At 37.2% G+C, this 105,711-nt stretch overlaps 1 protein-coding gene across 2 annotated transcripts; it reads right to left on the reverse strand.

Annotated features, from left to right (window-relative positions):
* Positions 1-1,897: 1,897 nt before the first annotated feature.
* PXDN (peroxidasin) lies at positions 1,898-92,180 on the reverse strand. Of its 2 annotated transcripts, XM_055714279.1 has the most exons (23): positions 91,683-92,180; positions 61,091-61,162; positions 59,978-60,049; positions 53,498-53,569; positions 46,259-46,330; positions 45,615-45,686; positions 43,426-43,595; positions 41,980-42,097; positions 39,697-39,866; positions 38,497-38,769; positions 36,879-36,995; positions 35,544-35,702; positions 33,717-33,829; positions 32,580-32,736; positions 27,909-28,017; positions 27,313-27,470; positions 21,392-22,895; positions 20,427-20,561; positions 17,853-18,061; positions 9,596-9,716; positions 6,831-6,963; positions 5,456-5,569; positions 1,898-4,813 (listed from the first exon to the last, which is right to left on the reverse strand). In XM_055714279.1, exons 1-23 carry the CDS (start codon positions 92,141-92,143, stop codon positions 4,691-4,693), a joined length of 4,704 nt encoding a protein of 1,567 aa, XP_055570254.1. In that variant the 5' UTR covers positions 92,144-92,180; the 3' UTR covers positions 1,898-4,690. The 2 variants fall into 2 exon arrangements, with proteins under 2 accessions (XP_055570254.1, XP_055570255.1); XM_055714280.1 differs by lacking the exon at positions 53,498-53,569.
* Between the last annotated feature and the right edge of the window lie 13,531 nt (positions 92,181-105,711).

Below are 105,711 nucleotides of genomic sequence, written 5' to 3' on the forward strand. Positions count from 1 at the left end.
GATAAAAAAGACTATGAGAGGAGAGTAAACAGTTTTTCTTTCTACTGGTAATTTTATAATTGTATTGCCCTGTATATGCAAAACTTTTTATCTATTTCAACAATATGACAACAGAATAATGCAGAAGTTTTGAGAAAATTAGTCAAATACACCAGCTTTTGATACCTCATTCTATTTTCCAAACTTAAAGCTGTGGAACATCCCCAACATGTCCAAAAATCTCACTGCAAACATTACTGATTTGGTAAATACTATAGGAAAAAAAACCACCATGGAACTAGTAGGAGATTAAACCGAAAAAAATAAAGAAAAATATTTTAGATCATATAATGACATACATTATGGCAGCAAAATACTATTTTACAAAACAAAGTTACTGAGTATGGGAGGCCATTTGTTACAAAGAGACAACTTCAATCATCCTGTGGCCCAATGATTCTTAGCTGTAATCAGCCAAAAGGAACAAAATAAAATTAGTTGGTTTGTTTCAAATATAACTGAACCTCTCTCAAAATATATCAGTATCAGTCCAAGAGTTTTATTCTTAGTGTCTAGACTTCGTAGGTTTTTGGGGGTTTTTTAATAACTATCAGCAAACTTCTTGGCAGTTAACTGTGTTGAACCCTGGCTGTTGTCTTGTCTGGACTAACACACTTATTTACTGAAACAAAACCTTCTCTTCAAGTTTCTGCTGGTTTAGTCCCCTGGTAACAACAACAAAAAAAAAAAAAACACCAACAAAAAAAAAGTTGTTGAAATGTAAATATTTGAGCACTACTAGATTAGGCTTAAGAATTTAGGAACTGTCTATATCTGTTAAAAAGCATGCATTATCCATCCAAGTTACTAGAAAAATGTATACCAGTACTTTGCCAAATTATTTTTATCTGACTTTGGAGAAAAAAAAAAATCTGATTGCCCTAAAATTTTCATAGGATAGTGACTGAATAGTACTCATCAACATTTTGGAAAAGCAACAGGGTATTTTACCAGCCTGATGGAAAACACATAAATGAACCTATTGCAGTTCTGCTTTTCTAGATTTGCCCTACGCAATACTCAAAATCAAAGCATAGTGAAGCACAGGTAACTGCAACCTGAAGACGATTCTTAAGTCTGTTTCTTTGAGTCAGTCTTTAACTTCTCCCATTTCACTGTAAGGGAACTTAGAATTATATTAATTGCAATGATACTGTACCACAGAATGCTTTATTTTATGAAGTCATGAAGAAACAGATGAATCTCGGGTAGATCTAACAAAAGAACTGACCCAGGGCCCCAGAGAACCTAACACCTCACCAAGAAATGAGAGTAACTCATTATGTGTTCAGCAGTAATTCATATTCTGTGGTTGAGAAACAAGATAAGGTAAACAAGAAGATCTCTTGCACAGAAGACTCATTTTGAGCTGAGATTGTGTGAACCTGGATATTCATTTGTGACATGATGTAAAGAATGAATGTAGAATCAAGTGCATTGGAAGGCAAGTCACAACTGGATCTATTTGAGGACACTGTGTAAGAACAGGCTGTATGTAACTATTATGACATTCCCATTAAAAGTGGGGAAAAAAATGTTCAGCACTAAGAGTTTTCAAATACACATTTGTGCTAGGAAAAAAAGTGTATGTTTAAATATCCTTTCTGAGTCTGCGTGTATTTTTTTCATATCACCCAGAACAGTGAATAGATGCTTTAATTTATGTGCCATAATATTAAAGAACCTACTGAATCTGTATGTTTCATTATCAGCTCACAGCTTAGTTCTCAGCAATGGAGTCTCGATCATGAAAATCCTGCATAAAATAAGCAATATGGATCTTTGATAAAAGCCTACACACTGAAATCTTCTGCAAACAATCTAAACAATACATGTACTGAGAATAATACACTTGGAATTTACTTGGAAATGTGGCCCACTTTATTTTAACTGAAAAGCATTCATTATACAGTGCAAACAGTTCTTTGGCAAATTTACTGATTAAAATAAAAACAACAAAGACTTTGGTTTAGGTAACATTAAAAAGGAAAATAAATATGTAAAATTTGCAACATTATACAGTAATATTCTTACAGTGGATGCCGAGGAAATAGTCACCTAGCCATTGGCCACTGTTTCAGAAATGTTAAAATCAACGTTGATTCTGCAGACACTGCAAGAAAGCGAATTAGTACAACCCATGACTGACTACATTTTAAACTGTGGATAAAGACCTGTTTTTCCTGCATGGTTTATGATCAGATGGATGGTGGAAAATAACTCAGTATTACACTTACTTAAGCATATCCAGACTCATAAGCCCATTTTATATACCATATGAATAAACAGTGAACAGCACAGAAAACCTCCCACTTTACTCTGGAGGCTGCAGAAAAGGAACAATCAGATATAAGGTACTATTTTATAATGTATAAATGGAAACTCTCTTCTCGTATAAGTGGAAATCTTGAGAAAGTTTATTTAATATACAATTGGAATAAAAGAATGCAAGTAATAACCAGCTGGATGTGTTACTGCCTTATTTAACTGTTTAGACAGTTAAATTATATTTGAGTTAGCTATGCAATCCTCCCTCTTTGAGGAATTCCTGCTATAGGTCAATGGGAGTTCCATCTGAGTTGGAATTACAGGACGAGACATGTGGTTTGGACTCTCAGCAAAAGTCAACAAAATACCAGCGTATCAAAGAAATACAGGAATGACAACCTCTAGGAACTGTATGATAAACATGCTCGCCACACACAATTTCTAAAAGTATTAACATAGAAAATTACATAATTCAAAACATTGTATATAAAATCAATTAAAATATTCTTTAAAATATAAATTGTAGTTCCATGTGTACCTCTACCACACACCTTTAACACACCATTCACATGTACATATTGCTCCTACCATAGATGAAAAGAGTTTCTGTAGTAAGCTTTAAAGATACACCAAAGATTGAATGTTTCATGGTATCAGTTTATCAAATTAGAAATTATTAATGTTAGTAATCAGAGAAGTTATGTGCCAAAATAATATAGCGGAACTCATATTGCTGTCCTAGGTTAGTTATTAGACAGGTATCTGATCTACCATGCAATAATTAAGTATTCCGTCTGTTTTCATAATGCAAAATTTTTAAGATGACAATGTTTAATTTTGTGCAGATTTATTTGATACTGAAACCTCCGTTCCCTAAATTTAAACAATAAACTCAGAACTCTGTGAACTACACCACTAAAGAGCTCTGGTTCTAGTTAGTCCTGACTTAGGACTTAAGGACAGAGCCATAAATTTTAACATATTAAGTATTCAAGGAGAGAATCAATTCTGAATAAACACAAAAAAGCTGTAAAATGAGGTATAATAGTTGTCCTTCACTGAATATAATATATATTTCCTGGTCAAAAATATGCACTTTGTATTCTAAAAAGTACAAAACTTTGAAATGCTAGTGTAGACATATACTCTATAACGTTAAACATTTATTAAATGGGAAATAAAGTCCATTGGCAGACAATTTTTAACTTGAATGATAAAAATATTGAGGTAAAAATATATATGCATTAGATGAAACTGAAAAAAAAAAATTCAAATACCTTGTCAGAAAAAGTAGTCAATCCACAATTACTCATGATGCTTGATTTTGATTGTTCTTTTTGTCAACAAACAGTGCCACAAAATAACCAGGAACCTATTTCTATTGACAACATGCACAATGAATCAGTAGGAATCTTTGTATACAAAATGGCATGTGACATCTTTTCACATTTTCAAAACAGGGCCACACAAACTCGTGAGCTGATCTGAGATCAAGAGAAGCATGCTTTAAAACTGAACTGGATGATCATGTTACAATGATTTAAAATAAATGAGGAAAAAAAAGTTGCCAAGCAATTACATATGTTTTGACAAAAGGGATTACGCTCACTTTAAGATCAAATGCTACTTTGTCATCTATGATTTTCTAGAATGAGGAACACTGTCAATTATATCTGTAATTTACACAAAGCAACTGAATGTACCTTCCAATTACCTTTCTCTTTATTTACTTACTAATTCTAGGGTTTTTGCTTTGAAAATCTTAATAAATTTTGCTCCTTGAATGGGTGTTGAAAGGTGTCGTGTAGTTTTCTTTATTTCCTTGCTAGTTCAGATGCAGAAATGATAGTGTGATTCATCAGAATTTCCATGCATAGGTGTTCGCAGAAACTGGCCCTCCACAGCATTGCTCTGGGCACAGTGACCTTGTGTTTTCATTTTCCCTGCATTTACTATGTAATAACAAAGAGCTATATATCAAGTCAGACTGGTACTGAAAAGGGATAGTAAACTTTCAGTGTCGCTAATTAAAGACAGGAAATGAAGTGTCCATTTTAAAGTAAGTCTTAAACCCAGTCATTTTGGGTACCTAAAACTACCTGACAGTGTTCTTTTAAAAGTAGCACCAGTTTGAGTTTGTCTAACCTGAGAAGTTTAATACACAATTAACATTGACCTGTTTGCTAATTTCCCTTTCATTAATTTTTGCATTGTGATTACCTTCACGGGCAGAAAATACATTACGTTATACTGTTACAGCACCATTAGAATATTGTAAATCTTGGTTTCTTGCTGTTGTTAAGACTGTAGTTACCTGTTTTTGCCATCAGCAGGCATTGAAATTATTTGAGGAGTATGCACCCTAAATTCTTAAAAAGCAGACTTATGGCTTCTTTTTAATAATATTTTGTTTTAAGCAGACTGGACAGCAATCTCCTTTAACCTTCACAGGCGCTTCGCAGTCAGCTGGTGGGCATGATTCTACAAAACAAGTTATCTGACCAACCTGTGTCAGGAAAAAAAAGTAACAAAACCGTAACAGACTTAACTACATGTTCCAAACAAGAAACACATTTTTCATATCAGCGAAGAAAACGTTGTTATTTGTCCTCTCTAAGATCTTGGCTATTATGATTAACTCCACATAGTTTATTTCATCATAAACTTATACTGAGAAAGCTCTTTGTATTATACCATCTTTTATGGAGCAGTATACCATTTCATCTAATGTTCAGGCATGGAACTCTAGGATACCAATTACTGACATTTTTCTTTTATCTTTTTTTAATTTCACCATGATAAAAGAAAATTAAAATCTAGCACTAAGATGAGCTTGTATTGATTTTTTTATGTATTTTAGTAGACCTTTTCAAGAAGTCTCTCACTTTGCAGTTAAGTTTGCCAGTACAACTATAGATCAATGAAAATGGAAAGTTAAAAAAAGTATATAAAGGCTGGACTGAAAACCAGTGTCAGGGACAGGGATAGCTGAACATTATGATTTTTTTTGCACCAAATAACTGAACATCCATAAAAAGAACAATTAGTAATGATTACCCAGAAATTAGCATGCACAAAACTGGAACTGCTGTTTTAGAAGCAGAATCTAATATAATTTCTATCTCAAAATGGATTTCCACATACTTACTTTGCATTCACATACAGTACAAGGGTCCCTTTTCCAGGTTTCATTGCTGGAATATGATTTACCCTTTTCATCAGTGCAATCAGTTTTACTGAGGCGAGATTCAAGGTTTTTTATCTGAAAACATTAAAAAAGTTAATAACTCAATCAAAGAAAGGGTTTTATTTGTGCAAGGTATTCAGTCTTTTATGCTGCATAATCCATGACAAATACTTGTCTGGGTTTTTCTTCTCACTCCACAGTTTTCATAATGCTAAAATATTGTAAACAGGTAATATGTATGGAAACAGCCTTTCAAAAGAAAACTAACAGAAAATATATCTTTCTTAACTTTGGAATATACAATTAGAGCATACAAAGAGAAATAAACTACGCGTGACACATGGAAAGGCAAATCTAAACTTTCAAAAATGAAATGGAAAAAACAATAAAAATTTAAAATGTTTGCTTGGATTTTTGACTATTTTTTCATTAATGATGAAAAAAGGGGTTATATGACTAGTTATTTTGCTGATTATATGCTTCTTGGAAACAGTAATTAGAAAGGCATCATTTTTAACAATCCCTCTGTCTTTTTTACATCCAGAAAAAACAGAAGAACTTACTGAAACGTAATAAGTCTTAACAAAGCATTTCCACTGTCAAGATGGGAGCATTGATGAGTACAAGCATTAAATAATACCATCAAAGATGGAATTGGGTTACTATGCAAATAAATACATGACTTGTATCTATAAATTACATGGAAAAGCTGCTCTGAAGGAACTTAATTATTCTAGGCAAACATTTTAGCCCACTTTGGATTTGTCTGTCCTCTAAGGTATACATCTTTAAAACTGAATTCCACTATGGCAGTTATTCTGAACAAAGAGTTTGTGTATGCCATGTTGTAAAAGTCTTCTTAAAGTGATCTAGATCTGAACTATGATTACAACGGTAGTCTGGCCTATTTTATGAAGACTACATTTGAATCAGTTTTACAGAGATTCTATACATTTCAGATAGGAAAAAAAGATTTTATTAACTCTACAAACAAATTTTTAAAGAAAGACTCATTCCATGTTTAGTAGAGAATCATAGAATGGTTTGGGTTGGAAGGGACCTTAGAGATCATCCTGTTCCAATCCCCTGGGTTGGAACAATGGTTACACAAGGCTTCAGGTTCAAAAGTCAAGTGGAACTAATTGTAGAATATTTCAGTATGATTTCAAAAGAACATAGAAATAAAAACACACCGTGTTGTGGTTTTTTTTGAGATAGTATGTGGTGGATTTTGGCTGAAGTAGATGTCCAAATACTAAAAACTTAAGAGGAATGGTGATAGGAAAACATTATTGATTAAATATAAAATTAGAAACTACCCATTATAGCACTTTACCTGGTTTCTGAGGCTTGAAATAGTTTTTTGCATTTCCAAAACAAACTCTTTGAAGTCATTCACTGCAGGCATGTTAGTATTTTCATTAGACGCTGATGTGGCATTACGAAAATATTTACTCTGTTTCACAGAACTGCAACAAACGAACACCAAGTCAGGATATTCATCTAACTTTTATTATTTTGCTAGATATTTTAAAACAGCAAAAATGTAAAAGAAGCGTAACCAACAAAGGTAGGAACCACAACAGCACACAAGACCCACTGGTGCTGAAGACAGTCTCAGGTCAAGTGAGCTGTGGATTATTGTTAATATCACTAGCAACAGGGAATTTCTTCTACTTAGAAAAATAACATATGTATTTCATGCAGGGGGAAACAAAGTTGTCATCAGTGGCACTGTAAAGCAACACCTTAAATCCACTAGTAAATCTCTTAAGCCTTCGATATGAAAGCAAAAAAAAAAACCCAACAAAAAAACAAAACAAAACAACCAAAACCAAGTGTTACTCCCAAATACAAAATTCAGGTTTCGCTTTCAGATCCAGTTTCTCCCTCTAGATACTCATTAGCCAAACACATATCTAAAGAAATATGACTTTGAAAAGGAAAAAGTTGGTTTTCATGAATAAATGAGAAGTACTTTTAGATAATAACATATTCCTGTGTCCCATTTTAACTACCATTTGAAATCAATACTGATTATTGAACACAATATCTAGTCTTCTGTTTATAGCACTTTTCAGTTGATACCTGATAAGAGAAGTACAACACTACATTATGTTAATTAATTTAATCTGTTCATGGGAAACAGTTATCAAAGGAACTGTCTATAAATCATAATATATTATTTGACACCACTTTAGAAAACATGTATTCAAAACCAAGGATAACACTAATTATTAAGGCACATCACATTAAGATTCTTGAATCTATAACAAGCATTCCTATTGCGTTACCATGTCTTCTCCAGAGCTAAGGGATACCCAAAGAATGAACTGGCAAAGAAATCCTCTCTCATGTAATAGGGCTCATGATTTGTAATCCTTCTGAATAAATTAAAAGAGCACTTATTGGCAGGTGTTCAAGCTACTTGGTTTCCCATAGTTTCATCTAAATTAAAGAAAAAGAACTCTAAGCAACATAACGTGCCAAAATTTAAATAAACCAGCTGCTATTGTATAACAAAAAGTTTAATCTTCCCCACCTGCTCAAGTTATTGAAAATGAGAAGGAAAAAAAAGGAGGAAAAAACCTTCTCACCACAAATGCAATATAATACAACAACGAGCATGAGAACTGATGCGAATGTTGAAGGACTGAGGGTGTTTAGCTTTACTTATGCTATAAATAAAGTATTGTAAATTTACTATTTTGTAGTCATAATTAGTAACTGGACTGTTGTAGATCTTTGAGTTTCATTTCTGAAACAGTCAAACAGCAAGTTAAAGAAAACAGGAAGTTTCTCAGATATGGGGGGGGGGGGTTGCTTCTATTTTTATTTCATTTAATCCTCATTATGGGACTAGCATTATGGGACTATTCATTATGGGACTAGCATCTTTAAGAAGTGAATTGCTGTTTTGTAAATTTACAAACTTCTAACAGTTCACTTGCAAAGACAGACTAAACATCCTTCTTCAAGGATTACTTCAAAGGAACCTGTCTTTTTTTATCATCTATAAGTAAGTTTATACTTAGCTTCTGTCTGCTTTTGTCTAAAATCTTAAACATCTAAAGGCTCTATTACTTCTTGACAGCTTCCTATCAATTAAGTGAAATATAATGGTGGTGTTTTTTCCCCTGCTATAACATCCACGTGAGTATTTGAAACTGCTGAAATAAATTTACCTATGTATCTGTCTAGCCGCTTTCCTTGACAGCATGGGTAGACCCTGTCTGGTCATCTCAGTCAAGGAGATAATTTTGGAAAGAACTATCATTCAAAAGCATCTCAAATTTGCTCATCATGAAGGAACTTCGCAAGAAATGTTTGGTCTGAGCAAAATTCATTTCATTTCACTAATTCACAGATAAATTTTGATTCCCTAGAAATTACAGGGATCCTGAGCAGTTGATCATTTCTAACTGACATTGTGATTTACTTCCTTGCTAGAGCATTTTGAGGATTATGGAGTTACCAACAACACTGTATCACTACTGTTCTCCACTCCAGCTCTAAGTATTTTGGTACTAGAAGCAATCCATACAAATTACTACAAATTTTTATGCTAGTGTTATCAACACTTGGTTTCCTCCTATTTCTACAGGAGGACCTAGCAGCTCCAAGGAAGAAACAGAAATAATTCAGTTTGGTTACAGTAGGAATGTGAGACTCCAAATCCCCCAAATTATGCTTCATTACAGAGTCTTTTCATGAAAACCAATGAAAAAACAAAAGCACTACACTGTGTCACTTACAAAGGGTCTTAAATTTAAGCTTGGAGGAAAAAAAAAGGTGTTTTACTGTTAGCAGATAAGCATCAGAATTTCACAAAATGCATCTTAAAAGAAAATAGCAAACTCATACAGGACTCTACCACAGACTGTGCTATACCACAAAAAAAAAAATGCAAACTCTGCAGTTTTCAATTTGTAGTTGTAGTGTACAGTTCAAGTGTCAGAATGAAATACATCAATCAAACTTGAGAAAGCAGACAGTAGAAAAAAAGTGGTATGCACTTACAAAGAAATCATTGAGTTTCTTTCCATTTTGAAAAGAAATGCTTCTTCATACTTTGGGGAAAACAAAATAAAAAAATCTCACCTTATTGTCTTGGACATTTTCATTTTCTTCAAGGGCTTGTCCTCCTGAAAGCTGTAATCAAGAGAACGTCTTCCCCGAAAGTGATATGAAAATGCATTAAACTGTCCTCTAGTTCTACAGTCTGAAATGAGACAAGAAATTACACATTACTACAGCTTAATTCAGCAGTTACAATATTAATATGATTTTACACTGTCTTCTGAATTGGCAAAGGCCAATTGAATCACACATTGTCTGATCCCTCTGGAATCTGTTTGATAGCCATTAAATATATCTCAGTGATACAGCATTTAAACCAGATGGGTGCAGAAAATTATTCACAGACCAGCTTTTTAGTATGAAACAAAGGAATAAACGTTATTTTCAAAAACCTATCAATGCTACTTTAACTATTGTTTTCACTCCTGAAATTCAGGCTCTCTTGGGTTTTCATTATTTCTTGCTTTTGGAATGGGGTAGTTACATATGGAGGAAAACAATGACAGAAAAAACAGCCTGTTGCTTCCTTATCTATTCCTGTTATTTTTGGCATCCGAAAGAGAATCTTTAATTAAATCCTGGAGAACTTTGCAGACACATTTTACTGGTTGACCAGCCCTATTACCAAATTTGAGGGATCTGAAGGTATCACGAGTTACTCAGATACTTTCTACCACAGAGTGAAAATCTCAAGCCTGAGAATAATCATGAGAGAAATCTTCTAAGATCCTAAGAGGACGTGTTCACAGAATGAAGTATGTCTTTCCTTCGGTTCACTTTATTTTGCCTTCCAAACACAGTGAGTATTTGGAAGGAGTCCCACTTGAAAAAGGAAAACAAAACTGGAACGGGACTTTGGAGAGGAGACAATGAGAAAATAGAAGTTTTCTCATTTCTCTTCACAGAAGCTTTAAAACAAAAAGTTATAATGGGCCAAGCTGCAGCAGGAACCAACAGCTTGTTCAACTATTAGAAGGAAAGAGTCTGCTAAGAAAATAGAAGAGAAAGCTGAAATACAGAATCCCATGGACATATCCCAGCTAAGTCTGGTATTAGCACAGTAAGCCATGGAAGCAACTTAACAGGGAAAGAAGTTATTTTCTCTAATGTTTCAAATTTATTCACAAAGTCAGTAACATTTTATATTTTTCTGAAATTTAGCAGTAGCTAGATCAAATACCTAAAGTATGAACACAAAATATTGCACAAGTTACAAGTCAAAAAAAGAGGCTTGAACAGAGCAACTCTAAAAACAAATGTAAAGTAGTTCTGTGATTATACAAAAATAGGTGTCTTGGACTACTTTTACTTGTACTGGACTTTTACTAAAACTAGACTATTACAATTTCCCTGTTAGGAAAAACTTTGTTTGTCTATGGCTTAATATCATTTACGATAGAAAAAAAAAAGAGTGATCAAAAAATACTAATTGATTTTTCAGTTCAAAAATAATACCTATAGATCATTCTTTTTATCATTAATTTATCCACAATTATTCTTCCCTTTTCTCTCTTTGCAGCCTGTCCCATTCCTGAGGAAATTTATTACCTTCCTCCTATAATAACAGCACCACCAAAGAACTAGATTATATTTACTGCCAATATATTGTTCATTCTTCTTGTGTGTTCTGCTTTTTCTCACACAATTTTCTTGCTGCCTGCTCAGAAACTAAGCTCTTTCAGATGGGAACAGACTGCTGTGTCTGTAAGATGCTTGGCACGAAGGCATTTTTGATTACTCTTAGACACTTCTATATTTATAGTATGGTGAGAAAAGAGGTCACACTGAAGGGCCATTGGAGAAAGAGCCAGTTTTTAGAGGAATTTTTTTCTTAAATCAATCTGTTGCTTAAAGTTCTCTTGACTATCGTAGAAATTTTAGTTTCTCTTGGAAGCAAATTGTGGAAGGTTTCTGCTATACTCCTTTGTTTAATAACTGCTAACGTCACCTCACATAATAAATTTTTTGGGGGGTACAATAACACAATGGCCTATTGTTTTTTTTTATTCTTAGGTTGGTTTTTAGAAACAAAGGTCTGAAATCCTGGGAAGGTTTTATCACCTTAGACTGGTAAATATGAGAACCATATGTTCAGTGGCAGCTCCAAGTACACAGACCTGACATTCCTGGAGTTTTTAAAGACTCAAATATGTCAACTTGCCAAATGAACAACTCTTGTTCTTGTTTTCTGTTTCAGGTACAAGCACGAGGACGACTGTCGTTGCTGAAAGGTGCAGGACAGAATGCTCTAGCTTTCAGAAAGCCTAAACCAAGAAAACTATTGGTCTTATTTTTTTTAAACAAAGAATACCTTAGCAGTAGTAGTAAATGAGAATAATGAGCCTAAAATTCTGTTATTTTCAGCCTACCTACCAAATTAGCTATACCCAGTCCAATTAATTTTCTGCACAGAAGCTGAATGTTTAAAAGCAACCTAAGAATTCTTTTCCTCTATGGACAACGGTTCTTCCAGAAGCTAGATATTACACTGCAAGAGTCAAGACAGTATGTTTGCATATGTAAGCCATGTGTACATCTTCAGAAAATACCATTTCCCATAAGGTTTTAAAAATGCACCTATAATATACATCTGATAGAAAAAAACCCTGACATTTTGAAGTATTGAGCACTCTTAATTCCCAGTGAATCACCTCTCGAAACTGGGGTCAAGGAGAATTAATCTAAGATCAAGGAGATTAAACCAAAACTTAGGAGACTAACAGAACATGAAGAAAAGCACATATAATGTAATTATTGCTCCTATTTGATACTACTTCCATTTTCTGAGATTTATTGTAGTGAATTAAGTTGCTGTTACTGTAAGCATTTGTATGTATCTAAGAACTCCTATTCATGCCAGAGGGATCAGTAAGTGGGAGGAGAAACACTAAAGCTGTCTGAAATGTCATAAGATTTTTTTTTCAGTAGATGTTTTCACAAAGCAGCTACTTAATTACACAACATAGGAAAAAAGAGTTTTCACTCTAAAAGAAACCTTAACTCAAAGTAACTGTTTTTTGCTAAATAGGCAACATCCCTTCACATTACACTGCACCTCTTCTTTTCTTCTGTTGAGTAAGAATGTCTAAGAAATGATAAACCAAATAGCAGCAAAAAAGGGTAATATGTAATAAAATCCAACAGCAGTCTGCTCGAATTGGAACAGAGGCATTTTGCATAAATATTATTGAAATATCTGGACAAAAATAATGGTATAGAAGGTAGAAGATAAAATGACAACCCAGACTGTCATATCCCAGCTGATACACTGGGGAATTCTAATGATAAAGATGTTCTCTGCAGTTGACCTCAAAGTTCAGAAACCGATGCTGCCAAAACTAGAAGGCTCAGACATCATTGGGAAAGAAAATATCCAGAAAATTTACAAAACATGACTATATAAATTGTTAATATACAGCTACTGCTAGCCTAAAGACATTTAAAAACATATCATGTCTTTACGATTGGATGTTGGATGGCCTGCAGGAAGATAAAAACCTGTTAGGTTCTTAACACCAAACCAAAGCAAACCCAGCCTCCCCAGCAGAAAAAATTAAACAGAACTAGTTAGAAAGTTTCACAGATTATAACCATGCATCTTTTGGAATATAAATATCAATGATCAGTGGGGAAAAAATAATTTCAGACAGACTGAAAAGCCATAAAATTTTGGAAATTTCAAAAGTAAGGACACTGAGAACTGACCTGCCCATTAGATTGTGAAGGTACTGATGTCCTAGAATAGTAACAGTCCAGAGGGAAGAAGGAAATCCTCCAACTGCCTAGTTTTGCAGGCATCACAGACACCTCCATTAGGATGCCCTCCTACCCATGTTTCCTCTAGAGACAATGGACATTGCCACAGGAAGAGATTGCAGTCTGAATTGTCCTCTGGAGGAATCTCTCTACTACCTGTGGTGGGATTTGACAGGCTGAGATCTTAGGTCTGGGGTCTCATCCTGGAGTTTGGGTTTAAACACAATGAAGGACAGCCTGTTGCTTCCCTGTTGCTTTTCATTTGGGATGGCAACTATTGACATGAGACCCTGGTAGCAAAGACAAGGCAATATCATACATTAAGTCTCCTTATTTTCATTTTATGAATTAAAATTGTATTTTACTGATCATAGATATCTAAAAAAGAAAAAATATTCTTGGTTTTGATTAACTATAAATAAAAATACTGATTCAACAGAATTTGTAACCATACAGAAATACTGGACTATATTAAATGTACTTTTATTCAAAGAAAAAAAAAAAAGGATTTAATCCTTAAAAGTACAGACCATGGAACTGTATTTTAGTAGCCTGGCATAGTCTGAATTGTTAGTAAACTAACAGATACTGTCTTTAAATGTAAAAAGATAACCTTGAAAGTAGAAACCAAAAATAAGTATGACATGACAGAAGCAAATGAAAAGATCTGTGTAAAGGGAAAACATTTGCAGGCATAAATTGCATTATTTTAGTATTTCGAAGAGTTCTTGATAAAGAATTTCCATTGTCACAAAAGATCTTGCAGTCTCGCACTGAGACTCCTGTTAAGATTTTTAAAACAGTCTTTCACAGCATTTAGTGCTTAGCCCAGTGTTGCTTAGTACTTTCATTAAAGATGAAAGGGCATAATGAGAAGCATATAATAAGATATAATATTAGAAGTCAATTTTTAACTAGGAATAAAGCACAGTTGTTAAAAAGTTGATGACTTTCTAGAAGCAATGATAAAAATCAAATAGATTAATGCGGTCAGTACAGAAACAACAGATGGCATAATTGTTGGTCTGGTCTTAAAATTCAGAAGTTCATAAATATAGGTCTATCCTACTGGAAGATCATCTATAAATGCACCCATTAAGAATGTGTCTTAACAGTTCTAAAGAAATTCAGTGGAATTTAACCATGCTTAATTATAACTTATATAAGGCTGTTTTCCTGAATTGAATAAAAAAGAACAATATCTGACACAGGAGATATGTTGGTTGCTAACTGAGAACCAGTTAAGAAAAGACACCTTCCTCAATCAGTTTATGCTTATGAAGGTGATTTGCATCTTGTCTGAATCACTAGGTCATTACTTGACTTAAAAGAAAAGGCTAAATATATTTTTCATTTCAATGTGAAAAAAAAAAAAGGTGGGAAACGGTCTCACAGTGGATAACATTTCGAATTTATATATTTGGAGTCAAACCACGTTTCCATTTGAGCCAATATGTCTTTGCACCTCATTTCTAGCCTTCTTTTTGCATAGTTTCTCTCACAAAAATATTAGGCATAACCATAACAGCATGCTTATATTTGAGGGAAGAGAGCTTTATCATATCTGTTTTGGGTTCAGAACTGAGATATAAAGTCAGTAAAAGTAATCATAGAAGCATACTTGGAAAAAAAAAAGTTTTTTCTTTTGCACTAGAGAGGTTGAAAAAGGCACCAAAAGGTTCTTGTTCAGAAAACCTGAAGCTTGGATGCTCTTTGCTAAAATGAGCTGCAGTAAACCTGCAGTAATTCCTCACCTTCTCTGACCAGAAAAAGAAAGGTAGAAAGTGAAGGAAACGAGAAGAAAAACTTGTGTACCTCAGTGGAATTCCCTTTTTTTTCACCCCATAAACTAGTAATTCTGTTGTACGATTCATTAACTGAAATCTAAAGGTAACCTGGTACTGCTGTTATAAAAAGGAATACTACTCTGTTTTATAAGAAATAAATACTAGCTTTAATCAAGGAATCTAAGAAGTAGCTTTTTGTATCTAAGAAGTTTTTCTTTTCTTCATATGGAAAAGTATTTTGACTTGAACAAAACAGGAAGGATAACAAAAACAGATGTGGCTTTTTAATGAAGCTGAAAGAGCTGAATATATGGGTCACATTAAACATAAGTACATGAAGTGCAATGAACAGCACACCATATTCTAAATTTTAATTTAGTATAATTTTAATTATAAAATAATCAGAAATATTTTAAATATGGAGAATGGTTTATATTTTTTCTTTTAAATAACAATAATAAATTCAAAGAAACAAAACCCCAGAATGCATTTAAAGTAAATGCTGTTCCTGAATGTATGCTGTGTATTCCCCCCACCTCAGAGTAATCCGATTCCTTAGTGCCACAAAATGAAAGAATTTTTAAAAATTAATTGCTTAAACCTGGATTCCCACAGAAAATGTCACACCCATTCATCCATGCAAGAAAGCAGTTCAAGCCATGCACACTTTATTTTTTCTTCATTAAACCTCTGCACAGACTTCAAAAGAGTTCAGAAGAAGGAGATACAGATAGGCACTTTTTAAAAGAACATTAGTTATTTACCCTTTCTTTTGCTTGGCAGTTGTCTAACTGTACTGCATCCAGTAGTACTCTCTGGTAGTAACATAACTGAATGAAAACACAAGCTAGGCTGTTGAATGGCTGAATACTCTAAAGACTTTCCAAAGATAACATCTGCTCTAGAAGGCTTAGTGATAACATAACATTTAGAGAATCAACACAATTTCTCAGAACAGCTTTACAATTTTTCCAAATCAATATTATTAATGTATTTGTGAAACTGTCAAGCTTTATGAACCATGGCAAAGTGAACTTATCCTGAACCAGCAGAATATGATTTATTTGCTTATGGTAAAGCATTTGAAGAGTGATAATTGATTTTCTCACAATGCTTCTGGTGAATGTCAGGGTTCTTTTGAAGAGATTCTGGAAGAGTTTGCATTAAAATGACAACATATCAACCATATCTAGAGTTTTATAAGCTATTATTAATTTAGGAATGGCGAACCTGGTAAATATTGTTTTAAAAAAATCTGAATAAACTAAAAACAAAAAAAACCCTGGTAAAAATTAGAGTAAGACCCGAATGAAATTATATCTCGAGTAAATTGTACAAGTTTTCATCGAAACTTGAAGTATTTATTTCTCCTAGTCTCACAAAGATAACTGACACTTTAAACCAAATCTTCCAACGAAGAATTTTCTTAGACAGTGATTTATTATTTAAGGCATTGTTTACTGGACAAGACAACTCAGCAGTCAGCGTAAAACCTAAGTTATGCAGTATCTTTGAATAGTAAAACTATCTACTTTTTTCATTTTTAATGATACCTGAGCTTGTTCTCATGGTAAAGTCGCCCTAGTTGTAATCCTTCCTCAATATTTACTGTATCTGTTCAGGTTGAAGGGACATGCTCTATCCATTTAGCCTATATCTACTGCCTTATATTCTGAGCTATATCACCAAAGGACTCTGTCATTGGGGACAATTATATTTGACCAAAAGTGTTAAATGGATGCCACTGGAAGAGTGTGACCTCTCTCAAAAATACAATCCACTGGTTCCTTACTCACGCATATCTTTTGCCAGAACATTGGACAGCCTACTCAGCAGTAGTAAATTCAAGAGAATGAGCAGTAGAAAAGATTAAGAACTCAGATCTGGATTCCTTCCATCAGCAAATCTACAAGATACTGATATTGAAAGCTAAGTTATTACTAGGGAAATTATAAGATTCTAATAATCTTCAACTGATTACTCTCTCTAATGAAAGCAAGTTTTTTTTTCCAGTTAGTTTGACAGCAACTTCTAGATAATCAGAGTTCCACAGAGAAGTTCCCAAAATTCCTGAACATACTTTTTCAGCCAGGGCATGTCATCTGAGTTTTGTCAAAAGAACAAGATAATAACACTGTCAAGACCTCAGTAAAGAGAAGTCATTGCTCCCTGAAGTATTTTATTGATGATGCTACTGTAAATGATTCTGCAAACCTGCATGATCCGGAAGATTCTTTTGGGAAGGGATATTCTAACTGTGTTACAGAGGCAGTGAAGTCTGGTGTGATGAAGACTAAAGAGAGGTCATGTAGAAAATCCGTATGTGAGAGAAGCCAACAGACAGGCTACCAAGCAACATGGGATTCTCAGTGTCCTGTTCTTCATGCAGCTAAGTAAACTTTGCTTCTGGAGAAAAAAAAGTTTATTTCTGAAGAAAAACAAATCACCCCACTGTCCTAACTTATGAAGGAGGTGGTAATGAACAAGAATATTTAACCACAAAAGGAAGAAAACAGGCACTTATCTACACTGTGCAATGCTCAAATCTATGTCACGTTTAGAATGTGTGTATTTAATAAAAAATATAGAATGATCGCTCATTTAACAAGGATTGTGCTCCAGATTTGAGTTTGTAACATCTTAAAAACTGAACACTCAAATGTCTTCTTAAAATACAATAAACAGACACTAAACAAAGCACACATTAATACACCCAAATCCACCTATATACAGACCTTCACAGCAATCTTGCCACATCCTGAGGTCCAGTTTAGGAATATCTTCACAGCTACTATATCCATGTGGGAATTCAGCCACCTTAAAGACATCATGTTGTACCCTGGTTATGTTGTCACCATTGTCACACAAAACTCTGGCAAGAGATGTCTGCTTGATCTGAGTGAGCTGAGCAGGTGTGAACACACCTGGGTTCTCATACCATAACCTGTAATCTCACAGAAAAGACAAGTTTGCTAGTGAAAAAAACCAAAACACAGTTTTCCAGAAATATTGCAATACTGTATTCAGAATGAAATTAATTGTTCCATAAATCCTGTTCTGAACTTTACATTGTATCTGAGGGACTGATCCAGATACCAAAATTTAAGCACTTGGCATCATACTGACAGTCTGAAAGGGTCAAAGTCTTGAACAAATCCTTTAATTTCTCTTCTACTCCCATTTTGATGTTTTGGGTATCTTTGGACATTTAGAAAGGCATGAGACTACAAAGTTTACAGTTCTTTTAGAGGCTTCAATTACCACAGATTTCATTCTCCAGGCAACTTCCCTATAGGTTTAGAAAAACTGATAGAGTTGCTGAGATTAGAAGAATGGTTAATCTATACCTAGTTTATTATCAAGATAAGCGAGATTGTTTAATTTACTAAAAAAATTCTATTTTGTAAAACTGTTTTTATACTAATTCAGGGACTTCTTAATATATACTCAGTTAATGTGTTATATTCAAGCAAGAAATGCTGTGGTTTCGAATAATACATTTTTCATACATAAAGAGCTAAAAGCCTGTTATCAATAGAAAATATAAATAATATAATATTATGAAAGCCAAGCCAGTGCTTGGAAAAGAAAACGTTTTAAATTACTGGCCGGATTTGAAAACATTTCACACTATTCTGTGATATCGTTCACATGTCTCAAAACTATAAAGTTATAATTCTATATTGATACTTTTTTCCACTTATTTAAAAAAAAAAAATAGTAGAAGGCTCTTTTAAACTTTATGAAAAATCAATAACAATTTTATACTAAACTTAGAGGATTGGTCAAAAAAATTTTCATTTTACCTACTTATTGTACCATTTTCATAAGCCACTGGACAGTGGCCGATGAAATTCGAAGTACTGGGATCAGAAAACCAGATTCTGAAATCTCCCTATTGACATGAAGCTAGGTTCCCTTCAAACATCACTCCTTTACTCTGCGGGCACATTTGTTTTGCATGCTGCTGGCAGTTTTGATCCTTCGCCTGTTGTAAAGGCCTTTCAAAGAAGCGAGAGTTGCTTTCATAATGTCTAATAATATTTTACTATTTGCTGGCATGTGGCTTCAAAGCATTTGTATTCTTTGGACAGCAGAATCTCATCTTCTAAGTATTGAATGTTTTCCTATAGTTTCTAAACATTGTTTCAGGAAAAAAAAAAGGGAATAAAACCAAAAAACAAACAACGCCCCCCCCCCCCCCCCCCAACCAACCAAAAACCAACAACAAAACAAATAAAAAAACCAAAAGCTTTTGCTGGAAAAATGCAGATGCACACACACAAAAAAGCAGTACCATTATTCTCTTGTGACACAAATAGGTACTTCTCACCAGTAATCTGGAGCTCATACTGCATATATTTCTCAGTTTACTCCCTCTGCCTCCAGGCATGAGTTTTATGTTTCACAGCTTAATTTTTAAACAGATTTTATGTAAGAAAGTTATTGTTAAAAAAAGTATACAAAAAGGCTTGTGCTATTGACTACAGAAATAAAAGAAAAGCATTTGTACTATCTTGAGTAGCTAATGCAAATAACATTATCTAAAGTGAATCAAATCTAATTTCCTAATCCTTCCTGTTTCCCCTTCACTAGGATGGGACTAGTCAGCATAAGTCTTTTTACCCTCATGCCATGCTAGGTCACAAATCATGTTAAAATGAGGGAAATTTTGGTTTTCAGATTCTAAGTGAATGACCTTAAAGTATGAAAGGAGATCTAGCTTCTGTGACAACAGCAATGACTATTTTCTTACTTCAGGTACCATAGAAACTGAAACTGAGAAATTGCTCATGATGTGCATGTAAAGCAATTTAAGAACAATTATCAAATTGTCTTCTTTGTGATAACCTGTCTACTTAGTGCACAACCTGCTTGTACTGAAATACGTATACAGATTATATACACAGTGATACTTTTCCAACATATGCTTAAAGTAATGGAGATGGTGAAAGCGTCTTAAATACTACAATTCCTTTGCCAATAAAATAATTAAATAACAACGAAAGGAGATTAATAACATCCATTTTTCAGAAAGGTGAATGACTTAACTGGTAAAAGGAAGCATGTGTTGGCTGTGGTGCTTTTAGGAGGTCAGTGTGACATATTCACCATAAAAAGTAACAAACTTAAAAAATAAATTAATCATCACTTTTAACAATGTTTTCAACCTGCATTCTATTTTTCTATTTTATATTAATATCATAATGAAAATAAAATGTATTTTGATTTGGAAACAAGACATCGCAATTGTTATTAAGCATCTTCAGTTCAAAATTAATTTTGGTTTCCATGGTATTTCAATTTACCTGTCTCCATCCCGAATACGTCTAAATTGTGTGCTTAATAGACACATCAAAGTTGGCCCCAGTCGGCTCCCTGGAACTAAGTCTTCCACCATTAGAGCAGGAAATAAGTCTATGTTCAGTGGGGAACCATACAACCTATGAATAAAAAATCACAAATATTTAATATCAAATATTTTACATTTACAAAATAACCAGTATGTGGTAAAACTTAAGGGCCGGGTATATGAACTACTTGTAGTAAAAATGACAGTGATAGTGCTACAACATTTGTGAACAGGCTGTGGGTGTATATGCAAGAAAGCCTGCAATGTAGGTTGTATATGTGATGTAACATCACAAGGGTCTGCAAGTTTACCCCACAATTTCCTTTCTCCTAGTAGCTTCCTTCTGGTTTTTTGAAACTTTCTTTTTCAATAGCTTCTCTTTCCTGCCCCTCTGTACTCTTTTTCTTTTACCATAGCTGAGACTAATCCTGTCTTTGATTTTTTGTAGATAAGCTAGCAGTGGTAGGTAGCTGAAGACTTATTTTCAAACACTGAAGATCTAAAGAAGAACAGGTTACTGGCAGTGAAGGATGTCCACATTCAAATACAGTGAATAATATTCCCATTTGTTTTAGTGTACAGAATGGATAGAACTGAACACAAATACTTGCATGAGATTGGTATTAAAGGTGACTTTACATTGAAATAATATTCATATTTAACAGCATTTATAAAACCAGACATTTCAAATTAATAATCTCATGAACACATACAGTATATATTAACTCTGTATTGTTCTCATTGTTCTCAGAGATGTAGAGGTGGAGATTGTCATCTATTCCCTGGTATGGATGGAAGTGTCTTAAAAAAAAATCCCTTTACCCCTTTCTTAACAAACATTGTCTTCCAGATGAGACATTTAGCTACTAATTTTGCATGCACATTTAGATAATTGAATATTTTTCTTCACCTCTGGCTCACCTGCTAAGTTTCTCCCTGATTTCAGGATTCTTAATTTCATTTTTCAGATCTTCAAAAGTCTGAGCTGAAGAAAGATTACAGTAAACTCTAAAATCATGGTAGGGAGGAATTCCATGATCTCTGCCTCTCTGAATATTCATAGCTGCCAGATCTAAAGCCACAGTACGTGCCATGGAGAAGAGTCTTTCTGTTAATTCTGTATTGAGTAATTGTGATGGGACACGCATCTTACCAGCAACACCAAACAATCCCCTTAGAAGTGGATCAATGCCTCCTTCATTTACAATCCGAAATGGAGAGAAGAATGCCTTATGAAGAGGTAGATGGCCTTGTGGAATAGGTTCAAAGTTTTCATCCAGTCGATACAGAAAAGGATTAATGAGTGTGTGACCAAACCTAAAAGCGGCAGTTGCAAACTCATTAGTTATGCCAGAATTAATACTGGGATCATAACCCTTATATTCGCCAAGCATCTTCATGCCTACCTCTCCAAAGATCTTAGGCAGCCAGTGGCTAAATGTTATGTGTTGCATTTCTGCACCAACAATTTTGCGTGTTTCGTGGTATATTGTGTCACCATCCCAGTGTGGATTGAGTTTCAGTAGCTCTGTGGCAATTCGGTTGTGCTCTCTAAACCACAATGTGTGGATGCTGGTAAGACCCAGCTGTTCGTTAGAACGCTGATCACCAGCTAAAAAGCAGGGAATTGGGCTCTCATTTTCATCTCTCATACATTCTGTTGGTGGGCCAGTAGCAAATGGAAGAAGCGGCTTGCCGGATCTCTGTACGATGCCCTGTCTCAGAAGACCCCTTTGACTTGCCAAGTCTCGGATTTCTAGTGCTTCGTGGTCTGAACTGCCATACACATTGGACGCGTCAATGTATGAAGTCAGCTGGTTGATCTGTTCTCGTGGGTACACAGAATTCATAAGAAGAGATGTCATGCCGCTTCCACAAACTGGACTGGAGCGTACAAAAAACATGCAGCGTGCACCATTTCGAACTCTGGGATCATTTGGTGGTATCATGATCGAAAAGCATGGAGGATCATTTGTACAAACCGAACTGCAATGCTGACCATCTGAAAACCTGGCCTCACTTAGGGCAGCTACGGTGAGGTCAAGGTCATGGTCAAGAAACTGACCCCACTGCATGAGCATGTGAGTGTACTGGTCATCAGGAGTTATTGTTTCTGTTCCGATCAGAGTAGTTGAAACCAAGCGAGGCATTGGGAGTGCATAGCCGTTAGAGAGCCTCTTGGGTTCAATTCCCCGAGGCAAATTAAATCCATTTTCGTAAACTGACTTTAACAGACGTTCAAAGGCTGTCAGAGAAGCGCCCCACATGGGATGCTGAAGGTTGTTACATGTTCCATCATGTGTCCTGTACTTCTGGTGGAAGCACATATCTGAGCAGTTGTTCACTCGTCGATGGGCTGTACAGCCCGAGAGGTTAGCTATCAGATTCAAGTACTGTGGGGATACAAGGTCATTATAGTGATAACCTGAAACCGGAAGAGAGACAGAGAGAAAAATCAAAGACTTCATAGAATCATAGACGCCACAGATCACGAATTTATTTGAAATGTTATTTCATCACATTTCTCACCAGATTAAATATCCCTATTGTTTAAAAATAACAATACAATAATAATCACATATGTATATTAGAGCATTAGGTCATTTGAACAACAACTATTAGGTCAGGAGGGAACCTTGTAAAACACCAAATCAAGTAAAACTTCTGCAAAATGTTCACAAAAGGTCACTTAAGAAAGCAGAGATATTTTCAGAAATAACAGCCTCATATTGAGACAAATGGGAAATTGTCCCCATGTTAGGAAAAGTATTTTAAGAACTGTCAGTAGCATTTACATGGATTTCAAGACTTTATCTTTTGAGACTTGATAATTTACTGAACATTACTATTTTGTTTTGCTTTGTTACAGCACAAGTTGCAGAATTTCAAGAAAAAAAAAAAAGAAAAAGAACAAAAACCACAAAGGAAAATAACCACAAGCAATATAGCTAAACAGAGGAGTGATCTCTAGGACAAGTGGTGTGGAGTAACTCACATTACCCAGGACTAGTGTCTAAAGAAAACTGGTGGTTTGTGTAACACTTGGCACAGGTTTCCTATGCAATCCACTCCATTCACCTCTGGGACTACAACATACTTCCTGCATTTTTTTCTCAGTTCATAGAAAAATAGTATACACAAAATATATACTGTAATTCATTAGAATTATGCTTTTATAACTTCAAACTAAAGGCTATGTGTTGCATGATCTCTGCTGTGGTATGACAACATGTGGAAGGATTGAAGACCGTAAGGCCTCCTAGTACAGTGCTGAGTGACTGCAAATCACAGGTCAGGCTGTGCCTTGTCCATTCTGCCTACTAGGAGTCATTCTGAAAATTATTTTTTCTTAAGACACATTTGGGCTTCATTGCAGGGGAAAAGTCATTAGTTCAGGCTGTATCTACATTATCAACTTGTGTAGACCAACAGAAGAATGTAGAGTGAAATTTTTGATGCTGAGAAAGACATTCCTACTTTATCCATTATGCAATAGGAACGGGTTTCCTTTAGAAGAGCTTTACTTTTTTGTCCTGGACTGCATGTGGCCTTGGGTTGGAAAAGAACTCACAATGTTCAAGAACATACACAACCTAAACCAAAGCACAGTAAGTGAGGACAACTGGGAGATTAATTTCGCCCTGCTGATAGAAAGCACACCTTGGGTGATTAATGGATATACAACGTGGATGAGCAAGGTTCCATGATCCAGGAGGCAGCCCAAGAGTCAACCAAGAGGTTGAGTACTTGGCAGTGCAGATATACTGTTAGCTAACTAGGAACCATCATACACCACCATGATTCCTGATCTGGAAAGCTTGCAGTTATGAATAAAACCAAAAAAGCAGAATAAAGGCAGAAGAAAAAAACAAAATGAGTGAGTGTACAGTGGTACCGTGTTCCCACAGGCTCGCAGGGTTCCCACCATGATGATAATCACTCAGGAATATGAACTGAATGCAGTTTTGCAAGAAGTCAGTGCAGGCTAACTGCATACAGTCAGGACTAAAAGGAACATTTCCTGAACTCAGTTCCAGCGTGCCTTCAAAGACACTAACCTTCATCTACATTCAACACATAAATGTGGGCTAGACACGTTGGTGCTTTGCCAATTTCTACAACGCAGAGCAATTCCAAACCAACCACCTAAAACCCCTCTTTATCTTTGCCTTTAAAGGGACTGGATTGCTCATAGCTGCTCAGCTGGGACAGGACCTGTGCTAAAGGATCTATGTTTTCTCAGCCTCAGGCTACATGTACCCCGCATGGTTTACAAGTCAAAGCAAAGATATTAGAGATCTGCTACTTGCATTAGGCAAAACTAACCTGTTTCTGTGGACATATATAAATTATTTTACAAAATACTCCAGATAGGAAAAAGAAAAACCACAGAGCTAAACCAGTGCCACTGGGTAATGCAGCAAAAAACACTCTTTTAATACGTGGGCTAGTTTAGGGCAGTTTAATTCTAAGACTACACTCAAAAAACTTATCTTCTTTATAACAACACTCCTCCTTAATTTATCTTCATTCATCACTGCGTTCTTTCCTTATGATTATTCTTCATGCAGTCTTTACATAAACATTTGTCTCTTGTGGTTATCCTGGTTGCCATCCACATTTCTGCAATCAAGTTGTGAGCAAAGCTCGACTATGAATGTTTTGGGTGGAATGACTTTCATTACTAATTTAAAATAAATGTTCAGCTTCTCTGTTTAGAAGTTCACGTGGGATGCAATTTCTTATCTATGGATTAAATCTGATGGTATTCTGAGGAGACTGGAGGCTGCCATAAATGTCAATCTCAGACCCTTAATTACCTCTCCCATTGTAGGCACCAACTCTGTCTCTGCTTTATAAAAATGTGAGGTGCTGAGCATTTCCAGTACTTAGAAGCTGGCTAGCTCAGTTCACAGTAATATTAACTGTATTATTTTTTTCAAGCTGCAAGATGTTTCAGAGTCATAGAAATATTGATTAGAAAGGACCTCTTACCCAGACCAAGCTCCTGCTTAAAGCAAAGCTGCCTCCAGCACTGGATCAGGTTCAGGTGTATCCCCTGTCTAGCAGGCTTGAAAACCTCCAAAGACTGAGACTCTTCAGCCTTTCTGGGTAAGCTGTAGTGCTGCACTGGCCTCCTAGTGAGAAACTGTTACCCAACATCCAGTCTGAACCTCCCAAGCAGCAACTTGTGGCCATTCCCCTTATTATACAGTATGGTACTACAAAGGAGAATTTGTCTTCATAGTCCTTCCTTGGGATATTCCAAGATTTTACATTTTAATAAGTCTCTGAATGGGAAATTGTCAAGTTTCTCAAGTGTTCCCAATGCAAAAGTGCTAAATAACACCTTTCATTGGGCTCTGCATTTTGCAATAAAACCAAATAAGGACAAATATGAGTATTAAAATATGAGCATTAGGCTATTTAAATGAAAGCAGATTTCTTTTACTATTCAAGTTTCTCTAAAAGCCAGGTTTCTGTGGATTTTGTAGGGCTGAGAAGCAAGCTATTGTTGTGAACAGAAATTCCAGCATCACGGGAAGTTGCCTGATTTTGTGTTCTTTAATTTGTATGCTTTAATGCCAATTTTTTGTAAACTTTAGGGGATTGAATTCCACATTACAAATCCTAGAGAAATGCAGCCGAGTAATTCTCACACATCAGATTTCATATATTCCTAGTATTATATTTAATGCGCTTGCATATGCATCTAATCAGAAAACCAAAATAAATGAGGTTCCTCTTACAAAACACAAGCCTTCAAAGAATTTTGAAGAAGTTTCTGTGGTAAACTAGTAATCACAAATTATTTACTCAGCTCTAATACTGAGTAGCAAGCTCCTTTCACTAAAAAATACTGCTGTACTCCACAAAGCTTGCAGAACAAACACTTACCTAGTTCACAGTCAAAGTTAAAGTTTCTGGAAGTTATAATAAATACTCAATTATAAACATCAAAAAGAACATAATAAGTACAAATATTTCCTCTAGATTTTCAGAGTAGCTTTTGGCTACGTCTCAAGTCTCAAGAGCTCTCCTAAAACTATCATTATTTCCAAATGCTTCAGTCCTATGTCTCAAGCCTATCCACATACATATCTATACACATTAGCGGCATATGCTCCAGCTGGACCTCATGAATTTGTACTTGGACTTCAATAACTAAAGGTAGAAATATTAAACCTCAGATTTTTCTGCTATTTATAAAAAGCAGCAAAAACTGTATTTCTCATTACATCAGATCAGTGTTAAAGTAAACAATTAGCTTAGTTTGACAAACACTTCAAGAATGAGTAGCAAATAATTCTTTGAATAATATTGTGGTATGTGAAGAAGCTTTGGTTCATAAAGTACACAAATGCTTCTTGTTATATCATCATTTCTTTTTGCCAAGGCACGCCAACACTAAATAGCTTTACTTAAAGAAACACGAATAAAATACTGATCATTTTTAATACACAACAGTCTGTTCTGCTATGAAACAATGGTCCTAATGAATTAACAAGCAGGATGCATTATGCATTTCCATTATACTAAATTTGACCAGCAGAAGAATCTGAACACGATTTTTTCCCCTAATATGTCAACATGAGGAAAAATAAAACCACTCTACTTGGACAGCTCAGAGTTACACTGCAATGTAGCAATGTGCAAACCAAGGACTGAATTGGGCAAACACATATATTTGGTAAAGTTTTGCAAAGTCATATACTCCACTGATTTCAATGTAATGATTCTGCAGTTGAGACCCAGACTTGGAAAATAAATGTCTCTTGATGTATAATGACTTAAGAAGGCAAATACACTTCAACACAGAAAAACAAAGAAAGATTACTGACTTGTTCCATTCAGGTCAACCATTAGACCATCTTGTACATGATCTTGAATAAGCTGTAATGTCCTTTCAAATATTTCCCCAGCTCTTGCTTGTTCAACAGTGTATGGATCCCTTGGATATCGAAATAAGGCTAGCAAATCATTTGGAGAACGAGGACGACTGACAGATAATTTGAAAAAAATAGTGAGTGTACACAGGAATTACAAAATAACAATACTACATAAATCATGTAAGTGTTCAGCAAGGAGATTAGTACGTACCTTGGTTACTCATCTCAAAATGGAAGGCAAACAAACAAAAAAGTTTAATAATAAAATATTAAACATTTAGTAGCAATTAAACATTTAGTAGCCTTTTAATACACATTATCTCAGTAGAAAAACTGTTGCAGTGAATAGACATCTCAACAGGAGTGTTTAAACAATAGGAATCCTTACATGTTAAACTGTTAGTATTCCCAGAACTAACCAGATGTTAACAATGTTATTTAAATAATAAAATAGCTTCCTGATTAAAAAAATCTTCCATTATTTTTAGTATATACAAAATTAATTTTGACTTCTCACTATATAAAAAAAAAAAAAAAGTAGTGGATACCTGTCAAACAGATGTGTACGTGTTGAATTTATTGCTCTGTCAACAGTTGCAATTGCTTCCACAATCGATGTCTGTACAAAAGGATCTCCATTTCGGCTGACATTAGGCACTATAGAAAAAGGAATTCACATGTTATTGCAAAAATGGCCACACACAAAAAGATACTACAATAAAACAGAGTCTAGACACGACATCATTTTAGTTGTGCAAAGTAAACTCCTGTTCTTTAAGCATTAGTTAGTCCAAATATAGACATCTTAACCATTCTGGAACTGTATCAAAGCGTACACAGTAGAGTAAAATTCATTTAAAACAGAAGTTAACATAAGTTTAAAAGTCAGCTTGCTTATAAATCTAAAACAAAAAAAAGGACAAATGCATACAGCACTTAAGTGTCCATTAATTAGTCCTACAATTTCAAGTAAAAAAGACCAAAGAAAAAAACCAATTATTCTTCAGGGTTTTTTTTCCGGTGTGGTGTAATATCATCTTTTAGGTGTTGTTATCAAGAACCTGACCCATAGCCACTGAAATCAATGCAAGTATTCCCTCTGATTTCAATTAGTACAGAATTAAATGCAAGAATTTTAACGGTTTACAGGAATGTGCTACAAGTGGAAAATAGTGACAGACTTAGTTTGCCTTTTAGAACACATGCACCACATAAGTTCCAGAAGGCTTCAGGGGAAAAGAAAAAAAGAAAAAAACCACACCAAAAATACTAAAAAGAAGAAAAAACCCACAGAAACTTATATATTCCCAAATGACTACAGTAAACTAACAATGTTCCTCTCCTGAGCTCAGCCTAGTAAGCAACACACATTAATTTTAAAGGGCTATAAATATTTTATATATTTTGATCACTGCTTTGTTTTCTACTTTAAAATTATTCAGCATTTTATTAGTACATTAAAAATCACATGCTTAAAAGCTCTTTAACGACTCTGCATAATACTGGAAACTCAGTAAAGCATAGTTCCATTCATCTGCCTTTTTATACGGTACTCAGTTGCAGCTGGATGTTTGTACAAAGTATCTAGGGCTAATAACCTTCCTTTCGGTCTAAACCAAGAACTACCAGATCCAGGGGCAACAGCTAACAATTTCCAGAGTGTGTTTAGATTGGAGAAGTCACACAGGAAGAAGGGTAAAGCAGGGAAAAAGTCCAAAGCAAATACACTGGAATAAAATCAGCAGATGTACAAAATCAGCTGACATAAAACCCGTTGTTTGCAAGCTTTTCATGACTTTTTTTTCTTTCCTAAGCAATATTTCATTATTCCTTCATAACTGGCAGCTTAAGCTGTGTCTATATGAGTTTCAGGGTCTAGACCTGGGTAATCAAACTTAACCATCTACACAATCAAACAAAACAGTCCTTGGCACTCCATAGCTGTGGCTGAAGCCCCTTTCTCTTCCCTGTGGCCACCTGCCTTGGGCCGCTGACAGCATATTTCCAGCATCCAAAACAAGCTGACCCTTTCCCACAGTGCCTAATGGCAATAGTACTTGATCTGTCCTAATTGCCTACTGTCCTTGCTTGACAGCTTCACTTTCATAACCATACAAAAACATTCAGATAAGCTAATTAAAGAGAAACATTTACAGGTTTGCTACCCTCATCTCAGTTGTTTCAGGGAGTGCCTGTGTGCCATGAACCATCTTAATACTGCAACATTGCAGACTAAAAATCCAGTGGCTGCTTACCTTCCCTAGTGCTGTCTACAATAGATGCAATATCGGTGTTCACTTTAGGTAAGTGTTTTGCAGAGCTATCCTGATACACATGGCCTGAATCATAAAACTTGGTCAGATATTAATCATACTGTACTTCATTTTTGTATAGACTATTTGCTGCCAGCAGTTCTCTTTTTAGGCTGATAAATATGAAAAGTTAAAGTCCCTGCAAGCCTTTCACACAACACCTTTTTCCCAGGGCTGGGGAGTGGCAGAAAAAAATGGCAATATTGTTAAGCAACAACTTAATCCACACACATCCCACTTTACATTTGAGCCAGAGACTTTCACAAAACAACAGAAAAGGACAGAAGAAAATGGCAAAAGAAAACATCTTTAAAATAATATCAAACATGACCAGCAAAACCTGCCTTCTATACACTTACCTTTCTTCTGTCTCAATGTTAAGAAGATTTTTATGCATTCATAAAACATTAACAGAAAAGCAGACATGCAAGTTTTTAGGCATTTCTAGCTATACCATCATTAATACTATCCAGATAGCAAGTATCCAGTACTTATAATCTGTCCGCTTGTCCTCCTTGCTTTTCTGACAGCTTCATTTTTATAGCAACCATAGATAAAATGTATCTGACATCACACTAGTTTTAAGGAGAAACATCATGTAGATGAATGCAGAATAATCAAGGATAATTTCACTAATTTTAGGTTTAATGATGCCACAATTTATGGGAAAAAAAAAAAAACAACCCAAACACATTACAATTAAATACTGCAGATCAGCTAGCACCAAGTTTTGCAGTTTGCTAATTCCAGCAGATGAGAATGAGCAGTTGACATCTGCACTAAGTGAATGCAACTGGTTTCCACTGGAGTTGTAGTTCAATTCATGGTTTCACTTCACAGAGCTCTTACTGATTTGAGATCTGGCTAATATTTTTTATTAAAATAAAATACAAACAAACAAATAAAAAACCCCAACAACAACAAAAAAAACCAAACAAAAAACCCAAAACCACACACAGACACTATTTTTCCTCTCAGAAATCATCCTTATAGACTGAAGAAATACTATTTTTGATAGAGAAGGGGTTACACTGATACTCCACTAAAAGCAACTTAGGCCAGGGAACATCACAGTTTTATTGATACCCCAGGGGTCCAGTCCTGTCCAGCTGATTCATCAGTGCCCTGGATGAAGGGACAGAGTGTCCCCTCAGCACGTTTGCTGGTGACACAGCACTGGGAGGAGTGGCTGAGACCCCAGCAGGCTGCGCTGCCATTCAGCGAGACCTGGGCAGGCTGGGGAGCTGGGCGCAGAGGGACCTCATGGAGTTCAGCAAAGGCAAGTGGAGGGTCCTGCCCCTGGGCAGGAATAACCCCCCGCACCAGTACAGGCTGGGGCTGGCCTGCTGGGAGGCAGCTCTGCGGGGAAGGGCCTGGGAGCTCTGGTGGGCAGCAAGATGCCCATGGGCCAGCAGTGTGCCCTGGTGGCCAAGGCCAGTGGGACCCTGGGGTGCATCAGGAGGATCATGGCCAGCAGGTGGAGGGAGGTGATCCTGCCCCTCTGCTCTGCCCTGGTGAGGCCGCATCTGGGGTGCTGTGTCCAGTGCTGGGCTCCCCAGTTCTAGAGAGACTGGGAACTGCTGAAGAGGGCCCAGCGGAGGGCTACGAGGATGATGAGAGGACTGGAGCATCTCCCTCGTGAGGGAAGGCTGAGAGAGCTGGGCCTGTTTAGCCTGGGGAAGACAAAACTCAGGGGGAATCTTTCCAATGCCTACAGATACTTTAAGGGCAGGTGCCAAGAGGATGGGGCTGGGCTCTTTTCAGTGGTGCCCAGTGACAAGACAAGGGGAAATGGGCACAAACTGCAACACAGGCAGTTCCACCTGAATATGAGAAAGAACTTCTTTCCTTTGAGGGTGCCAGAGCCCTGGCACAGGCTGCCCAGAGAGGCTGTGGAGTCTCCTTCTCTGGGGACATTCAAAACCTGCCTGGACACGATTCTGTGCAACCTGGTCTGGAACAACCTGCTTTAGCAGGAGGTTGGACTAGATGATCTCCAGAGGTGCCTTCCAACTCCAGCCATCCTGTGATTGATATCATGGTAATCAATACTTTAGAAAAATCACTGATACATATTTATAAATTTAGTAAACAAAATAGCAAACAGATGACATAACACTGGGAAGTAATATCCAATATGTTAAAGAAATCACTGCTCAGTACTCATTTTCCAATGATACAAAAATACTATGTCATATTTTCTACTGAACACCCCCCACTCCCCCAGTCTTCCTTCAAATTTTCCATCAAAATTAGTCTGAAAAATCAACATTTTTATTCAATAAGTCTGAAAAGCATTAGGGTCAGTCTGTATAATATAGTTATTTCCTTATCCTCTTTGGCTGCTTTATTACCAATTATTAAGTATTAATAATTGATTACTATTTGCCATAATTACTTTTAAATAATTAGAATAATCTCAAATATACTCCTTTTCTTTCTATTTTCTCCTTTAGCTTCTTAAGATCATTATGACTTTCCTGAATTCTTTCACAACAGCTGCAGCTTAATTTTCAACCAAGTGCTGTAAATGCTCCTTTAAAGACACCACAAGACTTTTTGTCAATTTATCCCTAAAGATTAGCGTGTGTATTGAACTAGCAAATTCTAATAGGTCCAAATAATGTCTCAAGAGGCAAGTAGTATGACTAACTGGAGCCCAAATCATTGTTTGTTTTGAAGCTTAAATCCTAGAGACATTTCAGCTGACATATTCCCATCTTACTCACGTCTATGCAGATAATTGCCTGAATTAATATTAAAAAAAAGAAAAAATATGATTATGGGAGAATAGAATATGAATAAAAGAAAAAATTTCACATTTGATTAACTTCTTTGTTTACTTACAAATTAAGCAATTGGAATAAAACTATAATCTAATTCATACCTCTGATTCATACACCTTACCATTAACACTAAGCACCATACTAACAGAGGAGTATCCTATGGTATTCCGGGCAACACATTCATATCGGCCTTCATCAGCTGTTCCAACATCGCGAATGGTAAGAAATCCCTCTGGACTAACATGAAACTTTCCACTCTCAGTTACCTGTACTCCATCCTGCAGCAAAGCACAACGTTTCGTTATTCTAAACACCCTTTGTTTTCAAAGCTGAATTTTTGCCATCTTTTTTCTCTTCTATTTTTACATTTTATTTTTTATTTGTATGTTGTAGGCCAAGTACTAGTCAAATTGATTTAGATAAACTTACATTAAAAACTCACACACTTATGTTGACCGGAAGACTTGCATGTGCTTCTAAATTGTACAGTCTATTTAGTTTTCAAAATACTCATTATTATAAATCAAAGTATTTTAATAGTCATAGGTCCTCATCAAAAAAATTTAAGACCCTAAAATAAGACAGCACCTCTTGAGAACATGTATATTTGGTTTTACTCAAAGTTAACCAACCAAAAAAAATCTCAAAGAGCTTTTATGTATCAATTCTTCATGCACTATGCATTTAGAAGCTGTTCAAGGTACGTTAAAGTACATTTTCTAATGCTCGCCAACTGAAGATGATCATAAGGAAAATTGAAGATCAATATTAGCGACTCATTAATTAACTGGGAGCTCTGCTAATAAATCTGACTAATAGTTTGACATAACTATTGCACCAATGGAAATCAAAGTGAGAGAGGCTACCAAAGAGTTACCAAAACATGTCCTGGTTGAAGTGTCAACAGTGCCAAAGGGCTCAGCAACACAGTATTTTTCATTGTTTTATATCTATAGTATCATTGAAAGTGTGAAAATTAAAACCAGATTCACACAGAACTGTTACTAAAATACATAGGCCTTTTAAAGGCATACCTTATGAGTTTTAGCTGGTCCATATAATAATTTGTATAACCATATAATTTTATATATATATATAAAATTAAGGTTTCATACCCATATACATCTGATTGACCTTCAGGTAATGATTTCAGACACCACAGCAAGCAATAATTTAACAATGTGCACTTTAAATAGCTAGTTCTGAAGAGATGGAAAGGATGTTGCCTTTCCGCAACAACTGCACATATAACTAGTACCTTATTCCATGTAATTACTGGCTCTGGCTCTCCTTGAGCACTGCATGGGATCTGCACATTTGTGCCCACCTCCACTGTCATGTCACTGGGAACACTGGCAAATACAGGAGTCACTAAAAAAAAAACAAATGATACATTGACAAGATATGAAATACCACTTGTGCAAAAGACTGTCTAAAGAAAGGTCAACACTGCTTAATTTTTTAAGTTACCCAACATTTCTTAATCTACAATCCTATTCTGTCTGCAAGTTTTTAGTTGCTTACAAGTTTGTGTTAGAGATAAAAGCCCTTATTCTTGAAGTCTGCTTCAGGGTGATAATTTTAAGTACTTTTAACTTCCAACAAAACAGGCTAGTAGGTACCAAAAACTCTTCAGTTCAATAAATTAAAAAGAATTTCTGTAAATACCTAAATGTGAACAAAATCACCAGAATTAATATCTCATCAATTTCTGACAATTTTTTAAGTTTTAGTTTTTTAATTAGCAACAATTAGATGATAAAAGCAAAACTTCCATAAGTCATTCAACTGTGATGCCCTCAGCCTGACTTGCAGAGGTGCTGCCTTCACAGAGCTCTTATCCCATTGACACCAAGGAGCCCTTAATCCTTAAAACATGAAAACATCACCTTCAATTTTAAGGACACAGGGTACAGTTACCTAAGTCCAGTGTGAAGAAATTAAAGCATTTTTTAATCTTAATTTCTTTCAAATCCAGATTGATATCCAACACAACCATCATGAGAAGCACATACAAGATCACGAAGACATTAAGGATTGTATTTCTGCTGTAACATACCAGTATTTTGCGGAGAGTGGGAGGAGGCTGTGCTTTTACAGAGCAGTGTAATAAATGCCACAAGAAATGCTTTGTAATTAAACATTTAATCTCCTTGAATTTAATTAAACACTAAAGCACTTAACTAAATTATAAATCATAATATTCTAATTAGGTCTAGAAGTAGCTTGCTTAGAATTTACTTGAAGAAAAGCGTAAGAAAAATGGAGTAGGTTTTTTTTTTTCTGTGTCAGCTTATTTTAAGTATAGGGAATGACTTTTCATCATGAAGGTCATTCACCTGTTGTAAAATAAAGCATTCTCTTTCTGGACATCAAAATATTATGTTAATAACACTATTTAGTTAACAACACAGAGACTTTTAAAGAACTGGTCTTTTCACAGAACAGGGTATTTTTCCAAGCATAAGAATACTGTCATCTTCAAAGCAAACCTCCATTCTTTCAAAGAGAAGTAAACCTCTTTCACAGAAAAATACTCTGTACAAATACTAATAAGTATTCATACATGTTATTTATTAAAAAACACCTGGAATCTATACATATACTCAAAAACAATGATCAGAAATGTGAAATGTTAGCAATATGCTGAACAGCAGGATTTTTAAACAACAAAAGGCATAGCCTCATTCTAACAAGCTTTTATCAAAAAAGGCCATGCGTAGTTGTAAGCTTACGTAGTCTCCACATGACTTTGAACAAAGTCTATCAGGGCACACCGTCCCACATGCTCAATTTATAAAAACTAATAAACCAACTTATAATTCAAAACCACCATTTAGAATCATTGTAAAATGCAGGGAAAGTCCTGAAGAAAAACCCAAGCACTATTCAAGCTCTGTTTCAAAGGTTTTTTTGACTCTGAACAAAGGTAAACTACTTCATATTAATATTTTGTGCTATCAAAGATAATTGACCTTACATTTTAGGGGGAGGAAACATTGAACACAGTACTGTGTGTTTTAGTGTAAGCTTAAATCTTCTTCTCCCCCCTCCCCCTGCCAGTAGCCATACATTGAGAACATACCTCTAGGCTGTACAGTAAGGTATACGACAATTCGTTGCGATCCAATAATGTTGACTGCTTGGCATTCGTACTGTCCCTGGTCATGCAGAGCAACCCTAGAAATCCTTAGAGTTCCAGAGGATAGAACTAAGTGTCTTCTGTCAACAGACAACTGGCCTCCTGAAACAGAGCAACAGCATTTGCTATTTACAGCAGTGCAGAATGAAGTTCTTCTGTGTCAGAAAACGGGAAATCCAGAAGATTTTAAATTTGATAAAATGTTGGGAAAAATTGAAGTATTTTAATAAAAGTTTTAAACCTTTACTTCTCAGAAGACAAACACGAAAAGCAAACAAAACATACATATGCACCCAATCATAATCCTGATCACTTCTCCATTTGTGGTAGAAATAAGTATTTTCATTTAAGAATCATAATTAAGCATCCAAATGAGAAAGCATCATAAGAACACCAATAGGTATTACTGTTCACTTCATCTTACTGCCATGTAAGACATAATTCATCTTATGTGCCTGGGCTGTCTACAGAATACATAGAAAAATACATACAGCCCTGAAAAAGGTTGAATATAATAAAAATTAAGTAAAAGGCACATCAATGTCTGTATCCTATTCTTCCTTTATGGACATTTAATCTGATTGGGACAATCTTGGTAGACTGAGAAATGGGGACATTATCAGCACCAAAACGATCAAGAGTTTAACAATCTGCTTTAGCCACCATAATTTAGAATTTCCTGAGCTGTTTTTCCTATTAGAGTTATTTAATTCGATTCAACTGGAATATTTACTCATTGATAAAACATCCACTACAGAATTTCTTCCTGCAGGACTTGGCTCTTAATTCCTTTACAGCCACAATCTGATAAAAGTCAGCAGAGTGCACCCCAACAATCCTGTCAATGTGCATTAAGTGACAGAAATGCAGTTATACTGATGCCAGTTACAGGTTGGACTGTTCTGAAGAGAGCACATCCCACCTAATTTCAGATCCAGTTAATGACAGTCATCTCCATTTCTGCTGCAGTAAACCATCAGTGATAGGTATGGACACATGTGATTTGCCTCATATTTTCTTAAACATTTATTATTAGAAATCTAATTTGGAGACATATTTGAGCAACATTATTTTTAATGAATAATGAAAAAATGCTTGGGCAACTAGATTCTGCGGGGCACCTTGCCTTTTCTAGCTAAAGCAGAAAGAGATGAGCCCTGTTTCCTTTGAAGACTGAAGCATCTACACAAATACATGCAATTTCTTTCAATGCATGAGTGATTCCAAAATGACAGCTAAAGTATTCTAGTAGGTTAAAAGTAAAACCAGAACACTTACCTCCTTTAGTCCAGGCAATAACAGGCTGGGGATAGCCTTGTGCTTCACAAGGGAAATCAACGGTTTGTCCCTCAATCACTGTTTTGTCTTGAGGAGTGACAGTAAACTGAGGTAGAGCTGCAGAAGAGAAAATTAACTGGTTAAAAAAACCCAACTGAAAGATGCACAACTGTCTGAAATGAATTACCATTTCCTGTGTGACATGAATAGCTCATATTGGTGGCAAAAGAGATGTTAATGTGACTCTTATATCATGACCACTATAGGGCAGAGAGTTAGGGCAGCCACTTGCGCAACAGGCATATCTCCCTCACAACCTGACCCTGGCGTCGGTGAAGGCCTCTGGGTTCTACTGCCATAGATCCAAAATAAGGGCGTATGGTAAAACTTGTAGAATCAAATACAGTATTCCCTGGATTAAAAATTCCTCCTTCTCGTTCTCTCAAAAAATTATCATCTAAATTGTGAAGAAAATGCAATGTAGCAAAACTATCCTGAGCTGCTTGTTTTCTTCTTTACGCAAAAGGAAAGCAGTGGAGTGTGGGCCAATTTCTGCAGTAACATCATGGCATTATCAGTGAGAGAAATAGTTTGTTCAGCTCTCAAAACAGTCATCCATTGGTGAATAATAAATGAACAAACCATATTGACAAGTTGCTTTGTATAGCTTTTAAAAATTGAACTCATTAACAAAGCATTTGCAACCTGAACTGTTTGCCTGTCAACGGTTTAAGAGATCTTAACATGAGAACAGAAACAAACTTCAATTTAAAGGTTACTCAAAATGTTTTAGAAATAAAAGTTCCAGCACAAAAATGTTTGCAAAAAATATTCTCCATATATAGGAGGCTTCTGATACATTGTTGTCGAATACTTCATATTCATACTATTGACATACAATATCAAAATTATTGTGATCACAGTAAGTTAGAGTACTCTGACTTCTGTTTTGCAGAAAAGGTGTGCTAATGCCTCAGGTGGCAGAGTGATAGTGTCCATGAAACGCAGGAGGAAATGTTCCCATATTCACTGAAGTGTCTACAAAAGAAAGGCAGCACAGATCTATCTGTGTGTGAAACTCCATTTCTGTTACTTCAATTTCTAATCTCTAGAACTGATGCCTGCTACAGAAGAAATCTAATTCCCACAAATTTGATACAACATGTTTACTCCTACGGGCAAAAAAAACGTAATAAGAAATAAACATTTCTTATTCCCATCCCTGGAAGTGTTCAAGGCCAGGCTGGATGGGGCTTTGAGCAACCTGGTCTAGTGGAAGGTGTCCCTGCCCATGGCAGGGGGGTTGGAACTAGATGATTGTTAAGGTTCCTTTCAACCCAAACCAAATCTATGATTCTATGAAAACACCAATGATTAAATTCTAAGAATACTCAATTAAAATTAACTTTCAAAGAATTAGTATATATTATCTTACTCTGAGTGAAATGTACAGCAAGAGTCCTAAGGGCTACACTAGAATAGTATTATTGAAAGAAAAATCTCTTATGGCTTTAGTTCAGCTCTAACAATTCAGAAAAGATGAAACCACACAATTTAAAGTAATATACTCTTCCTAATATGTTTTACAGCATGTCATTCCTAGTTTAACATCACTCACCTTGGACTATGATGTATGCAGTTGCATGGATATTATCTATGCTGTTAGTTGCAAAACAGGTATACTCGCCACTGTCTTCTTGCTTCACATTTTGTATGTAAAGTCCTCCTGATGGAGTTATTGTGATGCGAGGGTCACTCGGTAAAGGGGTTCTGTCCCCTTTGGTCCACGTAATGCGTGGCTGGGGGTGCCCAGTTGCACTGCACTCCAAGGTAACACTCTCTCCAACTAGCACTTCCGTATTTTGTGGATGAATCACAAAACTTGGCCGGGCTGTGAGAAAAGAACGATGCCTAAATATGACTTTTAGCTCACAAAGCACTAATTTAGCTGAATATTGCAACAGTTTGGGGAATATAGGGAGTTAATGTCTCTGTTCCAACATACTTAAAATCTTGGTGCAAAATCTGCCTTGCTTTAGGCCTAATCTAGCTGCAGACATTTATAAATATCAACAGATAAAAAATAAAAGCTCATAATTGCACTGATGTTTTTTTCTTAACTCCCATTAAAACAATTTTTAAACACTTCCTTCTCATTTGGTGCTGCTTATAAAGGTCTCTTTAAAGGCATACACGCTGAGACCCAGAAAACAAACTGGCTAAAAATTGCCATAAGTGCACAAAAAAGAAAAAAACTGATTAAGCTACATTTTAGTAAGTTTTCCCAACTACATGTGTGCTTTGCAGTGACATTTGAAGTTTGCCTGATGCTGAGTGTCAAAATTTTCTCACAGCAAAGTTTGGAATTTAGAAACACTACAGTCCTGGACAGGAATTTAGTGCTTGCAAAGACAAAGCCCTGGCCAGACAGAGATTCAGGTTAAAAAGCTCCTGTGCAAGGACAGCTGCACAGGGTGTGCCAAAGCTTTCACGAGTGGCCTGTTTGGAAGCTTGTGATTTTCAGGTATCCAGAGAGAACATTATTGCACTGAGCAATGTCATAATGCAAGAGCCTCTTCTCCTAACCCTTCTACAAGCCGCCTACAAGACTACAATTGCATACTACAATAACCATATTAAGTGGCTGATGTATATTTTCGTTCTAAGGATATTATACCTTCATGTTCTAGTTCTTAAGATGCCCAAACACAAGGTATCTACATGTCAAGAACATAAAACATCCAAAGTATCTTTTTAGCAATTGTATATTAAAAAAATTCTCTATCTGAATGCAAAATTCAGACTTTATGTTCTTTACCTGGTGACTCAAAGTATCTAAGAGTAACTTCCTGAGTTTTCACTTCGCCAGCCACATTTTTTGCCATGCACTGGTAAATGCCTTGGTCTGTTTCTTGAGTATTCTGAATCATTAACGTGCCATCATCTAGCAAGTTTAGACGGGAATCTTCTTTCATACTGAGCTCATTACTGTGAAGAAAAAAAATCTGCTGGAGTTAAACCTTTAAATCACAAGCACAGAAAACTGCCAAATAATAAGTTCCAAAATTATATTACCCAAAATAACTTGGGGTCGTGGTGTGTGGTTTTTCCTGTGTTAAGTATAATAAGAGAAAACTAAAAGTTCTAAAGAGAAGAAGAGGAAAAACCAAAAATGAACCAATTTTGCTTATGCAAGTATTACATCTTCAAAATGAAAAGACAAAATACTTCTATGAGTAAAAGCTTATGGGGAAAATAAGTGAACAAAATACACATACCTGGTCTCATTTTCCTTTAAGGCTGTTCTAACTGGCAAATCAATTCAAAATGTTTCCACTGGAGGTGTATCATGTCAGTTCAACACTTAAGATAACCTCTCTCCTAGTAGAAAGTATTTGCTATAAAACGAACCTTTGTGCCAATCTTTGTCTGGATTGCTCAAAGAGCACTAATGAACCTGATTATAATTTGTTCTGGCATGAAAGATAAGGTAGGATCAGTTCTTCAGGCTATGTCATGGGTGCATGGTCTGTGACATTAACTAAGAACAGTTACAGGTTTTTATTAAAGGAACTCTTTCTCACTGCATCCCACACTACATGATGAAGAAAGCACAGAGGAGGGATGAGATCTCACCCCCTAGGTACAAAACCCAGCCTGCTGATCTATTCAACATACTGCTCAACAGGTCAATGGCTTTTGACTAAAATCTTGCCATATTCAACTACCTTGCAAAGAGCTTTGCTCTCATTCATGCAGCCAGGAAACATGCCAGAGTCAATAATCTTACACCCCAAGCTCAAATTTCTTCTTAAAACTTTTTCATATGTGTATTCTGAATACATGTTTTCTTTGTTTATTACAAAAAGGACACGAGCCAAAGAAAATTTTAATGAAATAATTATACCATCCAAGTTCAAGGCTCTGTTCTTTACATACTTCATAAAACGCTGTACTCTTTCTGCATGTGGGGTTCTCACTGATATCAGTGGAAATAACCAGGACTCCATGCTGTGCCATTTTATCAGCAACTAACAAACTAAAATGTCTCACTTGCTGATAGAAAATGTAGAGAATTTATTTTCCAGGTCAGGTTCTCCATTTGTATAAAAGCATTATTAAGTCAAAGCCTCATTAAGCTAGTGGTAAACTCACAATTCATGTGTCTGTCATAAATTCACATCGCCTTAAGGGGGGTGATGTACTGCTACATGGCTGGCTTAGCTGTGCTGTGCCCAGCACTGCTGGAGGGACCCAGGCTCTGGGCACAGCTTAAGCAGTCACTCTGCAGCAGGCTGCCCCTTGGGCTGCTGAAAGACACACATCCTTTGTAGGCCCTTCCCTCCACATACCCTAAGCAGTGAGGAGAAGCAATGGAGCAGGCTGACTAGAGCGCCTGTGCTACCTCTATCCTTCAAGGCTTTTAAGACCCAACTGGATAAAGCAACCTGGTATGATCCTGCTTTGAGCAGAAAGCTGCACTGGAGATCTCCTGAGACCTCCTCCAACCTGATTTCATCTGCAATCCTATGATATAAGCATTTGCCTGCCCTCCATGTACCAGTATAAGGAGCCTGGAAATTGATATATCCCTCCTCTCCTGGAAGGAGCCACACCTCAAAAGAAAGCTGCCTCTGAGGAGCTGAGGCTCAAGAAGACTTTCTAAGAAATCTAACTCTTACCCAGTCAGTCCTTTAAAAATGTAGTTTTTGCTCTACCTCAAAAAGTAAACAAACACTACCTAACCCACAAACTGCACGTCCAACACATCCATATTGGATTGCTTGGTACTCACACATAAATGATTTAGTTTTACAGCTGCGAGCATCTCTGTAGGTATAACTATAGCTGAAAATCTTTCCAATAGTGTTATAGTTACAATTTAATATTTTCTAAAGGCATCAGCTTTTAAGTGTTTAAAATAACTAATGAAAAATGATCTGGGACGTTATTACTTCATATACTACTTCTATAATTAATGTTTCTGCTGTAACTATTCTACATATTAGCATGTAATACATGTGGACATGCATCCAGAAATGTACACACACCCAGACAAACATGCTTACACCAAGTTTCTCTCTTCCTTTTTTAAACTTACTTGTTTCGAAGCCAGATAATTTCTGGTTTAGGATTGCCTTCAGCTCTGCAAGTGAAGTACACTGTATTCCCTGAGGTAACATCCACATCCTGAGGCTCTGATGTAATTCTTGGCCTCTCTGTATCAACAATAAAATGTATAAGGAACTCTTACTTGTTTTAAAACTACTAAAGAATGGTAAATAAAAGATTTTCCATACACCTTGTAGAAAAACACTTCTCACAAATGTTTTAACTTAAAGTACTTATACACTTAATCAGGATTAAATGCAGTTTTCCCTATGCAGACGTGGCTGTGGGCTTTCTGACTGCCTCCATTGTTCCGCAATACCTTTTAGTAGACTGGAAATGGATTATCCAAATTTGTATCAGGTTCTAAAGTAGCTCTTTTATTTATTTGAACAGAGGCTCAATTTGCTTATGAAGGAAAAACTTTAAAGCAGCAAGCACAAGTGCCATTCAAAGTAACTTCCTCTAGATAAGCATCAGTCCTAACCTGCCTCCTACAGAATAATTTGTCCAGTTCGCTTCCTGCAGTTTCCATATTCAGGCTCCTCAGATGTGCTGAGAGCTGGTAGGATACCATGTGAATTATTCCTGCACCAAATCCCCTTTTTGCTATCTTTTTCAAGAACCTGATAGACACATGGTCCATGGTCATAATTCTACTAATCAGAACTATATCCAACACAACCAAAAGGACAATTTCCTTATTTTATATCTTGGCCTCATCATGTGGCTAGGCAAGCAAATGCCCATAGCTTGATGAGAAATCTGCATTTTGATTTTGGAGCAGAGAGGTGCAGGGCTAAGCCTTCACACCCCTAGGCTGAAGGAATACAGACAAACAAGAGGATTATAATAGACGTGCTTATCCAGTAATCGTTCAGTGACAGAGGATTTCAGCACCTGTACAGGGCACTCCTCGTAAGTATAGCCGAGTAAAAAAAAAAAAAAGAACCAGTGGCCCGACCTTGATTCCAGTAATATCAACAAGAATTTTAACACGAAGATCTGTGAAGTCTGAGGTAATTCTGTACAGCTTCCTTCTTATCTTTCCCTTGTATAGAAGGGAATAAAGGATACCAAACAATATTAACATAACACCAGTGACCCTAGCTTAAAATCCTTTTATGACCAAAACTGAAATATAAAAAGAAAAATAAACTTTTTTTTCTGGATAATCACATTGAGTTCCTCAAGGAGAAATTTCAAACATGGCTGTATTTGTTTCATTAAAGATAGGCTGAGGGGTAAAATCAATCAGTTCTGCCAGGAGACAAAAATGGAGAAGGAACACAAGGAGATTTCTGGAAATAACAGATATTGACCAGAGGTGGTCAGTGGTATTGAAGAGAACAGAACAACAAATCCTAACAAACAAACAAAAATACAGTTCAGGCACATCTAACAAGCCAAAAAAGCCATCAGGAAGTGGCAAACCCACCACAGTTAAGTTCTTCTGGTGTTATCGTGGCCACTGATCTTCCTTGGATCCTTCGTGGATACTCACAGGTAGCTGCTGCTTGAGCATTACCTGACTCTGCATATGTCTTCAACAGCTCTGCCAGCCACAGAATCTCACAGTCACAGTGAAGGGCGTTTGAATCCAAGCGCCTGCACAAAACAAGCAGCCACAACACCTGTTAGCAAGCTTTGACTGTTTTGCCAGGATCAAAATGGTTCTGCAGTACCAGCAATACCTCTACCTGTGAATACAGACAATGGACAGTACAGAACACAGGTGATTATTTCTTGCTTATATGCACTCTGGTAGTCTTTATGACAATGCATAACATTTTTATTGCATGGGCAGGACTGTGTTCAATATAGCTAGCAAGCATCTAAATAACATTCCTTTTTTAACGCCAGTATTCATTGACTAAATCAGGTTTTATTTAGATGTTATACAAACTTTTTTTAAATAAAGAACTTATACCATTCTCCCACATCTTTTTTTTTTTTTTTTTTTCCTGTTTAATATTTATTACTGTAGTAACTTCACAGCTAACTTGACATTTTTACAAGTTCCCATTTTGCAGATCAGGCAACTGAGACAAAGACCCACAGTTTTATTTAAACATTAAGCTCCCATTGAGTTCAGCGGGTCAGTAACTTTGTAAAAAACCTGCCTATTGCAGATAACGAGAACCCATAAATTCTGTTACTTTCTTTCCAGTAGTGAAGGGCCCTGTTACTACATGGAGGACTGCACTTTCTGGTGGAAGGCCCTGTAGGGAAAAAAAACCCATTAAGTACAGAAATCTGTACCATTAAATATATCAGTATACATAGATTGAAAATAAAACTGTATGGCAAAGCAACCTCAGAGTGGTGTATCTTTAGGGGTAGTAAACTTTTTGATCATTTTGTCCTTTAGTATTCTTTTAACTTCTTCTACAAATGCCCAGGTATTATTTCTTCCCTGTTGTCTTATGAAAACCAGGCAAGAACAAGCAAAACTATTTTTAAAGTTTCTGTACAAATGTCTCCTGATATATCAGATGTTACCGGCAGAATTTAAATCTGGAACAAGAAAGTCATGATGTGACCTTTAGGGATAAGCTGTTCCAGGTCAGAGGACACCAGGTCAGTCTAGCTCGGTGTTCTCTTCCACTAACAGCCACTATTTAAATTCCCCTTTACCTATGAATTACGTGAAGAAGCATCCCTTTCCATTCGCTTGAACTCCACAAAAATTTAAGGGAGGTATGAGTGAAGCAGCTACCACTGGAAGGCGCGTGCATCATCAAAATTTACTTTATCCTGCCTTCTGCCCATAGTTAAAGGCATGGTATGTCTTAAACCAGCAGGACCACCTTCCCTTATGTCCCTTGTGATCTCTTTTCCCAGTAGACCTAGCGCTATGGCTCACTGCACAGCACACCCTCATCAGCCCACCCAGAAAGGAGGGTATGAAAGCATCACTGCCTTTCTCAAAATGGCAGTCTTGGGTAATTTAGAGAATGTTTATCCTAGATCAGTGAAGATACAAAGTGAGGGACAGAAAACCATCTGAAAGTCACCTTATTATGGTACTCATATTGAGTTTAAGTTTTTAAGTGGGGGACTTAGAAGCCTCTAATTTTCCAAGTTAATGGCATTTCAAGAAGAACTGGCTCCTGGAGTCGCTTTTAAAGTTATATTCTTAAAAACATGATTATAAAAAGGTGCTTGATGGTTTATCAGATAAGGACAAATAAAAAGAAAATACTGAAATAATCAAATATTGAAAGACATCATAGAAGGATCACCCAGTAAGACATAGACAAGAGGGGGGAAAATATCCCAAAAATAAAATAACAAATAAAATAAAGTGAAAACACTAAAAAAACCCCACAAAGCAGGATCTGTATGTATTATTTAGTCTACAAAAAAAGACCATATGATTACAAATAACTCCAAGACAGGAAACAAACAAAAGGATTTAGTTACTAAAGACAGTAAGATATGAAGCAATGGTCTCAACCTATGTACATAAACAACTGGAACACATCTCTAGGAAAAATTATTTAATATTTAAAACAATTACACAATGAAAGGCATTTGCAAGGAAGATAAACATTGCAAGATGAGACACAGTCTAATTAGATTATTTAAACTTTCTTTAGTTCAATAATAATTCAATTTACTTACAGTCTCTTCATAGATTCTAAGTGACTAAATGTTCCAGGAATCAAATGAGCTATTCTGTTGTTATGCAAAAATCTGTTAAAAAGCACAGAAATACTCATGTAATTCAGATTTTGAAATAGTCATTAATTTACATTCTTCTAGAAACCATTTAAAAGAAAATAATTTTACAAAATAATAATAAATGTAACCATTTTCAGCAATTCTTTGGCTGCTATTTTTAAGTGGCCTCCAAGGTGTATTTAGCGTCCATATGGAGCGAAAGAAGCCATAAAAAGAAGTGACCAAAAAGCAAGGCAGTTCATAAGTATTCAAATGAGAAACTAAAAAAAAAAAAAAAAAAAAAAAAAGTCATAATCTAAATCTACTTCTTCATTCATAACATTTATTTTATGTCAAACATTGATCACAGCTTTCTGGGAAATAGTTTGCAATAGAAAAATACACCACAGGCAATGCTCACTTCTGCATGCCTCTATGGTCAGCCTGACCAACGTGTTCTTGGCAAAGACTATGTAGTAGTTACAATAAAAGATTTAGATAAAAAAATTTATGGGCATGATAAAAATATTATTTTACAGTTTCAAACATTTAATTCAAACAAGCAAGCTGACTTCTGAATCTTACCCCAAGAAAAACAAACTTACAGCCTTTCAAGTTTTGGAAGATGGGTAAAGGATTCAGGTTCCAATGTTTCTATTTGATTAAAGTGCAGATACCTGAAAATATGTTAAACAAAAAAAGAAAATACTGAAACGTTTTTTCTTAATGAAGCTGCAATATTATAAAGCAATTATTGTTTACACACTGTTTACACATCTAAAGGGTGACGATGATGTAGTGGCTTAAATTTCTTCTGTTATTATCTGAATCCTGTACTTGAATCTGAGAAATGTAAGACATGACAAAAAAAAAAAAAAAAAAAAGAAAAAAAGAGGGGTTTGCAGACCACTATATATCATCTCTGTGACTGTACATATGCGCAAAAAAAAAAGTTTGAAAACCATTACTTTGGAGATACTACTTGGAACACTCTCTTGCCAAGTCTAGTTTTCATTAGTATGCACACTTGAATAAATATATATGGAAAAAAGAAAATTATGATTTTTTTTTACAGGAAAATGTTGCCAGTTGCTTAGAAAACTTTTGTAGTTTCTAAATGGACAACATTTTTAGCAGGGAACTGTTCTCATTGCTATCACACTGTGTGAACATTTAAAACTATGCTGAGAAGTAACCTGTTCTAGTCCATGAATACTGGCATTTAAAGCCATGATGAATGGTCTCAAAAAGTTCAAAACCCAAACAAATTCATAATATAAAACCAAGTTTGATTGAACTGCTTTTAGAGAAAGGGCTTTCCAGCAGCTGGTGTACAATTAACCACCACAGCTGTGCTGTTTGATGCTCTGTTGATGCTTATGTAAGCTTTTAATATTACACAGCAACAAATATTACAGAGATGTTAATCCTGTAAAACTGAAAAAGTCTAATGTAACAAGATAAATAACCAGATTGTTAATCTGTAACTACTGTGAAAATGGACTGCAAAGGCAGGACCATTCTAGTCTTGACTATGTTGTGGAGGTACTCTATAGCCTTGCAGATGACAAAACAAGAAGTAATTGGTAAGACTTGCACAAGGAAATGTGAAAATTATTTATAGACTTTGGATCCTTCTAATTTCTAAATGTATCCAGACCTCCTAAAATTTCCTATTTGACCTCTGGCAAACTCAAGGACATTCGAAGAATGTGCATATATAGAAATCACCATTGGCTGAAGAATGAAAAGGAGCATCATTTAAAAGCAAAGAGACCATCTTGGACCCCACAAACTCCTGAAAAAGTAATCATTCAGCATGAAAAGTAATAGGACTGAAATACCGCACATGCTCCAATCCCTGACCCGAGCCGAATGGTCGTCACAGAGTGAGGAAAGCGGGAGCAAGCGGTGATTATGGCAGAGTGATTGCAGCGAGCCCTGGAAGGTGCGTGCAGCGGGGAAGCCAGGCACGTGCCTGGCAGTCTCCCAGATCCCCCGCCAGCAGCAGCACAGCCCGAGCATGAGCCAGCAAGCGATGCCAGGGAGCAATGAACAGGGACCACAGAAAAAGCCAATAAATCAGCACAGATGTGATCAGGCACATCAGAGTATCAAGTCTGCTTTATGCCAGTACAATGCATGGCCACAAATTGTAGCAAGCATAGACTATGATTGTATGCATGAGGAAACAAGAAGCACATGATCATGCTACGCCTGCCAGTCTTCATCTCCCTTTTGAAAATACAAGCCAATTTCAGCTAAATTAAAAAGGCAGACATCTCAAAGGCAGATACTTCCTGCAAGGTTCATCAGAATCACTAGTAGAGAGAAGAGAGACCTCCATCAGGCCCAGCCCTGAGGAAGGACCAGCAGGATAGGGCTGGTATCTGCCCCGTGGACCACCCATGAGGTGGGCAGGCACAGCTCACCCGGAGCCAGGGCTCTGCTCATCCACCTGTCCAGCATCAGCAGCATTTGGGAGGAAGCAAGGCAAGATGGGGATCATGGCAGTGAAAGAGGATACAGGGAAAAACCAGGCCCAACTGTAGGGTTTTTTTACTTCTTCTGAAGCAGCTTTGGTTTTGGAAAAAAAAAAAATACATACACTACTTCTCGTGCAGGCAACAGGGATCTTTTCCTTTTCAACATTGTTAATTGTACTTGCATTTTTATGATTCATGAGCACCTTACAAACACACCTCCTTACCTTCCCAATAAATTAATTTCTTCTAACTCTTTGGCACTGACAAGGTAAGATGTGTAGGTACAAATAATACCTCTTACTAGAGCAAGAAATAGCACTGGTAAAAAGTAGGCACACAGAGGCACAGAACCCCTTCTTCAGGTCCACGGATCAGAGGTGAGATTAGCAAAGACAGGAAAAGAAAGGACACCTCTCTCAGATGGTTTAAGTGATGTATATGTACATCATTAAACTCAAAGCAACAGTTCATAACTGCTGTTCAGTATTCAAGACTACTATAGTTACAGATGTAAACAATACTTTATGTGCCAGAAAACTCATCCTGTTTTGCCAACCAAAGTAATCAGATAATTAAAACAATATTTCTGTTATAAACCTTGCCTTGTTTACAACCTCAAATCATCACAGGTACAACTACAATAATTCAGGCACTGAAGCATATTTTAACAGTTAACTTTACCTCATCAGAAATCACGCTGTCTGAAGTAGTTCAAAAAATCAAATAATGAAGTCCAACTGGAAAATACGCTTAACTGCTTCATATGACAGGTTAGTTGGGTTTTGCAGGTCTTTAAATTATGACCTCAAAAAAGTCCCGAGCAACTTGTCAAGCAATTTATCAACAGAACAAAGTGTTAAATATGTAGGCAAAGTAATCAGCAACAAGTGTAATTCCAAACAAATAGATGCAGAAACCAGATTGCACTGTAAGTCTACAATAAAAAGAATGAAAAAATCCTTGGCTTTACAACCTACAGTTTAATCACATTTTATCACTTATCACATTCTTTTTATCCATGTAGCACATTCATTCTTTTTTAAAGGATTTTTAATATTTTAATTACTATGAAAATTTCTTGGACTGGAAATTCACTTTAAAGGTAATCATTTTCAGGAAATAATCTCACACTAACATGTCTTTACAGAACTCTTATGTTCAGAGTATAAAACGTTCTTAAGAACAGTAGTGTGATATAATGAAATGGGTATTAACAAGACTTTCATAATGCAAATTTAAAAAAAAAGCATGCAAGAGTGATTTTTAAATACTGTGTCTTCCTTTTTTAATTCTGAATTCATTATCAAGGATGAAACAGAAGGGAAGGAAATACTTAAAGGGGAAAAAAAATGTCCAAATGAAATGCACCTAGAGGAAGACAAAGACTTGATCAAATAAGCACGGTACACTTTTCCCTTTGCTATTATTAATCTTGGATATGAATATTTACAGTAAAATTCAGTCCCGGGGCATTTTTCACAGCACTAAATTTAGCATTGTGTGTTCTGTAGCATAGTATTTTTGTAGAGGATTACTTTTAACATATATGCCAATTGCTTATTTCTAATAGTACCTCCACATCTTTGAGGAAGTACTTACAATCCATTAGCCGAGTATAACTTATGTTCTGAATATTTAAATAGCATGTTTGTAATTTTGATTGTTAGAAAGAATTTTTCCTGCATTTATCAAAGAGCTTTCTCTGCCCAGGGGTATGATAAGAATTAACAGGCTTAAATCACAAGGAAAGAGATTTAAATAAGGTATTACAATAATGATATAAAATATTGGAACAGGATACTTAAGGATATTATGGAATCCTCTCTTTAAGGACTTTTAAAATAAAGCTAGATAAATATCTGTTTCCAGTCACATAGGTTTGCTGTCCCTAGCCGATCTTATGTTAGAATAATAAAGACGTACTTCTCAAGGCCCCTTTCATACCTTTTGGGTTTCTTTGTTTATTAATTACTTTTCTTTCGTTATTCCTTCCCATAGGTATTTTTAGCAGCAATGAGACTTTAATCAGGCTCCACTGTGTTAAATGTGCTTAACTGCTCACATACAGTTATGCAAAACCCAGGAACTTTTTGTAATAAAAAAACTGTTTAAAATTCACAGCAACATTTCAAAGCTACTAAAAATTGAATTGAGGGAAATAAAATGAATATATAACAAGCTGCATCACTATATGTAAAATAACATTTTTATCTATTAATTTCCCCCAAATACGTACATGTGGACACAAACTACAGCATAACTCTATTAACAGCTTATAAAGAGCAAAATTAGTATGTTAATATGAAAGTCAGAAGAAAATGCATAATTAGTTTTCCACTAGATCAGGTAAACAGATTTAAATTATTCTATTAGTATTGGGGATCCCTCTAGTTAAGGACTACAGAGAACACTTTTTGTCCCTGATACATACAGCTTTAAAGCCAAGCTCTCAAAAATTATAGTAGATGTTTGGAAGAAAAGTAATGTACACATATCTGGAAATAGGACTGCAGTTAGAGCTCTATCTTGGGATCCAGACACAGCAGACTTGTGACCTCACAAGCCAGGTATCTGTGACATTTCAGGTGGGATTCACTTCTCCAAGCACAGACGTATAGAGGCATATAGCAGTTGTCTAAGCGCAAGCATACAGAGGCAGCTTTCGTTGCCTTTCAGGTGCTCTGGCTGCCTTCCAGCTGCTGCTCTGAAAAATCACAAGTTGCCTGCAGCTTTGTGTCACATTTGCCAGATCCAAACACATCTTGCAGATTTAACAGGGTCTAAATTGGTACTAAGCGGCTACTTTTCACTAAGCGGCCATGAGTGAAGAGTTAGGTGATGAAATATGTATGGCTCAATATGTTCAAGTGCCTAGGACTGCAAAGTTTTTTCAGAATTTACTCTAGCACAAGTGAATTTCAAGATCTGATTCAAAGATCTTATTCCCTTGGCAGAAATTTACGAAGAAAAAGGTCTACTACTACATCAGCAGATAAGAATTCTGCCACAGAGGTTTAAGAAGGATTCTGCCAGCTGCAGTAAATACCAAGTTTATTCTTCCCTTATACATGTAACAGTTCTAAATCAAACTATGTTTACAGTTTCTCTCAAAGAACAATAACAAAACAAAAACCAACACAACAAAAAAAAACAGAAAAATGCTTGCTGTCCTGTGTTGTTTTTTTTTTAAAAAAAAAAAAGTAATTATCAGTTTCATTCAGCTTCACTGGAGTAGAATTACTATGAATCAAAACTTTCCCCGAGATGTGGGCTACAGCATCTACTTCTGCGAACTCTGCTGAGCACTGAGCAGAGAATTGGCTGAGTCAACACATAAGTAGCAAAATGTTTGATAACTTTAGGCCATAGAAACCTCAAATGCAGAAATAATGACCAAGTAGTTGGTACTGTTCCAAACTGAAGTTAGAGGACTTGGGAACTTGTTCACAAAGACTAACTTTAGCCTTGAGAACACAATCTTTCTCCAAGGATAATGTGATAAAACAGAACCTGTAGAGACAGAACCTATTTTTATGCTAAAGATGCTTAAATGACAAATCTCTCAAACTACAAATCTCAGTGAATACCCTCCAGCCCTGCCACTGGCTTCCTGTGCTCCCATTTTCCCAGCTGGCAAGCCTTCCCTTTAAGATCTGCACAGGAGAAGGGTCTAGAAGAAGTGTGCTTTCTGATGTGCACCCAGCAGGGCATTAACTCCCCCGGCAGCTCACCAGACCAGCCATGTGCACTGCTTGTGACAACTGATGCTGTGACATAAGGGCAGTCCCTGAGCAGTGACCATGTCAGGCTCCATTTCCATACTTCCCAGCTAGCGATGAGACTCAAATCCTGTTTAAAACTTAATTTCATATAGAATAATGTTGATGTCTCAAGTCTGAGCTTAAGTTGACAGCATGATATCACTGCAGGCTGAGAGGCTTAACTGCAACCTAGCAGGAATGTACATTCAGAAGGTGTTAATATTCCAAAGTGATTTATGATTTTTAGTCATGAGTCAACAGGAAATAGAGCAAAAGAAAAAAGGATAAAAAGGATAAATATTGCCACTTACAGCATATCAGGCTTGTGGCATGGGGAAGATTATTATTTTGGAAGTATTAGTAATTCAATAAATAGGCCTCAATATTTAGAATTCTACACAGAAAATAAGAATTGCTATTAGCATGCAAGTAAGCCCTACCAGTTGCTGTCAATATGCTGCAGTAATCATTTCTAGAGTAGGAGGAAGAGAAAGGCATTAAGGAAAAAAATGACATTTTTATATGTTTTATAATTACCACTTTTGTTTTATATAGAAGCTCTTCCTTCAAAAGGCATCTATTGCCCTGTAAAATGAGCTTGTATGATTTTGTCCACATCTGAAATGTCATTTTATTTCAGATACACACTGTGTCCACTACAGGTTTATAGTAACAAGGAAACTGGTATGTATAGAAAATTTGTTTTACACTGATAACACCGTCATGAGTTTCAAAATTTATGTTGGTCCTAGAAGAAAGATGTTCAGCTCCCAAAATTCATATGCTACAAAACTCATTGGTCTAGTACTGTTATTTGGCAGTCAGACTATGAAATAGCTATGCATTTATAGCTCTTTCTGTTTTCCTAAACATTACCACAATGAATGTATAGCAATGCTTTCTGATTATGAAAAAAAAAAGTATAGTTAAACTTAACGGAATCAATACAATCAGTTTTTGTTATGTTAAGGACTGCATTTTTCATTCTTTTTCAACAGAAATTATTCTTCAGTCATTACACAGGAAACTGACTATGATTTTAATCAATCTTTCCAGAAAACACTACTGAAACACCTACATTACAAATTATTAACTTTCTTACTTCTTAATATGGCAATCATTAACACATATGAACAATAGTAAGGTTTTAATTTTGAAATCTCATTTTAAAATATAATAAAACTGGGTTAAACTTCCAAGAGACTAACTGTGCTTTAGTTATGCTGCATAAAACAAACTGCTGCAGTCAAAGGAATTGCAATGTTATAAAACCTACAGAAATTAAATCAAAATATCTAAGCCATACACATTAGTTTTCAACATTTTCCACAATAATGTGTCTTCTTCATCAAAGCTATGTAACAATGTACAGGGACACCAGAAATGCAAATCACAAATAAAAGACAAACATAGAAATGAGGAATTTGACACAGAGATCAATTGTGTTTCTTGACATGCAAATGATTATGGGGCTTTCTGCCTAACAACCCAGGGAGTGCAGACATGCAGAGCATGCAGGCAGTATGGATCAAGGCGTGCACTTTTCCTCTGCAGGGGAACCATGGAGATGACAGCACAGAAGAGAAAAGGCACTTACAGTTGTTCTAGAGAGGCAAGTCCTTTAAATGCTTGCCTGTCAATTGACTGGATTTCATTCTTGTACAAATAGCTGAAACAAGAAACAATCAGTAATATTAGTACACGAACAAGAGCTACATGAAAGTGGAAAAGAAGAATTAAGTTGACACATGAAGATAGTTTTTCAAGTACATATTAGGAAAAAAAAATTACAAAACAAAAACTAAACACATACACATAAAAATACTTTGTCCTTGAAATTTTGTCCCAAATATTTGTCAGGAAAGACAAAAGCGTGGAGCCTTGTAGGCCCTGAGGCTGTCACCTGGATGGTCTTGGGCTTCCCAGTGCTCACTGTTACATTACTTACTGTTTCTTTGCCCCTCAGTTTCTTGATGGGCTTGCCAAAAGTCAAAATAAATTCAACTCAACAGGACAGAATTGCATCAGAAATGCCTTTGCCAGAACACACTGGGGATGCCATTGGCCTCTGATTTTCTTTAAAATCTCATCCAAATACTGGTACAAATACTCAAATTATGATGGAATAAGTCTTTTCACTGGACTTGGAGAACAAACAGTGAGAATTTCTGTAACTCCACCTGCACCACCTTTTGAATATTTACAAAAAAATACACATTAGAATATTGGTATCACATCCATAAGACAGCATTATATATTTCTTTTAGCGCTTTGTAGAATACGGACATTAGGTCCCCATTGATACTCTATAATATAAACAGAATAAACATATGCAGAGTACCAGTATGTTCGCATGTGTTTATACCTTTTCTACAGAATTAAAATAAATCAGGATGTATCAGTGTATGTGCTCACATTCATCGTGCTTTTAACAGCAAGAATGGTTTAGCGAGAGGGTGCTGGAGAAAAATCACGCAGCTTAGCTAATGACTGCAGTTTCTCCATGGAGGCAGCAAATGAAAATACTTATGGGGTTCAGTGTCAGTCACTGTCTGTGTTAGGTTAGGAACAGGTTTGCGGTTTAGAACTTTCTCACAATTATTTGACAAATGATTTGAAACTCAGTTAATCAGGCATGGATTTCTACAAAAAAAAGGGGTGAAGAGACTTTGGACCACAAATGGCTTTATTAGCAGGCATTTTATTAGTAGTGGTTTTGGCTTTTCTATTATTACTTTTTTCAATATGGAGTAGCACATTTCCGTTGTGTCTAAATATAGTTTTCCAATGCATTGCTTGCCGAGGTTCCAACACATAAATATACAGACTCAGGAGTACTTAATGAACATAGATACACATCCGAACAAAAAGCAGAGTTCCTCCAATAACAGAATAACAAGGAAGCAAAAATTTGAGGTGTTTAAGATGCTCAAAATTATGAACAAATTAAACTGGGGAAAAAAAATAGTCACGTGCAATTACTGTAAAAACTTTTACCATAATTTGAAAAGAGAGAGGACAGATGTATTAAACATTTTGGATGTGGAATTGGTTTTTATTCTATTTGAAAAAATATTTCATGAATATTCAAATACTTGTTTTGACTCAGAAATATCAATTCATTTGAGGATCATAAACATTACAATTTTGTATCTCCTTGATTTTCTTTTCTGTATGATGTTAAATTCCTACCTTATTTCCAGCGAGAATTTTAACTGCACCATTTCTTCCCAATCCTTAGAAAATTTCAAGGACTGAACAGCTGAAGTGTTATTTGCCATTCTTAATGCATTCCACTTGGCAATGTGGAAATTCCTCTTATTCCTCCAACTAAACTCCTGATCAGACCACCCAACCAGAGTGGGCTAAAATGGTTTTAATAACCAACCTCAGTTAAGCGTCTCTTGTGGGCATTTGAAGAATTCTATTCAAGAAATCTGAATTAATCCAATTTGGAAAAAACCAAAACATTTTACCATAATCACTCATGTAACTTTTATCTACTTTTGGCAGACAAAATAAGGCAGAATGAAAAACAAAGGTGAGTGAGAGGAAGAGTAGGATAGCGACTGTAGTTTTGCAGACTTTTACCACCATATCGCAGGGAAGGGAGCAGTCTTTCGTGTCCCCTGTTGGAGCTCTTACCAAGCCACTGTAGAGAGACTTTATTTGGGATTCAGTTTTAAACTACAACTTTTTCCATTCTGATCAGAAAACCCTTAGCTGCAGGACATTCAACTGACCTCAGTCCATCATGTCTGCCCACTGCTGAGAAACTCCAAATCTACAAAAACATGTTTCCCATGACAGATGTGCTAACCAGACTTACATTTAATTGTGTAGCTGTTTCCCTCAGGATATTAACAGAAAGAAAGATACATAAATATTTACCTAATGAAGAGAGAGATGACAGAATACAAAATACAAATAAGTAGCACTTGCAAAAAATATTTATGTCTTTCTAAAATGCTACTGTGCCTAACAAGTAAAACAAACACCGCACTGATTAACAAAAACATTCTCAAAATTTATCCCAGCTACATTAGCAGAAAACAGATTTAGGGTATAATTAGGGAAAAAGTAACATAATTTATTTACCTAAAAGCTTTCTTACAGAACTGAGCCAGTAAATTTTACAAAGAATGAACAAACATTGGCTTAAGATGACAAAGGGATATATTCTATTAAGACATTTAATTATCTTTTGCCAATTACTACTAACTGTTTTCAGAAGACTTTAAAGAAATAGCATTTTTCGGAAAAGCAGGCAAGGCTGATAAAGGCCAGAGGTACTGGTCATATACTTGGGAAATGAACAAACAAATACTTAACCAGTTATCAGGAAATTAGAAAAAAAGTAGTTCTAATTAAGACATTTGTCAGATCCCCTTATGACGATAATTTTTGTGGGGGTTTTTTGCCTTTTTTTTTTTATGGACTGTATTAAAAGTCATATGATTTAAGGAAAGTAAGATCCAGGCATATTTATTTGGAACTAGAGGGGGGAAAAAGGTAAAAAGTAATAGCAATATCAGGCATTGTAGAGTTAAACCTGAGAAGTAAATAAGTATAGGAAAAGATCTATATAGAAACATAAAGGAGATGGTGGAATTAGCAACATGAATTGCAAAGAAATGAGATTCAGAATCACTGGAGGTGTTCAAAGGACAAAGCAACATGACCATGACAGCAACAGTGGCAAAAGGCACAGGAAGAAACATGACCTAATCCCATTTCTGGAAGGGTGAGGTCAGAAACTCAGCACTTTGGCAAGCCTGTAACATATCATCTACCACTATTACTTCATTCACCAAAGGCAAAACAAACCTTACATGTTCTCCTTTAGTATTTCCAGAACTGATATACTTCATACAGTGTTATTTTCCATTTATCAAGTTTATTGCAATGTTGTTATGTCTGGTTCCTCACCTCTCTGTTTCTAAGTGAACATGCATTAATGCGGTTGCCAAAGTTCTTCTCATTCTCCATTTTTATTTCCTTCACTTACTTCACACTAGCTTTCAGTTTACTGTTCTGTAAATACCAAGCACCTTCCCTGGAATGTTGTTCGTTTTTTTTAAATTGCTAATCTAAATTTAGGGAGGAGATAAGGAAAAATATAAAATACTTTCTTTTTAACTTAACCTCATTTTTCCCATTGCTGATTCCAAATACTCTAGTATCCTACATGTTAAAACAGTAGTACATGTCTACCTTCAATTCCCAATTATCTTCTCTCTTGGAGACTAAACTGTTGGCTTTCAGGATCAGGAAGGATTATCCTACCAAGCGTCCACAAATCTGCCTGCATCTATATTATAAGGGTGGGAAGCTTTTCTTTCTGTACTACCACCTGTAGTCAGTAAACTGAATAACTCACAGGAAGTCAATTAAATATATTCAGTGTACCATGTACGTCACGTACACATATACATATAAATCTTGCATCAGGAGCACAGATTACAAATGTTACCAATTGTCTTGCTCATATCAACTTCTAAAGCTTATTTTAGACAGGAGTGTTTACAGTATCCTTTGTAGAAGGGGGAACAGAAGATGATCTAAAAAATTATACAGAATGACTGAAACGCAGAGAAAAAAATATATATATTACGGATGGGGTCCAAGCTACTAATGCCTTTTTGACCCTTAATAAGGGACCATATTGCCAACACCAAGGTATATGAAACAAAGACAGACAGACAGAAAAGGAGAAAGGTTGGGGGGTGGGGGGGAGGTATCCTCTTGGTTTCATAGCAGAACAATAATTACATTTCTTTCTTTCCAACTTTTAGTATATGAATTCAAAGACAAATCATTACCAGAAACAACATAGCAAGAGCACACAAAACTGTTTACAGAACTGTCAAAATTTCAATTGCATATGGAACAAGATTACAAAGATTCCTAAAAAATAAGCTACAAAAATCATACGTGCATAATTTTCTTGTTATAATGTAAAGATCAACTTTTACAATGATGAGTAATTTCAATGCACAGAAATTTAGAAGCTATCATTCTGTCAAAATCTATTCTTCAGACAGACAACTCTGAAAACATGTGTGCCTCATAAAACTCTATGCTCAACTTTACAAATAAATACTACAAAGAAGCATTTGAAAATTCTAGGGTTTAATACTTGCTGGAAAAATATTTTGTCCAAAAACACAAAAACTGATCAGCAGAGGTACAGGAATGGGCCTTAACATACATCTCTCAGACACTGGTTTTTATTTTTTTAAAACTATAATGTATTATGTTTTATACTTACATATTTGATATATAACTATATAGTTACAAGTATTTTTGTAATTTATACATACATATTTACTAATGGTTACACACTTTATATACACTTATGTTTTGCTAAATCAAAGCCACTGAGAAATGACAGGTTTTCTAAAATTACTCAGCGAGTTATACATTTTCAGACAGTACTTGAGTTCTCATATGAACAGAAGTAACACCATGGACCAATGATCTCATTTAATGAAAAACAACAATACAAGTTAGGTTTGCAAATATCCATAGGATCAGGCCATACGAAACCTCAAATATTCCAGATTGTTTGGTTTTATAATATTAAATTCTGAACAATATTTCTAAGTTCTGTACAATCTCTCCCCCCTAATTTATACTTCATTTGATCCTACTGGGAAAAAAATTGTCTGTTTTCTACCACATTGAATTTTATATTCCAATTTTCTTACCAATACAGATCTAAACATTATTACATGTATATGAAAACAAATCATAGTTCAGTTACCTCTTTTCACTCTTTTATTGAGCTGAGCAGAGTGCATAGTTGGGTTTTATCTCAGGTTTACAATAGCTAAGCAAAGGCAAACATGGAAATAAAGAACTAAGAACAAAGTAATATTTCTGCACAGCTGTTGACCATGGAAAGAAGCTTAGCCACCCTGAATTAGTAGACCTTACATACTCCACTACCAGATCCACCATACAAACCCCTATTGTACAAATACAATCATCGTGGACACTAATAACTATTTGGGGACAGTCTGTTCAATATTCTTTTTCCTCCTATTGTATCTAAACAATTTTATTACTGAAAAACAATACACATAAAAATGAGACCAGGAAATGTAATCAAACACAGCCTGGAAAACCAGGGAACATGTCTGCACAAATTTACGTGATTTTTATTTTCCTCCCTTCTCCCACCTCCTTACAGCTATTCAGGCTGTATTCTTGAAAACCAGATGAAGCTAAGCTTCTGAATTGTGCGCAAACAATGGAATCTCAAAGTGACCATTATTTGCTATACAGCATTCAGGCAACGATCAATACTCCAAGACAACAGAGTGAAACTTTTCTACATGACAGTAGATAAGGTGGACTCCAGAGACTACAAATGTGAATCCATGACAACCTACTTTTCAGCTTCAGTCTTTTATACAGATAAAAATAACATTTTTTATGCCTTTTGCTTATTCAGGTAATTAATCACTTGTTAAGTTTGCTAAAATTGGGAGGAGTTAGTCTTAAAAAATAGAGGGTGCCTGAAGACATAGAACTTATGGCAAATCATATAGGTACTTTTCTATTTTATGTTTGATTTAAGCTGTTTAACTATTCCTAAATTGTTCACTGAATGTAGTATAAATTTGTAAGAGAAAAGTTATATAAGTTACAAGCTTCTGCAGACACAAATCCTGGACTAGCTGCTTTTTAAGCCACTTTTCAAAACATAAACTTTAAAAGTACCTGTATGATTGTTTCAGTGAACCGTTAAAGAGGTGACTTCCTAAACCTTTCAACACATCCCTTTATAAATTATGTTTTAAGATGCATGTAATAAACAGCAACTAGTAAGTTCTTTAAAAACTACTGCCTACAGATATCAGGCTAATATTAGCAAATCTCAGTGCACCTTCATATAGAATAAGAGATTCACAGTTGTCCCCACCCCATAAATGAATTTCACAGATTTTTCAAAGCAGTTTATCTCCTGATATAGTGGATCAGATTAAAACACAACCTCAGACTAAGACACTTTCCCACTGAAGTAGTTCAGTTAGACATTGATGCAAAAAGTGAGATTCATTTAACTTACAGATATTTCAGATTTTCAAGGTCTTCAAATGCCCCACTAGGTATTCTTTTGATTTGATTGTTGTTTAGAAGCCTATATAAAGAAATAAATAGCCATTTATTTTAACATACAGGAATAGTAGGGGGGGAAACGTGTAACAGCAGGTGTAATGTAGCATTAAAAGGAAAACTTAAAAAAATATATATATTTTTCCCCTAACAGTAACTGTTAGAAGAAAAGTTATGTGCTTACAGATGCTCAAAGTCACTACCTTGCAGAAGATTCTGAAAAAAATAGAAAGAAATTTAAAAAGTAAAAAAATATCTACAAACTGAAAAAATGTAGGGGTTTTGTAGGTATCTGAAATGAGGATGAAGGGAAAAAATTTTGGTCTCAAATCTACACATCAGTTTGAAATTGATAAAATCAATAGTAACAAATATTTGTCATTAGCAGGTACATTAAAGTGACTTTTCCTAGATGGATCTTAGCAATATTCTGGTGTACTGGGCCCTTTACACCATACTGCAACACAACTGTATTCTGGTGTGAACACACAGTACAATATTTCTCAATACACGTGTTATGTGTTTCCAGGATAAATAGGTAAGTGATTGAAAGCTCACTGATATCACTAGCAAAGACCTCCATAAAAAGCAGCTCATTAGGAACAAAAACTTCCAACTTCTCACAGTCTTAGTGAGCACATTAGAATAGGAAATTTCAAAACACTAGAGTTTGTCAAATATTTTGTAACTGCACCACATTTGCAACTCTGAGCCTTTGAATAGCTTTGGTTTAACTCCATGACTTATCATGTAATATTCCACTAAAGTCACTTAGCACAATTTGGAAAAAATTATACAGTGAATATCTGTATTTTTCATACCTCAAATTAAAGTATGTTAATAAAACATTAGGATGGAAATAAATTTCCCTTTTTTTAATATACATATATCTGATTTTGTTTTAAAACACTTTGAGCCTAAAATCCACTTCCCTCACCTGTGTAAATACTACAGATGAAATTTTTGAGATTACTTACCTGTGATAAGTGAGCAAATTTGGCACATTATCAAATTAAACACATTAAATCAAAAGGGGAAAGGGCCTTAGGGCTGAAAAATAACTTACAGTGTGTTCAGGTTTTTAAGCCGTCTAAACTCTCCAGGCTGGATTTCTTTAATCCTATTAAATCTTAGGTCTCTGTAGAATAAAGGAAGAAGAATCACATTATAAAAAACCTATGTATTTTTTCACATGGCAAACTGAACTAAGCACAAGTCTTTTGTGACCACTGTGACCAGCCTCCATCCATAAACCATAGCTTTTGACAGCAGCAGAAGGCAAAACAAATCCAAACACTGTTTGACAAGTCTAAGCAGAGGACTGACCAAACCCAGCCTCAGCAGTCAGTGCTGAAGGCTCTATCCAAGTCAAACCTGTGGTCATGAAGGATGTTCTCTTCCACAGTGAAGCAACTTGCAATGGGATGTTTCACTGAATTGAATCGTCTATGTTTTTTAAAAGCTACTTGTAAATAATACAGTAAGTAAACAGATATTGAAAAATTTGGATCAGAAAAAAACACTCAGGAAAAGAGAAATAGCTTTCAAAACTTTTAAGACTTTTTTTTTTGTTGTTGTTTTGGGTAAGGAGGTTTAAGTGCCTTCTATTGTCCTGCTTTTAAAATCTGTAAATCCAGCTGCATAAAGCTGTCTATTTTCTTATTTAATTTTACTTTCTCTTAGTTTTTACTATGTTTTTACCATCTTCAGTTTCCTGTTAAATCTATACCTTAATGAGAACTTCTTAAATCAGAAGGAAACCAGTTTCTCGGGCGAGGTGCTGTAGAGTGAGCAGGGATAGAAAGCAAGATGGCAGCCATGCAGGGGTGTGGGGAAATGCCAGGGCTGTGCCAGTCTCACACCTCTCTCCTGCAGAGAGGCGGCAGCAGCTCTTTCACCCCTGCCCACCTCCTGTCCTCCACTGGGTACGAGTCTCATAGTCTTGCTGCTTGTTTGCACTGGCTGTTGTATTCCCAGCGGCTCAAACTGATTAAACCAAGTCGTCGGGACCAGCAATAAACACATAAAATAAAACAACAACAACCACCCAAAACGAAAACAACCCCACAACACAAAACCCCCCAGAAAACACTTTTCTGCCTGATTAGCAATCTGAACAGATTTCCTGGGCGATCATACAGGTGGGACAGGGACTGTGAGGAAAGATCAAGACCAGGAGAAAGGAAGGAGGACAGCACACCTGCCCTGTTCCCTCCCTAGCAGCACACCAAGGCACCAAGGACACCAGGACTGTATAATCCCCGACAAGCTAGAAGGGAAACAAACAGAAAGCGAGTAAAATCTGAAAGACCACAGTTATTGCATTGTCTTTCCTAGAACACACAGTTATTGGTTGCTTTCAAAAGGTAGGGCATAAACTTGTCATAATGTCAATCTTTATACCAAAACCTGTCCTCATTAAAACACAAATATGCACTGTATTTTAACAGGTAGTATGTTATCAAGAAGTGTCTCTAGAATTTATTTAGTCAAATGAAATCTAGAAAAGCCAAGAAAAAGCCAGCTGCATACTAATCCCATGTAACTCCACTGGCTGAGGCTGTAAGTCTTGGGGGGTAGAGTTGCCTTAAGTCTTTTGCACAGAGCATGCTTAAGCATCATTCCTCATCAATCAGCCCATCAGGGCTTATTCAGCCCTGGAATAATGGCCTCAGAAGGACTTTTTCTACATAAGTGGTTTAGGATACGGACGGACGGTTCATTGTAAGGAAAGGATTAGACATGTGGTTCTGTTTGCATTACACGCCACCAAAATATTTGATCAGTGACTGGAATAAATGAGGGATGCAAACTGCTATCCCTTATTTAGATGCATAGTTAAACTGCCTGTAGACATGCAGGACAGCCCCCTTACTCAACTGCCCGCTGAACTGAGGATTTCCAGAGCAAGAAGCAGAAATTGTCACGGCTTGAATTTGTTCATTACAAAAGCATCTTCTTCATTACAGCAAAACTTTTTTAATCACTCACACAAAACACACACATCCCTGACGAGAAAGACGTGCTGCCTATGAGTCACTGAATCTCAAGTGCTGAGATTTTCTAAAAAAACATTGCATCTCATAGCCTTCACTGAGAGAATATAGAGATGATCCCATCATTGGGCATGATTATTGAGACCTTTTTCTAAATTATCTGAAATTTTATTGTGTTTCAAAGCAGCATTTTAATTTTGATTAAAATAATCAAAAGTGCAAAAAGCCAATATTCATGAATGGAATATTGAAAAGTGGGTATTTTTCAAATTCCTCAAAATACTATTACAACTAGAAATAGTTAGCTCCTGAACAACAAGAGACTTTTCAAATTGATTTTTTTTTTAAAGTTCCACAATTAAAAATAAATATTTACGCAAAGTAGGAATAGACCAAACCTGGAATGTCTTTTTATATGTAAACTATATATATTTGTCTATATGAAAAGCAAGCCTATTCCCTGCAGTGAAGCAAACAAGTATGTAACTTTCATGAATGCAATGGAGCCAGTCCTCTGAGTCAGCATCAAAATGAGCACCTTTCTGATGTGTCAAATCCATTCTGCAGTAACTCACAAGGATAACTAGGGATCAGCAACGCCAATCAAAATAATTCATATTATTTTACCATCACTGCATAAAGTGATATTTTACCCCAACTCTTGACACTATTGCCCTTCTCATATGAAGCTGTTAAAACTAAATAACACATCATATTTGAAACCCTACCCATTCACTGTCATTCTCCATATAGGTACTAAAAAAGCTGTAACAAAACACAGCACCCAAATTTTCCCTAGAGCCCAGTACATTTGGTATCTGTAAGTAAAATGTTTCCTAGAAAGCCAAGAGGAAAACAAGCCATTTCTATAAAAACTAATCACATATTTTGTTTAAAACTAGTACTCCGGCTATATTAAAATTGGAGAAAAAACAATGTTAATCTTACTAAAATGTAGAATTATGATTTTGGCACATTCCTTCCAAGGGGAGCTCTTTCTCCAAAGGAAGTAACACTTCTAAGTGTCAACTCAAAGCTTTTTCATTAATTTTCCCACACAAAATTCCCCAAAACGAAGTGAGGCAGATCACAAATGCTGTTCAAAATAAAGAACACATAACCTCTTTCATTCTCTAAATTAAGATAATTACACTTCACAAGGTATTTCTTGTACACAGAAGATAGAAGTTAAGTCATAGCCACTATAAAATTTTCAAGAAGAAATTCAAACTGTCTTAATTTCCTTATATAACAGGATCATAAGCCAAGCAGCCAAAGGAAATAAACTATATATTGCATACATTAGTTTAAGGGTTTTGATACAGGCCATTCACATAAACAAACCAGAGAAATATGGTTTACATGAAATATCTATAAACCAGGTGTTCAACTGGTTGGGAAAACAAGAGCCTAAGCAAAGACTTGTTATTGAACTGAAACACTCTATCAAGTAGAACCCAGCAGAGGTCTGCCATAAGGTATTAAATATTTTGAGACAACCTGGTAGGAGGAAAATAAGCTTACAAAGTTTGCAGATGTTAGCAAATTTGGAGTGACTGCAACTATTCTAGAACATGTTTAGTATTAAAAACAAGCGTGAAGTTATAAACCCCTGAGATGTGGAAATAATTAACTCCACAGCAATGGCACAGGGGAGAATCAGCCAGCCACCAGTTCTTTCAAAGCCAATTGAAATCTGTTTCAGTAGGTGATGAAAAAAAATTGAAAAAAACTCAGTTACCACTACCATACCACTGTAGAAAAACATATTCCACACTAGACAGGAGCACTATTTCAGGCTTGAAATGTCATCCTCCCATGGTACAGATCCCATGTCCATCTTATGAGAACCAACCACATTTCAGCAGACAGGAGAAGAGCTTAGAGCAAAAGCATAACAGCAACCAGAGCACAGGGAAGCATCCCCTTGGAGAGTGAATGGCAGGAATGAGGACTGTGTTAGACCGAAAAATGAGTAAGGGGAGCTCAAGCAGGCCATTATGGTTCAGCTCTTCAAAGACATTTTGTGTTGCTGAAATAATGTGTGGTTAATCAGCATGATGAGTTTTGTGGGTTTTTTTTTTCCAGACTAGTTCCTGCCCAACCATTCTGCCCCATGACTTTTTAGTCACAAAAGCCTGTTCCCTGCCCATTCATTTCCCTTCCACCTTTTGCATTGTCCCTCCTTTTGCTCCTACAAACTGACTGCACCCTGGCTGTATGCTGTGCTTCAGGGCTTAGTAAGCCTGACTTCAGTGACCAGCCAGTGCACCAAAGCGTTAAAACAGCAGACAGGGAGTCCACGCCAGATGCTGACTGTCATTTTTCCCCTTCCTAATCTCTAAATAACAAATGAAACAACTAAAAAAAATTATGCAAACACCTATGATGATGACGTGATTTTAAGGTACTATAATAACTTTTGCATAATAATCCAAACCTAAATGTCACACATTTAGCTTTTCAAACAAAAACTGCATACCCAACTCCTAATTGGGATTGCCTCCTTCACTGTGTGTTTCACAGTGAAAATATTTACTCCTTTAAAATTATACTTAGACAACATAACAATACTTTTAGGGAAGTGTATGCTACTGCTGCTTTCTTTTACTGAATTCTCTTAGCTTGTGGTCCTGTACCTAAGCATCTTTCTTCAAAGTCTGCCTTATCTCCTAAAACACTTTGCTAACAGCATTAACTCTTAGCTCTGCTCCTCAAACATAGCCACATGTATATACACACATAAAAAAAAGTCATTACAACAAAAATGCACTTTCCTTCCTGTGTAAAACCTGAAAACTTGTCCTTCTGTCAACTCACAAAAATATCCTAAATACCAATAGTTACCATTTTTGTCCTTCTTGCAACCCTCCACAACTAACGATTTAAATTGTAAAAACACACTTCAGCCACATAGACGTCCCTAGAAGCTTCCCTAGAATGCTTCCCTTTGAAGCATTACATCTTCCCTGAATGCCACAAACAAAACAACATGTCAACGGTGCCTAGTAAACTGAATACTCTCAGGATTGTTTTCCTGGTCCCGCATCATCTGCTCTATGCTAATTCATGGAGGGTAAGGCTGCGTAGGCCAAGAATGTGCCAGGGAGCACGCTGACAATTCAGCAACTGGACACCTCTGAGAGTTGCATTCCAGTGCCTGGGAATGGTCTGGGTCCCACAGCACCACGAACAGCCCAACAGCCGTGGGTCAGGAAGCATGCAGCAAATGGGGTGCACACACACAGTTGCTTACCAGGCTTCTTATGTGTTGTTAGGTGAATGAGGTTTTATGAAAACCTGTACAACCTAGATGTATTGCATATAAATAAATGCAGTATCTGTATGTTTTCTTTTCTGTGACAAAGTGATCAAGACCTGTGCTGCAGACACTTTGTCTGAAAATAAATTCTTCCTAATAAATTCTTTATTTGAGCTGTCTCCATTTGTCTCCCCAGCTTAGACTGCCCATTCCTAACAACAGTAAACTATTTCTAATTTAGGATTTAAAATTAACTTTTAAGAATACTTTCATCTAATTAATCACAGTGAAAACTTCTAATCATATAATTAAAAAACATTACACAGCTGCTACTGAACCATACAATCCAATGCTCCTGTGGCCCTGGCACTCCAGAATGCCCTATTTAAAGTTTGCACTAACAGTGCACAGTAACGAAAGTTTTCTGTTAACACATCCTGATGGGGCAAGGCAACGTTTGGGCATATAAATTCATTGCAAGTTAACAAAATAATAGTTTAGAAAATAAGTAATAAATACTAAAAGGCATTAATAAATATTTGGAATACGAAAATCACAAAGGACACAGCAAGCAATAAAGCTTTCAAATGTACTGACCTTATACATCAAGCATCTTACAAGAAAAGCTGTTTCATATCACTGTTTGAAATACAGGAATCCCTTTTAGAGAAGAGGCTGGTTTTACTCAGAGCAAACCATGCACTGAAATTAAAACTGTAATTTTTTTTGAAAAAAAAATACATTAAGTGCATTTTTCCTTTATTTTTTTGCTTTTCTAAGTATTGCAAAACAACACACGGGACAGTTAAAGCTTTACATTTCATTACTTTTATAAAAGATTAAACTTGGTGTTTAATAATCTTAATTCAGATTCCTTTTTGCATATGTTTGACTTTCAAAGATTCTGTTGCTTCATCAAACTAAGAAAAATCATGAACTGATTTAAAATAGGGCTGCCAAGACAATGGCATGTACCCCCTGTCCTGCACCACAATGGGCAGCAGCCTGCAGATCAAGTTGCAGATACTCAACATCAAAACAAAGTCATCCCCAGTCATCACCTCACTGATAACAATCTATCTGATGCCAAGTAATAAGCACCAGCTGATCAGCACCTAATACAAAAGGCCTATGGGCAGATTCTTTATGAGGAATTGCTGGAGCAGCAGCAGGAAGGAGGACACCCGGGCTTCTCAGCTTGCTCCACACCAGCCATGTCCTTCCCATCTCTGCCTGCAGACTGGGTACCCTACCAGCTATTAGGGCTTGGAGGATTTCCCTGAGATCCCTTCATTGCTACAGGCTGGGTATATAGGAAATGGCTTTCCATTTTTTCAATTGTGATTTGTGTCAGAAGAAACTATGATGACACAAAAACTTAATATTAAGATCTTTAATTTTAAAAAGGGGAAAATAAAAAATAACATGGTAACTACTGCTTCATTCATAGCCACGTCTCTCTCATACAATTACCCAGTTCTAACATGGATATTGAAACACTGTATAATGTGATGATTTAATTAAAAACATTTATCTTGTGAAATAACGTATATATGCAAAGCATCAGGGCATTAGCAAAATACTCTACATGTCACACACATCTGACAGAAATGCTGCAATTACAGAGATTTCAAATCTTGTACCGCAACAAATATTCTTGCCATTTCTAAAGGTTGTGCAAGTTTATTATACACAGTCCTCTATGAATTAGTTCCAGTACACTTAAATCCAAATGCAAAATCTTTCAGGACATTTAACTTTAAATAAAATATTTTGTAAGAACAAAGACAGCTGAAAATATTCAGAATTCTGGTTATACATCTTCCTAGCTGCAAGATGGAAATGAAAGCAAAATAAATCTGAAAGCTCTTTTGCTAGGGTATAAGATTTACGAAATGTAACATGAGGAAATGGTTTCCAAGTTTAACAGCTAGAATCACCAACATATCTCCCAAATAATATGTGCAAAATCTTAAAGTAAGGGAGATGACTTAGTTTGCTTTAGACACTTTTGCTCTATTATTTAAAAATGCTTGAGAGAAAAACTCTACATACAAATGGAAAATCTTTGGCACAATGTGCAATTTCATTTTCTGTTTATATCCCTCCTGATTTTGATAAAGATCAATGCAAAAATAGGCTATCAATCCTATTTCCCTCTCAGATTAAGGAATAAAGTTTAAATAATACATCTATTTGTTACTGGTTTCACTGTTGAGGTTAAGGAGGATAATAGGTGGTCTAATCAAGTATTCATTGCTTGTACTAACCCCAAATAATTCTGTGACATGAGATTATGTCTTCCTTAGTAATTTTCGGGTAGAACTACTGTTCCACAGCACCTATATTTCTGAACTTCAGAAGATCCCTTGATAATTTCCATTTGTCATAACTTTTTCTTGTCCAAAATGAAAATATTGTGTTACTTTGCTTAATAATGTTAGATGCCATCAACAGAACAAACTAAACACCATGTTACACTTTGATTTACTAAACTTGCTCTGGCAGACTATTTTTAAGCGTACAGCTCTCCAATATAATAGATTATAAATCACATTCATATGTTGATGCTAAGAAACCCTACATGCAAATCAGAATAAATGAAACCAACAAACAATAAGAATGCCAAAAAAGTAGGGCTTCCAGTTTTCTCAAAAACCAGTATCCATCAAAATAAAATAAAGCCAAAGCATCAGATCTACCATTGGCGAACTAGAACAATGCATTTAAACTCAAATTTAGAAGATCTGCATTTGTATTAGCCTATCATATTGAAAGTATCCAATTTCATACTTTAAATTGAAAATATTTACTTATCTTTTAGCTTTGGACAAGAAAGAGGCAATATGAATGAAATCAACATAGTTGTATAATAAATACACTGACATTTGAAACATGACGTTGACACATTAATGACTTTTATTATTAATTTTCACTAAAAAAGAAAAGTACTGAAGCATTTACCAATTAAATCAAATCTTGATTTTTATTAGCAGTGAAGATAAGTATCTCATGACCTTGTTTCAAGGGCTAACCAGTACTTCAGCACTGATTTAGGACATAAATGAACTTTTTAATACAGAGATATTTCCTCACATAAGAAAAATCATCACAGCACCAAAATGGAAATATCTGAAAGGATACTACTGTCTTACGTATCTTAAAAATTGAAAGGTACTCAAATGCTAAGTGTGGATCATGAAAGAACAAACCCCATGCCCAACTCCCTGCCTCAAAGGTAGACACTTTCAAAAGGTCCAGTGAAAACTATTTAAAGCTAAACCTCTTCCTCTGTATGTGACTCTGATCTGTATGGTCATATAATCTTTATTACCTTAATCTGACAAATTAAAAGGAGGCAGTTGCTTTGGTTTGGCAAGAACTAGCAGGAATAATGCAAACTACTTTAAAAGGATATATTTCTCATTGTTACAACTTTCTGATAGAGATAAGAAGTCTGAAGAAGATGTGTGTGTGAAAGAATGCACTCTTACTCATCTTACTCATCTGTAAGGCTAGTTATGAAGTGTTGATTGGCAGCAACTGACAAAACAGAAAAATGACAGTTTCTCCAGCTGCATTATATATACTGAGTCTGGAAAAAAATGCAAACTAGTTCATCTCCTTTTGCTGTAGAAAGAAGGAGGGAATAACTTAATAGATAAACGTTAGATTTTTAGATCTATTAGATTTAATAGGTTAAATTAATAAATTAAGTTAAAGAATGACCATTGCATTTATCATTTGTTTAGCTCTCTTCAGATGTTTTAATAAGGTAGGAAATGTCTTAACTGGATCACGTTGTCATTGGCAAATTGAAAAGAACAAAATAAGAGAAAAATATTTTTTTCTAACAGTTGAAGATTAATTTCTACCCAGCAGAAATAACCTATACCATAAATGCCAAACTACTATGTTTCTCAACACAGAACAAAAGATCTGCAAATGCCAGCAAGACTACATTGCTTATGTCTACTTTAGTCTTACTCTTTTTTTTTTTTTTTTTTTTTTTTTATTCAAGGTCATCCCAGCAGGAAATGAAAAACAGCCATCAGCATAGTAAAAACATTCAAACAGAGCAGAGCATGAAAATTGCACAAAAGAGGTTATATAATCAAGTCAGTGCAGTAACTGGATGATGTCAATGGCACTTTAATGCTGCTTTAACTACTGCCCTGTAAAAAAATGTGTCACTTTGTTGAACAAACAAAGAGAAGGCCACCACTTTAAAAAAATAAAACCAAACCTCACTTTCAGCTATAGCACTACTTGTAGTAAACCTCACTGCTAACACTGTAACATTTTCTAGAATACCAGAGGAACCAAGATTATTTTTTTTGACTGGTTTTAAGATTTAGCTCTAGCAATTCTTTTACGAACAAAATTACATCATTCTCCTTTTTCTTGGCAATTCATTTTCTGGATTAATTCTTCCCCAGTCTAATTACTGATAGAATATGTGATTTTCTTCAGTTTACACAGAGATTTTTATTATCAGCAGCACTCAGCATATAAAATAAATCAGCTGCATTTTTAGATGGGAAACGAAAACATAATTCTTACATGGTGTGTGGGTGTCATAGTCAATAATATTTAGTTTTCCATAATTTTAGTGACAAAAACAGTAGGATCACTAAAAATACTGAAATTTGTAGAACAGGAGTCAGAATATTTGGCAATACTCACCTTCATCATAAAACCATGCTTAAAAAAACATAAAGAATGAATTCTGATTGATGTATCAATTATCTAATTAAAATAATACCCAATTTGCACAAATATTTAAGATTTGTTGGCAGAGAATGCAGTTTTATAAGTCTTTAAAAATACATTTATCAGACACAGCTTTGGTGAATGGAGAGCTTATGATATATCCTTCTCCAAAAGCTAAGGATTTGTTTTAAATAACAATTATTTTCTCATTAGAGTTGAAAGGAAAACATTTAAATGTGAACTCAATGAAAAGCAATACAGTATTGTCTTACTAAGTCTGTAGATCCCCCTGCTGCCCTTGTTGCCAATTTTTCCAACCAGCTATGCAGTACCATTAACAGGACTCGAGTGGGATTTACTGGTTCAAAGTTTTAGGCATGCAGGTTTAATTGTCAAGAATTACACATGGAAATTTTACCATGGCATGATCATGGCTCTGTCTCATCCACCTTCAGAGTCCTCCAAAATACATCCACTGCAGAAATAATGTATTTTGAAATTTAAAATTTTACTTTAGAATGAGAATTAGAAACAATTATATCTTACCAAACCAAAACACACAAACAAAAACCCCTCCTTTTAACAGTATGGGTATGGTTCTAAGAGGCATAACGCTATTTCTGCAGTCTGAAGAAACAAGAAGAAAACGCAAAAATCTGTCTATTTCTCCAAGAGAGATTTTTTTCTAAACCTGAACAATGAAAAGGTTGTTGACAGTACAGTCATGTACCGATAATCATTACTGATTATTTTTGGCAGAAATACACTTGGGAAAGGGCTGCTTTCTTGTCCTGCATTTATACCATGCCCAATAAAATAGGGCATGATAGCTGTGCCTAAGTGCTGTGTTCAGACAAATACATGATGTTTAAGGTCTTGGGTCAAGGAAAGAGTGAACTAATGGTTGGCACAGTCTGTCTTGTAAAAAGCTACTGATAAATCAAAATATTTTTAGAGGAGTAGTGAGATGTTGGAGACACAATCTCTTCTCAGTTTTCTTCTCAATATTTATTTTTTCAACTGTATTTTTCAATCAAAATATAAGTTTCTCCTCTATAGTAGGCTAAAGAAGACACCAAAAATGGAAGCTGACTAGTTTATGGCATACCATGAACCACTGAAACAAATGCAGTAACAATTTCATTTGGTTTTGTAGTTAACAGTTGTGTGAATTACTGTGGAAAAACTCCACAGAAATACTGCTTTATTCTATAGTTATAAATTAATCTCCCTGCCACCCCATTCTGCAACACCAATAATGTTTCTGCACTTTTCTGTCTCACAGGAATGTTTAAGTCTAAACTCTATATCCATGAAATACTGATATTCTTAGAGGAAAGGACTGAAAGCCAGAAGGAAACTTGATCATCCCCTGACCTCCCACACAGGACAAGTCACACAACAGTACAAAAGTTCCTGTCTTAAGGCAATTAGTGCTGTCAGAGCTGAGCCACTCCTTTGACAAAAATATAAAACTGTTCAAAAACACCATGGATCAAGAAAAACCTAATGACTTGCTAGTCATTCTAGTAGTTAAAAATACTCACTGTTAAAAATTGGATAATCTCATCCTACTTCCAGCTTGAGCATGTTTATCTTCAGTTTTTAATCACTAGAAGTAAACAGCTGTAGCTGAGGAGTGGCACTGACCATTTTTTCTTAAAACGGATCCAGAGGAGTTAAGCACTGAAGTTCATACACATTTTTTTCTTTGCAGCAACAGTTCTTAAAGGTTTAAAAATAAATCCTAAAACTCCAAATATGGGTGGGAAGGACAATATATTCACAATTCTTTGTAATTTTTCCTGATTTTGTTCTATGGCAGATAAGTCTTTCTTTATCCATCCATCCAGGAAAATGGATGCAGGTGCAACGCAAGCAAATGAACATGCATACTCATAAAAGAAAATACACATTGATACAGAAGAAGGTATCAGCAGTGAGCTGAAGGCAATGAGCTCTCGGCAACAAAAGATCCTACAGCTGAAAACACAGATATGAATGAGGGCTGGGAAAGAGGTAACAAACTGTGCAGGCAAATCCTAGTATGGAAGTGTGATTTCCCTGTCAGTGCACTTCGGGCGGGTGGGGCTTTACATTCCTCAGGGCAGGCAGCCTCACTGATGCAGTGCATGTGAGCTTGCATTATATTTATTAGACCAATAAATAGCATTCAGCATCTACAATGCTGATGACCTTACTAAAGAATGCCCATTTTGTCTCCTTCAATTCAAAAAGTCTTGCAGTACAAGATCAACATCAAGCCAAAGGATGTGGAAAATTGAAGGAATTGCTGCATCTGAAAATAACATCTAAAATTGACTCAGAAGCCTTTATTCATTGTAAATCTATAGCCTGTCTTCCCTCTCTACTAGGTGGATTTTATCAGAGTATATTTCCAACTGTTATGTACTTTCCAGTTATTTCCAATACAGTGATTGCTCTATTAGATTCAGACAAACTCAGAGGTGTCGTCAGAATTTATCTGGATACCTGTTCTTATAGAATTCCAAGGACATTTTACTATTAATATGAAAAGCATTATTAGCTTGCATAAAGAGTAAAAACAAAAATTTGGGTACTCTATCACTTGGCTACAGACCAGCTTCCTGGTTTCAGACAAAGCCACAGCTCTTCCTTCCACTTCATGGAAAATCCCAGGTCACCTCACTGAAAAAGCTGCAGCTCTTGGAATCGTATTTTCTGTTTCCTGAGGTTAACAGGCTGCCAGAGCAGATAAATCAGCTATTTTCTTGCTCTGCCTCCAGCTCCTCCTGCTCCTGGCAAAGAAAACTCAGAAGAACTGGGAGTGACAGGGTTGTGTTAGGACTCCTCTGATACTTATCTCCTCATTCCTCATCAGTGCAGACAGTGTTCGAACAGGCATCTGTGTGTTCCTGTCTCTTGGAGAAGAGAAGCTGCTTTCTGCCTATGAAAAGCAATGGAAGCAGCTGCTAGAAGACATTCAACCTTAAGGTACCCAACTGAATGACTTTCAGGGAAGGGAATCTCTGGGAACAGATATTACTCCTGCCTTTTTCTTCTTGCTATGTGCATACTAACAGATAACAAAATTATACACAAAAAACCAAATAAAGCAATTCAGAGCCATTACTCATTTCCAACTCCTGCTTCCTACTCATTAGGGAATGAGTTACCTTACAGAACACATCAAAAGATTATATAAAAAATTGATAAATATTATGCTTTATACTATTTTATAGTCTTCCATAACTGGAATTAATCAACAAATAATCATTTTTATTTCACATTCCAAAAGTAGAACTGAACTAAATAATATGCCTACAACTTCTTTCCCTACACATTTATTTTTCTTCTTTCTCTACCTATATTAAATCTGGATTGGCCAGAATGAAAAAAAACTTGGAAAACTGGATTGCTGCAAATTATAGATATGTCTGAAATTTCTAAATAAGTGTTAGCAGTCTTGCCCATGCTTGTTAGTTATTTTAAATCCCAGTGGCCTCAAGAGATCACATCTATTTTGCTTTATGTCATGCACCCTCTTCCTAGTAGTTCTAATATTGGAAGCATTAAATCAACAGTTACAGAAACACAGAATGGTCAGGGTTAGAAGGGACCTCTGGAGATCATCTAGTCCAGCTCCCTTGTAAAGCAGGTTCTCCTAGACCAGGTTGTACAGAATCATGTCCAGGCAGTTTTCTTGAGATTCCACAACCTCTCTGGGCAGCCTGTGCCAGTGCTCTTACATCCTAAAAGGAAAGACATTTTTCCTCATATCCAGATGGAACTTTGTGTTGCAGTTTGCACCCATTGCCCCGTGTCCTGTCACTGGGCACCACTGAAAAGAGCCCGGCCCCATCCTCTCGACACCTGCCCTTAAAGTATCTGTAGGCATTGGTAAGATCCCCTCTCAGTCTTCTCCAGGCTAAACAGGCCCAGCTCTCTCAGCCTTCCCTCACAAGGGAGATGCTCCAGTCCCCTCATCATATTTGTAGCCCTCCGCTGAGCCCCCTTCAGCAGTTCCCAGTCTCTCTAGAACTGGGGAGCCCAGCACTGGACACAGCACCCCAGATGCGGCCTCACCAGGGCAGAGCAGAGGGGCAGGATCACCTCCCTCCACCTGCTGGCCATGATCCTCCTGATGCACCCCAGGGTCCCACTGGCCTTGGCCACCAGGGCACACTGCTGGCCCATGGGCACCTTGCTGCCCACCAGAGCTCCCAGGCCCTTCCCCGCAGAGCTGCCTCCCAGCAGGCCAGCCCCAGCCTGTACTGGTGTGGGGGGTTATTCCTGCCCAGGGGCAGGACCCTACACTTGCCTTTGCTGAACTCCATGAGGTCCCTCTGTGCCCAGCTCCCCAGCCTGCCCAGGTCTCGCTGAATGGCAGCGCAGCCTGCTGGGGTCTCAGCCACTCCTCCCAGTGCTGTGTCACCAGCAAACGTGCTGAGGGGACACTCTGTCCCTTCATCCAGGGCACTGGTGAACAAGCTGAACAGGACTGGACCCAGTACTGACCCTTAGGGAACACTGTGAGCCACAGGCCTCCAGCCAGACTCTGCATCACCGATCACAACCCCCTGAGCTCTGCCACTCAGCCGGTTCTCAGTCCACCTCACTGTCCACCCATCTCACCCACACTGCCTGAGCTTACCTGTGAAGACGTTATGGGAGACAAGTGTCAACAAGCTTGCTGAGGTCAAGGTAGATAACATCCACTGCTCTCCCGTCATCTACCCAGCCAGTCATTCCATCAGAGAAGGCTATTAGATTGTTCAGGCATGATATATTGACTACTCCCAATAACCTTCTTTTCCACCACACACTCGGACATCATCTCCAGGATGAGCTGTTCCATCACCTTTCCAGGGATGGAGGTGAGGCTGACTGGCCTGTAGTTTCCTGGGTCCTCCTTCCTGACCTTATTGAAGACTGCAGTGACATTGCCTTTCCTCCAGCCCTCAGGCACCTCTCCTGTCCACCGTGACCTTTCAAAGATGATACACAGTCGCTCACCAATAACATCTGCCAGCTCCCTCAGCACTCAGGGGTGCGGCCCATCAGGGCCCATGGATTTGTGGGTGTCAGGTTTGCTTAAATGACCTCTAACCCAATCCTCCTGAAGCAAGGGAAAGTCTTCCTTTCTCCAGACTTCCTCTCTTGCCTCCAGGGTCTGGGATACTGAGGGCCAGCCTTGACAGTAAAGACTGAAGCAAAGAAGACATTCAGTAACTCTGCCTTCTCTCTGTCCTTTGTCACCAGGGCACTCATCTAACTCAGCAGCAGGTGCATCTTCCCTTATCTTCTTTTTGCTACTGAGGTACTTGAAAGAAGCCCTTCTTGATGTCCTTGAAATCTCTCACCACTAAATGGACCTTACCCTTCCTCCTCACATCCCTGCATGCTCGGACAGTGTTCCTATATTGCTCCCAAGTGGCCTATCCCTTTTCCCACATCCCATGAACTTCCTCCTTCTGAGTTTTGTCAGAAGCTCCTTGATCATCTATGCAGGCCTCCCGTCCCCTTTGCTTGATTTCTTACTCATAAGGATATACTGATATAGAGCTTAGAGGAAGTGTTGCTTGAATATTAGCCAGCTCGCTTACATCCCCTTAACTTCTAGAGCCCTAACCCATAGGATTCCTCCAAGCAGGTCCTTGAAGACACCAAAGAAGTCCAGGGTTGCAATCCTACTTGCTGCCCTGCTTCCTCCACACAGCATCCTGAACTCCACCATCTCATGACCACTGCAGTCAAGGCTGCCCCAAAGCGTCACATCCCCAACCAGTCCTTCTTCTTTGTTTGTGAGTACAAGGTCCAGCAGCCTCCTTTGCTTGTTGGCTCCTCCCCCACCTGTGTTAAAATGTTATCACTACTCTGCAGGAACCTCCTGGACTGTATATGCCCAACTGTGCTGCCTTTCCAGCTGGTATCAAGGTACTTGAACTCCCCCATGATAACCAGGGCTTATGATTGTAAGCCTATCTCCAATTGTCTGTAGAAGGCCTCATCAACTTCCTTTTCCTCATCAGGTGGCCTGTAGTAAATATCCACAATGGTGTCACCCACATTGGCCTGTCCCTTAATCTTTACTCATAAGCTCTTGTCTCATTCTGCATCCACTCCTAGGTAGAGCTCCATACATTCCAGTTGCTCCCTCACATAAAGAGCAACACCACCATCTCTCCTGGCTGGCCTGCCTTTCCTAAAAAGTACATAGCCATCCACAACAGCATTCCAGTCATGAGCTATCCCACCATGTGTCTATAACTGCAATGAGATCATGTCCCTGTGACCACTCTAATTCTCCCTGTTTATTCCCCATGCTGCGTGCATTGGCAGACAGGCATTTCAGACAGGCAATTGAGCATGCAGATTTCCTAGGAGGGGTGCTTGAGGATCCGCCACAGCCACACACACCCTTGAGGTGCCTGGCCTTCTGGTACACATCGTGGGAGGCAGCTAAGGAACATATATCACTGCTCTGGTTGGCCTGGCTTATTCCCCAGTTGGATGTGATGGCGTGAGCATTGCCACGTTGGACCCCCTTCCCCTCAAGTCCTTCAGCTAAAAGCCCACCTCACCAAGCTGGCCAGCCTGCTGCCAAAGATGCCCTTGCCTCCTCTAGACAGATGAACCCCATCCCTCCCTAACAGGCTGTAATCAAAGAATGTCCCATTGTCATAGAAGCCAAACCCCCTCAAAATGGCACCAACCGCAAAGCCAGAAGCTGATGTTCACTATGATGTCTAATTAATTAAAAAACACTTTTTTATATCTACGTAACTATTTCTTCATATTAACGAAGTACTAAAAGTATCAGAAAAAAGCATGAAACAGTTTGACAGGAAGCATTTTTACACACTTACATGTTGTTACTAAGGCCAAAAAATTAATTTCTGAGTATAAGACAATTCTGTGCTCCTTCAGTCTTCACAGTTTAATGCCAATTTTAAAGTTATAATTCAATCTGATTTTTTCCACTTTGAACATGTTCCAACTTACATCCTTGTTTTCATTACCCCCTATCAGTTACAAGCTAGCTATCACTCAGGCCATATAAATACCATTTGGGCCGTGTGGAAAGCAACCCCACATGCCTCCCAGTAACACATCATAGCTAACGTGGATTCTCAAGGGGTCCTTCCTAGCGTTCAAATGGAAAGAAAAACGCTTTCAACCACCCATGTATGCAAAAGAAGGGGAAAAGTTAAAACATTTTATTAGTATTGCCAAAGTAGAATGAAAAGAAAATACTAGAAACATCTCTGAAAGGTTAAATAAAAGCCTGCCTTTTACGAAAATCAGATGGTTTAAAATATCCATATAATAAATGAAGTAGCATGACAACTCAATAGATGGGAGATCTATTAAAAATTAATTTGTGAAAGTTAAAATTGTAAACGTTTCCAAAGGCACATGCTTTGGCTGCCAGGTGGCAGTGGCAGGCCCGGAAGGGTGCAGAGCTGGTGGGCAGCAGCTCTTGCTTCCAAGGCAAGGAGGGAAAATGGAACGGGACCTTTTCTGCAATAAGATCTCAGCAGGAAGACTCTGTGCATGCCAAACCTGCCCCTTCAAATCCCATCTCAAACTCTAGGCTATTTTTACGGTTTTCCCTGAGGGCAGGCCTATTTCGGTGAGGCCCCATGGGCAGTTAACAGCTTCCCTCAGGAAGCAATGCCTCCCCTCCTGCCCCCACCAGGCCACCCTTTCCCTGGGGGCTAACATGAGTGGCCACAGACATTGCAGCCCACAAAATCAGGGAAATGATTCAGAGTGAAAACAAATGTTTTCCCCTTATTTTTCAGCTAACTCTCAGAATTGACTGAGAAGACCAAGGGCAGGAATGAGCAACTACTGTTGGCACCCAGCAGCCAAAAGAAACCCAAGTACCACCCACAGGGTGTTTCTGGGTTGTTTTATTTTTTTATTATTTTTTTTTTAACTGCAAAGGGGTACAATTGCTGTTATGTAAATTAAAACAGAAAATTGAAACAAAACAAATAGGTACAGACTAGCATTAATATACTAAATAGAGCAGCTACTTAAATACATTAGATTTACTATTTCCTCTTAATAGACAGCATAGTCATCACAAAAAAATAAGTTTGAGTACTATGTACAGCCAAAAATTTAAAAACAATCTTGGTTTTAATAAGAAGATATAGCTACTAATTTTTACAGCTTTGAACAACAGATTCTTCCAATGTTTCTACTACCCAAAAATACATATTTACATGTCTAGGAAATGTATAAACTACTAATACTGTGCTTGACTAAGAACACTGTCATACATGTGGCTTAAAAGCCAGTGAAAAAATCCCTTCCACAAATATTATACACCAAATTTTAACTTCACCTGAGAAAGAATCCTCTGGACCCACAGCTAAATTATTGATGCTGTAAGACTGGTCAGAAGCACAAATAAACCCTCTGGTCCAGAGGCATACAAATGCCAACTTAGGGCTGGGTTTTCCATAAATACTTAAGGCACCTTAAGTAGAATTTAAGAGGCTGAAGAGTGCAAGCCACACAGCACTCAACCTCTTAAGCACATAAATTTCTACTGGTAAAGTTTCCTCAAGCATCAGAAGTTGTGCTAGTACAGTAGTGTCATGGCTGAAATCTCTCCTGAGAGATTATACACTTGATCTGGTCTCTGGAGGGCCAAATCCTTCCCATGTCTAAACCACACTGCTGAAGATAAAATGTCCATTAAGCTCAGCCTTATTTCCCACCCACTGAAGCTTTGTCACAATGCAGTGAAAAGCAACAGATTTTAGGAATCAAAGAGACACCAACCAAGATGAAAAACAAACAAACAAACAAAAAACAACAACAACAAAAAAACAACCACCAAACCATCAAATTTTAAATCCACAAAGGTATTCAAGAAGTTTTTCAAATCCTGCTGCTACTTGAAATCTCTAGTATGTGGGTCCAGATCTTACAAAGAATTTATTTTATGGGATCTGCCATCATGACCAATTATCTCCAAAGTTCAAAGTTAAAAAATAAATTAATTCTACCCCAATCATCAGCTTCTTTTTAAAGCAGGTTTTTTATGTATACTGTCCAGAAGATTAACTCCTGGAAAATTAAATATCCCTTCAGAGGAATAATGATATTTTCAAAGCAAAGTCAACCTACAAAATCCAATAACTAAATAAGAAAATATTTTAATATTTAAGAATCCTACAAATTCTCCTTCAGATAACAGACTAAGATATCTTTTGTATTATAGACTAGTGATGATATATATATTTCTTCTGATTTTCAGGAGAAGAGTTTGGGAAGGTAGTTATGGGAATATAACAATAAAAAAACCCTAACAACAATCAAACCCCAACCAGGATACAAGTTCTGCCATAAACAGTATCTGACAGGCAAAACAGGTACTTGCTCTGTTCTAATGCTATTAAAAAACAATTCCTCATGGATACCCACAGAAAAAAAGTGAATGAAGGGTAATAGAAAACTGTTACCTGAAGAATCTGGGTTGCACAGAAATTACTGGGTTTGTATATACTGTGGGAATTCAAGATTTTACCAGTATTGAAAAGACAAAACTAATTTGAATTCAATTTGATATTGCTGAATTATTAGTGCCAAACCACAATTAGCTCTTATACATTTCTTTGATGAATACGGGATTATAAACACATCGCATGGAGTTACAAAACTGACCTACATAATATACCAGAGTACTTGAGTGTGTGGGCTGTATGCAAGTAATTTGCCTACTCTATCTGTTCTCTAGGTGTTGTTCGCATTGCAAGTTCATTAAAAATTGAAAACTTCCCCTGTACTATCTAAAGTATTTGGCATACCCACAAATTTCTTCAAAGGATAGTTCTGTCTTACATCTATTAATGGATAGATCTTTTATACAGATATGACCAGTATAAAGATTGGCACTGAATGCTGGTTAATGTTGGGGTTTTTTACTATAAACCTTGCTTTCTGTCACTTAATTACTTTTCCAACCTTTTCAACTGGAAACATCCAATGAATACTGTCTCAGACTATTTTTACATTTTAGACAAAATTTTTCTATTTCCACTTCTTTCATGCAATTCGTCACTTGCAAGATGTATCCAAAATGTTTAAGGAAAAAAAGCAGACGTCAAAAAGAAAACATCTAGTACAGAAAGAAAATGAATTTGATACAGTTTTTATAAAACATCTCAGAAAACACTCATAATTGGAGGATTAGAGGATTTTCTGGCTCAGACTTCAAAACTGTCATTTATTGAATCAAGAAAGATGTTTTGCATGTATCAAAATTTTAGAAGTTTCAAGTGATTTAGCTTATTAACAGAGCACTCAGGAAAAGGAATATCCTGAGTTTTACAAATTGCTTTACATAGAGTGTAGATGTTTTCTATACTAAGAAAGTTAATTATAGACTTTTGATAATTATCTGGTAGTAATTATTTACAATCCTAACAGCTTCAATCCACACAGAAAATATGCTTTATCTGTACATAAAATTCTGACTAGCAAACACTTTAATTGATTTACTTTAATAGTACCCGTGTAGTAGGTAGAATCAGCTACACTTACTTAAACTTTGCCCAGGCCAGTAAAATTAAATCAGAAAGTTCGTGACTTGAATCTGGCCAGAGCAAACCACCTACTCACATAAACAAATTGTTCTCACTGGCAGTTGCAGCTTTGCAGTTGTTCTCACCCGATGGAAGTCTGTCCTTTTTCTGGCACTTTAAACCAAATGCCTGGACCTTTTTTATTGGAGATTGAGAATGTTACCTAACTGAAATATCTGAACTTTATGATTCAGTTTGTCTTTAAAAAAATACTCCCACCGCTCAAATTTCTCAGAGTTTATCAAAATGCCATCAAAACTTTTTTCTTGAACCTAAATCAGTTATTAACCCAAAGAGTGGCAAAATATCCCTTAAAAGGCATCCTGATTTGATAGGCAGCATCCCAGCAGGAAATAAATCGCTGTGTATTTTTAATATACATACACCACACCATCACACTGCTGGTCTAGCTTTTTGCATTATCTTAGCAGACAACGTAATGCAGCATTTATTTGTATTTATTTTGAGTTCTGAATTGCTCACTAGAGTTATCTGTGCACAAGGCCAAACACTGCCCCACATATTTTCCAAAATACTTTTGAAAAACTGGACACAAAAAAATGTTTCCTCATTCACCATTAAAGCATTGTGAGACTTTGATTCAGACAAACTTTAAAGATTTGAATATTGATGACAGATTTCATTCTGATTATCATAAAATTTATCTGCTTGTCATGATAATCAGTCATTAAATAGAAGCCACCATGAGATACCAAAGTGAGATTTTATATAGAAGGGCCAACCAAAACAATGTAAAAACAAAATATTTGCCTTCTGTGGTGGCACAGTGGACCTTGAACTGATGCTATAAGACTCTGAATTTAATTGTTTTGAGAAGTCTGCACTTAATTTCATGCTGCCTCAGCTATGATGCTCACAATGCCTGGAGATAAGTCAAAGGAAGCATGGACTTGCTTATTCTATACTTTTTCCTCCTATGAAGGAAACCAGCAGCCATATGGCTAATAAAAGGCAATTAAATCTGTTAGTCTGGCTAACACAATGCAAATAACTTATCACTTAGCAGTCATCATCCTGATTACCAAAACCAGTCATTAGTTAAGGTAACTGTGTACAAAATAATATTCTTTTCCTTTTTTAGACCAGCCAGGCAACGAGCAGACTGTTGTAATAAGTGATTTAAGAGGAAAGAATGCTGAAAGAAAATGTTTCTGAAAGATCCGGGGAGTGGCAATTGGAAAGAGAATAAAAGGTTTGAAAGTCCGAACAACAACAGATCACCAAAAAAAAGGGAGCAATGTCGCAGTCATTAAAACTAATTTTGCAGTTAAATACATATGCTCATTGTTTTGTTAGTAAAACTTCAAAATCAGCTCGGGGGAAAAAAAAACAACGAAAAAACAAAAACAAGAGACAACATTGTGTTGCACCAAATTCGCATTTTTTATTCTACATACTTTCACCAGGTTCAAGAAGCCATGCCAGACACCGCACAAACTCTTCAATATCCTAATCTTTGCTAATCTTTGTAAATACAGATTAAACAAAAAGACATGAAGCTGAGAGCCCACATCAGTCTCTCCCTCATGTCTTTCTCAAGAAATTTGAGAATCTTTACTATTTGGAATAAATTAAACATTTATCCATTTTTTTTTTTAAAAGACCTCACTTGACTTTCATTAGCAACAGTAATAATTCCATACCAAAAAGAAATCAAATTTGGCAGCCTGGTAAGCAAAGGAAGGAAAAAGAAATATTCGAGTCATTCCATTCCAGTTCAGCCAGCTCTCATTGCACCATCTCTTTGGATTGTCTTGAAACTCTGCCCATGTATGCAATAATAAAGCCTGTAAAGCTATTTTTGTTTTGTTTTTTCATCAAATCCAAATGGAACATACGATAAAGACAATTTGGCTCAGTTGTTTCCATTTTACTGTATATATATACACACACACACAATATGTATAGCATGTGTATATGTATGTATATAAACACAGACATACACACAAGTATTTAAAATATTAACTTATTTTTATACATAAACTTCTACAGAAAGACAAGCAACTGTAAATATTTAGCTTGTGTGATATAGATTTTAAATATCACCTTTATAAAAGGACCTTTTTTTTGTAAGTGAAGTCTTAGCCTATAAGGCTGTAAACACTTTGGGCTGGAAACGGATTCAGTAAATGTTCAAGCCCATAAAGAATCAGAAGCCTGGGGATCACTCATATAATCAAAGCTAAGCATAAATTCATATTTGTGAAGTGAGATCTAGAGCACACAAAATATTTGATCATAAAATAATATAAGAAGTGAGGAAAAATACCGTGAACAAACTACAATAAGCTTTGAAAGTCTCAGAAATCTGAAACAAAAAAAGAAATAAATGAAAAAAATACCATTTTGGGAGATGAAGCAAGATGGGTGAAAAGTTAGTTTTTCAATTGTTCAAAACAGAATTGGAGCCTGAAAACATTTTCATTTTACCCATTATGCATAGTAAAATATTCTTGTAAAAGGACATTTTTAATACAAAAAATAAAATATTATGCAATTTTACACATCACATACTATTTATCCTCTTCTTTTATTTTCTGAATAGTTGTCTGCTATTTTCTGTCACAATAGCAATTTCTTCTATTGTATTATGTTGTTTTCTTTCCATAGCCGCCACCGATCATTAGCCTGAGCTCTGCCCTCTTCTTTACTGGCCATACTTTCTATTTTTCTTTTCTGCTAGACTTTCAACTTTTTAATTTAGTCTTAGTTTCCTAACAAGCCAATCCATAAGCACAGATGGGGAGCCTAACATATTTAATATCTAAATGACCAAGTCAGTAAGAAATACTCAGAAAAAAGGAGGTTGGAATATTTATTAGTCATATTTTTCTCTTAGTCATGTGTTTACCACAATGTTAGATGAGACATTTACTCCACTCCTTGTGTCTCAGATCCAGACCATCCTGATGATGCAAGGGATAGGCATCTCCCTGTTATTCTTCCTTCAGCCTTCTTTGTGAATGAGGAGAGGAAGAGTGTATTTACTCATGTCCAAGCATCCATTTTTTACTCTTTCCAGTGAGTAATCCTATGTTTGTCTCTGCAACTCAAAAATTTCTTATTCAATGTTCCTCATGCCCCTAAATTCCCCAAAGTAATCATAACAGTTGATATAAGTCATCACTTCTTATTTTGGTGGTGTTTGGGAAAACTGAGAAACACAAGAGGCACTGAAGCTATCTGTTAGCAGAATCAGGAAGGAAGAAAGAAAAATGTTTAAAACTGATTTTCAACTAAGGAGCTGGACAACAATACCAAGCGATCCACTGATCTACATAATCTTCATGGCTTTCTAAAAAGTTTCAGTAGAACAAATGTAAAAATCTTGTGCTGACCACAGTCCAAACTCCCAAAGCTTTGGCAATTAGAAGACAATCTTTTGAAACAGCTAGACATCCTACACAGTCCTGATGAGCACATAAAGAGATGTTGGTAGTAAATGGTGAACTTTTACAGCAAGGGAAGGTCACCAGTACAGTTTCAGAGAGCTGTACTGTGTTCTGCATTGTTCATTTTATTCATTAGTGGAAACGGGATGAACAACACAGGGAACAAAGTTTTGCTTATGACATTCATCTATTTTTAAGAAGTCCGACTAGGAAGAACAACAGAAGGAACTATCAACAGACCATGAATAGCTATCAAAATGCAGACCTAATGCATGTGAATACAAAATTATGCATATGGAGAAAACCAAACTTTACAAATAAAGTGGTGGGCCTAGAACTGATAACTACTACTTATGGACGTGATCTTAAGCCACCCTTGACAACTGCATGAAAACAACAGTTCAAGAGAAGAAAATATGTTGGGAATTATTAGGAAAGGAACAAAAAATAAAAATAGACCATTCTAATGTTGCTTTATAAATTCCCAGTTAGCCCACATACCAGATCTGTCCCTGCAAACACTGGGGAAAGTTAGAATTCCATCACCTCAAAACCCAACAGAGTGGGGAAGGAGCAATTTACACCACGTAGTTTGTGTAGTGCTCCTGGTCAGCAAAAGTTATGAGTTTAAAGTAACAGCTAAATTAGTTGAAAAAAAAGAGGTTAAACAATTTGTGGAGGAGAAAGCCATCAAGATTTACTTACAACATGGAAATAATGTTTAGCTCAGAAAATCCCTAAGCTGCAATTTCAATTATTACAAATTATATTATAGGGATGAACCATTATATACTGCTCTATGGTGTCTAATTGTTTGTTAACTGTACTTTCAGTCACTCTCAAAGAACAGATTTTAGGTCCAATGAATCTTTGGTTTTACCCATTACAGATATCATTCTGTAAATAAATACCAATCTAGCATTTTCACACTCAAATGATAAGCATTTAGCGCTCAAAAATACATGTTAGTAAAAAAAAAGATGAAACCCAGAAATTATATTTTTTAACTGTAACATAAGACAACATATTCCTCTGAAGACAGTGTGTTAAATATACAGCAAGACACTTGCAGGAAACAATGGGTATGATTTTGCTTCAACAAAGAATTTGATGAGGGTTGACTTGCTGCTGAGGTGACAAAAATACATTTCCACTAGTGGATCTAGTGTCTTGCAGATACGTTCTTGAAACGAAGACTCGGTTGGGCCTTCTGCTGCATCCCTCAACAGCTTTCCCTAATGCCTCCAAGTAAACACCAATCAATGTGCCCTTCTGCCCCTGCTAATGACAAGCACATTGTGCAAACTCTGCAAATGTCTCCTTAACACACTCAGAAAACTGAACTGCAGAAGACTAGTCAACACACTCATGCTGGAGAAGACATGAATAAATGAACAAACTGCCCAGCAGTAAGTTTCATTCAGCTGTCCGAACAGAGCTGCCTGTTGGTTTCGATCTTCTAGGCTATCCAAGACAATGGTTGGGACTAAGCAGGTACAACACAGGCCCAACGAGACCTGTTTGGTGAGGCAGCATGAGGCTAAAAACTATTTTCTGAAGGGAATTCAAATGGCGCTAGATACTATAATTAGCAAATGACGGCGTTTCCTTTTGGATGAGCCGCATCGTGCTCCAGGCACCATGGACTGTATTGGCTAAGTCACTACTCACTAGAAGGGAAGCTCAGTCACCAAACATGGCTGTGTTCTCCTCTGTACAGAGACCTAAGCGTAGGTGTTTTAATCTCAAGTTGAACTTGGCACTTGGTCATAAAATTTCCATGAAGGAAGACCTAAGATGATTTTTATTTAAATAATCTAATGCTTTCCCCATATTTTGTGTAATTCAAGCAAACCATCATTGGCATCTAATGCAGCCTGCTGCCCAGCCACCAGGCTGTCAAGATCTGTGTCAGTATTTAGTTACTCTCAAATACTTCAAGTAAACATTCAGGATCTGTTCTTTTTTGAACCTAAATATATACAAATCTCTGAGTCTTATATCAGCGTCACATCTCTCATCTACCTCCTATATGTCAATTATGCTCAGCAGTGATTGAGTTTACTCACAGCCCAGATTTGAGATTACAGTCCTTTGCATTTCACAGTGTTGAGCTGTATTTATTTGCTGTCTCAATTACTTAAACTACAGGAATTTTTCTGAAAGGATTTCAAAGATCTGATTGGAAGCAAGGATGCTGCATTTTTCAGATGAGAACGGGATGTCAGTTTGGAAACTGATAGTGTATCATTTGCAAACAGCAGTTCTGCAAATAGAATGTATCCTTCTGCTATGACAGCCCAGACACGCCCTGAGAATCCTGCACTGACAGTATTCATACATATCACACATTTCTTAATAGAGGCATTTAGGGAAAAGAGGCATAATGTTACTGCAAATCAACACTGAAATGCAAAATGTCATTATGTTTCCATTACCCCTACCTCTTTGGTAATTATGTATACTCCAAACAGATGTGTGATTCAGTTTTGGTGAGTTTTTTTGGTTTGTTTGTTTTTTTTTAAAAAGCCACAACTGTATGAAGATAGATGCTTTTGAAAAGCATCAGTAATGTTTTCCACTGGCATTATAAGTGTACATTAGATTCCACAAAAATTCTCACAGAGCTATGAAAAAAATCTAAGTACTTCTTATACAGCTGTCTAGAAACTCACCATAGGATTAAACAACCAATGCTTTCCCCTTGGGTTGATTCTTGACATGTAACTACAAACCAGAAGTTAAAATAGATAAATAAGTAAAAAGGTATGCACTGTAAACTGTCCAATTCTTAGGATATGTTGGAATCATGTAAACAAAAGCAGTAACACCAAGACTGTTGCCTTCAATTTAATTTCAATGACTACTTCAAAAGCTGCTCACCTGGAATGATTGCAATTTATAAAGTCCTATTAAGGTCTGATCACTTATACCAGTGTATTGAAAAGGTGGTTTATTCATAACAGACATGCAGGAGAGCCAAAGTAATAACTACTCATATGAGTAATTTGTAAAATATTTGCTTTCAAAGTAAATTTTTCTCCTCAATAATTTGCATGCCATTCTTAGGGCAAATCAAGTCCACTTTCTTTTGTGACAGTTATTTTTTTGTCAATTTTTACCTCTTCTGCTTATAACACAAGTTTCTATTCTTACTCAGTCTGTGAGACCCAACTGCAGTGACTGCAATTACGCTTGTACAGCTAGCAAAAATAAAAATCAGAGAACATCCAGGTGCTGCCAAGAAAAACTGAAAAAATTTTAGTATTGGTCTGAATATGTGTAACTAGTCCTGTAGACAGGTCTGGATTTTGGCCATGTTTAGGCAAGATACAGAAATTAACATATTGCATTGATACTCAAAGGACCCCTGTCAGAATTACAAACACCATGAAGCAGAAATGGCTGTAAAACACAGACATCCCCCAAATAAATGTAAAATGGGATACAATTCAGGGAACAGAGGACAGCAGCAGTACTACATCCAGAATTTTACATTCCTCAACTGTTTAAATGGTTTAATGTAAATATGTTCCAGCAATTTCCATGAATACAGGAGCACTCTATATTTAGTCAGAGATCACAGGAAACTTCCACAACCATACTTAAGGCATGAAGTGGTTTTGCAAACCACTTTGGAAGCGGATCACCATTCTTAAGGGAAGTCAGCACAGAACTGTGATGCTGGCCCTAGTCCTACACAAAGAGCCTGGGCAATAATCTCATCTTGGGTGAAACACACGTGCTCATGCAAGGCTCCACCAGCACTTTCAAAGCTGGCAGAATGCACCCTGCAGAAGAAATCTAAGCTGTGGATCCCAGCCGGCAGCAGGGAAGGGGGAAGTGCCAGAAAGTGGGAGAAGCAGGAGAGAGTGAGAAAATGTACAGCCTTGCCATAGGCACTGGCAAGGTCAGCAACTAGCAATGTTATGAACAGTTTTCAAAAAGAAAGCCTGAGATTAGAAGTAGACATTTTTGATATGTGGGGGAAAGCATTTGGCTGCACTGTTGGTCTGGGCCCCATGCTGTTTTAATCCATGTAACAAATTATATGTGAAGTAGAGCAAAGTCAACTCAGCTTCCAAAATGGGACAATTTTCAGAACCAGTGCTCAGCAAAATACAACATAACTATGCGCTTACAAATGAGAAAACTTATGGTTATTTTTTATAATTTTTTTAATTATTATTTTTTTTTTTACAAAATTACTTTACACAGTCAATCTCTGTTCTAAGGAAGAAATGAAAGACAAGAATGTGGAATTTACCAATGCCAACAAAAATGGGCTTAACCCATCAGCAACACATTTTGCAGGATTTTGTAAACCCATGTTTTAAAGGTAAAGGCATTCACTTGAAATTAACTCATTATTTCTAAATATCTAGTTATCAACACCACACCGAAGAAAATACTTTTAAAATGCAGGCTCCGTATTAAAGACAAACTGTCAGAGTTTAACCAAAGATGAAAAAACTGCTTTTTTTCATGCTTAAAAAAAGAAACTATCCTGGAGCATAGAAATTTTTCTGTGGGTGATGGGCTACCTGCATGAAGCATAACACTGCTGTGTAGGACTGCAGTTCTACATCACAGGAAAGTAAAAAACTAGTAATTCAATGAGTACCTCAGACATGTAATAATTATTCTGAAAGTATATCCTATAGCTAAAGGTAGGCAATTCATATACAATAGGTAAGCTATTAATTTATAATTGGTACCTTCAAACTACCAATTACTAAATAAATTGTACCATTGTTCTTTGTCCCAGAGATTCATAATTCCTTTCAGCCCATCTCCTCCCCATTCACAGACATTCAGCAGAACTGTAGCAGGAGGAATAATTGTGCATTTACAGGCATAGTGTTACTTATATATGTTATAATAGTCCCCTAGCTGGTTGGTGGAAAAGGAGAATACACATTACCAGATGACAAGTAAGGCCACCATTACGATTTAAAGAATGCTGGTCATCCACAGGCTTATTTTAAGAATTACTGTTCTTTATCAAGCTGAAAAAATGCTTTTAACTTCTTTTGCATTACCTCTGCTGCATTCAGGCTTGCATTATACCAGAATGATAATTCAGATTTGGGATACTAGACAATTTGATGTATTAGTGGGGTTAGACAAATATAATGCTTGCATTGTTCATACATTCCCCTCTGACTCACTGCAAGATTATAAATACCCACTGTAAGGGGAGCTCCACCCTGGCTAGGTTTAATCTAATACTTTCTGCTGTTGCAGGCCCTTCTACCTTTAACATGAAACCAAGCCATTAAGGCTTGATTCCATACTCTAAAGATGTTTTTTGCTTTGTTTTGTTTTGGTTTTCACATTTAAGGTGATTCACAAAACTGGCTTTACAGAGTTTCCTGTAATCTCAAGGCAAAAGGTGTTCTGTAAATGTACTTTGTTTCAAATGTAAGAAACATTAACCACCCACTTCCTGCGCTGTTCCCTAAAAGGTTTACAAGTACTGCAGGGCTAGCCCCACTCTGCCAAAAGGCTGCGCTTCTTGCCAAGGAGGGACTCAGTTAACGCTAAATGACTGTACTCTTCACGTTAAATAATACTTGGAAGCTGAAACACGCCAAGGCTTTATAGATCCCTTTTGAAAATATCTGACAGAGTCACAAGTCAATTTATTACAGGAGGCCCCGCAGAAAATTCCCAGGGCCCGGCTCTGCTCAGCTTCCAGGGCTGCGTGCTGCAAGGGGAGGGCAGGGCGGGTGCCAAGGGCTGCCCCCGCCCCAGGACGGACAAGCGGGTCAGCAGCACACAGCCGTGCCTCACGGTAAGCCTCGGAGCAACACGGCGTGTGATGTTCTTTCCCAACTTTTGCATTTATGACAGGTAAATACGGCTGGAAAGGTAACCGTTTCAGCAAAATTAATGCGAATTAAATAAATGTCTATCGCTGCCAATACTAGGTTTTATTACCGATACAATCCCACTCAGAACAGTGGCAAGACACTATAGAGGAACAGCAGGGCGTTTCAGCTGGCACAGGGGTGCCTGAATTAAAAACCAAGACATGAAATAGCGCTCACAAGTCTCTGCAGGAACTTGAACCCGGTCAATTTTCAGTAAAGCCAGGGTTTGGGTCCCGCTTTGCTCGTACATCCCCCACCGTGTCTCAGAACTGAACAGAAAGTGCTACATACACCCCCGCCGCTCCTCCCGCCAACTGAGTATGCTTTTAAGCAGGATACTAAGGAAGCGGCAAAACCCTTCGAGGGACGATTAAGCCGTAGACACAATGCCCGTAGGCTAACCAGAAAATCCACCTCCAACCGCAAAACCGGGGGCACCGGCCAGACCCCGCCCGCCCCCCGCGCTGGAGAAGCCGGGCCAGGGCGCGCCGGGGCGCCGCCACCCGCCGGGCCGAGCGGGCAGCGGGACCGGGGGCTGCCGAGCCCAGCCCCGGTCCGCCGAGCTGCGGGCAGCCCCAGGCCACGCCGCCTCCCGGAGGAGCCCCGCGAGCAGCGGAGTGGGGGGCGCCCGGGGCCGCTCGAGCAGAGCCACCGCCGCGGGTCCAGCCCCCGTCCCCCGGCCGCAGACAAAGGGCTGAGCCTCCACCGCCACCCAAAGTGCCTCCCACCCAGGTACCCTCCTCCTCCTCTGCCCTCCCTCCGCCCCGCCGAGCCGCCGCCGGCGCGGCAGCCCCCGCCCGGCTACTCACAGGATGGTGGTCTGGGGGGACACGGCGGGGACGCTCTCCAGCATCAGATGCATGCAGCGCACCGTGCTGCGGAAGCACAGGCAGCGGCTGGGGCACCACACGCTCCCGCGCTGCTGCGGCGGCGGCTGCGCGGCGGCGAGCCCCCCGCTGCGGAGCAGCAGCAGGAGCAGGAGGCAGAGGCCGGGGGCAGCCGCCGCTCCGCGCCGGGCCATGCTGCGGGGCGCGGGCAGGAGGAGGAGGAGGAGCAGGAGGAGAGGGGCTCCGGGAGTTCCGCGTCGCGCCCGCTCCGCTCCCCGGCCGCGGCTGCCGCTCTGCTCGGCGGCGGGGCGCTCCCGTCCCCCCGCGCAGGCTGGAGGAGGGGACGGCGGTGGGACCGCCCCGGCCGGCGGCGGGCTGGGGGCCGCCCCGCAGCGGGGGCTCCGCGCCGCCCTGCGCACGTACCGCGGGGCAGCGCCGCGCATCGGGGCCAGGGGTCCCACCGCCCCTGGGCCGCCGCTCCCCCCCCCAACTCTCGCCTCCATCCCTTGAACGGGGGACTGAAAGCACCCCCTGAGGCGGACGGCTGCGTACACCTCCGGAGAGGAGAGGATGCAGGCAAAACGAAGGGAAGCGAGAGCAGTGGAGAAGGGAAAAGAAAGGGGGGGGGGGGGGGGGGGGAAGGAAGGGGAAGGAGCGGAAGGGAGAGCAGAAAGCACAGAGAAGGGGGGGGGGGGGGGAGACAAGGGAAGGAGAAACCCTTACGGGAAGAAGCAAGTTCAGTAAACCACCTCCCGTTTCTGCCCTGCTCTGAAAGACTCACATTCACAACCCTTGGACTGCCCCCTCGCAGTGCTGCAACTTTGACCCAGGAACATCTGTGGGATTTGCCCTGCATTACCTTCAGCTGATGAGTTTGGGTAGGTGCGTACTGGTGAGGAGGTGTAAGAGGACCACCAGAATGCAACTGTACTCACAAGAACAACGGTTGCAGTCTTAGCTCCCATGATCTCAATGCTTTCTCAGAACAACTTTTGTCTGAGAACCAGACGTGTTGAGATGTCTCATGTTGTCCCAAATATGGTGCTGTTCTTATGTGATGTCAAGTCCAAAGCAGGTAATTACCTTTTCTCCAGCCCTCTACGTGCCTTGACTATTCCAGGTGAAAACACTGGAGTGTCATTTCTGTGATGACAACAGTGATCACAACTCACCTGTTAAGTGTAACAACAACATATTCTCTTACAAATGATGAGTGTCGGCACCCCCAGTTCTGCCCCAGAAATAAACCTTGGCACTTCTGCAGGGTTGGCTGTATGCCTTTTTCTTCAAGGAACAACATAAAGACCATTCTTGCCTAAAACTTAACTATAGTAACTCTTATTCCGAATGTCACTGTGAAATCTTGGTTTTAGCAGAAGTCAGGGAAAGACTTTTTAATTTTTACTTTTTTTTAGCACAAGTCCAACACCTCAGGTAGGAAATCAGAGCCTGGAACTGTGCTACAAGTGCTGGAAATCACTGATAGGACCACAATCAAAATATGCAGAGATGGATCATTACCTGTAACTTTTTTTTCCTGCAGAAGTACAATTTGACTGTTTTTCCTGAGTCACTATCTCTTGCTTCTCTAAAGCAAGATGAGTGCTTAGCTTATATCTTAAAAAGAGTTAGCTAATGGAAGGGTGGAAGTGTTTTTCTTGTTCTAAGGAATCCTGAATCCTTTGAAACATCCTTCAAAACATCCTTCAACTTCCCATTGAGCTGGAAGCTGGCTAACTGGGAGCCTGCAGGCTCAACCTTTGTCTGGAGATAGGGCAGGCTTACTGATGTGCCATCGTTAGTATGATTACTGAGTTTCTAGGGTAGGTAGAGACTCCCACAAGACTTACTATTTAGATACACTTCTAAACTGAGTAAATTTCTAAATACTTTTGCAAAGCTTCGAGTGCTATTTCAACAGTAAATGTATCAGAAATTCGTATACATGCACATCAGCTGTTTTACCATTGACGATACCAATCTGAAGTAGAAGAAAGTTTACAGAAGCAGCAGGTTAAAATGTTCATCACCTCAGTGTCAATTCAGCAGACAGCTGCTATGTGTATTACCCCCTCTGCATTTGTAACCAGTGTTGGGATATATGCATGTCTTAATCTAAAAATTAAATTTCTTTCCTGGTCCACAAAAACCTCAGGCACTTTTGACCTACAAAGTGCAAGTGTTGGCACAAGTTTTTGTTCCAGGAATGCCACTGACATTAGAGCATCTTGGCGGTTGTTAATCTGTCATCCTGCAGCACCCATATTAAAAGCAGCAGAACATCTGAGGCTAGATAATTATAAATGATAATACAGAAATATCACTAAACTGGGATATCATAGCATTTAGGAAAATATAATTACGATTTATTTTGTCATATTTTGGTGCTTTATGATGATTATTTTAAAAAATAAAGTACATAGTCAAAATTGATTATGTTTTCTATAGGAAATTATAATTGTTCTGAAAGGTTTTTATTATTTGGAGACTTGCTAGACTATTGTACTATACAATTAAAAGTATCTGTGTTATACATATGTAACTCTGACAGTGACATCAAAAGTGCTTAGACATTTTCACTCTAATTAGGCAATTTAGCCTTAATATGCTATATAGCATTCTTGCCATTTACCTTGTTACATGTAACCTCCAGGCTCTTGGTTAATACATTATTAATGCCTCATAAATCATTTCAGTTAGACTTTTTTCATGCCCTGTGGAGTCTGGTAGAGTATGAGGTGTTAGGTTTATGGTTGGACTCAATGATCTTAAAGGTCTTTTCCAACCTATATGATTATATGACTCTATGATTTTAATATTCATTGCATGCTATTCTAAATAGGTGACAGGGAAGGTTTCTGAAAAATAAGACTTCCAAATGGTTTTGATACATCTTTCTATTCTTAGCCAGTTTTCATAGAAGAAATTTTATAAAAAGTGTAGTCATTACTGTTGACCCTGCATATAAATATTCATGGAAAAATTGTGTTCTGTTTCCAGTTTGTCTAGTTGAGGAGTGGACCTAACAAAAAAATACGATATTTATGCTGGAAATTAGATAACTTGCTTTCTGAATGCTAGGAGAAGTGCTTTATAGTTATGTATAGTGTAAATCTCCATTTGCTTTTAAGTGTCCTACTTACCTCTCAGATTTTTGTCAAATACTGCCACTTGCTGGTTTTATTCCATACCAGTAATTTAGTTTTACAGCTTTTGCTTTGCTGAAGTACTAAAAAAAAAAAAAAAAAACCCCACACTTTTTAAAAGGTTAAATAGTTAATACATTTATCTTTTTTTTGCTAAAAATTCAGACAAAAGAAACATAAGCTCAAATCCTCTTCAGTTTAGTTTATACTTCCATGTTAACATTCTATCTCTAGATATAAATTCAGGCATTTAAGACATTTCAATATGTCTTCAGATACCTGACAATGGAAATGCTTTGCACTGACTTTGGCAGACACAGAATCATGACCTGGTTTATTATTTAGGCTCATTTTGGCTAACAATAACAGTAACAGTTAAAAGAAACAGATTATCAAAATAACTGATGAAAAAGCACCGTAGAAACTTGTATTTAAGTTTTTTTATTAAAATACACTAGCACTGGACTCTGAAGCCTAAGCACATCTGATCTTTAAATTTTTAAAGGCAGAAGCAAAAGTCAGACTGGTTTTGAAAGCATATTATCTTGCATTTTATTTCTATTAAACATGCAAAGTGAATGTCATGGGGTAGCTAAATGGCATGTCTGCAAGTGTGCTAAACTCAGGGTACCAGCTAAAACAGTTATTTAAATTCATAAATGCTTGTTCATAAGCTTTTCTCAACTATCCAGGAAAGCTTATGCTATACTCAGATACATACTTCTTGAAATATCTCATGCTTCTTCATAGTCAGATCAGAGGCAATATAACTGCTCTGACTGTGGGTATTCAAGAGTCTATGTTACCTGCTAGCCCAGCAAAGGCTGAGGATGTTGCGTCCACAGAAGCCAGACTCACATATCCTTCTTCCTCTCAGTTGGAGAAGTGATATTGTTGGTATCTTTAAAAGCTGCCATCCTTCTTTCCTGAATATAATATGAATTTCGAGGTAAAATTATTCCTTCACTGGTTACATTATGAAAATAATCCTTCCAAGTTCAAACAAGAGTGTGCCTAGCACTGGAACGTGCTAGGGTATCTTCATTTGCCTCATATTTTGCAGGTCATCTGAACATGTGTTGTTAATTTCTTTACAGAGTCATAGAATGGTTTGGGTTGGAAGAGACCTTAAAGATCATCCAGTTCCAATCATCCTGTCACGGGCAGGGACACCTTCCACTAGACCAGGTTGCTCAAAGCCCCATCCAGCCTGGCCTTGAACAACTTCCAGGGATGGGGCATCTTTATAAGAAATTCTTGGGGCACGTTCTATATAAATGGGCAAAAACAGAAAAGCTTGTTTTCCAAACTATCTTTGAATCTTCACTTCAGTCAGGCTACAGGTGCTAGTGTATGTGTCCAAGGAAAGATGGTTAGCATATCTTAAATCAGGCAGTAGAACTTATATTTTCCAGGCATTTCTGTTCTTTCAGATAATGTGTTTAACGTGTCCTCCCTTTCAAAGAGGGAGTTTGTTAGGTGTAGCTATAGGAAATGGACGTTACTAGCCCATTACCTGATACTTAGAAAAACAGATAAGCTTTCTATTTTTACTAACTGTGCAATGTGGACCTAATAAAAATAATATTGAGCCCCGTTTTGGCAAGGTGCTTAAAACATAGGGAAACATAGGCCCTTATTAAACAGCCAGCCAACATACCTAGTGGAAACATTGCCCTGTAATGATAAAGAAAAATAAAAAACCCCTCCCCTGAAGAGACTTTCCCAAAGGAAAATGTGCTCAAACCAATGAGCTCCTGGTTTCCCACAGAGTAATATACCTTAATATCAGCATAATGGGAAATCGGGTGTTATTAGTTTAATCCCTTGTCTACACTGAGGAAATACGTCACCCAGAAGAGATTACAGGCTATTATTGGTACTACAGCTGTGTCTGGAAGCCTCAGCCAGGATCAGAGCCACCCAGCCACATGTTTTATAGGCATAAATAAAAAACAGTACCTTTTCTGAAGACAGGCAGATGCAGTAGGATCGTGCCCATTTCCCAGATGTGTACTGTCAAGATCCTGGGCGCCCTGAGCCCAGAGGCCTGGCTGATGGGGTGCGGGGCCATCCTGGGAGGAGCAGAGCCTGGTTCCTGAGGAGTGGGAGCTGCTGTGGGGAAAGCCAGGCCCCCCTGCGAGGGCAAGGAGACCCACTTTTAAGCTTACTGCCATTTCCAGCCTGGCCTCACCTCAGCCCCATCCCCATGGCCCTGCCCAGCCATCCCAGGACTGTGTCTGATCCCAGTTCCTGCAGTGGGCCTGCTCCTGATCCCAACCCACAGGTCAAAATCCTGGCCGAGTCTTGGCTTATCCCAGTCCCCAGGGAGGTGTCTAATGCCCAGGGCTGGGGCTGCCCGGTGCCCCCAACTGTCCTGGTCCTGATGGGGGAATGGGACAGGCTCTGGCAGCCAGGCCCTGCCCTGCCTGTCCCGGGGAGCCTCTGCTGCTCCTGGCCATGGGGATACCAAATCCTGGGAAAGTGTCCTAAAGGCAATGTTGGACAAACCCTGCTGAACTCTCCAGAGCGGTGTAAATGTTTTCTGTTCTTAATTTTAAAAGAATAAGCATCATCAGGAGAAACATAGCCAAAAGATCAAAGGAAGCTGCTTTCCTGCTCAGCTGGTGCATGTGAGGTCCCACCTGGAAGGACACATAGTATTCTGGGCTCTGCAGATCAAAGGGGATGATGAGAAACTGGAAGGAGGACCACCGAGATGCCCGAGGGCCTTGAGTATATGACCTATGAGCATAGGCTGAGGGATCTGGGCTTATTTCATTTGGTGAAGTGGGGGCAAGGCTGTGATCCAACAGCAACATATGACACTTTGAAGAGAAACTACAAAAACTGATAAAGCAAAACAACTCTTTGCGGTGGCAGATGATACACATAACAAGGTGCAATGGTTGTAAATTGTGACTTGAAAACTTTAAGCTGGATAGAGCAAAAATATTTTTTACAAGGATGGTAATGTGGCACTGGCATAGGCTACACAGAAATGCTGGGAATCTTCTTTCTGAGAGATTCTCAAGATTTGATCAAAGTCCTGGCTGATATGAGAAAGTGCTGGCAACAGTCCTTGCCTGAGCAGAAGGCGGGTCAAGAGGCCTTCAGGCAACCCCTCCAGCCAACATCTCTGTGGTTCTGTCATCAGCTATCTTGCCTTTCATAAATGCCCATCTTGCTGTTAACAGTAATGTGGGCCTAGGTGACTAGCTTGGGCAAGATGCCTCAGAAGCCTAAAAGGTGAGTCATTAGCAACTTTACCAATATGACACAATCTGGGACAGGAATGGTTTGCTCTGGTCATCATGGCTTTAGCTTCCAGTGAAATGCAACAGTGCTGGAGCAAAATCAATTTACCATAGTTTGATTAGAGTAATAGTTAAACAAATATCTTTGAAAAAACATAATTAATGTGATACTGTTAAAGTACAGAATTAGATTATTTTAAACAGAACATTCAGAAGAAAAAAATTGGGTTTTTTCACATAGATTTTTCTGTTTAAAAATAAAAACCCAGAAAGATACAGTTCCTTAAACTTTTGAGTCAAATACCAAAGTACACTAAGAAGCAGGAGGGGGTGTGTGTGTTCAGCTAGGCTGGCTGAGATTTGGGCTATTAACAGACCTCCCCCAACTCATCCATGTTTTCCTGGCTGATGAAAATCAACAGGACTGTTCAACAAGGGTGGGCTAGCTTAGTCCTGTTCTCTCCCTCAGGGCAGTTTTGATGTCCACTAATTGCTCCCTGGATTGCCTAACTCCTGTTTGATCTGCCTACTTTAGTCACCTTTGATGTTCCCTTGTTGTTTGTTACAGGATCTCTGGTTAGGATTAAGTAATTTTAGACAGTAAGACATTCCTGTCAGACAAATAAGACAACTAAACGTGTCCTTTGCTCCAGGTAGCCATCCCTGAGCTACAGTAGCAGTGAAATCAGGGGTCTTGATTTGTAACTCAGGCTATTGTATCATGACCAAAATTTCACGTCCACCATATATGTGCTCTTTTTATTGGCCTTTGGATATTAGAATGACCTGTCCCAGAGCAAAACAACCTTTCCAGATGCAAGGCATAGATAAAAGTAAGCAAACCAGAGCCTGCTTAAGAAACAAATGGAGAAAAAAACCCCAGCCACTACTAATCACGTAGCAATACTGGTACCTTTTGCATGCAAATCAATGTAATGTACAATTCTCTTCAGTTGCACAGACAGTAATTATATTCTCAACCATCCTTGCTGTACATCCTCCATGGTCCTCCACTAATCATTCTGTCCTACACTCATCCACAACATGGACATTTGGTTCGTTTGGTCATCTTTGTTTTTGTTTAGCCTGTGGAAAGCAAAATTATTCCCATCCAGTTCTGACTGGAGTGATGATATCTTCAAAATATGACTGGGTTACATGACTCAAGGTTCTATTATTTATACTTATCATATCATCTGAAACTGTTAGCTGGAAGAATTCTAGAAAAATAGCAGATTTTAGATTTTTTTCTCATTGTCAGTTCTCATTCTATTCTTGCTGTGTCTTTTTTCTAACAGTAACAGCTGAAAAAAGCTGTCTGGAAGTAATGAGGATGAGGGAGGAAGGTGTGTTTTTTAAAACTTACTTTTTCTATATTATCAAAAAGGCAAATATTTAAAAAATCCACTGCAATTAAAATGCTCTATTCATTTGAAATGTTTTGTAATAAAAATATATTTCAATTCGAAACTTTAACACGTCTTCTCTCCCCACTGAAAAACAGAAAATATTTTTATTGTAAATATGCACCAAATGTCTCTTACCTGACATATATGTATTGAACCAGTAGCAAAATGGCATATTATAATTTGCACAGTATTTTTTTCAATTATGTTGAAATATAATTGCATTGAAATTCAGTTAGCTAAAGTCTAATCCAGAATTTTGTGAAGAAACAGGCAAGAAAAGACACTGTCCTCTTTAACTGGAATCTATTAGCAAACCAACAGTTGACTGGCATCTTAGTACAAGACAGTAGCCCTTAAAATAAAAAAGTAAATCTCAGTATCACTTCTAAGGTCATCATGAACAACTTGTTCAATTTTAGTTTGCAACTTTCACAGAGGCACCAGAATTAAAAGGACACAGTCATTAATTCTTCATTTCAGACTTTTTTCATCTTTCATCTAAATGTTTTCCCTACTCTTTCTTTCCAAAACACAAAGGTTTTAGGTCTTAGATTTGAAAAACAGAACAGTAGGAGGCGCTTGAGTGATTCCTAATTCCATTTTCTATTTTTAAGTCACAGTGTTTATTTTACTTGATCGTTATAGATTTGTGTTATTATAAAATATCAAGGAAGGTGAAACCCAGTGGCACAGAAGCAGGCGGCTTGCTCCATCATGTGAATGCTGGGGCCTGGAGCAAGTTAGTGGTTAAGAGTAGTCTGGAAGTCACATCTCAGAGAGGGTTCAGAAAGCCTCCTGGGTTCAAAGGCCCTAAGCAAGGGATGAGCCAGTGGCTCAGAAAGCCATTGGTTAGTTTGGAAGTAAAGGACATGCTTACAAGGAGCATCTGTACAGTCTCTTTTCTTTCTCTTCTAGCTGCTCTGAGCCTCCCCTGTTTAAAAAAGACAACTATTTTTGTTCAAAACCTGTCTTTTTGTGTGTTTAAAATCTTTTTGGTCTTCTTTGGAGAGTTTACTGTGAGGAGAACACCTAGGCAGATCCTCTTCAAAGCCAGCTCAGGACCTTGTCACACTCATATTTAGAAGTCCTGTTCATTAAAGTCATAGTTTCTCTTCTCTTCAGTGAGATTTTGAGGGAGCGCACCTAGAAGGTTTAAACAGATCATTTAATAGATGAGTATTAATAACAACAGGTAGCATATATATTTTACTTTTCATTTATGGATTTGTTTGTAATCAGCATTTAACTACATGTATCAGATTCCTTAGGAAATAGTGGGTGAATTCAAATTGCAGTTTGAAAAGTCAAGGTTTAGCCAGGTTTTTCAGACTGAAGTGTGTTAAGAACAGTAACTTTCCAGGGTGCTCAGCACCTTTGTTCAGACAGCTTCTGAACATGTGTAGACAAGATGCACCATGGGATGGTTTGCATGATTCCTATCTACAGATAAGATCATGTCATGTGCAATGCTAGCAGCCTAACCTGAATCAGCATGTCCAATTAGAGGAGCAACCTTTGCCATGAATATTGCTATTGCTTCTTGCTTCTTTCCTCACCTACTTTGGAAAAGGTTCCCTTTTTATCCCAGTCTGTTCAAAATGGTTTATGATCACACACAGTTATGTAAGTTGCGACTACACAAACTTTGCAGTTCAGCTGATCATGCAATATCTGGTTTTAGACGTAAAACAATTTTGCTCTTAGTTTTAAGTATTTTGCATTGGCTGTCCTACAGTAAATGAAATTGCTTAAAAAGGTCACTCCTTTCTCTCTCCTGGAATTAATTACTCTTCCAGACAGTGTATTCCAGACCTGCCTCTTTGGATGGAAACGGAGCTTAAGTTATTTTCAGAAATTGTCCTCACATGTTTTCTGATAACCATAGATGGTGTAAATGAGAAAGAGTGGAATAACTGGAAGTAAACTTCAAAAGATTAAAAACTTTTTTTTTTTTTGAGAAAGTAGCATATGACTAAAGGAGGTGAAAATAAGAAAAATTGACACCTGACCGAACTAAGTTTCTCTTGAACACACTTTAATTAGTTAAATTTGGTGCTATTACTGTTGACATGCTAGTTTCTTTGGTGGAGCAGCAAACCTGAATTTTACTGTGAACTTTTCTTTTTGCCATTTACTGTAAGTGTAAGTAAAATATGAGCTAAAAGATAAAGTTCGTTCTTGGTCCAAGAGGCATACCACAGAAAGGCTCTTCTGATCTATCTTTTCTTAGGGAACATGAAGTTTTAGGGTATCAGCATTTTTAATCAGAGGAGATCAATTCTAAAAATGTGTCTGTGTACGTAGACATATGAGGTGAACAGGTATCGTGTCATATGTAGTCAGAAAAGCTGAAATGACAGTTTTAGCAATAAGGGTTAGCTATTACTCATATCAGAGTGGAGACCTTGCTTCTACCTAGGATTAAACATATCTGTTGGTGGAGGTGTTAACATTGATATGATTAAATATGAATGTGTCTCACACATCTTGGGCAGCCATCTGGGCAGAGCATGAGGGCTCTGGGGCATGGCCAGGGATTTTGTGAGGCAGCAGACTTCACAATTTAAGATTATACGCACGCATGCACACACTAGTCTTTTCTATTAATATTACAAGAAAAAATCAAATATAAAGTTCCATGCTCCTGGAGAATAAACCTCTTTAGGAACGATGTCTCAGGCAAGGACAACATGATCCATACAGGGAAAGAACTAAATGTGTGAAAATCTCAAAACCTGTTTTCATTTTGTTACATCTCCTTAATGTGTAAATCTAGTAATAACTTGCACACTTCTGTTCTCCGTTTATAAAAGCGATGATCAGTGAAGAATGGAATAGAAGCAATTCCATATGTTAGGAGGGTCAATGAATAGCTCATTTTTTGTAACTGTGTTATTTAGTAACAGTACACTGCTCAGATCCTATTTAATGTAACATGTTGACTTATATTAATTCAAGTAACAAAACCATTTAAAAATAACCACAGCCAGCTCATGATCACCACAAAAATGGAAAAAAACATGCAGCTACCGGTACTGTTCCTATTATAAGTAATCACTGCATATAAATTGGTGCCACATTTTCATAACAAATAACCACAGAAAGGACCTAAATGAAGAGTGTTCTCTGAAGTATAATTTGAAGCAGTTAGTGCCGCGGTCACCCCAGCGACCTCTCTGCTGCAGCTGCTCATGTCCCTGAGGCTGCTGCAGATATCACTGCCCCTGTGACCACTGCCAGTGCCTGCAGCCCCAGAGCTACTGGTGAGGCACAGCAGGACAAGCATCACCAGAGGAGCCAGGAGCAAGGGACATCCTCATGTGAGGCTATAAGATCTGACAAAGAAGATAACCTCGCCGAAGGCTCTGTACTTTAGCAGGATGCTCGCTCTTTAAGTGTCAAATGAAAATTGGGCACTTGAGCAAAATTACAGGTGCCCACAAATATAGGTCATGCAACACAGGGTGTTTCAGGGCTGGAGAAACTTGGTCACTAATTCCAACAGTATAGTTGGATGCTCCTCAGACGTGCTGAAGTGTGTGCAGCCCTAATGTTTGGTGTGCAGTAAGAGACAGAATTTTGGTTTTTTTCAGTGAGGCATTATTTGACTTTTCAGTGTTAAGAATTTCTTATTTTCAAATCATAAAAGCAGGACATGTCTGAAGCTAATTTAAGATTAAAGCTTCTCTCACTGACAGCTTAAATTATGGAGCAAAATGAGCAAAGCTTTCAGACAGGGCAAAGCCTAGAGCCTAATGCAAAAACAGGAATAAGCATAAGTGCTAATACGTGAATCTCAGAAAACCAAAATAGCTTCTGAGCAACCTCCATAGGGCATGCCTGCATCCTCCAGTTCCACCATATCATGCAGCCTTTTTCTTCTTGGAATAGTTGTGATATCACAGTACAAATGTTCCTATCTTTTTTGTTACTTTCTCCATTACATTTGCGGTTTCGGATCATCTAAATGTTTTTGCTTTTTACTGACCCTGTGTACTCGTTCTGCAGCTTTTTATTCTTCTGTCTTGATCCCTTCCACAGACAGTTTGGCTGATTGTGCTCTTTGGAAGCATTTGTGAGGGGAGTGATTTTCAATGTACAGTCAGGGAACCCCAGAGAATCCACAAATTATTCCTAACAGTGCATGAGAGGTAGTTAAGAAAATCAAGTTGCCTGCCAGCATGGTTAAATATTCTTTTTAGAGATCATTACCTCCATTGAAAAAAGCATCTGCAATGTAAACTCTTACTCTAGATTTAGATCTGGTTTTCTCCACAAAAAGTGTTAAATGAGTAATGGATTGCACATGCCCCGCTCCATATCATCCCTCTCATTATGAAAGAAGTAAAACTTCTATATATAGTAGTGACAAGACAGAGTTCTAAGTTATTTGTGAATACAGTTTCTGCCATCATTTTTCTCTTTTTGGTACTACTGAGGCAAATAATCATGTTACTGATTTTACTTAAAAAAAAAACAGAAATGATCGAAGATGGGAAGATTGATCAGCACAGAATTGATATATTGTACATAAAGAACTTGATGATGTGATGGACTAAATAGAAAAGGCAAGGTTAGAGATTATTTAGAGATAATAGAAATTTTTTTGCTATGTTCCAAAACTTGATCGAAATGTAACAGATGATCACATATCTAAAAGCCATCAGCAAATGGGCAAGAAAAAGAAAAAGGTAACATGAGGATGTAATGACATGCAAAATATTTCCAGGCAATAGCAACAGAGATATCTTATGTGATTTATGAAGGCATTGCTTGAGATACTGGGCACAGTAAGCTCAAGAAGGATTAAGTCAAAGAAAATTCAAGAAGGATTATGTCCACAGGCACAGAGATGGGAAAATAGTCTTCTGAGACTAGAAGAAATGGCTCATACCCTTTGGCAAAAGGACTCCTCAGAAGAAATACTAACGTTGGCAGGAAACAGAAGTGGACAGTGGGCATTAACTGCATCAACTACCACTGATCAGCTGACTACTAATGTAGAGAACACGATGCTTTTGTGTACTCTGCATCACACTAGTCCACTAGTGTATTGAATCAGATCTAGTTAGATGTACCTGTTTTCTGACTGCAGTGATCCATTTTAATAAAGACGACGTGACAAAATTATAGGCTTATATTTACAACCAAATATATTCTTTATATTTTATATACAGTGATTTTCCTACTTAGCAGGACTGACCATTGCCATGTTTAATCTTTTTGTTCTGTATCTCTGGATTGCATACGGATGAATTTTCACATTACAAGAACATTAAGTCATGAATTAACAGTAAAAGTTCTGCATCACAGGGATCACCATCCTGACCCAGCACAGCAATTTCTACACCACAAGTGTTTTTTAGAGAGGGGGAGGGTGGGATGACAAATCATACAAGCGGCCGTGACTGAAAAACTCAAGTTACTTTTCTGTTTATCACTCTCCATTTGTATAGATTTTTCTTATTTATTAGTTCCAAAAGTGAGGACACAAACATATTTGACTTGTTCCCATCTGTCACAAAAAGCTGAATTCTGCCTATTACAGATCTCAAAAAAAATTGAGAATTGCTTGCCAGTTCTCTCCCATGTGATATTATTTCATTTGGTATTAATGTCACCAGACCATTGTAGGTTCTTTCCTCTGGTGTTAAAAGGTCTGCAATGTCTTTGAATGTCTGTAAAATTTATTTTGTATGTCTAGAAGTTCCTTCAAATTTTCTCAGAATTTCTTTCATTTTCCCTTCATATCATGGCCTTGAGTTTCTCTTGTTCTCCTAATTTTCTTTAGTGTAACTGTGATACCAATAGAACAACTAATGTTGTGGATATATGAAGTAGAATAGTCACATATATATATATACACACACACACACACATATATGTTTAGGCCTCATGTTTTGGATTATTGTTTGATAGAGATTAGAAAAAAAAAAATACAGCTATCCTCCAAAACATGTTTGCTTTTTTCATCTGTTCACCTCTTGCAGCTTCTTTTTCTTTTTTAAACTTTGCTACTTTGTTGTGTTTATTTCAGAAGTCTCACTCTATGAAAGAATCAAGTTCTATAATATTAAAAGCCTTCTATTGTGGTACATGATGTGGGTGTATCATACATGCATGATTAAGAATAAAATTTACATGTGATGCTAAAAAGGGAGATCAGTTTTCCTGAAATGTTGCTTGACTTACCTACAAA

The sequence above is a fragment of the Falco cherrug genome, chromosome 6 (assembly GCF_023634085.1).
Source record: "Falco cherrug isolate bFalChe1 chromosome 6, bFalChe1.pri, whole genome shotgun sequence".
In the NCBI taxonomy this organism is placed as follows: Eukaryota; Metazoa; Chordata; class Aves; order Falconiformes; family Falconidae; genus Falco; species Falco cherrug.

Coding starts and splice junctions, on each gene's coding strand:
- PXDN (XM_055714279.1), bottom strand. CDS start 92,143: ATGCGCGGCGCTGCCCCGCGGTACGTGCGCAGGGCGGCGCGGAGCCCC. Junction 45,687..46,258: donor CTTCCAAAACTTGAAAGGCT/GTAAGTTTGTTT, acceptor GCTTTTTAACAG/ATTTTTGCATAACAACAGAA. Junction 42,098..43,425: donor ACCAGAAGAACTTAACTGTG/GTGGGTTTGCCA, acceptor TTGTTGATACAG/AGAGGCCAAGAATTACATCA.